Consider the following 144,179-nt stretch of genomic DNA (forward strand, 5'->3'; position numbering starts at 1 on the left):
ATCCACACTCAGCTTAACATTTGGTTCCATAGGTGTCTCAGCTGGTTTAGCACCTAACAGCCCTGTTTTATCAAGTGGTCAAGAAAATATTTCCTTTGACATAAGTTAATTCCATGCCTTAACCTTGCAACTTCTATTCACAGGAAATACTTCAGCTTACCCAAATATTTTGTGTTGAAGTGATCCTAAAGGAAGTTCTTCAACCTGTTGATGGGTGTCGAATCCAACAAAAATAAAAATCCTGCTCGAAATAGATACTTTTGTATATAGCGATGAGCAAGGTTGTATCCACAGGGATTGGATTGATTTATTTCCAAGAAAAACAGTAAAACGAAATGGGGAGTTGTTGTAAAAAGGAATTCAAACAAAATAAAGATTAAATCAATAGGAGGCAACTTCTGGTTAAAGGAATAAGTTCAGCTTTTATTTATGCAATTGACCATTGATGCAAAGATGAATTCATATATTTATGAGTAAATTGGTTATAGCCATTAACAAGCTCTAATAGCCAATCTCTCCTTGATTTCCCAATAACCAAAACAAGCTCTTTGATTACCTCTCTTATTAATAGACAACCATAAACAAGCTCTTAGGATTAATATATCAATAGCATTAGGAATTAGAAAGACCTAATTCTAATCGATGAACACGCAAGCTCGGTTCATCTAAATCAAATCATATATTTTCATAACATAAATCGAAAACTTGTCCATAATCAATTTATGTTATTCGCCACAAAGATTAAATCTAAAAAACATATACGAATTTGATGATCTAATTGGCAATAAACTATTTCATCAATTGAGCAACGGATCCTTTTTGCTCAATTAATAAAAATAATCATCACAGGAAATTACAGAAAATATATAAATACTCAATAAACAATGAACTGATAAAATCAATTAGATCTCACAATTGTTGTAGAATCAAAGCTTCCTTAACCTTCAACTAGAAAATAAGAGTTTAGTTGCTCTTCATGGAGAGAATGCAGCTCCAAGACAAAAAGAATGTATTCTGCTTCCAAGATGTCATTCTTGCTATTCTATCCCCCCTTATATAGCCCGAGAGAGGGTGTTTCCAGCATCTCTTAGGAGTTCTTCCTCAAATAGAAGTCTACCCTCATTAAGGGATAATGATCACCCCAATCTAATCTATTCTCATCCCTATATAGGAATAAGAATTCTAATTAAAATGGAACTCTGACTCTTTTCAGAAATACAGTATGAAATAAACTCTACTAAATTCTAATAATTCACGCCTCCAATTTAGCTGAATTCCACAAGGTGTGAGATTGATAGAGCGTGCCCACGTCTTCCATGCTCAAGTCTTCTACTAAAATCGTGCTAATCTCCTTCCAAAGTGTTGGAAATTCACCAATCGATGCTAGGATTGTGCTTCAAGCTCCTTTCAGCTCCATTTTCCAATTTTCTAAAATAAAACACAATTAAATCTATCAATTAAGTGCAAATTGCCAATAAAATAAGAAGTAAAAATATAAATAATATGGAAATTGTGCACTCTATCAAACCCCCCCACACTTAGACTTTGCACATCCTTGGGCAAAACAAAACAAAACAAACAAACTATCCTACCAAACTTCAAACTCAACTCTCCTTCATCTTTTTCCACAAATATTCTAGGTCAACTATTGCAAACCGTTAAATCAACACAACCAAGTCATACACGACTCATCTAACAACCAATCCAATTTTTACTACTTCAAACTAGGTAGTAAACTAGGTAAACATTTTTATCTCTCTCTCTCTTTTATTTTTTTGTAAAGTGAGTGCATTTTATGCTCCATCTCACTTTTAGAATTGCTTGAATAGTATGTGTATTTTATGCTCCATCCTACTTTTAGAATTGTTTGAATAGTAGGTGCATTTTATGCTCCATCCTACTAGGGCACATCAATTGTATGGTAAAAACATTTACCCTATTTATTTGAACCTGAGTTTAGGACTAGCTTAAAAGGAAATGGTTTCAGAACAAGTTGTGTATTCCCTAATCATATCTCATTACTAAGTTCACAAAATTTTTTTCAGAATATTGTTTCAATTGATTTTAAAAGAGTTGAGTTCTTTTTTTTATTTTTTTCTTTTTTTTTTGATAAAATCACTCATCTAAAATCCTAAATCAAAATCCTATACTCCCCCTCCCCCCCCCCACACACACTTAATCCATACATTGTCCTCAATGTATCAAAAGAAAGCTTACTAAAACAAAATTCTAGTAGTATAGAGATAAGAGAGACTTCCCTGACTAGTGAGCTCTGATGCAGCGGACCATCATGGGCTAGGTGGGTGAGGAGGATGGAATTCCATGCTTCAATTTGTATAATTTGGGCTTTCAAGAGCTACCTCCTCCACATTGTACACCTGAAATCCTTCATAGAAGGGTTTTAAACGGTGACCATTTACCTTGAAAATCTTGTTTGTGATTGGACTTTGAATTTCAACTACTCCATAAGGTAAGACATTAGTAACGATAAAAGGTCCAATCCATCGAGAATGCAACTTACCAGGAAAAAGTTTAAGTCTAGAATGAAAAAGAAGAACTTTCTGACCAACAGAAATTTTTCCTCGAAATCATTGTCATGAAAAACTTGTCTTTTCCTTGTAGATTCGCGAACTCTCATAGGCATCATTGCGAATCTCTTCAAGCTCTTGCAATTGCATCTTTCTTAGTTCTCCCGCCTCATCCATGTGCATGTTGCATTGCTTAACCTCCCAATATGCTCTATGTTCTAATTCAACAGGGAGATGACATGGTTTACCAAATATCAAGCGGTAAGGAGACATACCTATAGGAGTTTTATAAGCCGTGTGATAAGCCCATAGTGCATCGTCGAGTCTCAAACTCCAATCCTTTCTATTTGGATTGACCGTCTTCTCAAGTATAGACTTGATCTCCCTATTGGATACCTCAGCTTGTCCACTTGTTTGTGGATGATGTGTGGTGGAAATTCAATGGGTGATGTTGTATTTCTTAAATAGAGCCTCTACCACCCGGTTACAAAAATGAGTGCCTCGGTCACTTATTATTGCTTTTGACATACCAAACCTGGAAAAGATATGGGACTTGACAAAATCTACAACAACTTTAGCATGGTCAGTCTAGGTAGCCTTAGCTTCTACCCACTTTGAAACATAATCCACAGCTAGTAAAATGTAAACATTACCAAAAGAAGAAGGAAACGGGCCCATAAAATCTATACCCCATACATCAAATATTTCACATACAAGTATAGGAGTAAGCGGCATTTGATCTCTATGACTTAAATTGCCCGTCTTTTGGCATTGTTCACATGCTTTGCAAAACACATATGAATCACGAAACAGAGTAGGCCAAAACAATCCACATTCTAGCACTTTGTGTTGTTCTTTTGGAACCGAAATGGCCTCCACAAGCATATGAGTAACAAAATTGAAGAATGGAAGGGATTTCGGTTTCAGACACACACCTTCGAATAATTTGGTCAGAGCAGTGTTTCCACAAATATGGGTCATCCCAAACGTAGTATTTAGCATCACTCTTTACCTTATCTTTTTGGGCTCTTGATAAATCTCTTGGTATTGTTTTAGTAACTAAATAGTTAACAATGTCAGCGTACCATGGAGTTTCTCCTTGAATTGTAAAAAGATGTTCATCCGGGAAATCGTCTTTCAAGGGTGTTGCTTCTTCACTTGTGGTCAGTCCACTAAGATGATCTGCAACCAAATTTTCTACACCCTTCTTGTCGCGAATTTCTAAATTAAATTCTTGTAGCAAAAGAATCCAGCGGATGAGCCTTGGTTTTGCTTCCTTCTTGGTTAGCAAATACTTTAGAGCTGCATGGTCAGAATAAACAATCACTTTAGTACCCAATAAATATGGACAGAATTTTTCTGAAGCAAAAACTATAGTTAAAAGTTCTTTTTCCGTTGTTGAATAATTGCATTGAGAATTATCAAGGGTTCTTAAAGCATAGTATATTGCATGAGCAGCTCTTCCAACTCTTTGTCCAAGAATGGCACCAACAGCGTAATTGCTTGCATCACACATAATTTCGAAAGGGAGACTCCAATTCGGTGGTTGGATAACTGGGGCTGAGGTCAACAATTCCTTTAGCCTATCAAATGCCACCTTACATGCTTCATCAAAATCAAATGCCATATCTTTTTGGAGTAAACTGCATAGGGGATGAGTTATCTTTGAAAAGTCCTTAATAAACCATCGATAAAATCCTGCATGTCTAAGAAAAGAACGAACTTCCCGCACACTTGTGGGATAAGGTAAGGATTTAATAACATCTATCTTGGCTTTATCAACTTCAATTCCCTTAGAAGAAACTACATGTCCCAAAATGATGCCCTGATCAACCATGAAATGACATTTTTCATAATTCAAAACAATGTTCTTTTCTATGCATCTTTTAAGCACTTTTGTAAGGTTGGATAGACACGAATCAAAAGAATCACCATAGACCGTGAAATCATCCATAAATACCTCTATGATGTTCTCCACATAATTTGAAAATATACTAACCATACATCTTTGAAACGTGGCGGGAGCATTGCAAAGACCGAATGGCATGCGTCGGTAAGAAAATATACCAAATGGGCATGTGAAGGTAGTCTTTTCCTGGTCTTCTAGTGCAACTGGAATTTTATGAAAACCTGAATAACCATCAAGACAACAATAGTGAGATTTACCAACTAATCTTTCAAGCATTTGATCGATAAAAGGAAGCGGGAAGTGATCTTTTATAGTTAATGAATTTAGCTTCCTATAATCTATACAAACCCACCACCCATTTTGAACTCGGGTGGGCACTAACTCACCGTCTCGATTCTCAACCACCGTTATACCTGTTTTCTTTGGAACCACCTGCACTGGACTTACCCACTTACTATCCGAAATTGGATAAATTATTCCGACATCTAGAAGTTTTAAAACTTCTTTCTTTACCACTTCCATCATAGGTGGGTTTAACCAGCGTTGAGCTCCTACTACAGGTTTAGAATCTTCCTCCAATAGTATTTTGTGCATGCATGTAGATGGACTTATCCCCTTGATATCAGCTATAGTCCATCCAATCGCCTTTTTGCACTCCTTGAGCACTCGAATCAGCTTTTCTTCTTCTAAAGCATTAAGTTTGGAAGAGATTATTACAGAAAGTGTCTCCCCCTCTCCTAGGAACATATACTTTAGATGATTCGGCAATGATTTCAGCTCCAATTGTGGTGCCTGCACAATAGATGGAAGGAGTTTTGTGTGAGATGGAGGCAAGCTAATAAAAAACACATTATGAGTTGTAGGTGTAAGAGATTCCAGCTCAAAAGTTGTGTCTTGTTATTCAAAATTGTTGTAATTCTTTACGATCAAAATCGTTGTTAAGTGCAGAATGTACATCACTAGTATATCTCATAGCATCATAGATATTAAAATTGACAATCTCACCATCAAATTCCATGGTTAGTGTCCCCTTATGCACATCGATTTTAGTCTTAGATGTCTTAAGAAATGGTCTTCCCAACAAAATTGGAGTTGAATTAGAAGAATTGTCTTCTTGTATATCAATCACATAAAAATTAGCAGGAAAGACCAAATCATTGACTTGAACTAACACGTCCTCCAAAACCCCCTTTGGATATGTAGTTGATCGATCGGCAAGTTGTAGAATCACACCTGTTTCTTTCAATGGTCCAAGATTCAAACTTGTGTAAATAGAATGGGGCATGACATTTATTGAAGCTCCTAAATCTAACATTGCTCTTTCAATCTTATCGTTTCCTATCTTACAAGGGATAATAAACATACCTGGATCCTTGCATTTAGGAGGTAATTTCTTTTGGAGGATTGCTGAAACATTCTCCCCTATATGGACTTTCTCATCACCTTTCAGCTTTTTCTTAGCAGTACATAACTCCTTGAGAAATTTAGCATAGTGAGGTACTTGCTTAATTGCATCAAGGAGGAGAATATTTACCTCAACCTTACGAAATATCTCAAGAATATCCTTCTCTTGCTCTCCTTTCTTGGATTTTGCAAATCGACTAGGAAAATGTGGAGTTGTCACTATGGCTTGGGGTTGTTTGCTGCTTGGATCTTTCAGCTGTGTGTCTTGAGTTTGGGGTGGTAATGCTTCCTTTTTTATTTCTTCTTCAATTGCACGCTTGGGTACTTCATTACTAGGCTTTTTTAGCTCTTTTTTGCTTCTTAAAGTAATTGCACTAGCATTCTGCTTGGGGTTGACTACGGTTTGTGAGGGTAATTTTCCTGATCCTTGAGATTCCAACTGACTCATAGCAGTCGCCAATTGACTCACCTGATTTTCCAAGTTTTGGATGCTTGTCCTTGTCTCTTGTTGAAATTGTTGTGTGTTAGTGGCGAGTGCTTTAATAATTTCATCTAAAGACATACCTGGTTTAGAAGATTAGTGTTGTGGAGCCAGTTGTCTAGCTTGATATTGTTGTTGGAAACCAAAGGGCTTGGCTCCATAGCTAAGATTAGGATGATCCCTCCATCCTAAATTGTAAGTATTTGAATAGGGATCGTATCTCCTTTGTGGGAATCCTCCAACAACATTGGCTTGTTCATAGGGTTCATCTTGAAGTGTAGGGCACATGTCGGTTGGATTTCCCGTAGTATAACAAATGCCACAAATCTTCACTTGTTGTATGTGACCCACAACCAATTTTTCCACAAGAGAAGTGAGAGTATCTAATCGTTGATCAATGGGAGAAGTACTTACCTCATTAACTCTCCTTGGAATGGAATCTTGTCTATTGCTAAACTGTTGTGCATTGGCAGCCATGTTTGAAATTAATTCCCTTGCTTGAGTAGGAGTTTTATTTACCAACACACCTTCACTTGCAGCATCGATTATACTCCTGTCTATTGGCAATAATCCTTCATAAAAATATTGGATAAGGAGTTGATCAGGAATCTGATGTTGAGGACAACTTGCACAAAGTTGTTTGAATCTCTTCCAATACTCATAAAGAGTTTCTCCATTGAACTGTCTTATCCCGCAAATATCCTTCCTGATGTTAGCAACTCGTGAAGCAAGGAAGAATTTCTTAAGAAATTGCTTCTTTATCTCATTTTATGTAGTAATAGAACCGGAAGGTAGGTAGTAAAGCCAATCCTTAGCTTTGTCAGCTAATGAGAAGGGAAAGGCACGCAACTTGATTTGCTCTTCGGTAACACCTTGAGGTTTCATGCTTAAACATACTACATGAAATTCCTTTAAATGTTTGTGGGGATCTTCACCTGAAAGTCCACAAAAAGTAGGAAGTAAGTGAATAAGACCAGATTTTAATTCAAAAGGTACTGTTAGTTCTGCATATTCAATGCAGAGGGGTTGTTGATTCAGATCTGGTGCAGCTAACTCTCTAAGAGTTCTTTCATCGACATTGGCCATGATTTCTTCTTCAGAATTGCTAGATGAATCGACGAGGTCTGTTGCCAAATTCGCTCCGGGAGATGGGGGCGATGTTGATTAGCTACGACGTTGCTTGGCTTCTTTCCTCAACCGACGAACTATGTTCTCAATTTCGGGATCGTATTGAAGTTCACCTATACGAGAAGAACGAGGCATTAACCAAACAAAAGGAAATAAATCTTATTAAAGACACCAATCCCCGACAACGGCACCAAAATTTGATGGGTGTCGAATCCAACAAAAATAAAAGTCCTGCTCGAAATAGATACTTTTGTATATAGCGATGAGCAAGGTCGTATCCACAGGGATTGGGTTGATTTATTTCCAAGAAAAACAGTAAAACGAAATGGGGAGTTGTAAAAAGGAATTCAAATAAAATAAAAATTAAATCAATAGAAGGCAACTTCTGGTTAAAGGAATAAGTTCAGCTTTTATTTATGCAATTGATCATTGATGCAAAGATGAATTCATATATTTATGAGTAAATTGGTTATAGACATTAACAAGCTCTAATAACCAATCTCTCCTTGATTTCTCGATAACCAAAACAAGCTCTTTGATTACCTCTCTTATTAATAGACAACCATAAACAAGCTCTTAAGATTAATATCAATAGCATTAGGAATTATAAAGACCCAATTCTAATCGATGAACACGCAAGCTCGTTTCATCTAAATCAGATCATATATTTTCATAACATAAATTGAAAACTTGTCCATAATCAATTTATGTTATTTGCCACAAAGATTAAATCTAACAAACATATATGAATTTGATGATCTAATTGGCAATAAACTATTTCATCAATTGAGCAACGGATCCTTTTTGCTCAATCAATAAAAATAATCATCACAGGAAATTACAGAAAATATATAAATACTCAATAAAAAATGAACTGATAAAATCAATTAGATCTCACAATTGTTGTAGAATCAAAGCTTCCTTAACCTTCAACCAGAAAATAAGAGTTTAGTTTCTCTTCATCGAGAGAACGCAGCTCCAAGACAAAAAAAATGTATTCTGCTTCCAAGATGTCATTCTTGCTATTCTATCCCCCCTTATATAGCCCTAGAGAGGCTGTTTCCAGCATCTCTTAGGAGTTCTTCCTCAAATAGAAGTCTACCCTCATTAAGGGATAATGATCACCCCAATCTAATCTATTCTCATCCCTATATAGGAATAAGAATTCTAATTAAAATGGAACCCTGACTCTTTTTAGAAATACAGTATGAAATAAACTCTACTAAATTCTAATAATTCACGCCTCCAATTTAGCTGAATTCCACAAGGTGTGAGATTGATAGAGCGTGCCCACGTCTTCCATGCTCAAGTCTTCTACTAAAATCGTTCTAATCTCCTTCCAAAGTGTTGGAAATTCACCAATCGATGCTAGGATTGTGCTTCAAGCTCCTTTCAGCTCCATTTTCCAATTTTCTAAAATAAAACACAATTAAATCTATCAATTAAGTGCAAATTGCCAATAAAATAAGAAGTAAAAATATAAATAATATGAAAATTATGCACTCTATCACCTGTCAATCCCATTACTGTCACTCCTAATTATGACAATATCATCCACATACACCACTAGCAAGATTTTCCCATCTTTTGAGTCATGGTTGAACACAGAATGATCTACCTAACGTTATTTCATCCCAAAATTCTTCACTACTTCACTGAATCTACCAAACCAGGCACGTGGAGACTGTTTCAACCTATAAATTGCTTTTTTAAGTCTACAAACCTTACCATCCTCCCACTGAGCAACAAACACTGGTGATTGCTCCATATATACCTCCTCAATTAGATCACCGTGCAAGAAGGCATTCTTGATGTCAAGTTGCAACAGATGCCAGTCATACATTGCTGCTATTGAAATCAATACCTGAATTGAGCCAATTTTAGCCACAGGAGAAAATGTATCTATATAGTCCACACCATACAACTAAGAATAGCCCTTGGCCACTAACTTGGCCTTTAATCGTTCCACATTGCCATTTAGAAGATACTTCACTATGTAGACCCACTTACATCCAACAACATGCTTACCAGGAGGGAGAGTAGTAAGTTCCCACGTGTAATTGTGTTGTAAAGAAGACAATTCCTCTTCCATTGCTTGTCACCACCTTAGAAAGGTAAGAGCTTCCTAGACAATTTTGGGAGTAGTTGGTGCTCTTCTATGAATATACACTTGTCGAATTGGTGGCCGCTCAGTAGTAACTTGCACGGAAGAGGAAGGAAAAGGAACGAAAACCACAAGAGGGAAGGAGAACCACGGGGAGGAGGTCATCAACTAGAACAGGAAGGGGAACCACGAGGGAAGGAGAAGCGACCTAGTATGCTAGAAAAATGAAACTAATTGAAAGAAAGTGACATTCGAACACACAAATGACTTATGACAATTAGGGTTATATCACTTATACCCTTTTTGAGTCATAGAGTATCCAAGGAAGATGCATTTAGTAGCATGTGCATCTAACTTGTCTAAACCAAGCCCCAAATTTTGTACAAAAAAAAACACACCCAAAGACTTTTGAGATTAGAGGAAATGGAGACAGAGTGGGAAACAAAATTGAGAAAAGGGGATTGACTTCCAAGGATAGACATGGGCATCCGACTGATGAGGAAACATGATGTTAAGACAACATCACTCCAAAAACGCTTTGGAACATTCATATTCAGTAGAATGGACCGAGTAGTTTCAAGTAGATGTTAGTTTTTCCGTTCAACCACACCGTTTTGTTGTGGAGTGTAGGAATCCCATGGTGCTCTAAGTATTGCTAAAATGGTGTTGAGGTGTACTCTTTTGCATTATCGGGGTGAAATTTTTCAATATGAACTCCAAATTGGGTATGTATTTCAGCACAATTTTTGAAAAATAGAGAGCAATAATTATATAACCACTGATAGCTATAATTATATAACCATAGCAAGTGCACTAGTTATCAAGTAGTATAAAGATATCGTTCCCATGGGGATTTAACAAAATAAGTATTAGAACTATAGCTTCCCTCAATTATTTGAAAAACCAAATTCTAACAATAAGAACTACTGAAAATTAAAGATAGAAAAAAGAAATAAAAACAAGGGCAATCAATGACTAAACTTGCAACGATCTAATTGAAAGCGCTAGGACTATTGGTCCACCTAACCATTCCAATGAACATCAATTTATTAAATTAACCAAGATAATTTGTTATTTTCATAAGCTGAAGTTTTTCCTAATTTATTTAATATTCCCTCCCATGATATATTAAACCTACTTCTATTAAGTAACCCTTCGATTCCTCGACTAGAGTTCTCGAGATAGAAAGTGCATTAAGTTCTATGAAAAACCTGTGTCATCAAATGAATCATGTATATATATTCCTATATACCATTCAATTCACACTATGAATTATTTAGTCTTTTATATGAATCCCCCTTCCGGTTCATTCATATATACCAAATCAACTAGGAGGTGGCCAAGCTCCTAATTGCATTATGCATAACAACTCATAGACAATATGAAAATAAAAACAGCTTGGCTGAATTAAATAAAAATCAATCCATGGTCGTGGTTAGGCTTTCCACAGCCCCAGCTATAAATAAACAAGTTCATGATAAAGGAAATTAAACAAACAAAGTATAAGAAAGAACTCATGATGCCGCCCCTTGAGGTTGAGATCGATAAACTTCTTCTCCTTGCCGTCGCCTTCCTCCTTTTCTCCTCGTGCATTGCCGACTGCCTTCTTGAAGGCTGAAGCTCTCTTGGAGGATTTCTCCTTGATTGCTCCAGAGATTGATTGATTGATTGATGCCCTGGTGCTAGTCTGCCCCCCCCCCCCCCCCCCCCCCTTTATATAGCTTTAGGAGGAGGGGTTGTTTCCAACTCCTTCTTGGAGTTCTTCCTCAAAAATAGAAAGTCCTAATCTAATCCTATCCTTATCTCTTATCTAGTAATCTCAATCTCCTTTATCTTTCTAGAATTACATCAGAAAATTAAATCTGATAGGACTCTTTGCAGTTTCTTATTCTTGCATTCGTATTAGGCTTCCTCAACGAATTGGGCCACTGCAAGGCTTCTCTACGAGTTGGGCTTCTGCTGCGAAATGGGCTTCCCTACGAATTTGCTCAGACTTCGGGCCCGATTTTGACTTTGATGCAGCCCGAATCTATCATTTTTAACAGGAAGCGCTTCACCAAGGAAGGAAGAAGAAACCTAGTTTGAAGTTTTTTTTTCATTCCTTGTCAATCAAATTTTCAAAAAACAAAGAAAAAAAACAATTAATTTTTTTTTCGAACCATAGCCATCTATTTGATGTCGCTGCAACAAGTGTCGCCATTAGTGTGGTCTACAACGGAGAGATTGTCCACCATGTTCATGTGCTCTGCAACATCAAGAGGGAAAGAGAGCAAGAGATAGAGAGGGAGGAAGAGAGAGAGAGAGAGAAAGTGATTAAGAAAAAGAAAGAGTAAGAGTAAGAAATGTTGTAGAGTAAGAACCGTGTTAAGAAAAAGAATAAGGAAAGCTACGAAAAAGAAATGTTGCAGAGTAAGAACTGATGAAGAAGAAAGAAAGAGTAAGAACGAGGAAGAAGAAGGAAGAATAGTAAATTAAAAGTGATTGAAATGAAAAGTACAAAGTAATTAATGAGATACAATCTTTTGATAAAAAAATAATAAAATATTAATTTGTTTATTCCAAAAATCATCATAACATCTGTATTCGTTCAATTGTTTTATTATTAAAATATAATAAGTATTAAAATATTACTTTATTTGACCAAAAAGTCATCATAGCATCTCTTTCTTCATTGAATTCTTTATTATTAAAATAATATTATAAAATAAATTTTCAAAAGTCATCATTCATTGTACTCTAACAAAAAAAATATATTAATATATTTATTTAATATGAATATAATTGCATCACTAATATCGATATGTATGTATAATGTTAATATATATTATCAAATCGAATCAACTCCTATTCGAATTTGATTCGATTAATTAATCGATAAAAATACTTTATTTGAATTCAACCATTAATGACATTCGAATAATCTAAATTCGATTCAATTATGTCGAATCTCTAATTCGAACTTGAATTTTCAAATATCGTTTACACCCCTGCCTAAAACACACAAGAAGAGGGATAAAATGTTATAGAACAATTAAGTGACTTGGTTAATATACTAACAAACATAAGGTTAAACAGGAACTTGGGAATATATAAAACAGATGATAAAGATAAGGAGGTAAGATCAACATCACTAACACCACAAATGGGAGATGTAGAATCATTAGCAAAGGTAACTATTTGGGATGTGGAAGACTGAGAAAGTGAAGAAAATACATTCAGAGTCCCAGACATATGATCTGAGGCTCCAGAGTCAATGATCCAGTGTGAAGGTTTAGAAGCTAAGCAAGCCATACCTGAATGGGCAGAGTAGTTGTGTTCTATTGAGAGGATGTCTGAAGGAACTTCTCATATACCTCACGTGGTACACTCACCATCATCTCCTTCCTAGAAGCACTAATACATGTGGAGGGAGTCTGATTAGTTTGTTGATTTTCACTAACTATACCACTGCCACTAGTCACAGCATGGTTAGCCCAAGTGTCGGGTGGACCATGTAAATCATAGCAGAAATTAACAGTGTGCCCCTCTAATCCATAGTATGTGCATTTCCTAGGTGCATTACTTCTTCCTCTACCACGACCTCCCCCTGACTCTCGACCTCCACTACAGTCACTAGAACGATTAAACATAGGACCACCTCGGTTTCCTAGAAACCCATGGCCACCACCTCCACTACCTCTATTTTCATGACCTCCCCCTCTAGTCACCACAAAATCAAATCTGTCTAAGAGAGAGAAGAAGACTCTGTAGACTTAATATATATCCTCCAAAAACGAGCAAACACTTCTTCAAGCGAGGGAAGAGCAAACCCCCCCAGTATTTGCGATCGGACATGTTCATATTCAGCTTTCAGACCCACTAGGAACCTTATCACATCAAGTTGCTCTCACTATTGTTGCTCAACTTGAACATCCGATGTCAGAGGATGATATACATTAAGCTCATTTCGGATATCTCTCATGCTTGCATAGTATTCCTCCAAGCTTTGGTTACCTTGCTTCATATTAAAATACTCTTGGTACCGCTGATATACCCTAGTAGTATTATCTTGGCCGGGGTAAAGTTTCTTAGCATGGTCCCAGATTTTTTAGCTATATCTAGGAACATAAAATTCACACTGATTTTAGGTTCCATGCGTGCCATTCCACAACCAGGTCATGATTTATGCATCCTCCTATTCCCAATCATTGAACCCTAGAGAATCAGGGGGGGTTTATCCTCTGTCACATGTTTTACCTTTTTCTTGGCCTTTAAAAACACCTCCACAAATTTGGCCCATGACACATAATTCTCACCATTCAACTTAATAGATGTCATTTGAACATTTAGGTAATCTAGAAAAATCATAACACATGTTTTATTGTCACTCTCATCTCCAGTTGATGCCATCTTAACTAATTCACCTCACTTCACAAAGGAATCTTGTTATAAACAAAGTATTCACCTTCGACTATTTAGCACCACGCCACACACTACTCAACAGAATATAATTATGATCACACTATTGCTGTCATGAATTCAACATTCAAAACCCCTACTTTCAACTCACATATCCAGGTATAAATAGAAGTAAAAGAAGCTTATATACATACCTATCGATTCACACCACCACATGAATGAAATCTAGACCAAAAGAAAGTAGCCACAGTCCACTACTGGGTAAATAAATATTTTTGTTCATACCTGTCCACAATCAGCCCTCTTTGTATCACAAAATAGAGGGAATCTAGTACACCACCACAATGATCACCACCACAGCAACTGGAAGCATATTTACCTCCAAGAACAAAAAACAACAACTCTGTTTAGGCCCCTTGCCGAACTTCCAATCTATCTAAAAGATATTTAAAAAAAATAAAAAAACTGATATGGTTGGCGGCAAACTCAAGAAGATGAAGGGCGATGAGAAAAGAAAAAAAAAACTGGTTTCTTATTGCTCTGGTACCATGTAAATAATCCTATTCAGTTCAAGTTTGAAGTGCGAGAAGAAGAAGAAGAAGAAGAAGAAGAAGAGAAAGAGGAGAAGAAGGGTTTGGTAGTAGAGGAAAAGTCACTCCCTCTAGCCGACCCACTTTGTATTTTTAATGAATAAGTTGAGTTACAAAAGGACAATATTGTCCCTTACAAGTGATGGGAACATAACTTAAACATGAATAAAACAAACCTTCCAGTTCTAACTAGATAAACCAAAATACCCATGTACTGTCAACTCTAACATCATGGATTAATAAAGCTTAAGTGACCAATCCAAAAAATATATCCCACTACCTAAAGGATAATACAGGAGAAAGAGACATTTATACACAATGCATTTTCTAAACAGATAAGTAGTAAAAGTTGATTCCTCGTTATGATATTTCTAATTTGTTGATTCCTCATTCATTGTCAAAAGTTGAACTTTTGCAGTGGTAATTCCTCATTCATTTCAGATCTAGCGGTTTCCAAGAAAGTCTGGTTCTGTCACTTCCTCAAGAAGATAAAAGATAGGTAATTAATGTTCATGTAAACTCGACTAGGGTTTTTATTCTGGGTATAGCTTAATTTGTCTTTAAACCATTCATCTCAGATTGTCAAATGTGCTCATCTCCCTGCCTCTAATACTGCTTGCCCCTATACAATGAGGGGAAAATGTTCCCCTTAAACCAATACCAAAAATGGATACTCCTTTTGTGGGTTGTTTTCTAGCCATGGGTGATGATGCATCCAAATCAATTTGGATAACCTCCTTTTTTGCATGACATATGGGGAAAGAAATATTTTTTGAATGTACAATTTATGTATGTAATCAGAAAAGTAATCACTTGGCTCTTGATTTTGAGGTAGGCCATGGCTCTATTTGCATAAATTACTGCAATAGGCATTAATGCAATGCTTCTTGAATAACAATCAATTGCTTCATAGAACTTCTTCTGCTTAAAATATTCATTGCCCTACATATATGATAATAGTCTAGACTTATCATGTATTAGCTGACCTCTGAATGACATTATACATCATCAAAATAATATCAACAAGATACAAATTATACCAATAATCTTATGGTAGTGGAGATCTCTTACAGCTACAGTTGCATGGTAGTGGGAAAAAAGAAATGCCCGAATATTTGATAAATCAGCCATGTTGAGGGCAGCTTTAATTAAGAACATTTCACTAAAAGAAGCAAATTGGTTGCAAACACTAGAGTAATTCTGGATATTCAGGAGTGACAATGATGAAAATATTTGGCACTAGGATGTGACAGCTTCCCCCCAAGCCTTAACAATGATATCTCATCCTTCCCAATCTCCTCAAAATAATCAAATCAAGCCTTTAATGGTTGTAGCCTAGGAAACCGTGGAAAATTGGGATAAGGAGTTGTCTTTAGAAATCAAGAAGGTGAAATATTGTTGACATACTTGGGTCCTAATCATATTGACAATAGGAACTCAATTTCAATAGAGATGCTTTTTGTAATCCAAGAGCAAAGGTTGGCACTCTCTGTAGACCAAGAGAGACTGGAGATTGAAGAAGACTCCTAAGTGATAATTGGATGGTTAAGGGATGAAACTACTAGTTTAGACATATTTTCACCTATTAGATCCAGCATAAATACTTCATTTAGATGGATATAAAAATCTACAAACTCCCTAAACGGTATACTTGCTTTCCAAGGACCATCTAGTTAAGTTTCATGGATGTTACCTTGTAAATCAAGCATGCTAGGTGCAAATGCAGAGGAGGAAGGAAACCATGCAAGAAGATATCAAGTTTCTTGAACATGGCAATTACATAATTTTTAATTAATCATTTGTTGGTTGTAGCCTCAAAAACCTAGGAAGTTCAAGAATATGGGATAGAAAATCTAATGCTATTTCTTTAATTCTAATTGAGGTTTTGGGACATTGGGTCGTTTGGTTGGTATTCTGTTTATTTAATTCTGATAAGTTGAAGATAGAATTGTTCCCAGAGATAACCCCCAAAGTGCCCTTTTTTTAAGTAAGATTCATAGTTTATAAGTTTTGGCTTCAAGTTTTAACTACGAGGAAGGTATGGAAAGTTACTTTGGCATATACTAGGGTATGGATTTAAGGTTTTGATGCAAGACTAGGAATAAACTACCTTCCAAAGGTTGTTTGTGTTATACAGGAGAGAATAAAGGAAGAGAGAAGAGAGAGAAAAGAGATTTGAGAGTTAAAAGATTATGCTGGCGGCACCAACTTTTAGTATTTATACTAGGGCGACAAAACATAAAAAATAAAAGGAGGAAAATACAATAGTACCCCTATAGTACTGTACTTAAAGAATAACCGACTTTTAACATTCCCCCTTAAGTTGGGACGTAGATGTTAATCATTCCCAACTTGTCACATAAATCATGATGTCGTGAGTGATGTAACCCTTTTGTGAAGATGTCTACAAGTTAGTCTTCAGAACTAACATAAGGGGCACACACTTCCCCTGTGACAACCTTTTCTCTAATAAAATGTTTGTCGACTTGGATGTGCTTAGTTCTATTATGTAGCTCTAGATTAGCAGCAATGTTTATGGTTGCTTTGTTATCACAGAATAGAGTCATAGGTCCATCAATTGAAAAACCCAACTCACTCGACAAATTTTTTAGCCACATAATTTCAACCACTCCATGAGACATTACCCTATATTCAGTTTCAGCACTAGACCTAGCTACCACATTTTGCTTTCTACTTCTCCATGTAACTAGGTTCCCTCCCACAAAGGTATAGTAGCCGCTAGTCGACTTCTTGTCATTCAGGGATCCTGCCCAATCTGCATCGGTATACACTTCAACTTTCAAATGCCCGTGCTTTTGAAACAATAAGCCTGCATCTGGGAACTTCTTAAGATATCTGAGAACTCTTCTAACTACTTCAAGGTAGGTAGTCTTAGGGGCATGCATGAACTGGCTAAGAACACCCACTTCATAAGCAATGTCTGGTCGAGTCATAGAAATATATAACAATCTTCCTACAAGTCTCTGAAATTGTTTCACATCCTCGATGGGTTCACCTCGACAGTCACCTAATTTGTGATTAGGATCAATACAACAATCAACCGATTTCACTCCCAATTTTCTTGTATCCTGGAGTAGATCTAGGGCATACTTTTTTGGGGAAATGAAGATACCCTTTTGTGAACGGGCAACTTTAATCCCAAGGAAGTACCTTAGAGGACCTAGATCTTTCACTTCAAACTAGGTAGAAATAAATCTCTTCAACTTTTGAATTTCAACCTTCCAATCACAGTGATAACTATATCATCAACATATACTATCAGTGCTGCAATTTTTCATTCCCCTCTTTTCACAAACAATGTGTGATTAGATTGACACTGCTTGTAGGCTCTCGGTGATTGTTTTAGGCCATATAATAGTTTTTTTAACCTGCACACTTTCTGTTCATTACCTTGGGCCAAGAAACCAGGGAGTTGTACTATGTATACTTCGTCTTCAAGGTTATCATTTAGAAAGGCATTCTTGATGTCTAGTTGATGAAGGTCCCAATCAAGATTAGCAACTGAGGAGAAAAGAAATTTAATGGAGTTCATCTTAGCACCAGGTGCAAAAGTTTCTACATAATCCACTCCATACACTTATGTAAACCCCTTTGCCACTAAACAAGTTTTATACCGCTCCATCATGCCATCAGCCCTATGTTTTACTATGAAAACCCATTTACATCCAACTGGTTCCTTCCCCTTAGGAAGAGGATCAGGAAGAGGAGAGAGTTGAACCAGTTTCTCCTCATTCCTCAATTCCCCTTGAGGAGAAATAGGGAAGAAATGCTCACTCTCAAAGAAAGAGACATCCATAGAAATATAATACCTCCGAGAGACAAGATCAAAGCACCGGTATCCCTTATGAGTAAGAGAGTACCCCAAGAAGATGCAAGGAATAGCACAAGGATCCAATTTTCCATAGGTGGGTGATAGATTTTAAACAAAATAACAACCAAACACACGGAGAGAAATAGAAAGAAGATGAGCCTTAGGAAAAAGAAGCTGATGTGGGGCTTTGCACTCTAACCAGTGAGAGGGCATACGATTAATGAGATAGGTAGCATAAAGGACAACCTCAAGCCAAAAATGTTTTGGGACATTCATATGAATTAGTAACCCCCGGGCCACTTCAAGAAGGTGTTAGTTCTTTCTTTCAACAACATCATTTTGTTGTGGTGTTCGAGCACATGAGCTACGGTGAAGTGATCCACGCGAAGCAAAGAACTCTGTGAAATCATTATGAAAATATTCTTTGGCATTATCGGATTGAAAATTTTGGATTTCAGTTTGAAATTGGGTGAAGATCATTCGCTGAAAATCTTAGATAATTTTTGGTATTTCATCCCTGATTCGCATGGGATACACCCATGTATATCTGGAGTAATCATCAATAAAGGTAATAAAATCCTTGTAGCCACTCTCAAATGGTAAAGTAACAGGGCCCCAAAAATTAGAATGAACAATACGAAAAGAAAATTCAGATTTATTATTATTTAAAGAAAAATGAGTTCTACAATGCTTACTCAATTAACAAGTTTGACACATATAAATTCTGACACTGACATAGAATTAAACAACTGTGGAAACACCATTTTTAATGACTCAAAAGATAAATGACCAAGACGACTATGCCATAAATAGACTTGACTCTTACTAGACTGACTCTGTGACTCTGTGACTGTAAGACCAGCCTTATTCTCCAACATGTAGAGCCCATCCACCATACGTCCACTACCAATCGTCTTTCCCAAGGACAGATCCTATATCACATAGTAAGAAGGGAAAAAGGCTGCTAAGAAGTTTAAAGAATTAGTAATACTACTAACAAAGAACAAATTAATAGGAAATTTCAGAACATGTAAAACATTAGACAAGGTGAGGCCAAAGGGAAGAGAAATGGTTCCTTGACCAGCTATGGTAGAGCATGATCCATCAGCTAGTCTCACCTTGTCTCTTCTAGAGAAGAGGTGATATGTCTGAAAATACGAGGACTTACCAGTCATCTGACGAAATGCCCTACAATAGAGTTCTAAATGGTCACAGAAGGAAATAAAAATATCCTCCCTTAGGTCAGAACTAGAGGTGTGTGTCTGAACCACGGTAGTAATAGGGGGTTGATTCTCCTGAGTAGCCATGTTTTCCATAGTGAGCATTCAGATCTGAACCTTGCTTCTTACTCAAATCCTGAGCCCATTTTGGCTTTCCATGAAGATTCCAAGATGTATCATGAGTGTATTGGGGTTTCTGGCAATGGGTGCACCATAGTTTGTCTCTGTCATCCACCCTTTTATGAAAGTCCCCCTTCGTAAAAATATTTCCCCCACTTGTAGTAGCATTCCCTTTCGCTACCAACACAACTATATCCCCTCTAGAATTATTCATCAAATTCCTTCTACTTTCCTCTGACTGTACTAATGCATAAACCTCTTGGACAAATGGAAGATCCTTGATACTTAGGATTTGGACTCTAATAGATTCATATATAGGATTCAAGCCATGGAGAAAAACAAACACTCTTTGCTAGGAAACAAGTTCCTTGTGTGCTTTTGCATCTTCATCACACTTCCAGTCCATACTCTGATAATGATTTAACTCCTTCCAGACAGAGATCAAGTCTGAATAGTACATAGAAAGACTCCTCTTCCCCTGTTTACAAGTGGATGGTTCTGCTTGTAACTGATAGATTTTTGCATAGTGACCCAACTCAAAATAAGTTGATTTTGCCTATTCCCAAATTTCATAAGCCGTTTTCAACCCAAATAAAGTTCCTTCTCGCTTGAGGTTGCATAAACACTAAAAACCAAGACATGACCATGATGTTTTCTTGGTTCCATCTATCATACTTAGCACTCCCAAAATTAGGTTCTTTAATTTTCCCATTTATATATCCTATCTTTCCCCTTGCAGTAATGTATAACTTGATCCCTCTCGACCATTCTAAATAATTTAAGCCATCCAGGGGGATAACAGCCATGGGAAAGGATAGATCCACACCACCAATCATTCCATTCTGCATTGAGGAAACACTAGATGTGGCAGAACCTTCACCACTCATGATCACAGTTTTAGGTCACTCTTAAAGTGGGCACAAAACCTTAAAAAGAGCAGTCTAACACCAAGAAAGAAAAAACACCTCCTTTTCCCTTCTGAAACTCAACTCTTTAATAAAAATAAAAAGTTGTTGTTATAGCACTAATAGGTAATCTCTTAACTTACAAAATCAAATATAGTTGTTGTACAGCACTAATAGGTCATCTCTTGACCTACAGAATCAAATATGACTACTATCGCAGCACATACAGGTCATCTCTTGACCTACGCATCAAATAAAGTTGTTGTCGTAACATGTACAGGTCATCCCTTGACCTACAAGTTCATCATAAAGGCTGTTGTTGCAGCATACAAAGGTCACCACCAACCTACAGCCTACACAAGGATCAACTGATCCCACAAAAAAGGAAAGAAAGAGGTGCTGATCACCTCACACCCAACAAGTAGACCTAGTACAAGTTTTGTCTTGGCACACAACCAAAAAAAAGGAAAAAAGGAGGAAGGGAGAGAAGTTACTTCAATTTGTTGTAAAAATAAAAATAAAAAAAAAACTAGATCTCCAGTAACCTAAACAATAGCTGGCGAAAAATTTGATAGTCTAACGCAAAAGAGGTCACTCGATCTTTCCTTTTAGATCTGATAGTCCTGTTCTGATACCATGTTATACAGGAGAGAAGAAGAGAGAGGAAAGAAGAGAGAAGAGAGATTTGAGAGTCAAAAGATCATGCTGGCAACGCCAGCTTTTAGTATTTATACTAGGGCGACAAAACATAAAAAAAAATAAAAGGAGGAAAATACAATAGTACCCTTGCAGTACTGTACTTAAAGAATAAGCGACTTTTAACAGTTTTTAAGGTAAGAATCATGCAATATATATGTAATTAGATGGTTAAAGATCTTTTGCTTTTGAAAAATTATAATTACTAATTTGACTGATTTTTTTTTTTGCTTTTGTTGTATTATTTTTTTCTTGTAGATTGTAGAAGAAAGAGAATGTAGATGGTGTCGAAATGAAATACATTTTCTCTTTTCTTAGAGTAGGAAGTGAATTGTTTTTTGTATTTTTTATTCCATATGTTTTTGCAGATGGAATTTTCTTTTCTCTTTGAATTTGTATCAATTAATATGAAACCATATTCAGAAACAATGGTTATCTTTTAATAGATATGTGAATGAATTGTTTTAGATAGCAAATTAAATGTTTGTATATAGGTTTACATAAGCTTTGCATATGATAAAACAGCTTTTCAAAACACAAATAAATGATCTTTAAAGACAGTTACAAGTGCCTCTAAATAAGACCAAATAATACTTTAGTGGCAGTTTTAAGTATTGCTATAAAGGTTAAATAGGATTCTTAAAATTACTTTTAGAGGCAAATAAATTTTTCTCAAATTTAATTAAAATGCCCCTAAAAATGTATATTTGGTGGCATTCATACATGCCTCTGTAAAATGCTTTTAGCGTCAGTGTTTCGGAGGCAAGATTATGTGCCTCAATATCTTATTTTTGGAGGCACTTATCAGATGTGCCTCTAATTATAAGTCAAGTGCCTATATAACATTTAGAGGCTAGACATTTAGAGGCAATCACCTGAGTGTCTCTAATTCTTTTTAGAGGCATTTTGTTGTCTTTAGAGGCATTTTTTGTTGCCTATGTAGGTGATTTTTCTAGTAGTGATAGCAAAAAGGAAGTTGAATTTAGAAGGCCATGCACCACTACCAAATTAATTTCTACCTTTAAAACTCCAAAATCCTAGAGTTTTAGTAGGATCAATGTATGAGACTGGTAAAGAAGCAAGTATCAAATCAATATGTCCTTTTTCTAGTCATAAATCCCAATTTAGCTATAGGAAGCAGTAACCAGCCTTGGAGAAGATTCATCCAAGTGACATAGAAACCAGTCATGTAAAGAGAAGCTACATTCTAATGATTATGCTAATCTTTCCTAGTTAAAGTGAAAATCCAGGGCATCATATAGAGACATAAGGAATATCCTCCTCATACACCATGTGAAGCAGAATAATTTCATTTTAGTTTCATGTAGCATTTTAACCAACATTTCTCTTGTATGAAATAGGTTCACTAGATAAATAAAATGATTCACTTCTGATTGTTAAAAATGTAAATGAGTTCATTTATTGAAATCCAGAAATGACTGAATTACAATATTTTATCAGCAATGAATGGATTCACCTTACATGTCATACTTGAATACTATCATTTTATTTCAAATGCTTCCTAACAAGCTATTAATAATTGGACAATTATAATGTAGAAACAGTCAAAGAAAAGTTGAAACTATGAAAGGTCACAAGGTAATTATTCTTATAGAGCATGAGAAACATGATTTGTAGGCTAATTAAGGGTCATTGCTTGGTATAGTGGTTAAATCTCCAGTCTTAATAACGGATATGGCATTAACAGAACAGAATGAAGAAATAGGATTCATGTAGCACCCCATATACTTGGGTTAAGGCTTGGATGATGATGATTGTATCCAGTCTATCCCTCCCAAGAACCCATAAATGAAGAAATAGGATTCCATTTTTTTAATTTAGCATATGATACTTTTTAGTTACATTCTCAAAGCAAATAAATAAGTAAACTAATAAAGGCACAAATATGTAATACCCAAAGGCACAGAAATGAAGTTTACCTGAAGGATGTATTCCATGAATAGTTGTGGATTCTGCTACCTGAAAATCCTCCACATCCTCTGCAATCTCTGGTGTCAAAGATTGCAAATCCCTTTGAACAGATTGTTTGTTTTGTTAACCTGAACTAGGAACTTATAACTTTAGAAAACACACAAAAAATTTACTTTTTGCTGCCAAATGAAATTTGTATTTCATAACAAATTTATATTTTAATAGTTCTGTAGTGCTTGTTTTTTGCAGAATGGATGTGAATGAGGAAGAAACACCTTTCTTCCTGTGATGTTCCAGTCTTCCAGAATGGATGCAGATTGATTGATGTTTGGATAGAATACAACATTGATTGATGTTTAGATGGCTAAAGCACATAAGGAAGAAACCACAAATGTTGAGCATGCCATAAACAATGTCTTGAAAATCGTAATCATATCATAAATGGTAAGATTATTTCTATTATTTATAAATGTCAAAAAATTAAATATAGATATATTTAAAACTATATATATATGAAAGTGACTTTATCCTACTTCTAATCTATGTATAATATATATGTAGGTATGTACCTAAAATAATAGAATTATCACTTATACAATAGAAGCCCGAGATGATATAATCAAGTTTGACTTAAAAGCCAAACAAATCCACATATAATGGCTTTTTAACCTACATATGATGGAAAATAAACTCAATTTCTAGTCTTAAATAATGTAAATAAATCATTTTCTAGTAACAGCTTAAAAAAACCTCTCTTGACAAAACTAAATATAAATAAAACATAACAAAATAGAGATCTAATTCTTAATTGAATTTATTTGAATCATATAAATTGTAAGATTTATGAATTAAATCTTAGGATTCAAACAAAAAACATATGATTTTTGTAAAATATGATTTGGACATAAGATTCGAATCAAAACCCTTGGCAGTCAAGATTCAAATCGTGAACCGTATCGTAAATCGTATGATTTTGACAACATTGGGCATAAATATAAAGTTCAAAAAAAATACATTCCTAACTTTTCTTCCTGTGACGTTCCAGAATGGATGCAGATGGATGGATGGGAAATAAGATTCAACTTTGACAACTAGAAGAGGAAGAAACACCGGAGATGTTGAAGAAACCACAAACCTTGAAGCTTGTTTTGGCGATTTGAAGTTTTGAACAAACCCTAAATAGAGAGAAGAGAACACCGGTGATGTTGAAGCCGGTTGGCAGTGAGAAGCTTGTTTTGGCAATGTTGAAGCTCAGTGATGTTGCAGCAAATGAATCTTTGGAGAGTGTGAGAATGAACCTTCAAACATCTAACCTCACTGTCACGGAGTCTGAGGAGAAACCTTTGAAGTTACTTTGATACTTTCAAACCCTGAAACAGACCCCCATTGATGAACCCCTCGACCCAACCAACCCTGACCCTAATGGGTACCCTCAACCCAAGCCCATCCTGAACCTTTTTCCCCTGACCCTGGTGAGCCATTCGACCCATATTGACCCACCACTAGCATGGGTGGGTATGGAGGGGGTTTCAAGGTGGGAGGGTCAAATGGGTTGGGTCAAAATTGCCAGCCCTGTAACCCAAATAGGGGGACTGCTGCAACTCTCACCAATATGGTTAACCCATCGGATCTGGCTTGCATCAAAACGGGATAAAGGAAAATATATCCACACAACCTCATAGATGTTACATCCATAAGAAGTTGCTTCAATTGTGCAAAGCTGCATGGTCCACCTTTACATGTTCTGTTGCAAGTGATTGGGGGCACTTTCACCAGCCAGCTTTAACAAGGATTATTACAGGACAAGCAAATGACAGTTCAGTTGGAATACTTGAAACACATTTTCCGTGCTGAAATCCATTCCAAACGTAAACAATGGACTCAGTTGGGCCAACTTGGATTACTTTGTGAAATAATAATAAAGCATATTAGAAAAGGGAACTTGACTAGAATATTTGGTCGTAGTACACCTTGTGAAATATCATATAATGTACCAAAATTCAGGTTGGCCTAAGTTCTATTGATGCCAATCCATGTTAAGCATTCGCTCTCTAATTTGCAATGAGTAGATTCATGAAGTTAGATTATTATACACATGTAACACAACAATCAATCTAATTGGCTGGCAATCGTTAACTTTCTTTCTTGGTACTAAATTGTGAACTTTCTTTCTTGGTACTAAATCGTGAACTTGACTATAGAAACGAACTCTACCAATTGAATTCACCAAAACTTTAACTTGATTCCAGAGAAATCTGCAATCCCAATGAGAGCAGATAAAACAATGGAATAGCCAACTAAGATAGAAAAGGCTGCAAATGTTGATTCTGAGATGGTATCCACATATAAATTTATCAACCCAGTGAGCACATTCGCCTGCAGGGAAAATGAGATAAACTTCAACCTGATGCAGGTATAGATAGATAGATAGAAAGATCTACATATAGATACATAGATAAAGAGAAAGGGATACAGAGGAAAAAGAAAAGCTTTTTCATAAGAAAGTAAAAGGAGATACCAAAAGAAATGTTCCCAGTAAATTCCGGTTGTATGCTTCTTCCAGTATTGAAGTGTGTTCACCAGGGATAAAATCTGAAAGCATTAGGATTGCTAGTACCTGGACGATTATGAAATTTTATGAGTACCAAAAATCCGGTTTGATCCAAAGCATTATACCTTATACTACTAGTACTGTACATTTCTATATCTGAACTCTAAGATCTATTTTTGGTTAAAAGAGAAAAGAAGAAAAATAGAAAGAAAACCAATTAATGATCATCAAGAACTACAACTAAACATTATAACAGGAAAACAATAAAAACGGGTGAGAGCATAAACTCTAAAAGAGGTGGTGAATCCCTGTCAAGCCGCAAACATCTTGGAGGGCATTAATGAAAAAATAACCAATTAGACAATACATATAATGATGTTTTATTATTTTTAACATTTTATGGTTCATATAATGTTGTTTTATTAGTCTCCTCACATGTTGACTTCCAATACCCAGATACCTGTACATACTTAGAGTATAGAAAACAGTAGAAATAAAAATAGTAGAGAAAGAAAAGATAGAAGAGAGATTTGTAAGAGAGGAAGAAGAGAAAGATGAGAGAAACCAATAATGTATGGAAGCAGTTTAGCTTTTATACTTAAGAAATAAAGATATATACAATGTCCAATATACCCTTAATAAGTCAAATACTGTCAACAACTTAAAAATCAGCAAATTAAAGAATTCCTAAACTAATGGGCCTTCGGCCCAACAATGCCAAATAAATAAAATAAACAAATAATTGTAATTCCTCAACACTCCCCCTCAATTTGAGAGTAAATATTACACATTCCCAACTTGCATAGTTCATGTTCAAGCTTACTCTTTGTAACTCCCCTGGTAAAGACAACCAACTATAATAAGTCAAAAAAACATATTGTAAGCAAACTTTTCCTAATGTAACCATCTCCCTTATGAAGTCTCTATCAACCACGATATGCTTCATCCTAACATGCTAAACTGGATTATAGGTAATGTTGATTGCAGCTTGATTATCACAATACAACATCATAGGTTCCTCAACAACAATTCCAAGCTCACTTAACAAAAACCTGATCCAAAGAAGTTTTGAGACACCATGAGCCATAAATCTACACTTGACCTAGCCACAACTAATTGTTTTTAACTCTTCCATGAGACCATGTTGCCTCTTACAAAGTGTAGAGAGACTGGGCCGAATGGGCCCTAGTATCTTTTCTTGTAATGTGTTATTTATTTATTTGTTAGCTAATGGGCTTATCTTTATGGGCCTGTTATTTCTTTTTGTTGTTCTCTTTATGTTACTGCCTAGCTGGCCGCCCACTTAAGGGCATACTTGTAATTAACCTAAGATTGAAGTTTAACAAAAGGATTAGAGAAGGGAGGGAAGAGATATTTGAGCTCTTCTTCTTCCTCCTCTTCTTTTCTCCATCTTCCTTTGTGCTGTTGTTCTCTATTTTTCTTTCTTCTTTCTCTCTAAATTTTACCAAGTTTATATCAGTTTTACGAGACTTTACATCTTGGTACATCTTGGTATCAGAGCAGGTTTCTTTTTTCTTCTTTTTCTTTTTCTCTTTTTTCCATACACCCTTCGATTAAGAGAGTGTATGGAGAGATAGGTTCTCTATAGTTCAGATGACCTTTTTGCCTAGTTGGTAGAGGGTTTGGAGAGTTGTATTCCGGCCGGAAACTGCCACGAAGTGATGTTGTACTGTTTCTGCCCAAAACCCTAGCCGATTTTGGTGTAAAACAGGACTCTCCCCCTTTCTCCAGTTCTTCTTGATTTTGGTGTAAAACCCTAAACCAGCTACAAGGGATTGCAATTCCACCAAAAAATCCAAAAAACTGGACTTACCTGAAGTCTTTGACCAACCCTTTACATTATCATGCAGTCGGCCAATCTAGGGCTGCACGACGGAGCAGCTCAAGAAATCTTTAAACTTGCTCTGATACCAAGTAGAAAAGTTTGGACAACCCGTTTTGATATAAAAACTGTAAATGAAAGAAGAAAAAGAAAGAGAAGAAAAGGTTTGCTGAGAAAGAGAGAGAAGAGAGATAGAAGAGAATGGGAGAAGCTCAAAATTAGGTTTGGCCGCCCCTTTCATTAGATTATATATACTCATAAATAAAAGAGAGTACAAAGACAAGTATGCCCTTAGTAAGTCGGCTACTTGTGAGAACTTAAAAAACACTCTTAACTTAAAACATAAACTAATGGGCCTAAGGCCCACTAACTCCTTAGCTATGCTATGTGTTGAGCAGGAGAAGAAGAAGAAGAAGAAGAAGAAGAAGAGGCTACTGAGTTAAGGCCTCAAAAGAACAGCTTCAGTCGAGTGAAGCATTTGTATTTATACTATACTGGCCGTACAACACAAGAGGTCTACAAAATTACAAAAATACCCCTGTAGGCACTAAACCTACGTACAGTACATATAATACACCTGTCAACACTCCCCCTCAAGTTGGGGCATAGATATCAATCATGCCCAACTTGTCACAGAGACCTTGGTGTCTGGAATGGTTTAGCCCTTTTGTAAAGATGTCTGCTAGTTGGTCTTCAGAGTTGATGTATGGAGTGCATACTTCGCCTGTGATGATTTTCTCTCTGATAAAGTACTTGTCAACTTCAATGTGCTTTGTTCTATCATGTAGTATCGGGTTGGTAGTGATACTTATAGCTGCCTTGTTGTCACAGAGTAGAGTCATGGGTTTATCAACTGGAAAACCCAACTCTCCCAATAGATTCTTTATCCACATACCTTCGGCTACTCCGTGTGCCATTGCACAGTACTCAGCTTCAGCACTGGATCTAGCTACCACGGTTTGCTTCTTACTCCTCCAAGTAACAAGGTTCCCTCCTACAAAGGTGCAGTAGCCACTAGTAGACCTTCTGTCACTTTGAGATCCAGCCCAATCCGCATCTGTGTAAATTTCAACTCTTAAATGTCCAAGTTTCTGGAATAATAAGCCAGCACCCGGGAACTTCTTAAGATACCACAGTATTCTCTCCGCTGCTTCAAGATGAGTGGACCTAGGTGCATGCATGAACTGGCTGAGGACACCAACAGCATATGCTATGTCTGGACGAGTCATAGAGAGGTACAACAATCTCCCTACAAGCCTCTGAAATTGCTTCACATCCTTAAGAAGTTCACCTTGGCTGCCACTTAACTTATGGTTGGGGTCAATGGGAGAGTCAGCTAGTTTAACCCCAATCTTTCCAGTGTCCTTAAGCAAATCTAGGACATATTTCCTTTGAGAGATGAAGATACCCTTTTTTGATCGAGCAACCTCAATTCCAAGGAAGTATTTGGCGGGTCCTAAATCTTTCACTTCAAACTGAGTGGCAAGGAAGCCCTTCAAACTTTGAATTTCATCCTTCCAGTCACCAGTAACAAATATGTCATCCACATATACTATTAGGGCAGCCATTTTACCTTCTACTCTTTTTACAAACAGTGTGTGATCTGACTGGCATTGCTTGTATCCCCTCTGCTGAACTGCAGTATGAAATCTGTTGAACCAAGCTCTTGGTGATTGATTCAGCCCATATAAAGACTTCTTTAATTTGCACACTTTTTGTTCACTTCCTTGAGCCAAAAAACCGAGGGGTTGAACCATATAAACTTCCTCTTCAAGGTCACCATTCAAGAAGGCATTCTTGATGTCGAGCTGATGTAGATCCCAATTCAGATTGGCAGCAAGAGAGAAAAGGACTCTAATAGAGTTCATTTTGGCAACAGGGGCAAAGGTTTCTGCATAATCAACTCCATATACTTGAGTAAAACCCTTTGCCACTAAACGAGCTTTATACCTCTCCACGGTTCCATCAGCCCCATGCTTAACAGTGAACACCCATTTACATCCAACTGGATCCTTTCCCTTAGGGAGATCAACAAGTTCCCACGTGCCATTCTTATGAAGGGCATCGATTTCTTCCTTCATGGCCTTTGTCTATTCTGGTACTAAGAGATCTTCTGCCACATTCTTGGGAATAGGGATACTGTCAATGGAGGTAAGAAAAGCACGAAATGAAGGTGAGATGTTCTCATAGGAAACAAAGTTGGAAATGGGGTGTTTAGTGGTGCACGACCTAACACCTTTCCTGTGGGCAATGGGAAGGTCAAGATCATTAGCAACAGGGAGGTTGGGAGTCAAGTTACCTGAGTGAGTATGATCTTCCCCCAAGGAATTTGATCGCACTTGAGGTACGGCTTCTGAATTCTCCACAGCTCTTGAACCTGGTTAGCCTTTACGACGACGAGAAAAAACACGGAAAGGTGGAGGATCAGAATGAGAAGGGGGAGAAGGAGAAGTAGTAGGAAGAGGAGGAAGTTGAACCAGTTTCTCCTCATGCCTACATTCCCCCTGAGGAGAAATAGGAAAGAAGGGCTCATCTTCAAAGAAGGTAACATCCATGGAGACATAGAATTTCCGAGAAACAGGATCAAAGCAACGATACCCTTTCTGAGAGAATGAGTAGCCAAGAAATATGCACGGGATAGCACGAGAGTCCAATTTCCCCCGGGTGGGAGATAGGTTTTGGACAAAGCACCGACAACCAAAACCACGAGGAATTGAAAGAAGAGGGGCCTTAGGAAAGAGAAGCTGATGTGGAGCTTTGTACTCTAACCAACGAGAGGGCATTCGGTTAATGAGGTATGTAGAACAAATGACGGCCTCAAGCCAAAATCGTTTGGGAACATTCATGTGGAGTAGTAAACCCCGTGCCACTTCAAGAAGGTGTCGGTTCTTCCGTTCAGCCACACCATTTTGTTGTGGCGTGCGGGCACAAGAGCTCCGATGAAGTGAGCCATGTGAAGCAAAGAACTCCGTGAGGTCACTATGAAAAAACTCTTTTGCATTGTCTGATTGAAATATTTGAATTTCGGTCTAAAATTGGGTGAAGACCATCCGCTGAAAATCTTGGACAATTTTTGGTACTTCCTCACGGGTTCGCATTGGATATACCCAAGTGTATCTGGAATAATCGTCAATGAAGGTAATGAAGTACTTGTAGCCACTCTCAGAAGGTAAATTAACAGTGCCCCACACATCAGAATGCACAATGTGAAAAGGAAACTCAGATTTACTATTTCTTTGAGGAAATTGAGTTCTACGATGCTTGCTTAACTGACACATTTGACAAGAAAAATTAGAAACAGACACTGACTTACACAGTTCTAGGAAAACAACTTTCAAGGACTCAAAAGAAAAATGACCCAGACGACAATGCCACAAATACATTTTACTCTTTCTGAACTGACTCATAGACTCTGTAACATGAAGGCCAGTCGTATTCTCCAGCATATAGAATCCATCAACCATACGTCCCCTACCAATCGTCCTTCCCGAGGCCAGATCCTAAATCACACAATAGGAAGGGAAAAAAGTCACAGAACAGTTTAAGGAATTTGTAACACTACTGACTGAAAACAAATTCATAGGGAATTTTGGAACATGAAGAACATTAGAAAGAGTAAGGCCGAGGGGAAGAGAGAGTTCCTTGACCAGCTATGGAAGTGTATGATCCATCAGCTAGTCTCACTTTATCTCTTCCGGAAAGAGGGTGATAAGTTTGAAAGTAAGAGGACATACCAGTCATGTGTTTTGACACTCCAGAATCAATGATCCATGGAGAGTCAAGGTCGTGAGAAGCAACATGGAAAGCTGTGGCAGGATTACCTGATGTGGATGCAAAAGAGGTGGTGGGAGGAGCATCCATCTGGCGAATTGCTCTACCATAAAACTCTAAATGGTCACGGAAAGAGTTTACAATATCCTCCTTTGGGTTAGATCCAGAGTACCTATGTTGGCCATGTGGTGTTTGAGTCACAGTAGAAGTGGAGGGCTGATTCTCCCGAGTAACCATGTTGGCCATGTGGTGTTTCTTGGTACCTTGTTGCCCGGCTCTTCTAATTACATCTGAGCCTTGCTTCTTAGGTAAATCCTGAGCCCACTTTGGTTTCCCATGGAGATCCCAACAAGTATCTTTGGTGTGTCGGGGCTTCTGACAATTAGTGCACCACAATTTTTCCTTATCTTCTGCTTTCTTCTGGAGATCCCCTCTCTTGGAAGAAGGTCCACCACTAGTAGAGGTACCCCCCTTTGCCGCCAACACAATTGCATCCCCTCCGGTGCTGTTCATCAAGTTTCTCCTGCTCTCTTCAGACTGGACAAGAGCATAGACCTCCTGAATTGAAGGAAGATCCTTAGAACTTAGAATTTGTACTCTGATGGATTCATAGATAGGATTGAGACCATGTAAAAAAGCAAACACTCTTTGCTGTGAGACAAGTTTCTTATACAATTTTGCATCTTCATCACACTTCCAATCAATATTCTGGTAATGGTCCAACTCCTTACAAACAGTGGACAAATCAGAGTAATAAACTGATAAACTCCTCTCCCCCTGTTTACAAGTAGATGAAGCTACTTGCAGTTGATAAATCTTGGCATAGTGTCAAAGTTCAGAATATGTGGATTTTGCCTGTTCCCAGATCTCATTTGCAGTTTCAGCCCACATGAAGTTCTTCCTTATTTGCGGTTGCATGGAGATCAAAAGCCATGACATAACCATACTGTTCTCCTGATCCCATCTATCATGTTCTGCATTTCCATAAGGTGGTTCTTTGATTCTTCCATTTATGTAGCCTATTTTTCCCCTTGCAGTTATGTATAGCTTGATCCCCCTTGACCACTCTAGGTAGTTTAACCCATCAAGAGGAACAACAGCCATAGGAAAGGATAGGTCACTGCTCCCACTCATTCCATTCAGCATTGTAGAGATTCCGGATGTAGCTGAATCTTCACTATTCATACTTCTAGGTTCAGAACACTGCCTTACAGAGCTGCTACAGTCCACAACTAGGCACTTGCTGATTTTCAGTTTCACAGAGAACCAAGCACAAACACTGCAGCTGCAGTACTAGGTTGTATGGCCTACACTGTGTAGGAGTCCACAGAACAATATACGAACTGCACTTGCAGTGTAACCAGGTCTGAATGACCTACAGTTTTACAACTTTAATGCAGCTTCTCAGCTGAAAAAAAAACTCAGTAGGAACAGCAATACGAGTGGTGGTTCACCACACCTAATCGGCTGATATCCACTTTCCAGGGCAGCCGAACAGTCACTTAGGGTTTAGGGTTCATCAACAGTCCCTTAGGGAGCTGAATAGAGCAACACACAATCGGAGGAAGAGGGACAGACCCTACTCAGATTTTGGGACATTAACAGTCCATCGAAGGAGGCAAGAAGAGAACCACAAACAGGAAAAAATTCAGTTCAGTACCTAGGTCACCCGAACTGTGAATAGGCAGTACAGTCATGGACTCAAACTTCTCTTCAGGTCAGAACCCTCCTTCATACATCTAGGATGGTTTTCTATAGGCTTCTTAGCCGAGCAACTCCAATTACCAGCACCTTGGCTGAAGGATGAAGGATGAAGAAGAAAAAACTTGAAGCAGAACCTTTTTCTGCGCTAGGAAGTTGAACAGTCAGCTTTCTTGTAGCAGAACCCTACTCAGCAGGACTATAGCTTCCTCTTCCTTGTCTTCGAGCATCAGAACTATAGCTTCTACGCAACAATGGAGAGAGACCTCAGCTGGTTGTTTTCCAGGCTTGGACGGTCCTGCTCTGATACCATGTTGAGCAGGAGAAGAAGAAAGGAAAGGAAGAAGAAGAAGAAGAAGAAGAAGAAGAAGAAGAGGCTACTGAGTTAAGGCCTCAAAAGAACAGCTTCAGTCGAGTGAAGCATTTGTATTTATACTATACTGGCCGTACAACACAAGAGGTCTACAAAATTACAAAAGTACCCCTGCGGGCACTAAACCTGCGTACAGTACATATAATACACCTGTCAACACTATGTAAATAAAAAACATGTTATATCAGCCCAAAACTCAGCAGTTTTGATTTACAATAAATATGTAGTGACTTTCTATTAATAATAAGAAAGCTACTTTAGTGAATTTCCATTACTATTTACTTTAGTGGAAGAAAAAATGAGAATTACCTGAAAGTTTTGTGCCAATACAAACGTAACATATGCCAGGTTGCACTGCACCAAAGTTCCAAAGAGTTGCAATTATTTGATGGTAACAGCTATGGTTACAATTTTAATAAGAGTGTTTATCAATTACCATTCTACGAGAAACTCTTTCAATGTGCTTGTCTAGGATGATAGTTGATAGCCTACAACAGAATTGCAAATAAACAGGATATAAACAGTCATTCTCAGTTCCAAAGCACATAATGTTGAATTGAATCACTTATGTTTAAAGTTCCACCAGAAGGGATACCAAAAGATAACAGATAGAATCCAGATTCTTGTCCGTGTCCACTGACTGTTTCTCATCTTCCCAGTGAAATCGTTGCCAAAGAAAAGATAGTTTCCCAATTGGACACCAAGAAGATACAAACCCCAATATCCTACCAAAGAGCATTGATGAATTCTTAGAAAACAATCACCTAGCACTAGAGTAGAAACTTCAACATAGTTTTATGAAATGAATTACAAATTCATTATCTCAAACGCATCTAATTTAAAGAAAAAAAATGTATACCATCCCCTTATTGACAGGTCTTCTCAAAGCATAGTGAGCCAACCTTTTTTATTATTGAATGAAAGCCTTGTCTATTGGCTTTTACTTTCAAAACGAATGGATTGCTCGTGCTAGCACCTTATAGGAAGTTTTCTGCTGATTTCCCTAAAAGAACCTAGCCTTTGACATAAATACAATCATCTTCCAGATTCATCAACAAAGGGAAGATTTTCCAACTTCATTATAACCAAACTGAACACAGTGATGTTTTCTTCCTTTTTTTTTTTGAAATGTAATGCACCATTGTACTGATATAGATGAAAGCACATCAGCACCCATGTATGCCAGGGAACTGTACAATGATAATATACAAAAAGCAAGGTTCTAAATATCGAAACGTATTGAGGCATATCAGCCAATACGTATCGTATCGGTGACCCCCTGATACGCCCCTACAGTGGGTGTTTCAGGGTCTGACCTGGTTCAGGGGGTAGGTGGGCCTTAAACCGACCCCCCTGAACCAGTTTGAAAAAAAAAACTAAAAAAAAAAATAGTAAAGGTGCAGCTCGATACAGGCCAATAGGCCGGTTTGGGTGTATCAGCCTGTATCGATATTTAGAACCTTGACAAAAAGTGTAGTTCAGTATGTTAGTGTGACATTGACAATGCATTCTGTTCAAAAAACAAAATACAATGCTCAGTTGGGAAGAGTGCAAATACAAATATGTTCAGTGCAAAACCTTGTATACAGTATTTGTAAACCTTGTATTTGCACTCTTCCCAAATGAAGCCTAAGGAACTCCCCTGAAAGTCTTGCCTATCGCTAGCCACAAATACACTGTTCCTTTGACTCTATTGCAAAGAATTTGATCCAAGCATGATCTGTTGTCACAAATAAAGGTATTTCTCTCAGACTAAATGCACCAAAAAATTGCAAAGGGTTTCAACCAATTAATTTTTTTTTGACAAGTAATTTCAACCAATTGCTTTTCCTTTCTAACTTATGCCTTGTAGGTACCAGTGTTGGACAGTTTTGTATGCCCTTAGCTTCAATCAGAATGATGTACTTTATGAGTTTATTGTAAATGAATAAAAGTGCATATTTGATTCATGTTCCCTTGGTATGTTTCTGTGTAATACCCTTAAACTGGACACTTAATGAGACTCGTGTTAGTTTAGAATGTTCACAGCCAGTGGGTCGGTCTGGGGAGACCTATCCTGATAAGGCTGACACTGTTGTGCCACCAAGTTGGTTGGGGTGGCCTGTCTCAGCTGCCAGGGTGAGACCCTAGGCACATACAGTGTAGGATTAATTGAATCTATGAACTGGACCAGATTTCCAGTATTGCCCTGGACCTTGGAGATTGATGGGCAAAACTGGAAAGTTACACCCGACCCCTAGACTTGATTATGATACTGCACTAGGTGTTGGATTGGGCTGTCTTTGATGTACCAATCAGTGAGATTCTTAGCAGGGGTCAAAACCTGGGTATGTTGGGACAGTCTGAGAATTCATCCGAGTGGGTGATCATAGTGACAGGATCAGCCCCTTTGTCGGACAAAGGTAATGATCGGGGATGCACTCTCACTGATGGAAACCAAGACTGCCGGCAGCCAATTTCAATTGTTGAGATTTGTTTTGCAAAGTATATTTTATATGAGATATAAAAGTATATATATTATGGTTTCTAAAATGTTTGCAAGAAGGTTTTAATTCCCGGGATCCATATAAGTGGAGAGTGCAACACTGTTCCTTGCAGCCGAGGGAGAGGTCCTCTCTTGTCGGGCAGTGTATGATCATTATGGGCTGAGAGGTTAAGTGTAAGACCATTGAGGATAATACCTGATGAGCTAATCTTGCATCCGCCCACAGTCCCTGGGTGTTACAAGGTGGCTTGGCCCAGGGACCACTTAGGGTAAGTGTTGGGCCCATAGAGCCCATTTGATGGGTTTCAGGGGGTGCACTGTTCATAGCAGTGTATTTGGCCAGGCCTTGTAACAAAGGCTGGGCCGAACCCATGTGGATGATGTGTAGATCAATGCTTGGGTCCCACGCCATACAAGGAAGCCCAACTGGGCAGCAGTTAGGAAGGTTAAGTGAGCACATAAGCTTAATGGGCCTAAAGCCGATTTCGAACTTGGCTATTTAATTAGTTAAATATGGGGCGAATTCTGAGATGGATTAGCAGATAGGATAGGGTCTTAACCCTATCCACTCAAAGAGTCCAGATCTGAATGTGATTCAGATCTAAAAACCTCCTAATGAGATTAGGAGAAAGCTAATCTAATCTGCAGATAAGATAAGGGTTTATCCTTATCACCTAAAGGGATGTCTGATCCAAATCAGATTTGGATCAGCAAGTCCTAATTGGATTAGGAGCTGATCCTTTAGGGTTACAAGAGAAAAAAAGGGGCGGCAGCCTTTGAGAGAGATAATTCACATCCTCCTTGAGAGCTGAAAACACAGAAGAAAGAATTAAGCAACCCTGCAGAATTCTTTCTTGCCGCCTCCTTGTTCTTGCCGCCCTGTTTGCCAGTTCGATCTCCAGTTGTGGGAGAAGTCAAGATTCGATCTTGACATCAGTTCTTCGAGAAAGAATTGATAGGAAGCTGTGCTCACGTGCCATCCTGGTGTTTCTTGCGAATGACAGAATTCTTGGAGAATAATACTACTGATTCTGCTCCATCCTGCACTACGCCATCTTCAGTGGGAGCAGTCTTTGGATCCTTCCTTGGGCGTGAACACCTTCGTTGGGAGATATTGTTTCTCCGTATCAGGTATAATTCTCTCATACTCCTTTTGGTTCAGATCTGGTTCAGTTTATGGTTCAAGAATGATCCTTGAAAATATGATTTTCTAAATAGGGAATGCGATTTCCAGTTGAAGGGAGAGAAATTTTTGAAATTTGCCCCTTTATTCCGCAAGATTTGGGCGTCCATACAATGGATCTCTCATCCCTTCAACCAGCCTTTAAGAAAGTTCTCAACTGTGACAGGAAATAATCAACAAAGCATAAGACAGAGACAAGCTGTCCATGATCCTTCCTCTCATCAAAAGTTTGTCAACTATTAGGCATTTCTCTAGTGTTCCCATCATACCAAAAATTTCACTCATGAGGGAAGAGCAGATCACAAAACCTTGGAGCTTGGGAAGTTGATGTCAGTCTGTGCATTATGTCTTACAAAAGGACCAAATTGGATGAGCCTGAATGCCCCCACTTCCCAACCCTTCTATCCGCTAGACTCAGAAGTGTTATTGTTTGAATTTTCTGCAGCAACATTGCCATAGATTCTACCTTCAGTCATTGAGACTTGTTCTAACTTGCGGATCCCAAATCATTGTACTGTTTTAAATTCATAGCATTTATTGACCAGTTCATTCTTGCTATAAGCTGCCATGAATAAAGTTTGAAAAGTTCCATCAATAGTTGACCATCTAGCATGGGTCTTTCCAAAAGCAGATGCTAGATCCGCCACCAGCTTTCTAACTAATCCCCCCCCCCTCGTATGTATGTATGTACAAGTACATGTTGGCTCAACATTTGGGTAGTTTTTAGCAGGTTTTAACTAAGAGTGTAGAACCTTTATTTGGATTAGTAAGTAGTAACTGATCAGAGATTTCATTCATAAAGAATGAAATACAAGGAATACACAAGGCATGTATTCCTGGGAGAGGAAAGCCTGTCATTCAGCATTCTCAAGAATCAACTAAGTATACAAGACAGAAACAACCCTACCCACCCCTCCACCCTTTCCGCCAAGCACTCAACCTCACCCCCAAAGAAAGGTTTAGAATGTACTATATATTTTATAAATGAAGAAGCTAGAAAATCTAAGGACTGGTTTAGAGAAAACAGCTGTATAGGTAAAACCAAAAAAGAAAAAAGATTGAACAATTTAACCCCAGCTTAGAAACCTAAACAAAACAGGATTTCAATCAAGAAGATTAAGGAGGATCTTTACATTGTCCTTACCAAATATACTAAAAATTCCCTCCTTATTTTGGCTAATGATGTTCATTGCCCTTTCGTTAGAAATGACATACTCATTTAACCCAGACATCAAGCATATTTGGTATCCTGCAAGAAAATTAGTATATCAGTTAATTTTCTAAAAGAAACCAACTAAAAAGTATAAAAAAGACTAAACAAATTAGGGATATACCTATTAGAATTAATGAACCTAGAATACCGCAATATTGGGGATGAATGTTAATGATGAATGTTAAAATGGATACAGCTGCAAGTGTGAAAAAGAAATTCCAATGTACACCATACTCTCCCACATGAACCTACAATGAATAAAGAAAAGAATGCCCTTACAGATAAGGACCACAACCAAGAAGAGTAACTAAAAGCCACCCACAAACTCATGAGACAAACATAGGTCAACCAAAAGAAAGAACCTTCTTTTTAGAATTTTAAGGATGTCTACTCACTCCTAAAGGAATCACAGTGGTGACTATTCACATCGTTTCAAAGAATACAACTAATAACAACAGAATTAAAATAGCAAAGCAAACATAAAGCAAAACAGTTATTTTCGAAAGGTATACATAAAGTAAGACAGTTGAACATGGTTAACAACAAGAAATGCTCAAGACTAAAAAGACACATATAACAAGCATTAGATGCCATCACTAAATATCCCCCTTCCCACCAAAAAAAAATCAAATCAAAATTCTTTTTTTTTTTCCTATGAGGGCAAAAGGAAAAGGTAGAAATTTCTCTTGCAGACTAGCTTGGCTACTGTGGATGTTATTCCTCTGTTCCTTGCAACAGCTTCTGATCTACAAGTTGATGATCAAGATTTGGTGATATCATCCCTATCACCTAGAGGAAAAGAGCAGCTTACTTCTGAAGCTGAACCTGCTGTTAGTATTCAGCATATTCCAAGTGGCATCAAAATGCAATCATCAGGCAAGTGATGTCCCTTCCAGAAGGTGTGCCCGGGTTGCCTTGCACATCCAGTAATGGTTTAATAGCTTCTGAAAGTGATTCATAACAAAGAAGAATTTGAGGGGGAGAGAAATGGAGTTCGTGCAGGCAGGTCTGTGGAGGAGATCCTTGAAGATAGAAGCAAAAAATTTCCTGTTCAAAGAGATGAGAATCAAGGGGAAGGTAAGCCTGAAGGTAAGGGAAGCGAAAAAGGGTACAATATTGCTGGAAGGATTAGAAGTGATCGAGTGGTTAAGAGAGTTCATAGCTGGAGCCTGTTCAAAAGGTAAGCAGATAAACTGGCAGGATTTTAGTACAGGCAGATCACACCCTATTCATAAAACAGCCAAAGGATGGAAAAAAATCAATCTTGATTGTGTATGTTGATGATATGGTAATCACGGGTGATGACAATGATGAGATTACGAATCTCAAGGGCCTACTACAATCTGAGTTCAAAGTTAAGGATCATGGAAAACTTCAGTATTTCCTTGGATGGAAATTGCTAGAAGCAAAACTGGTATTTTCATTTCTCAAAGAAAATACATCCTAGATCTGTTGAAGGAAATCGGGAAGCTTGGTTGTCGTCCAGCTAGCACTCCACTGGAGAAGAATTGGAAGCATAAGATCTCTGAGAATGATCCTCCAGCTAACAAAGAGAGATATCAACAGCTTGTGGGAAAACTAATCCATCTATCACTTACTAGGCCCAATATTGCCTATAGTGTTAGCATAGTTAGTCAGTTTATGCATACTCCAACCGAGAGACATCAGTGTGCTGTTGATCAGATCCTTAGATATTTGAAAGGAACTCCTGGCAAGGGTATATTGTTCAAGGAAAGTGATAACCGGTTAGTTGAGGGATTTGCAGATGCTGATTGGGCTGGTTCGGTTGAGGACAGTAAGTCTACTACAGGATATTGTACAAAGGTTTGGGGGAATGTTGTTACATGGCGAAGTAAGAAGCAAACTGTTGTGTCCAGAAGTAGTGCAGAAGCAGAATACAGGGCAATTGCACAAGGGATTTGTGAGTTAATATGGCTTGAATGACTACTGTCAGACTTAAATGTTCCACTTGATAGTCCAATGAAACTGTATAGTGACAGTAAGTCAGCAATAGCAATTGTACACAACCCTATTCAACATGATCGAATGAAGCATGTTCGCATTGACAGAAATTTCATCAAATCAGAGATCGAAAGTGGAAAAATTTGTCTATCCTATGTGCCATCTGGATCACAGGAAGCAGACATCCTCACTAAACCATTACTTAGGGTCGGGTTTTAGACAAATGTATCCAAACTGGGAATGATTGATATACATTCACCAGCTTGAGGGGAGTGTTGGAAAGGGATGACGAGGATTATTCCTTGTGGAATCCGAGTCAGAATCTTTCCTTTTTTATTTTTAGTTATTTATTCTTATTTAGGCTGTGATTATTTTCCTTTTTTAGGCTGTGATTTAGTTTCCTTTTTTTCTTTAGGCTAAATTAGTGGATTAGTTTCCTAGAATAGCTCCTAGATTGATTCTTAGAAGTTTTATATATTTGTACAGATCTTCTCAATGAAATTAGAACAGAAATCTTCAACCATTTGTTTCTGTTTTCACCTTTCTCAAATCAGAAAGATTTCCAAAGACTCCAAAGTTAATAACAACAATAAGAACAATAATACCAATTCTTTTCTTGTAATGCATCACAAACATATCCAAAATATTTCTTTCCCAAATTTACATAGGTGAATTCAAGATAACAATTTGACTAGAACAAAAGATCATTTCAAGTATACCATAATCCCCCAACCATACGTTCTGATATACTCTATTAAAAATTATAGAACCCATCTGTTCAAAAATCTGATATTGATATATCAAGAAGCAACTTTAAAATCTATGCCCACCGGACCAGCATCCATTCTGTCTTGCTGATCGCTGCTTCAATAGTAGCAGCCTTCCCTTCAAACACTCTACTGTTCCTTTCCTTCCATACATAGAGCAAGCAGAAGCATCTTCCATAGGATCTTCCCTCTAACTGAAAACCTAGCTATCACCAGGAAGATAAAAGTGGTGGCAAATCAGGGGTTGTCAGTCAACATGCATCTAACAGCTGAAGGAAGTGGGCCCAGACAGAATGAGTGAAAGTGCAGTTAATGAAGAGGAAGTTGACAGATTCTGGACTTGAACTGCAAAAACTACAGGAAGGTGCGGTGAAAGTTTCTTCAGTTATTTCCCATTATAGAAATAGGCAACATTTAGCCTTCTAAAACATACTCAACTGCTCTAACTGTTAACCAATAAAATCCTTTAAACCTCACCCTATTCCCAAACTTTCCTGCTATCTTCTGAAAGCAAGTATGTAACATAGACTGAATTATCCTACTTTTTTTTTATAGTTAACTATCATAGCTTATTGAACCAATGACATAGCAGAGTAACATAACTAGGAAAGTAGTTTAAAACCTTTATTGTTTCAAAATGGATAATTTGGTGCAACAAATTACAATAGACACCATATGAAATGTAGAAGCTGTCATAAAGGGAACTAAAGGAATTTTTTTTTTACCTGATAATCTACTCCTGTTGTAAAAATGAGCCGACCAACTCCTAGAAGGAGAAGTGGACTTGTAGATTTAAGTGCAGTCTTCCATTTCCTTGGGAGAAAAGAGTAAAACTTGAATCCACAACATAGTGCAGAGGAAAAATTCTTGAAGCATCAAAAGTAGCATAGAAGGCAAGCAGGAAGCACCAAACATCATTATTTTCAAAACTAAAAAAGATTTCTCATGACTGGTTTCTAAAGGCATCTTTCCCTGCTCTCTTAGAAAGGCACACGTTCAACAAAAGAAATAATAAGAGATAACCAACAAAAATATTTAAACCAATGTAATAATTTATCATCCAGTTAAACAAATTGAAATAACACGGTTCTTCATGAGGTCTACCAGTCTAGGATAGTCAAAGTAAAGAAATGACAATATTTGATCCATATAAAGTTAAAGAAACAACATAAACATAACCACATAATCAGGTGTCAGCATTAAAACTTTCAGCCTAACTCTTACGAACATAGATCCGAAATTGCTATTTTGTTCTCATGCTAGAGTGTTCCCTAGAAGTGAAGTACACACACCTTAATCCAAATGTGTTGAGAAAAGGGTTAAGGCATGCTATGGCATTCCGTGAAAGTAATATGCTACAACAGCACCAATTCTGGTGAGAAATGAGAAAATATTCCTACATTTTTTTGGATGAGGGTGGGTAAAGAAGTTGATCAACACAAGTATTTGATTAGCTACTTGAAGTCTAGGAACATTAACAAACAAGACAATGGAATTAGTAGGTATAGTGAAAATAAGAAGGATTAATGTAGTACGAATACAAGAGACTGAATGGAAGGGTGAAGCTAAAGAAATTGGTAATTGTAAACTATGGTCTACAAGAGAAGTAAATAAAGGAAATAGAGCAGCAACAAATGGTAGAGAAAGATTAAGAAATGAAATTGAAATGTTAAAAGAAATGGAGAAAGAAAAAATTTTAATTAAACTAGCTTTAGGCAAGGAATCATTGATGTAATTAGTGTTTATACACCTCAAGTAGGTTTAGAAGTAAAGATTTAAAACAACTTTGACAAAATAAAGATGGACTACTCAAGAAATCCCAAATGGATAAAGGATCCTTATAGAGGGAACCTAAATGGTTATGTGGGAAAAAGAAGTAGAGTATAGATAGGGAGTATCAAGGATTTGGGTTTAAGAAGAGGAATAATATCATCATCATCATCCAAGCCTTATTCCAACTATGTAGGGATGGCTATAATGAGAATTTGACAAAAGTTTTAATGCCATCTGCCAACCTGACGCAGCCATCCTCCTTTATCCAGGACTGGGACTGGTGTTGTAAGACAAGCTCATGCTGGCCCTAACACATGCTTCAAAATTTTCTCCCGAACCCGTTAATTACCTTGTCTTTAAACTAGGATTTCGGATTTCGTAGAGGGTTAAGGGATGGTAAGTCGATTTGTGTCACTAAGCTACTTCATTAACTAGAGTCTGATTGTTTAGACCCCACATCTTCTTATCAAAGAGTTTGGACTCCTCTTCCAAAAGGTACATTCACTTGTTCTTCTTTTCTAAAATCCCTCAGTTCTAACCCCAATTCCCAAGGGTACCCCTTCAAAGAAGTTTGGGCACGACCTATTCCTCCAAAAATTGTCGTATTCTGCCGGGAAGTCTACTATGGGAAAATCAATACCTTGGAAAACTTGCAGAAAAAGAGACCCTCTCTTTGTCTCTCCCTGAATTGGTGTTCCTTGTGTAAGGCCCAGAATGAGGACCATTTCCATTTGCTGATCTCCTATTCCTTTGCTACAGCCTTATGGAGTTGGAGCCTTAGTTTATTTGGAGGTAGGTGGTCTCTGTCATCTGATTTGAGTTTGTTATTTAACCCTTCTTGTTTTGTATGGCACACTAGAAGAGGCAAGTTCATGTGGAAATGTGTTAGGGCAGCCACCTTATGGACTCTTTGGGAGGAAAGGAATGCAAGAGTCTTCTTAGAGAAGGAAAGAAGATTAGATGAAGTGAAGGACTGCATCCTAACAAGAGCAATACATTGGCTGAAAACCTTGGATATATTTGATGATTTCTCTTTTGATGACTTGTGGAGGAATTGATTAGTAATAGCTAATGCTTCTACAAAGAAGAATAGAAGTTTGTCAAAATGGGTTCCGCCTATAGAAGGTGTAGGGGGTGTCCTGAGGAGTAAGGACAGCAACATCATCCCCTTATTCTCAGGATCTGTGGAAGTGGGGGACTCTACAAGGGCAGAAATACTAGCTGCAGTACAAGGAATCCAGATCGCTAACCAGCTTGGGGTGGAGCATCTCCTAGTTGAAGGGGACTCTCAAGTGGCAACAAGGTGGCTTCTAAACCCGGATGCTACCATTTGGGGCTACAAGGATCTCATCCAAAAAGTAAAGTGGTTAACTAGTAATATGAGAGTTGAGGTAAAATGGGTAAGCAGGTCTGCCAACACTATGGCTGATTCTTTGGCCAAACAGGAGGTTTCCAAGGGGGATCTTTTTTGTGCTACTTTGTAAGTTGTTATAGTATATTGGAAAGCTGTACTTAACTAGCCTGGAGAGTTTGCATCTCGTGCCTCTCCTTGGGAACATTGTACTATTTCCCACTGCTGATTAATAAATTTCTTTCAATTATCAAAAAAAAAAGAAAGATGAATGTTTAATAACATAAAAAAGTGGATCAAATTCAAGTTTTTCCTTGCTAGAAAAATATAATGAATGATATGTAAGAATTGCAAAGTGATTATCAAAAAAATTGCAAGGTTATTAAAAAGAAAAGATTCACAACATAGACTAATGGTGGTACATGTTCACGCTTAAATATGAAAAAAAAAGAAAGAAGAAAATAGGTCATCAAGAATTACGTGGTTGAATCTATAAGAAGAAAAGCTTTGACACTATGTCATGGGCATCTACAATTTGACAATGACACAGTATTTTTAGCAAGGATTACCTAAAGTGAACCTTGAGAAGAGCTGTGGGCTGGAGTAAATATGAGTGAGGAGGCAGACAGAACTACAACACTATTGGGATTGTCAACTAATGAGTGGCCAATTAAGTATCTTGATCTCCCACAAAGAGGTAACTATAGGAGAAGTGTTTGGGGAAGGGACCCTGTCTTGGAAAGGTATGCAAAGAAATTGACCACTTGGAAGAGGGGACGATAACCTTGATCAATTCAACCATAAAAACCTACCAGTCTACTATCTCTTGGTATTTAGGATGTTGCGTGTAGCAGCCAAAATATTGTAGGCCTATCATGAGGGCTTCCTGTGGGAGCTAGGAGCACCTGTTAAAATGGAAAACCATGTGTACCAAGAAAACAGACAGGAGCCTGGGCATGGGTAGGTTGGGAGAAAAGAATTCAGCCTTGTTAGGGAAAAGACTTTGGAGGATTCCAATAGACTCTACCAAGCTATGGAATAACATGGTGACTAGCATTCATGGGAGACACCCTAATGGTTGGTATGCCGGATTAAATGAAAGGGCCTCTTCCTCTTCTCTTTGGAAGGCAATGATTGAGTTGCTTCCTTGATTCCTAACTCGTACTCACTTTTTTACAATTCTGGATATAGGGTTAAATTTTAGGAGGGTCTTTGGTGGGAAGATGGATTGTTGAAAGAATGACATTCTAATATTTATTCTATCTCTTCCCTTCAAAACAAACCCATTTCACATCCCCTTTCCCCCTCTCCATCTGGGAACTCTTGTGATTATGGTTTTAGGAGAAGGCTTAGAGACCATGGATTACCTACAACCTAAGATCTAATCAGCTCTCTGGGTTTTGTTTCACTCAATCCATCCAATTCTGATCATAGAATGCAGACTGTCTCTTCTTCCTGTTGTTCTCATGTGCACCATTTTCCCTGTACTTAAACCCCCTTTAGCATCTTCTCATGCCTTTCCAGTAAAGCAAATCTAGTTTAAACCTATACTACACAAACTACAGCTCTGATCTTGAATCTGGACACCCCTTCTAATCAGATTTCCTTAGTAAGACACCTATTTAAAGCTGCTGCCCACACTAGAACTAACTTTTGAGGGGGAGAATGGGTTCCAAATCCTGGAAGCAGGAACTGAGACAAACTGCAAGCCGTCAACTTGTGAGCAAAAGATTTAACAGTAAAGAGGCCATCCGTAGACCAGATCCTGGCCCGAAAACAGGAGCAAATCAGCAAAGTTTTCAAGCCCCCAGTCCTGAAAGCTTCACCGATAGGTAGGATTCCAGACCACCCCAATCCCCAGGAGCTCATAACAGTCGGCCACCATTGCATCTTGATCAACCACCAGCTGGAAAAGCTGAGGAAAAACCTCAGAAAGAGGACGGCCAGTGCACCAGGGCTCCTTCCAGAAAGCCAGTGTGCAACCATTTCCCAAATTTGGTTTGAATCTTCTGCTAAAATTTGGAAGCAGATCCATAGTTTTCCTTCAAATTGAACAGCCCAGGGAGGAAGGGGAAGAAGTGGTTATCCAATTAAGCTTTTCGAAGAATTCTCAGTTGAAGATTTATTAAGGCTCAGTTTGGGAAGAGTGCAAATACAAGAATGTACAGTGTAAAGTGTTAGAACTGAATGGTCAGTGGCAAAAGACGAGAGGCAAGAGACAGTGAGAGAAGAATACAATGAAGAGACAAATATGCCTCCACTTTTTCTTTTGTTTTCTGCCAGGGCATTTTTTTTCTGAAAAAGGAGCTTTTTTCAGCACATGGATTTAGGCTTTATTTTGTAGATGTCACAAATTTTATCAATTCAGAAAACTTTGTTATTTTAATTTTTGTAAAACTCCCTTACATAAATACATGCTAAAAATATGAAGCAAGAAAATTTATCAAAAAAATATGAAACAAGAAAAACATTTTTTGAAAAAAACTGAAGTTAATACTCACACTGACAAGGCATTCCGTGCTTGTCTTGAAACTAATGAATTGGCCAAAACAAACGACCCTACCCCAAGATCCATCTGCTTGCCAAATTAAAAATTTCAAAGATCAAAGGTTCAATATGAGGATTACAACTGATCAATACTGGAATTAGATAATATCATTATAGAACAGAATCATAACCAGTAACGATGGATTTAATTTTAAGCAAGCACCAAGGAATGCACATGTTAATAAATTAGCCCATATTTAGAAGCACTTGCCTAATAAAAGGGTAAATAAAAATCCAAGTTATGTACTAAAATAAAACATGAAGTTGACAATACAAGTTACTCAATAATTGTTCATTCTCATTTTCTAATATTTCCATTGCCATAGATATATCTAAAGAGGTATAGCCTACAATATCGATATATACAAAAGCAATGCCAAGTAGAGTGTAAAGGAACTATTAGACAGGAAAGAAAAATGACCACATATTGAGCAAGTTAAGAACAATTTGTTATCCTTACAAATAAACTTAAAAAAGAGTATACAGCAGAAATAGAGCCATTAGACTCTCCCCCTGGAATACACTTAAATCATAATTCCGAATATAAAACAAGGATTTCTGGAATTTCTAACTTTTTCAGCATTAATATTGAGAAAAGATAGATAATAGCTAGCCCTTGATAGTACATAAAAAATTAAAAATTCATTAAAAAGGAATATAGGTAAAGTATATAAATTTTGGTGGGAGAATAAAAGTAAGTTATGCACTTATGCTTGAAATTTATACAGGGTTTTGGGCTTGTATGGTGAAAAAGATGGAAGTATGTGTTAAATCTTCTTATGGAAATGGGATTTGGGAAACTTGGTGTCAAACCTACCTCTACACCTATTTATGTCAAACATAAGCTTTCAGCTAATGATGGTGAGCTCTTGGTAAACAGGGGAGTGTTTCAGAGGCATTTGGAGAAGTTACTATACATTTGCATGACACGGCCAAATATCTCATATGTTGTTAGCGTGATTAGTTAGTTTACATGCCACTAGAGACACACATATGGCTGCTGCAAACATGAATCTTCATTGACTGAGACCATGCCAAATAATTAGTCCCATCTCACTGAGGTTACTACCCCCAATAGAGTCTCCACATACCCTCCCAGACTAAACCCAGAATCTGTGGATTGTTCCATCTCACCTCCAGTTTGCTCCACTAGACAAACGGAGACAAACGAAAATCAAAATACAATGTTACTAGTCAAGATTTACTGCCCTAAGGCCAAAACTGCTCTTCAAACAGCCAAAGCAGGGATTTCACCAGACCTGGCAAAATGGGAGAAAGGGAGAAAGTCTAGCCGCTCCTACTAGAGGCTCCAAAAATCACTTCAACTTGGATCGATCTCAAAGATAATCAGAATGCTTCTATTCTAGCCCCAAGCACCACTTCCAAACTCCCTTTGTACCCCTTAATCTAAACACTCTCTAGTTAGCTAGGGTTTTAAGGAAACTCTCCAAGAACCTGCCTTGGGCCCTAAACAAGCATTGTAATCTTCTCCAAAAACCTCATCTAACTGAGCTAAATACTTGCTAATTAATTAACCAATCAACTCTCCATACAACCTATGTATGGGATTAAAGAGAAGAAAAATGAATAAGGTAGGAACTCCGTTTTGATACCAAGATGTAGATCCCACCAATAAAAATATGAAAAAAAAATAAAAAATAGAAGAGAAGAAGAAGATTGAAGAATATGGAAGAGAGAGAAACAATGGAGAGAGATGATGGAAGAAAAAGGGAGGAAGACAGTAATTCGAACCAACGTTCAAAGTATCGATACGTATCGGGAGCTTCCCGATATGCCCCTACAGAGGGTGTATCAGGGTTTTGACCGGTTCAGGGGGTGGACGGACCTTAAACTGGCCCCTCTGAACCGGATTTGGAAAAAAAAAAAAAACTACCGATACGCCTCTACCGACGTATCGGGCATATTGATATTTTGAACCTTGATTCAAACCTCTCTCCAGCCCCCACAAATATCTTTTATTCTTTCATTGTAAAAGAGACATAATTACATGTATACCCTTAGTAGGGCAGCTAGCACTAAAAACAGTAACAAAAGAAATAAAACAGGCCCACAAGTAAGGCCCGCTAACTACAGAAATAAAACATGAACAGAAATAAATAAAAATAACAATGTTCCATGGCCCATTCAGCCCATCATCTCTACAATGACCTCTGCGTTACCTACGACTTTAGGTAACAAATATAAATCTTGTGGCTTTTGGAACCCTATCATACATTCCTTGCATCTCTCTTCTCAATTCTTCAAAAGTTCTTTAAAACTTTTAAAGAAGTGCAAGTCTCATTGGTGGCAGTGGCTTCACTCTTTAAAATTTTAAATTATGGTTTACAGGTTGCAATCTCAAGGTAAAAGATGACCCTGTTTCACATCTTAACAAAGGGAAAAAAAAAGTCTATTTTCATTCAAATCATCTACAATAATAGTGGGAAGGTATACTTAAGTCTATTTGAAAAACTCAATGCATGCTTAAAGTCAATTTTATGAAACCTCAAGGCATGCTTAAGTCTTTTACCCTTATATCCAATGTTTTAAAATGCGGAGGTGTAACGCAAGGCATTTCACTACCTAGAGGCATGAGGCGTAGTTCAGAATGTAAGAGGCATAAGCCTCCCGAACACAAGGAGGCGTGAGCCTCCTTAAGAAGAGGGGGATGAGGAGGAAGGAGGAGGAGGAAGGGGAGGAGGCGTGGCACAAAGGCGATTCGTAGAATTAGGAATGTAATATGTTTTACATCACATTAGCTACTTGAAGCAATGCAATTAAGGAAAAAGAAAGATTGCGGGTTTTACAAGCTTGAAAATGTTTTATATGTTTGATTTTATTTTTAAATTTTCATTTGAATACGCTTTACATGTTATGTTTATGTATTTTAATTTAATTTTAGATAACAGGATTTTTAAAACATTTATTTTAAAATTTAAGTTTATATTTTTATTAATATTATGTTTAATATTTTTTTTGAATTTTCTGACTTTTTTATTTTTTAGCAGATTTTTGTATTTTTGCACCTTGCTTCAAAAAGGTGCACGCCTCACCTTGCGCCTTGCGCTTTTAAAACATTGTGCATAGCATGTGCTCTTACATTGGTGTGCGTGTGTGTATTGAAAAAATAAAAGTTTTGACGATGTGAATGTTAATGTATTATTTAATGGCATTAAGAACATGTTAGGAAACCTAGCATTCTGCACCATTATATGAACCCATCAAGTCATACTGTATCCAATATTCACTGAAAGTCATTAATATGGATGCCAAGGTCATCTAGTTCAATAGTAGAAGGTCTTGCCAGGGGAGGGTTGTTTTCTTTTGATAGTGAATTGCCATGGGAGGAGCATTGAGGAGCCCGTTGCACTAGCTAGGAAGCTAATAACTCTAATTATCTATAATTGCATCTATTTCCTATATCAGTTTTTCTTTGTGTATATTTACATTGGGCTCTTATAGACAGTTTGAATCATTCTCCCTGCCTTTGGGGTGTGGTTAATTGTACTCTTTTATATTTGATTCTCTCATTAATTAATTTCCCTTATCAACAAAAATGCACAAAAGAGTAGTTCATCAAATCAATGAATAACAATAGCTAATCCACTTAGTAGTCGATCAAGACTACAATCAGTCTTGAATTCAAAAGAAAAAGAAAGAAGAAATTTCAGAAGAGAAGAAGAAGAGGGGGAGAAAAGAGAAGCACACGAAGAGACTTTGAAAAGAAAGAGAGGGTTGATCAGTTGATCTGCCAACCCACTCTTAATATTTATGTTGGACAGTTTTGTATGCCCTTAGCTTCAATCAGAATGATGTACTTTATAAGTTTATTGTAAATGAATAAAAGTGCATATTTGATTCATGTTCCCTTGGTATGTTTTTGTGAATTACCCTTAAACTGGGCACCTAATGAGACTCGTGTTAGTTTAGAATGTTCACAGCTAGTGGGTCGGTCTGGGGAGACCTATCCTGATAAGGCTGACACTGTTGTGCCACCAAGTCGGTTGGGGTGGCCTGTCTCAACTGCCAGGGTGAGACCCTAGGCACATACAATGTAGGATTAATTGAATCTTTGAACCAGACCAGATTTCCAGTATTGCCCTGGACCTTGGAGATTAATGGGCAAAACTGGAAAGTTACACCCGACCCCTAGACTCGATTATGATACTGCACTAGGTGTCGGATTGGGCTATCTTTGATGTACCAATCAGTGAGATCCTTAGCGGGGGTCAAAACCTGGGTATGTTGGGACAGTTTGATAATTCATCTGAGTGGGTGATCATAGTGACAGGATCAGCCCCTTTATCGGACAAAGGTAATGATCGGGGATGCACTCTCACTGATGGAAACCAAGACTCCTGGCAGCTAATTTCAATTGTTGAGATTTGTTTTTGCAAAATATATTTTTTATGAGATATAAAAGTATATATATTATGGTTTCTAAAATGTTTGCAAGAAGGTTTCAATTCCCGAGATCCATATAAGCAGAGAGTGCAACACTGTTCCTTGCAGCCGAGGGAGAGGTCCTCTCTTGTCGGGCAGTGTATGATCATTATGGGCTGAGAGGTTAAGTGTAAGACCATTGAGGATAATACCTGATGAGCTAATCTTGCATCTGCCCACAGTCCCTGGGTGTTACAAGGTGGCTTGGCCCAGGGACCACTTAGGGTAAGTGTTGGGCCCATAGAGCCCATTTGATGGGTTTCAGGGGGTGCACTATTCATAGCAGTGTATTCGGCCAGGCCTTGTAACAAAGGCTGGGCCGAACCCATGTGGCTGATGTGTAGATCAATGCTTGGGTCCCACGCCATACAAGGAAGCCCAACTGGGCAGCAGTTAGGAAGGTTAAGTGAGCACATAAGCTTAATGTTAGACAGTTTTGTATGCCCTTAGCTTCAATCAGAATGATGTACTTTATGAGTTTATTGTAAATGAATAAAGATACATATTTGATTCATGTTCCCTTGGTATGTTTCTGTGTAATACCCTTAAACTGGACACTTAATGAGACTCGTGTTAGTTTAGAATGTTCACAGCTAGTGGGTCGGTCTGGGGAGACCTATCCTGACAAGGCTGACACTGTGGTGCCACCAAGTCGGTTGGGGTGGCCTGTCTCAGCTGCCAGGGTGAGACCCTAGGCACATACACTGTAGGATTAATTGAATCTTTGAACTGGACCAGATTTCCAGTATTGCCCTGGACCTTGGAGATTGATGGGCAAAACTGGAAAGTTACACCCGACCCCTAGACTCGATTATGATACTGCACTAGGTGTCGAATTGGGCTATCTTTGATGTACCAATCAGTGAGATCCTTAGCGGGGGTCAAAACCTGGGTATGTTGGGACAGTCCGAGAATTCATCTGAGTGGGTGATCATAGTGACAGGATCAGCCCCTTTGTCGGACAAAGGTAATGATCGGGGATGCACTCTCACTGATGGAAACCAAGACTGCCGGCAGCCGATTTCAATTGTTGAGATTTGTTTTGCAAATATATTTTATATAGGATATAAAAGTATATATATATTATGGTTTCTAAAATGTTTGCGAAAGGTTTTAATTCCCGGGATCCATATAAGTGGAGAGTGCAACACTGTTCCTTGCAGCCGAGGGAGAGGTCCTCTCTTGTCGGGCAGTGTATGATCATTATGGGCTGAGAGGTTAAGTGTAAGACCATTGAGGATAACACCTGATGGGCTAATCTTGCATCTATCCACAGTCCCTGGGTGTTACAAGGTGGCTTGGCCCAGGGACCACTTAGTGTAAGTGTTGGGCCCATAGAGCCCATTTGATGGGTTTTCAGGGGGTACACTGTCTTCAGCAGTGCATTCGGCCAGGCCTTGTAACAAAGGCTAGGCTGAACCCATGTGGCTGATGTGTAGATCAATGCTTGGGTCCCACGCCACACAAGGAAGCCCAACTGGGCAGCAATTTGGAAGGTTTTTTGAGTACATAACCTTAAATGGGCCTTAAGCCCATTTCGAACTGGGCTGATTTGATCAGTCATTTAAAGGGGGCGAATTCTGAAGTGGGTCAGCTAAAAGGATTGGGCTTAGACCCTATCCACTCAGAGAGTCCAAGATCTAAATAAGATTTAGATCTGGAAACCTCCTAATTAGATTAGGAGACAGCTGATCTGATCTGCAGATAAGATAAGGATTATCCCTTATCACTAAGGGATTTCTAACCCAAATATGATTTGGATTAGCAACTCCTAATCTGATTAGGAGCTGATCCCTTTAAGATTATAAAAGGGGAAGGGGGCGGCAGCCTTGAAAAAACACAACAACATCAATAGCATTCTTCTCTTTAAAGAAAGAGAGATTGAGAGATTTCCTGCATACTGCGAATTCTCTTCTGCCGCCACCTTCCTGGCATTGCCATTCCTTCAGTTCGATCTCCAGTTCTTGGGAGCAATCAAGATTGGATCTTGATTTCAATCTTTTGGGAAAAGATTGGTTGGAGCTGTACTCACAAGCCGTCCAGTTGATTCTTGTGAAGGGTCAAGTTCTTTTGAAGAACGTTGCTGATTCTGCTCCATCCTGCACTGCGCCATCTTTAGTGAGAGCAGTCTTTGGATCCTTCCTTGGGCGTGAACACCTCCATTGGGAGATAGTATTTCTCCGTATCAGGTATAATCCTCTCCCACTCCTTTTGGTTCAGATCTGGTTCAGTTTATGGTTCAAGATTGATCATTGAAAATATGATTTTCTAAATAGGGAATACGATTCCCAGTTGAAGGGAGAGAATAATTTTTGAAATTCGCCCCTTATTCTGCAATCTTTGGGCGTCCATAGAATGGATCTCTCATCCCTTCGATTAATGGGCCTAAAGCCCATTTCGAACTAGGCTATTTAATTAGTTAAATATGGGGCGAATTCTGAGATGGATTAGCAGATAGGATAGGGTCTTAACCCTATCCACTCAAAGAGTCCAGATCTGAATGTGATTCAGATCTAAAAACCTCCTAATGAGATTAGGAGAAAGCTAATCTAATCTGCAGATAAGATAAGGGTTTATCCTTATCACCTAAAGGGATGTCTGATCCAAATCAGATTTGGATCAGCAAGTCCTAATTGGATTAGGAGCTGATCCTTTAGGGTTACAAGAGAAAAAAAGGGACGGCAGCCTTTGAGAGAGATAATTCACATCCTCCTTGAGAGCTGAAAACACAGAAGAAAGAATTAAGCAACCCTGCAGAATTCTTTCTTTCCGCCTCCTTGTTCTTGCCGCCCTGTTTGCCAGTTCGATCTCCAATTGTGGAAGAAGTCAAGATTCGATCTTGACATCAGTTCTTTGAGAAAGAATTGATAGGAAGTTGTGCTCACGTGCCATCCTGTTGTTTCTTGCGAAGGACAGAATTCTTGGAGAATAATACTACTGATTCTGCTCCATCCTGCACTGCGCCATCTTCAGTGGTAGTAGTCTTTGGATCCTTCCTTGGGCGTGAACACCTTCGTTGGGAGATATTGTTTCTCCGTATCAGGTATAATCCTCTCCTACTCCTTTTGGTTCAGATCTGGTTCAGTTTATGGTTCAAGAATGATCCTTGAAAATATGATTTTCTAAATAGGGAATGCGATTCCCAGTTGAAGGGAGAGAAAAATTTTTGAAATTCGCCCTTTTATTCTGCAATATTTGGGCGTCCATACAATGGATCTCTCATCCCTTCAATTTATATATGTTGACTAATTGTAAAAGGGCTGAATTGCCCTTATTGCTTACATGGCAAATAAACTAATAATAAAGTTGTAATAACAAACTGAAATAACTACCAATTAACACTGACATAACTAACAAAAATGTGTTGTCATACGAACACAGTGGGGTCCACATCAGTGTTCTCTACACTCCCCCTCAAGTTGGGAATAGATATTTGTCATTCTCAACTTGCATAGGTCTGCCTCTAACTTTTTCCTTGGAACAGCCTTGGTGAGAAGATCTGCGAGCTGCATGCTAGAGGTAATATACGGGAGACACACTTCTTGAGGCGAAACCCTTTCTCTGACAAAATGTCGGTCGACTTCAATATGCTTAGTTCTGTCATGTTGTACCGGATTATAAGCTATATTAATAGCAACCTGATTATCACAATACAATATTAAGGGCTTCTCATAAGCAATACCCAACTCCTCAAATAATGACTTCAGCCATAGGATTTCAGCCACACTATTAGCCATAGATCTATATTCATCTTCAGCACTAGAACGAGAAACAACACTTTGTTTCTTACTCCTCCAAGAGACAAGGTTACCTCCTACAAAGGCACAATATCCAAAGGTAGACCTTCTATCATCAACACTCTCGGTCCAATCAGCATCTATATAAACCTCAATCTTCATGTGATCATTATTCTTGAATAATATACCTCTACATGGACATCTCTTCAAGTATGCTAATATCCTCTCAACTGCAAGGAGGCGAATAGTTCTAGGAGAGTGCATATATTGACTGACAACGTTGACTGCATAACTGATGTCAGGTCGTGTGAGACAAAGATAGAGGAGTTTTCCAACTAACCGTTGGAACATAGCTTTGTCTTCAAGTGGCTCTCCACCCTCTGTACTAATCTTGTGATTATGTTCAATAGGTGTATCTGCAAGCTTAACACCCAACTTTCCAGTTTCTTCCAATAGATCTAGAACATATTTCCATGTTTAGATCTAGCTACCTCTATACCCAAGAAGTATCGTAGCTCTCCCAGATCTTTCACCTCAAACTCTTGATGAAGGAGTTATTTAAGAGACTCAATCTCATTGTTATCATTCCCTGTCACTACAATATCATCCACATATATAGCAAGCAAAGTCAAGGAAGAGTCCACTCTTTTAATAAACAATGTATGGTCTGACTGGGCCTATACATAGCCAAATTTTTCAAGGGCTTGTCTGAATCTATCAAACCAAGCTCTAGGGGACTGCTTTAGTCCATACAAGGCTTTATTCAATCGGCAAACCTTCTTTCCTGTCTCTGCATCATAAAATCCAGGAGGTAACTGCATGTAGACTTCTTCCTGTATGTCTCCATTGAGGAAGGCATTTTTAACATCCATCTGGAACAAGGGCCAAGAGTAACTAGCTGCAAGGGATAACAAAACTCTAATAGTGGTCATCTTTGCTACTGGAGCAAAAGTCTCCAAGTAGTCTATACCATAAGTCTGAGTAAATCCCTTTGCAACTAATCGGGCCTTATACCTTTCAATGGAACCATTAACATTATGTTTCACAGTAAATACCCATCTACATCCAACCGGTTTCTATCCTTTAGGCTGGTCAACTAGCTCCCAAGTACTAATCCACAGAAGAGCATCCATTTCAACCTTCATTGCATCTTTCCACTCAGGAACTGACAAGGCTTCCTGCATTGTTCTGGGAATTGGAATATCAGCAATGGATGTGAGAAAGGACCTGTAAAAGGGGGCAGGCAATCATAGGACAGGAACTGGGAAATGCAGTGAGCTGTGGATGTGGTGCAACGCCGTTTGCCTTTACGGACTGCAATGGGGAGGTCAAAGTCATCCAAAGGAGGTAAAGTAGCAACAGTGGAAGGTATCTCGGTGGGACCTGGATCTGATAAAGGGACTGTGGTACCTGGATCTGGATCCGCAGAAGGAACTAGGGCTGGCCTAGACTGCTGATGACCGAAATCAACCTACCTCCACCGCCTGTGATAAACTCTCAAATCCTGACACCTCTGACAACCCTCCCCATTACATCCCTCATCACTCAATGGAACAGGTAAAGGAACTTCTGATGAGTTAACCCCACTCTCACTACTCTCCCCTTGAGGAGAAACCCTAGGGTAATAGGGTACCTCCTCAAAGAAAGTAACATCCATCGAGACAAATCTCCCCCCAGAAGTAGGTTCACAGAAGTAATAACCCTTTTGAGTTTGTGCATAACCAAGAAAAATACATTTGCAGGCCTTAGGATCAAATTTGGAACGATGAGGTCCAAGAATCTGAACAAAGCAAGTGCAACCAAAGGTTTTAAGGGGAACAGTAAGCAATTCTTTATCGGGATATAGAAGGGTAAATGGAGGCTTCATGTCAAGAACCCGTGAAGGAAGTCGACTAATGAGATACGCTGCTGTAAGAATAGCATCTCCCTAGAAACGAATAGGCACATTGGAGTTAAACATAATGCTTCTAGCCACCTCCAATATGTGCCTATTCTTCCTCTCAGCAACCCCATTCTACTGTGGTGTATAAGGACAAGTACTCTGGTGAATAATCCCATGATCAAGCAAATAAGAGGCTAATGGGTTGATAAAGTATTCTTTCGCATTATCGGATCTGAAGATTTTGATTTTGACCCCAAACTGGGTTAAAATCACCTGATGAAAGATCTGAGTCAAAGCAAGAACCTCATCTCGAGAATGCATAAGGTAAACCCAAGAAAAACGGGTATAGTCATCAACAAACAACAAGAAATATCTGTATCCCCGCATAAAAGTGATGTAATACGGGCCCCAAACATCAGTATGCACAATATCAAAAGAATTACTACTTTTATTACTCAAGGAATAAGATGTTCTACAATGCTTTGCAAGCTCACAACTCTCACATCTCAAATTGGACATCTGAACAGACTCAAACAAATTTGGAAACAAATTCTTCAAAGACCGAAAGGATAAATGACCCAACCGATTATGCCAAAGCATAACCTAACTAACAGACTGAGAAACAAAAGACTTCCTATCTTCACGATCTTCCCAATGAGAACTCTCTCCAAGCAGGTAGATCCCATTCGTCTCACGGCCAATCTCAATCACCTTCCTTGTCTCCAAGTCCTAAAAAACACATCGGTCAGGGAAAAAGTTACTTAACAATTCTGATGTTTTGTAATACTACTGACTGAAAGCAAGTTAGTATTAAGCTTAGGAACATGCAGAACGGAAGATAAGGAAATGGTATTAGACAACTTGATGTGTCTCCCTTGCCAGAAATGGGAACAAGAGAACCATCAGCAATGGACACTTTATCTCTATCAGAAGATAAGTGATAGGTAGTGAACAGTGATGGCAAGCTAGTCATATGGTCAGATGCACCTGAGTCTATTACCCAACAATGTTCAGTGTTACCTGGAACTGAAGCATGGTAAGCTGAGGCCCGAGTACCTGAATGAGCAAAGCCTGATGTGGGAGGAGCTGATGGTGGCTGAGATGATTGAATTGAATCCCCAGCTTCCTTTTCCAACTGAGTTAGGGCAGCCCGGACAGCAGCTAAGGTGTCTAGAGGCATGCCTTTTGTGCCCGATGAGGATGCAGAATCAGTATTAACAGCCATATGAGCATTACCCCTTTTGTTCCTTAGTTTTGCTGGAACTAGATGAGGGTGCAGCTTCCAACATGTGTCTTTAGTATGCTTAGGTTTCTTGCAATGTTCACACACTAGATCCCGCTTCCTTCTTTATATCCCTCTCCGTATCACCCCCAGACTTAGGTTTAACTGCTGCCAAGGCTGGTGGGAAGGGCTGATGCTGCATCATAACCTTTCTCCTAGTCTCTTCACTATGCACTAAGAAGTAGGCTTGAGATAAGGTCACACTGTCCCTTGTTAGTATTTGTTGTCACAATATCATAGTCAGGATTCAGACCAGCTAGGAATTCAAAAACCCTATTAGTTTCAACTTGCTTTCTATAAGTCTGTGCATCCTTCTGACTTTCCCACTCAAGTGTTTCTAGGTGGTCAATTTCATGCCACAGAGATTTCAAAGTAGAGAAGTAAACCGAGACTGGTTTCTCCCATTGCTTAAGGTTGTTAACCTCATACTTCAATTCATAAGCCCTAGCAACATTAAGGGGTTGGGAGTAAGTCTCTTTCATGACATCCCAGATTTCCTTAGCTGTTTTTGCCCACAAATAGTTCCAGCTAATATGTGGCTGCATAGAGTTGCACAGCCATGTCATAACCAAATAGTTCTCCTGAACCCATTTGTTATAAGTTTGGTCGTCCTTAGTTGGTTCTTTCACATCTCCCAACAAGTAGCTGAGTTTTCCTCTACTCCCAATGGCCATCATGGGCGATTGAGCCCATTCTAAGTAGTTTGATCCATCAAACTTCACATAATAATAAAAAAACCTTTTAAACTACTGTAATAGAAAACAGCACCCAAACAACTGATAACAGCCGGCCTAGGTCTTCCAAAGAACAAAGAAAAGAGAATTTTGTATGAAACCAGTTCAAAATCTGATCTGAAACCAACAACAGTTCTGAATTTTAGGGTTTTCTCCCAAAACCCTAGAAAAAAAAAACAGATTTTCCAGTCGCTCCTCTCAGAATAGACCAAGATGATTTTTTCCAAGGTTATTCTCAAGAAAAAACTTGCTTTATGAAAGAAAGTCTCTAGCCGCCACCTTTTGTCTGATGCAAAACCCTAATCTTGAGGATCCGAAGCCTTTTCTGATTCTTCCTGACTACTGGAACTCTCCCAGCCTTCTACAATCTTCTTAGTAGCAGCCGCACACTACCAGTAACCTCCAAGAATCATCCGATCCTCCTTTGTTGAAAAACTTCTAAACCTAGGAGATTCTCATGTAGTCAATCTAATTAGACTAACATAAGAGCTCCTAGGTTGGCTCTGATACCAAGTGGTCGATCAAGACTACAATCAGTCTTGAATTCAAAAGAAAAAAGAAAGAAGAAATTTCAAAAGAGAAGAAGAGAGGGAGAAAAGAAAAGAAGCACACGAAGAGATTTTGAAAAGAGAGAGAGGGTTGATCAGTTGATCTGTCGACCCACTCTTAATATTTATATATGTTGACTAATTGTAAAAGGGCTGAATTGCCCTTATTGCTTACATGGCAAATAAACTAATAATAAAGCTGAAATAACAAGCTGTAATAACAAAATGAAATAACTACCAACTAACACTGACATAACTAACAAAAATATGCTGCCATATGAACACAGAGGGGGCCACAGCAGTGGGGTCCACATCAGTGTTCTCTACACACTTAAATAGTTCAAACCCAAAAATACAATATTAATGTTAATATGATTTGATGGATGAGTGTGAAATAGATTACCAGACCAGTACCATAAGTCTCAGCCTTGGCATATCTTCTAGGAAATATTTGGAAGTCAACAGCCAAGATGCATAAGCATGTGACAATCATCTATAGAAAGCAATCTTCATGAGGGATAGCAATGAAGAAAATAAAGAAAAATGATTCAACCAAATAAGTAAGCATGGGAACAACATACCATTGACACTCTGTATGATGAAATATTTGTCCTAATAGAATAAACTGATTGGGACCTTCCTTTAGAGTAAGGAGAATAAGAACCAAACCTGGTTAAGGTTTACAGAAACTCAAATCAGGGTTTAAATATCTTAAGTAGTTTATATGGTCAATTGCTCATACAACATCTTGGAGGATTTCAAACATGTTGCCTATAAGTCCTCGCCAATAAAAACATTGCTTACCTTTTCATTACAATACAGAGAAGAAGAAATATCAACAACAAAACTGCACACATATTTGCCCATTCTGCTAGAACCTGTCACGGAAAGAAAATGAAAAAGCAACATATCATGCCAAAAAATAGACATTTGCTGTTTTCACCGAAAATATCTTGAACCAAACATAGATGTACACCTTTTTATTGACTGATGTAATCGACATTGAAATATTTAACTCCTAAATGCAAGACTTTTTTTGTGAGGGTGTGCTTAGAAAGTAAACAAGAGATGGTAATCAAAACTTCAGTCAGAAGTTGGGGTTGAAGATTAGGGAAGCTAACAAGGCTACTGTGTTACTGGAAGGTGTTGGAGTGATCGAGTGGTTTAAGGACTTTGTACTTGGAGCAAGTCTCAAAGGGAAGCAAAAAGTCAGAACGAAGGGTTGACAAGATGGCAGGTCGTTGGAGAAGGGCATTGAAGGTGGAAGCAAAAAAAAAAAAAATTCTGTTTGAAGAATGGAGATCTAAAGGAGTGCTGGGGTTGAAGATTAGGGAAGCTAAGAAGGCTACTGTGTTACTGGAAGGTGTTGGAGTGATCGAGTGGTTTAAGGACTTTATACTTGGAGCAAGTCTCAAAGGGAAGCAAAATGACTGGAAAGAATTTGGCTCTGAAGAAGGAAAGAGGTATGTCGTAGAATGCAAAAGGAACATCAAAGGAGCATATATAGCCTAACTAGAATATTTTGGAAAGGGTAAGAAGCAGATTGCTTGCTTCCCTGAAGGAAGACAGGGCCAAGGTTGGAGGGAAGTATCTGGAATACTTAACGAGTTCTTCCAATGCCTGGAAAATGCACAAGCAGAGGTCCCAACAGAGTTGAAAGAGGTTAAAGAAAATAGTAGTAATACTGAAGATCTGGGACAAGAGATAGTGGTTATGGCAAAGACTAATGGGAAATGTAAGATGGCTGCTTTCTCAAGAAAGGAAGATTGGGAGAGTAAGTTTGTAATCCAAGCTAAAAACCATGTCAGTGACTGGAGGAGAGTTGCAGACTTACTGATACAAAGATTGAAATTGAAAGGTATGTTTATTGTAACCCCTTTTGAGAGTTGTAAGGCTTTGTTGGATCTGGTTGAAGATAGGTTAGACCTGTCTGCAACTACCATTCAACCAGATCTTGGATTATTTACAATCTTTAGACAGAGTCCTCTTTCCAACTCTAAAGAGTTCTCTTTTGAAGATGATGTGATTGTGCGTATCTTGGGCTTGCCCTTCCACCTGTGGAGGCAAGAAGTGGCTGAATCTATAGCCCAGCTGTGTGGAGGGCGACTCACTGGTGTCTTCTGGGGGGATCTCCACTCAGCTGCTATATTATTAAGTGGAGTAAGGCCAGAAGATCTGCTGAGGAAAATAGACTTAAGAGTGGAGGGCTTCTTCTACTCAATTTGGCCGGCTTCCTCCATAAAAGCAGGCCTGTAGAAGGAGGCTCAGAAGGAGGAGAATGAAAAAGTGGAAGATGTATTGCATGGATCAAGGGGATTGGTGAGTTCAAATGGGAAAAGAAGTTTCACCAAAAAAGGGTAACAGGAGCTGATGGGGTTGGAAGGTTTGATGCAGATGGAAGATCAAAAGAGTGGCATACAAGGTAACAAGGTGGCGTGTAGCAGGTCTTACGCACAGGTGGTCAAAGGTGGCAGTTTTTTAATTCAAAATTTATACAAAGAAGGGGGGATGGTAGGTCTGACCCAACCTGAACCAAGAAAGGAGGGAGCTGATCCATCCTTATTTGGGTCTGGGCTTGACAATTTAAGGGATCATGTGTTGGACGTCTCTGGTCATAATGAGCATCTGATCTTAGCAAGGCCCACAGGTAACAATGAGCCGAGGCAAGCTGGGCTTAAGATAGCCCATCCTGGGATAGGTGAGTGCTTAAAAGCTCACGTTACTGAAGGTAAGGTGGGCTCAAAGGGTGAGGCACATGAGTCACTTAAAACTCACATGTCTGACAGGGGGGTGGCTTTGATAGATGGTAAGAAACATCTATCATCTTCCTCCTCAATTTCTTCCTCTCGACCAAAGGCTACAAGAGCAGGTTCAGCTTCAACTGGCTCTCTACAGTGGATTCCAATGCAGAAACTAAAATCGTTGTCAGCTGATAGATGCAACCCAAGGTCTATTAGGTGCAGCGATCTTGAATCCTCAGTAGATGGCAACTGGTCTGAGGACGAAGGAAGTGGCGTATAAGTTCTGATGACACAATCAGTTTGGTTAGTGCTGATTTGCATCAAAATGTGAAGTTCATGGAAGAGGAAAGCTTTAATACAGATATCTTATTTCTGGAAGAAGATAAAGGGGCTGGAGGTAGATAGAGTGAGGATTGTTTGCCTGGGTCTGACGCTGTGCACTCCTTTTCTCCTTCCATTGAGGGGGCTGCTCCAACCTCTTAGTTTTGTCAAGAAGTTAGCAAAGGGGAGCAGGACACACTACAAAGGAAATCTGTGAAGATAGCCCAGAAAGGACAATACAGGGACAAACGTTTTCAGCAAATAGACTAGCCAAGGGAGACTACTTGTCCATACACACTTCTCAGCAAACTCCGACAAGGGGAATAGAAGTTACATCCTCTTGTTCTAATCCCCATATAAAAAGCTTCTGTACTCCTCAGTCAGACCCTGCCTCTCCAGGTATTATTTTCCCTTTGGTTTTTGGTGTTGACATGTGTGCTGAGCCTGTTGCAGATACTCCAGCATCGCATTTTGTAAGGGGTAGTGGTGGTGTGGGGGAAAGGAAAGTGGGGGGATCTGAAAAGGTTAAAGAAAAGAATGGAGCAGCAGTAGGCAAGGAGGTGGAAAGGTTCTGGAGATTGATTTGTGAAGAATTGGAGGAGCTTAGGAGAAGGGAAGGATGTGGGGAAAATAGTGCTCAGAGGGAGGACTTGAGTAGTAAACAGGAAGAGTTGGAAAAAGGAGATAGTGAGGGGACTGATCTACTTCCAAAACCTGAAGGTAGAAACCGAACTAGTGGATTAGGTAAATTAGAGGGTGGAGAGGAAATATTTCAGAGGAAGGTGGAGGAAAAAAAGAAAAAAAGTCTGAAGTGGAAAGATTAATCTCTGACATTGAGGGTGATCTAGAGTTTAGCGGGAGGGGAGAGAGGAGGAAGAACATCAGGTAAGAAATGGGGTCAAGTAGGGTCATTGATTGAAGTGTGTAGAGAAACTGATGTGGGCCCCACAGCTGTGGGGCCACTCTGTCCGTAGGGTAGAATATACCTAGTCTATCTGTTATGTTATTCTGTTATTCTAGTTCTGTTATTTACTCTTCAGTTTTTTATATTGTTAAGTGTTATGATGTAAACACCAAGGGCAGATATGTCCTTCCATGTAACTAGCATAACATATAAATATTAAATTGAAGTGGCGGCGGCATATCATTCAGAATCTGTCCTTTCTTTCAAACCTGTGTTCTACTTCTCTCTCACTAATCTTTCTCCTCTTTCTTCTTCACTTTCTCTTCTGTTCGAACCTGAAATTCCTTAGTGCCCAAGACTGATAGCAGTCTTGATCATCTTCATGGTATCAGAGCCAAGTTAGGGTTTCTTATGTGAGTCTAATACCAGCCGACCACATGAGAATCTCCTAGGACTAGAAGCTGAAAAGGTGGAGTTCGCAGACTGATTCTTGGAGATCGCCAAAAGTGCTAGCAGCTGTTGGAAGTTTTGTCATGGTTGCAGAGTATTGGTGGTCAGGAAGGATCAGAGAAGACTAGGGTTCAGGTAACCATAGAAGGCAGCGAACAATTCTTTTCTTTTAAGTCATCTACTTTTCTAAGAAAATATAGGTTGGACCTATCTGGAGAGGAAGGCTGAACCGTTCTAGGTTTTCATCTCTTCGATTCACTAGGGTTTTACAGCAAACCCTACTGTTCTGCTGTGATTAAAACCCTACTGTTTTACACCGAACTGTCTCAGCCTTGTTTCTTTTTGCACTAGAGTTTGAAAGTGATCTTGCGGCAAGCCCTAGTGCTGGACTGAATCTTGTGATCTATCTAGAGCTGTCCTCAAGTTTATTGTTAGCATTGATCAGATTCTAGGGTTTCATATTAACCCTACTACAAGTCTATCTATACAGTACTGATTAGATTGTGCAACTGAATTGATCACTTTAAGGACTGATTAAAACCCGAATTCTGCAAAGGCAAATCAGACCTCCTTCTAAGCTGTTGTTCAGAGTTTTTTGGGGTTTTCAAACTCTCTTAAAGGGGTTAGAGCTCTACGGACAGCCACTGTTGTGTTTGTTAGTTGATTTCAGATCAGAGTTATCCCAGTTTTGTGCACATACACTGTGAATACAGATCAGGCCTATACTGTTTTTGATTGTGTTGGTATTCCAAGTGCTGTTTTAAGACTTGACCGAGATGGATTTTAAAAATCAGGCAGAAGGCAGCTTTGGGAGCATCAGTTATGGTAGTATTTCTAAGATGGGTGGTCAGATTACAACCGTAAATTCAGGTACTCTAGCTTCAGCCTACCATGCCTCAGCTCCAGGTACTACTGAACCCTGTTGGGTAATAGATTCAGGTGCATCCGACCACATGACCAGCTTGCCTTCACTGTTTACCTCTTACCATTTGTCATCTGGTAGGGATAAAGTATCTATTGCTCCTATTTCTGGGAAGGGGGACATTAAGTTATCAGATACGATCACCTTGTCTTCTGTCTTACATGTTCCTAAGCTTGATACTAACCTCCTTTCAGTCAGTAGTATTACCAAACACATGAACTGCTCAATAACTTTCTTTCCTGACCGGTGTGTTTTTCAGGACCTGGAGACGAAGAAGGGAATTGGTGTTAGACAGTTTATGTATGCCCTTAGATTCAATCTGATTTGATGTACTTTTGTTATTTAGTGGAAATAAATAAAGTGCATGTTTGATTCATGTTGTTTGGTTTAATTCTGTGTAAAACCCTAAAACTGGACATTTATAGAGATTCATGTTAGTTTTAAATATTCACAGCCGTTGGATAAGTCTGGGGAGATTTATCCTGCCAAGGCTGATGCTGGTGTGCCACCAAGTGTTGGGGTGGCCTGTCTCAGCCACCAGGGTAAGACCCGAGGCACATGCAGTATGGGATTACTTGAATCCTTGAACCGGACCAGATTTCCAATCTTGCCCTGGACCTTGGAGATAGATGGGCAAAACTGGAAAGTTACACCTGACCCCTAGACTCGATTATGACACTTCACTAGGTGCTGGATCAGGCTGCCTTTGATATACCAATCAGTGAGATCCTTAGCGGGGATCAAAACCTGGGTATGTTGGGGCAGTTTGAGAATTCATCTGAGTGGGTGATCATAGTGACAGAATCAGCCACTTTGTCGGACAAAGGGTAATGATCGGGAATGCACTCTCTCTGATGGAAACCAAACTGCCGGCAGTTGATTTCAATCGTTGGAATTGTGTTTTGCAAAATTAACATACTTATATTTATATGTACGGTTTCAAATTGTTTGCAAATGGTTTTAATTCCCGGGATCCATGTGAGAGGGAAGTGCGGCACTGTTCCTTGCAGCCGAGGGAGAGGTCCTCTCTTGTCGGGCAGTGCTTGATCATTAAGGGCTGAGAGGTTAAGTGTAAAACCATTTAGGATAATACCTGATGGGCTAATCTTGCACCTGCCCACAGTCCTTGGGTTTTTATAAGATGGCTTGGCCCAGGGACCACTTAATGTAAGTGTTGGGCCCATAGGGTCCATATGATGGACTCAAGGGGTTCATTGAGTTTTTCAGTGAATTCGGCTGGGCCGAACCCATGTGGCTGGTGTGTAGATCAATGCTTGGGTCCCATGCCATACAAAGAAGCCCAACTGGGCAGCAGATTGGAAAGTAATTAGACACTGAACACTTAATGGGCCAAAAGCCCATTTCGAGGTGGGCTGATATGATCACCCATCCATGGGGCGAATTTGAAATTGAAGTTAGCAAAAGGATTGGGCCTTTAGCCTTATCCACTCTTAGAGACCAAATTCAAATTAGATTTGAATCTGGTAACCTCCTGATAAGATCAGGAGTAACCTAACTCTATCTGCAGATAGGATTAAGATAATCCCCTATCCAAATACTGATTTGGATTGGGATGACTCCTGATTTAGGAGGTTTCTTAATCAAGAAGAAAGGAGGAGAAAACCTAACCAATTGAGAAAAAAAATACAACAGATTTCGAACCAAGCAAATCACAAGAAAGGTTCCTGCGAATTGAGATCAAATCTCATACTCTCCAAAAAAAGGAGAAAAGCAGTTCAGCCCTTTTCGTTTTGGAGATCTCCTCCTGCCGCCGCCATCTGCCTTTGCAAGATTAGATCTTTGCAGAAAAAGAAAGTCAAGAAATCTGTTCTTGACATCAGTCTTGCAAGAAAGACTGAAAAGGATTCAGTGTTTAGTACTTCCAGAGGATTTTTGTGAAGGATCCAGTGTGTAGGACGCACCCTGCTGGTTCTGTTCCATCGACTGCTGTGTCATCTTCAGCAGGAACGGATCTTGGAGCATTCTTTGGGCGTGAACACCAACTTTGGGAGATAGTGCTTCTCCAGATCAGGTATATTCCTCCCATTTAATTTTGGTACAGATCTGGTTTGATTATGGTTCAAGTAGGATCCTTGAATATTGTATTCTAAATTTAGGGAATATGATTCCCAGTTGGGAGAAGGTAGGAAAATTTTTGAAATTCGCCCACCCATTCAGCAACCTTCATGGCGTCCATTGGATGGATCCTACCATTCTTTTAGTGGTATCAGAGCCACAGGTTCGAATCTTGAACCCAAAGAAAATCAGATCTGACCCTGCGCAGATGGATAGAAGGTGTTCTTTCAAGATTTGCGCAGATTGTTTTCTTTATTTCAAGAAACTGTTTCTTGTTAAGGGCGATTGATCTGAAATTAATTTTTATTAAATCCAAAATCTATTTAGAATTGTTCTTTATTTATTTTTGATTTAATGGACTGTTCGAACCTGGAGATCGCAGTGCAGATTTGGCGCAGATGGTCTGCGCACCCTTTTTTCTTTTCTATTTATTTATTTCATTTAATTCGGTCTGTAAATAATTTTTTTTAATTTTAGACTGAATGTATAGGATTTGATCAAGAATGTAATTAATAGAAATAGGATTTCTGTTTTTTTATTTTTCTTGATTAAAGAAGAAGGAAGAAGAAGGCGGCGCTGGAGATTTGCAGTTGGAGAAATCGCTTTCTGCGATTTGCAGTTTGTGAAACTACAACCCTTGTGATTAACCTCTGTTTTGCAGGTGGTGCGAACAGTCCATAGATTGATTTGTGATTGTTTGAAATCAAAATTATTAATTTCAGATCTTTCATGAATTAATTCTTGAATTGAAAATCAGTTTTTGATCCTCTCGGACTAGATTGGACCAAAACTGTTTGGACCGAATCTGGGATTCGAAAGGGACTGTTTTTAGTCCATATTTCTCACACTTGCTGTTCCAAATCTGATGTTCAATTACAGGGATTAATTTGGCCCACCTGTAAAGCCCAGTTTTAAAGGGTTAAAACTGCAAAAGCCCATTATTGTGAGATGAGCTGTATGGGCCGAACTGCTATCTGCGATTCAGCCCATACACCTAGTAGACATTAATTGTTAATGACTTAGATTTTAAATGGGCTATTCAATGGGATTTACAGCAGTTAATTGATTGGATCAATTCCTCCTTTACATATGATGTTTGGATGTTTGATGTGCTGCGACCATGGGCCATAAGTACTTGGCCCATGAAGACTCGTTAGTGGCTCTTGCGCACACCATGGCTGAATGCACATCATTGCCATGGTGTCCCTCAAGGTCATTGGATGACCCCTCTTTGCTTGGTGGGCCCCACAACCCTGAAAAAGGGATGCGTACGGAACCCCTAGCCGATTAAGGCCCACCAGAAATCTGACTTTATGAAAGTCAGTGGAAGCCACTCTGGTTTGACCTAAATTAAAAATAGGGCGTAATTTTGTTCCCTCCAGCAAATATAAATGCATGTGATAGGGAGATCCATATGATGGACTCTCTAAAGGCCTTCCGTCATTAGCACAATGATGGGTCCTTCAGTAATGAGGAAACGCGCCATAAAATTGGGCTATCCATTTGCTGTTGGATCTATTAGAGTGTTTTATAAGATGATAGGGGCGTCATAGACCGATGTGGGAGGGGCTTCACCAGAAAATGGGAACTCTCTCACGGTACATTGGCGTAACCTGAATATGATGGGTGTGCACTCACTGGACAGAAAGGTTTACCTGAAAACGACTCTGAACCTTGTCTGACAGAGGCCAAAGGGAAACTCATTTGATGAGTGGATATGATCCATCACAGAAAGGTGGTGGGGTTATGCAGCTGAAACAGTTGGCTTCACACACCCCATGTGATTTCCCACATTTCCAGAGACATCTCGTCGTCTCCGTCACTGAGAAAAGAGGGAAATCTCAGAGATGAACAAATGGGAATGGAACATAGATTAAAAGCCATATCTATGTAGGTAACATGAATCAAACTAAGGTTGTGGACTAATGATTTTGCTGTTTTATCAGAAAATGGCAAATGGTCAATTTGCAAAGCTTCTAGACGATAACAAGCTTAAAGGCCCAAACTATGCCGACTGGCACAGAAATCTTATGCTGGTCCTAACTTCTGAAAAGTTAGACAAGGTAGTGAAAAATCCTGCCCCGGAACGTCCGGGTGATAGGGCTTCTGAGGCCCGTAGGAGGGACTACCAAGATTGGGAGGATAAGAACTCCCTAGCCCGCTGCTTTGTCATTGCCTCATTAGACAACTCAATACAGAGGCAGTTCGATCAGATCGAACTGGCCAAGGACATATTGGACAGTCTAAGAACAATGTATGAAGAGCAGAACCATTCTACTCGACAGAAGGTCCTGAAATTGTTCATGACCGCGCAGATGACCAAAGGGCAGAAAGTTCATGACCATTGTCTTCGGATGATGGGATACATTAATGAACTTGAAGCTCTTGGATCCGGGCTAGATCTTGGCACGCAAGTGGATGCCATCCTAAATTCTTTGCCCTCTTCCTTCAATGCGTTCACGATGAACTACAATATGAATAAACTGAATGTCAGCGTCCAGGAACTCAGCAATATGTTGCAGAGAGCCGAGGATTTGCTCAAGAAGGATGAGCCTGTGATTATGCTTGCTGAAGCTAACAAATCGGGCAAGAAAAGGAGAAAGGCAAAGAAGCCTCAGAAGAAAGCTACCAAACCTAAGAAGCAGAAGAAGAACAAGGCATCTGATGTCTGTCACTTCGGCAAGCAGACCGGCCACTGGAAGAGGAATTGTCCTGCCTACCTGGAATCTAAGAAAGGTAACATCGAAACTTGTGTCATAGAAACTAATATGTTAGTTACTTCTGTGTCCTGGTGTGTTGACTCCGGGGCTTCAACTCATGCGTGTAACTCACTGCAGGGGTTCAAAGTTAGCAGAAGGTTGAGTGAAGGTGAAGTGACACTGTTCTTGGGAACGACTGCAAGTGTTGCAGCTGCGGCAATAGGAACCGTAGAATTAGTTTTTAAAGAAGGAATACTTGAACTTAAAGATTGTCTTTATGTACAGAACTTGAGAAGAAATTTAATTTCTGTTTCAAAACTGTGCTGATGGATATACTGTTTATTTTAGTAATATGATTACTGTTAAACGGAATAACAAATTCATCGCATGCGGGGAACTAGAGAACGGTCTCTATGTTCTACATCCTTCTCTGGAAACTAACTTAACCGAAACTACGTCGGTCGAAAATCCCAAGAAAATGAATCGTGATACAGTAAGTCCCACGTGCCTCTGGCATTGCCGACTTGGCCATATCGGTATTGACCGAATCACAAAGCTGGTAAAGGATGGTCCTTTGGATTTTCTAACCGTAGAAAATCTTCCCACTTGTGAACCTTGCCTTCAAGGTAAGATGTCTAAGCGGCCATTTGACGATAAGCCTGAAAGATCTGAAGGCACACTTGACCTAATACATACCGATGTATGTGGTCCCCTGAGTGTTAGGACACGGAATCAACACGTGTATTTCATCACCTTTACAGATGATTTTTCACAATATGGTTACGTGTACCTAATGAGACATAAGTCTGAATCCTTTGAAAAGTTCAAAGAGTTCAGACAGGAAGTCGAGAAACAGTTAGGGAGAGAAATTAAGGCCCTTCGATCAGATCGAGGTGGCGAGTATCTCTCTGACGAATTCAGGGACTACTTAAGGGACAATGGGATAGTGTCACAACTAGCTCCTCCTGCTACACCTCAACTCAACGGTGTTTCAGAGAGGAGGAATAGGACCTTGTTGGACATGGTCCGGTCGCTTCTCGTACGCTCACAATTACCCACATCCTTTTGGGGATACGCATTAGAGACTGCTATCTACGTGCTGAATCGGGTTCCAACCAAATCAGTTCCAAAAACTCCATATGAGCTTTGGACCGGAAGGAAGCCAAGTGTAAGACACTTGAAGATTTGGGGTTGTCCTGCACACGTTAAAAGAACAAGTGCGGACAAGTTGGAATCTAAAACCAGTCGTTGCCTGTTTATAGGCTACCCAAAGGATTCGGTGGGTTATCTATTCTATGACCCAAGTGAGCAGAAAGTGTTCTGCAGTCGAAACGCCCGATTCTTAGAATCCGATTACATCCTGGACACCCATCGTCAGGAAATAGTTCTTGATGAGGAGAGCTCAGGAGCAGTGGGAGATGTCCCACAAAATCCAGGTAATGACCAACCTAGAAGAACCACCCAGGTATCCAGACCACCAGTCCGATATGGTTATGACCAGGATAGTTACCTGGTGGAAGCCTTGACTAGTGAAGAGGATCCCGTGACTTACGCGGAAGCTATGTTAGACATAGACTCCCAGAAGTGGGTGGAGGCCATGAGAGCTGAGATGGACTCAATGGAGACCAATGGAGTCTGGACTCTAGTGGATCCGCCCTCCGGGGTAAAAGCAATTGGTTGCAAATGGATCTACAAGAGGAAGAAGGGCCCCGATGGCACGATTGAGACCTTTAAAGCTCGTTTGGTGGCGAAAGGGTATACTCAGAAAGAAGGCATCGACTATGAGGAAACCTTTTCGCCCGTGGCCATGCTTAAATCCATTAGGATCCTGCTAGCTGTAGCAGCGTACCATGACTATGAGATTTGGCAAATGGATGTCAAAACAGCGTTCCTGAATGGAGATCTTAGTGAAGATATCTACATGCAGCAGCCGCAAGGCTTCATTGCTGCTGGTCAGGAACACATGGTATGTAAACTTAATAGATCCATATATGGACTTAAGCAGGCTTATAGGAGTTGGAACATCCGTTTTGATTCTGCAGTCAAAACGTTTGACTTTGAACAGAATCCGGATAAGCCCTGTGTTTACAGGAAATCCAATGGGGATAAGATCACCTTTTTGGTCTTGTACGTGGACGATATCCTACTCATTGGGAATGATGTAGGAATGTTGACTTCGGTCAAGGTATGGCTATCACAACAATTCTCCATGAAAGATCTTGGAGAAGCTTCATACATACTAGGTCTTCGACTCTATAGAGATAGATCGAAGCGGATAATTGGATTATCCCAGGCTGCTTATATTGACAAAATTGTCAAAAGATACAACATGGAGAATTCCAAGAAAGGAAACGTTCCTTTCAGGCACGGAGTCACTCTCTCCAAGAAGATGTCTCCCAAGACTTCTGAGGAGATTGAGAGCATGAGAGACGTTCCCTATGCCTCAGCCGTAGGGAGCATCATGTATGCCATGCTGTGCACTCGCCTGGACATAGCTCAGGTGGTGAGTGTCGTAAGTAGATTCCAAGCAAACCCAGGGCAGGAGCATTGGACTGCTGTAAAGAACATACTCAAATACCTTCGAAGGACAAAAGAGTTTTGTCTAGTATTCGATGGTAGTTCACTGCAAGTTTTAGGGTATACCGATGCCGATTTCCAGTCGGATCCAAATGATAGAAAGTCTACATCTGGGTATGTTTTCACGATAGAATCGTGTGCTATTTGCTGGAAAAGCAGCAAACAGGGGCCCACTGCAGACTCCACAACCGAGGCTGAGTACATTGCCGCAAGTGAAGCTGCCAAGGAAGCCGTGTGGATGAAGAAGTTCATACACGAATTGGGAGGGATTCCATCCAGCACATCACCCATCCCGTTGTTGTGTGACAACAATGGAGCGATCGCCCAGGCTAAAGAGCCTTAAGCTCACTCGAAGTCAAAGCACATCGAGAGAAAGTACCATGTACTACGGGAGATCGTTGGTAGAGGGGACGTCCTAATTCAGAAGGTAGCATCAGCGGACAATGTGGTAGACCCATTGACTAAGCCACTGACATAGAAGGTGTTTGAGAAACACGTGGAAAGTATGGGACTCCGGCTTGTACCAAATTGGACCTAAGTGCAAGTGGGAGCTGTTAGACAGTTTATGTATGCCCTTAGCTCCAATCTGATTTGATGTACTTTTGTTATTTAGTGGAAATAAATAAAGTGCATGTTTGATTCATGTTGTTTGGTTTAATTCTGTGTAAAACCCTAAAACTGGACATTTATAGAGATTCATGTTAGTTTTAAATGTTCACAGCCGTTGGATAAGTCTGGGGAGATTTATCCTGCCAAGGCTGATGCTGGTGTGCCACCAAGTGTTGGGGTGGCCTGTCTCAGCCACCAGGGTAAGACCCGAGGCACATGCAGTATGGGATTACTTGAATCCTTGAACCGGACCAGATTTCCAATCTTGCCCTGGACCTTGGAGATAGATGGGCAAAACTGGAAAGTTACACCTGACCCCTAGACTCGATTATGACACTTCACTAGGTGCTGGATCAGGCTGCCTTTGATATACCAATCAGTGAGATCCTTAGCGGGGATCAAAACCTGGGTATGTTGGGGCAGTTTGAGAATTCATCTGAGTGGGTGATCATAGTGACAGAATCAGCCACTTTGTCGGACAAAGGGTAATGATCGGGAATGCACTCTCTCTGATGGAAACCAAACTGCCGGCAGTTGATTTCAATCGTTGGAATTGTGTTTTGCAAAATTAACATACTTATATTTATATGTACGGTTTCAAATTGTTTGCAAATGGTTTTAATTCCCGGGATCCATGTGAGAGGGAAGTGCGGCACTGTTCCTTGCAGCCGAGGGAGAGGTCCTCTCTTGTCGGGCAGTGCTTGATCATTAAGGGCTGAGAGGTTAAGTGTAAAACCATTTAGGATAATACCTGATGGGCTAATCTTGCACCTGCCCACAGTCCCTGGGTTTTTATAAGATGGTTTGGCCCAGGGACCACTTAATGTAAGTGTTGGGCCCATAGGGTCCATATGATGGACTCAAGGGGTTCATTGAGTTTTTCAGTGAATTCGGCTGGGCCTTGTATTAAAGGCTGGGCCGAACCCATGTGGCTGGTGTGTAGATCAATTCTTTGGTCCCATGCCATACAAAGAAGCCCAACTGGGCAGCAGATTGGAAAGTAATTAGACACTGAACACTTAATGGGCCAAAAGCCCATTTCGAGGTGGGCTGATATGATCACCCATCCATGGGGCGAATTTGAGATTGAAGTTAGCAAAAGGATTGGGCCTTTAGCCTTATCCACTCTTAGAGACCAAATTCAAATTAGATTTGAATCTGGTAACCTCCTGATAAGATCAGGAGTAACCTAACTCTATCTGCAGATAGGATTAAGATAATCCCCTATCCAAATACTGATTTGGATTGGGATGACTCCTGATTTAGGAGGTTTCTTAATCAAGAAGAAAGGAGGAGAAAACCTAACCAATTGAGAAAAAAAATACAACAGATTTCGAACCAAGCAAATCACAAGAAAGGTTCCTGCGAATTGAGATCAGATCTCATACTCTCCAAATAAAGGAGAAAAGCAGTTCAGCCCTTTTCGTTTTGGAGATCTCCTCCTGTCGCCGCCATCTGCCTTTGCAAGATTAGATCTTTGCAGAAAAAGAAAGTCAAGAAATCTGTTCTTGACATCAGTCTTGCAAGAAAGACTGAAAAGGATTCAGTGTTTAGTACTTCCAGAGGATTTTTGTGAAGGATCCAGTGTGTAGGACGCACCCTGCTGGTTCTGTTCCATCGACTGCTGTGTCATCTTCAGCAGGAACGGATCTTGGGTGTGAACACCAACTTTGGGAGATAGTGCTTCTCCGGATCAGGTATATTCCTCCCATTTAATTTTGGTACAGATCTGGTTTGATTATGGTTCAAGTAGGATCCTTGAATATTGTATTCTAAATTTAGGGAATATGATTCCCAGTTGGGAGAAGGTAGGAAAATTTTTGAAATTCACCCACCCATTCCGCAACCTTCATGGCGTCCATTGGATGGATCCTACCATTCTTTCAATTGGGACTGGTCGTGAGATGAATGGATCTATCTGCTCGGGGAGAGTTCTCGTCGGGAAGAGTCAGTGGGTAAGAGATCACTTGTTTCCCAGAGTGTGAGTTCGGTTATGCTTTGGCATAACCGATTGGGTCATTTGTCTTTTCGGTCCTTAAAGAGTCTGTTTCCTACTTTGTTTGAATCTGTTGAGTTGTCCCAGTTGCAATGTGAAATCTGTGAGTTTGCTAAACATTGTAGAAACTCTTATTCATTGAGTAATAAAAGGAGTAATCATCCTTTTGATCTTGTGCATATGGATGTTTGGGGGCCATATCACATTCCTTCTATGGGTGGGTACAGATATTTTTTGTTATTTGTTGATGACCATACCCGGTTTTCTTGGGTTTATCTTATGCGTTCACGAGATGAGGTTCCCGCCCTGACCCAAAACTTTCACCAAATGATCCTAACCCAGTTTGATGTCAAGATTAAAGTTCTTAGATCTGATAATGCAAAGGAATACTTTGCTAAGTCATTGACATCTTACCTTCTTACTCATGGGGTTATCCATCAGAGCTCTTGCCTTCATACACCTCAGCAGAATGGGGTTGCAGAAAGGAAGAATAGGCACATCTTGGAGGTGGCTAGAAGTCTTATGTTTACCTCCAATGTCCCTATTCGCCTCTGGGGTGATGCTATCCTCACGGCGGTATATCTTATTAATCGGATTCCTTCTCGGGTTCTTGATTTGCGATCTCCTTTTTCCCTTCTATACCCACATGAGGAGTTGTTTTCTATTCCCCTTAAAACATTCGGTTGTACCTGTTTTGTTCAGCTTCTCGGACCCCATCACTCCAAGTTTGAACCCAAGGCCTCCAAATGCATTTTCCTTGGTTATGCACAAACTCAAAAGGGGTATTGCTGCTATGATCCTGTCACAGGAAGGAAGTTCGTCTCCATGGATGTCACTTTCTTTGAGGAGACACCCTATTATCCTCGGGATTCTCCTCAGGGGGGGAGCAATGAGAGTAGGGGTTTAAGTCCTTGTCTTCAGGGGGAGAGCAGTGAGAGTGGGGTAGTTCCTTTACCTATTCCATTGGGTGATGGGAGCTGCAATGGTGAGGGTGGTCAGAGGGATCAGGAGTTGAGGGGGAGCTGCAATGGTGAGGGTGGTCAGAGGGATCAAGAGTTGAGGGAAGCTGCAATGGTGAGGGTGGTCAGAGGGATCAGGAGTTGAGGGTCTATCACAGGCAGTGCAGGCAGGTTGATCCCGATCATCAGCAGTCCAGGCCAGCTCCAATCTCATCTACGGCCCCAGGTCCAGACATTACAGTCCCAGGACCCACAGAGACTTCTTCTATTGTTGCCATTTCACCTCCTACAGATGACCTTGATCTTCCGATTGCAATCCGTAAAGGCAAACGACATTGTATCACATCTACAGCCCACTGTATTTCCCATTTTTTATCCTATGATCGCCTATCCCCTACCTACAGGTCCTACCTTAGTTCCATTTCCAATGTCCCTATTCCAAGAATAGTACAAGAGGCCCTATCAGTCCCGGAGTGGAGAGGTGCAATGCAAGTTGAAATGGATGCCCTGTTGAAAAATAATACCTGGGAGCTAGTTGACTTGCCCAAAGGAAAGAAACCAGTTGGATGCAGATGGGTATTTACTGTGAAGCACAATGCGGATGGATCCATTGAGAGGTACAAAACTCGGCTAGTTGCAAAAGGGTTCACTCAGACTTATGGTATAAATTACTTGGAGACATTTGCCCCGGTAGCCAAGATGACCACCATTCGGGTTCTATTATCTCTTGCAGCAAGCCACACTTGGCCTTTGTACCAAATGGATGTTAAAAATGCCTTCCTGAATGGGGACTTGCAGGAAGAGGTTTACATGCAGTTGCCTCCTGGATACTATGATACAGAGACAGGTAAGAAGGTCTGCCGGCTCAATAAGGCATTGTATGGTTTGAAGCAGTCACCTAGAGCTTGGTTCGACAGATTCAGACTAGCTCTTGGAAAGTTCGGTTATGTACAGGCCCAGTCAGATCATACACTGTTCATCAAGAGGGTGGAGTCTTCACTGACACTGCTTGCAGTATATGTTGATGATATTGTGGTGACAGGAAATGACAGCCATGATATTGAGTCCCTCAAACAGCTCCTCCATCAAGAGTTTGAGGTGAAAGATCTAGGTACACTACGGTATTTTTTGGGCATTGAGGTTGCTAGATCTAAACAGGGGATCTTTGTCTCTCAGAGGAAATATGTTTTAGATCTGTTGGCTGAAACTGGAAAGCTGGGTGTCAAACCTGCAGATACACCCATTGAACAGAACCACAAGATTAGTGTAGAGAGTGGGGAGCTACTTGAAGACAAAATTATGTTCCAGCGGTTGGTAGGAAAGCTCCTATATCTCTACCTCACTCGGCCGGATATTACTTATGTTGTTAGTGTTGTCAGCCAGTACATGCATTCTCCTAGAACCACACATCTTGCGGCAGAAAGAATTCTAGCCTACTTGAAGAGATGCCCGGGTAGGGGTATACTGTTCAAGAACAATAACCACATGAAGGTGGAGGTCTATACAGATGCTGATTGGGCTGGGAGTGTTGATGACAGACGGTCTACCTCAGGATATTGTGCCCTTGTGGGAGGAAACATTGTCTCCTGGAGAAGTAAGAAACAAAGTGTTGTCTCCCGGTCTAGTGCTGAAGCAGAATACAGGTCCATGGCCAACGGAGTGGCTGAAATCCTATGGCTAAGATCTCTACTTGAGGAGTTGGGTATTGAGTATGAGAAGCCTCTGATGCTGTATTGTGATAATCAAACAGCCATTAATATAGCACATAATCCAGTGCAGCATGACAGAACCAAACACATTGAAGTTGACCGACATTTTGTACGAGAGAGGGTCTCATCTCAAGAAATATGCCTCCCTTACATCACATCCAGTATGCAACTAGCAGATATCCTCACTAAAGTTGTCTCAAGAAAGAAGCTAGAAGCGGATCTATCCAAGTTGGGAATGATAAACATTTACTCCCAACTTGAGGGGAGTGTAGAGAAACTGATGTGGGGCCACTCTGTCCGTAGGGTAGAATATACCTAGTCTATCTGTTATGTTATTCTGTTATTCTAGTTCTGTTATTTACTCTTCAGTTTTTTATATTGTTAAGTGTTATGATGTAAACACCAAGGGCAAATATGTCCTTTCATGTAACTAGCATAACATATAAATATTAAATTGAAGTGGCGGCGGCAGATCATTCAGAATCTGTCCTTTCTTTCAAACCTGTGTTCTACTTCTCTCTCACTAATCTTTCTCCTCTTTCTTCTTCACTTTCTCTTCTGTTCGAACCTGAAATTCCTTAGTGCCCAAGACTGTTAGCAGTCTTGATCATCTTCAAAGTGTATCTATGAAAATTATAAGTTGGAATCTGAGAGGGTTGGGGAGTGTAAGAAAGAGGAGACCTATAAAGGACTTACTGAAGAGGGAAAAACCTGAAATTGTGATGTTGCAAGAGACAAAATTGTCAGAAATGGAAGGAAGGTGGGTGAGAAGTTTTTGGAGATCAAGGAGAGCAAGCTGGTCTTCAGCTCTGTCATGGGAAGCATCAGGGGGTATTGTCACAGTGTGGAAGGATGAGGTAGTAGAATCAGTGGAACAACTGATAGGTAGGTTCTCGATCTCGATCAAATTTAAGAATGTGAAGGATGGATTCATTTGGGTGTTAACTAATGTTTATGGCCCTAACAATTATAAAGAAAGAAATGAACTATGGGAGGAGTTGTCTGCCATACAAGGTTTATGGGATGGTCCCTGGTGCCTAGGAGGGGATTTTAATGTCATAAGATTCTCTGAGGAAACAAGTAACCCTTCTCAATCAACTACAACAAGCATGAGGAAGTTCAATGGTTTTGTAGAAGAGTGCAAACTAAAGGAAATCCCTTTGTTGCAAGCTAGGTTCACTTGATCTAACTTTCAAGAAAACCCCTTATGCTCAAAATTGGATAGGTTCCTTTTCAACCTAGCTTGGGAAGGTCACTAGGGAACCTTGGTGTCCAGAGCCCTACCTAGGGTCAATTCTAACCATTGCCCCATTAAGATAGGTGTGGAGTCGTTTTTTATTGGGCCTAGACCATTTAGATTTGAAAACATGTGGTTAACGTAACCAGATTTTGTGGAAAAAATAAAGGAATGGTGGAATAAAGAGCTAAGGGGGATAAAGTGGAAGGGGATAAGATTTCATAAGAAGCTATGGTTAAGATTCAAGCTGAAGGAGTGAAATAGGGACCATTTTGGTAGAATTGAGGAACAGAAATTGAGTCTAATATCTCGGATTGAGGAATTGGATGAGAATGAAGCTCAAAGGATAATGAATGCACATGATAGGGAGATAAGAAATCAATTAAAAAAGGACTTAGAGGTTGGCGTAGTTAGAGAGGAAATTTGTTGGAGACAAAAGTCAAGACACCGGTGGATTATGGAAGGTGATGGAAACACTAGATTCTTCCATGATTTGGCAAATGGAAGAATGTGGAAAAAATTTGTGGCCAAATTAGAGGTAGAAGGGGAGGTGATTACAAATCAGGACGAAATAGCCAAAACCTTCATGACCCACTTTATGTCCATTTATAAAAGGTCTTTGAATGAAAATTGTCTATGGAAGGGTTGGATTGGCCATGTTTGGGAGAAGAGAAAGTGAGGTGGTGGAAAGAAGTTTTGAAGAAGCTGAAATCAAGAAGGCAGTGTTCCTGATGGATAGATCTAAGGCACCTGGACTAGATGGATTTACTATGGCATTTTACCAAGACTGTGGGAAGTACTAAAGGATGATTTGGTTGAGGTTTTTAAGGAATTTGCAGATAATCACACAGTAAGCAGGGATGTCAATGCCACATTTCTCACCTTAGTCCCTAAGAAACCTGATGCTATTCACTCGAAAGATTTCAGACCAATTAGCTTGGTGATGAGCATTTACAAAATCCTAGCTAAGGTTCTATCTCTGAGGATTAAAGAAGTTACCCCCTCCTTAGTCAGCCAAACCCAAGGGGCCTTTGTACAAGGAAGACAAATAATTGACCAAATATTGATTACCAATGAAAGTGTGGAGGATTGAGATCTGATAGGAAAGGCTTTGTGTGTAAGTTGGATGTTGAAAAGGCTTACTACATGGTGGACTGGAAGTTCCTTAGTGAAGTCTTAAGAAACTGTGGCTTTGGTGAAAAGTGGTGTAATTGGATCTTAGGTTGTGTTAGTTCCTATCACTATTCAATCCTGGTGAACGGAGTGGTGAAGGATTTCTTCTCAGCTAGCCGGGGTATCAGGCATGGGGACCCTCTCTCACCTTTCCTTTTCACCTTAGTTGCTGATGTGCTTAGTTGTTTTATCTCTAAGGCTGATAAAGGTGTAGTTAGAGGGTGGAGAGTTGGTAGAAATGAGACCCCAGTTACCCATCTCCAGTTCGCAAATGACATATTAATCTTTTGTGGGGGGGATGAGATTGAAAGGGTGAGAAGTTTAAAGGTGCTGATTAGAAACTTTGAAAGTGTATTTCCAACTTGAAAATCAATTTTGAAAAGAGTTGCATTGCAGGGGTTAATTTGGAGTCAAGAGAAGTGGAGGATATTGCTGAGTGCTTAGAGTGTTCTATCTCTACTTGGCCTTTGACCTATTTGGGGCTTCCTTTAGGAGCAAATCCTCGGGAGAGGAGGTTCTGGTGCCCAATTGTAGAGAAATTTGAGAAGAGATTGGCTTCATGGAAAAAGAACTACATCTCTCTGGAGGAAGAATCACCTTAATAAGAGCTACACTTGCAAACCTTCCAACTTACTATCTCTCTGTCTTTAGGATCCCAACTAGGGAATTAATGAGAGACTTCCTTTGGGAACTAGGGGAACATAGGAAAAACCATTTAATTAAGTGGGAGGTGGTGTGTAGGAGTAAAGAGGAAGAGGGCTTGGGACTAGGGAACTTAATTCAGAAAAATACAGCCTTACTGGGGAAGTGACTATGGAGGTGGCCGTTAGAGAGAGTCAGGTTGTGGCATGAGGTGATCGGAAGCATACGTGGATGCTCACGGAATAGATGAGATGTTGGTATATCAAGGCAAGCAACCTTGGCAACCCCTTGGAAGGCAGTGCACAATATTCTTCCTCAGTTCCTCTTCATATCAGGTATGATGTGTATGATGGACTCCGTCCTCTTTTGGGAGGACATTTGGGTTGGATATGCTCCCCTGAAAACCCTTTTCCCCTCCCTATTCTTAGTTTCTCGATACAAAAAAGAGGCTGTTTCCAAATTTTTCTCCTCATTGGAAACCCCTTGGGCTCCTACTTGGGATTTTGGGTTCCGTAGAGGCTTAAGGGATGAGGAGATTGAGTGCTTAGTCAGTTTACTCTGCCTTTTTGAGAAAGTTTGTTTGAACCCCTTTGAACCTGACAAAAGAATTTGGATACCTCGATCAGAAGGATCTTTCTCTTGTGCTTCTTTTTCAAATCCCTTTATTGTTCTAACCCTCAACAGGCCTTCCCTGTTAAGGAAGTTTGGTGCAGACCTGTTCCCCCTAAGATTTTGGCATTCTGTTGGGAAGTGTACTATGGGAAAGTAGATACCTTGGATAATCTACAAAAGAGAAGACCTTTTTCTCTATATTTCCCCCACCTGGTGCATCCTGTGCAGATCTCAGAGTGAGGACTCTTATCATTTGTTAATTTCTTGTTCCTTTACTGCAGAGTTATGGGATTGGCTTCTCTCTTTGTTTGGGAGCAGTTGGAACTTGCCAGTAGATTTAAGACTTCTTTTTGATCCCTCTACTTTTGTTTGGCAACAGAAAACGGGTAAAATCATGTGAAGGTGTGCAAGAGCTGCATTGGTATGGACAATCTGGGAAGAAAGGAACGGTAGAACTTTTTTGGAGAAGGAAAGGAACCTTCAAGAGATAAAGGACTGTGTCTTGGTTAGGGTGATTCAGTGGCTGAAATCTTTGGACTTGTTTCACCAATTCTCCTTTAATGACATTTGGAGGAATTGGGCAGCAGTGGCATGTTGTTCCTCTTCCAAGACTAAAGTGAGAACAAGCTGGTCATCACCTCCTGCAGGCTTCTTGAAGTTGAATTTTGACAGAAGCAGTCTAGGAAACCCAGGTCCTTCTGGGTTAGGTGGGGTATTGAGGAATGAAGTCAGGAATGTGATACTTATCTTCTCAGGTCCTTTAGGAGTGGAAGACTCTACTAGAGCAGAAATGTTTGCTGCCCTGCAAGGTGTACAGTTTGCAGCTCAATTAGGGGTGAACCAGCTAATAGTTGAAGGTGACTCAAAGGTTGTAATAAGCTAGTTGCAGGACCCAGAGTCAGTAGTTTGGTGCTTCAGGAATGAAATTAAAAAGTTTAAGGTGCTGATAAGAAACATGGACCTAAGAATACAATGGGTGGGGAGATCAGAAAATGCTATGGCGGACTGTCTAGCCAAGCAAGGGGCAGCTAGGGAAGTTTTGTATTGGGCACAACTGTAACTAATTACTTTTGTTTTCTTCTTTAGTGGAGAGATTGAAGCTCATGCCTCTCCAAGGTCTGCTTGTATGTGCTAATATTTCTAAATTAATAAAAAGTTCATTTAACTATCAAAAAAAATAAACTTCAGTCAGAAGTTATGATTGGTATCCAAAGATGCTTACAGTGAAAAATAACAAAATTGGGAGAATGATAAAAAGAAAATCCAAAGCCAGCATAGCCATATAAATCCTCCAATCTCTGAAAACAACTGTTTCGCCATCTTTCTTCTTCAACACGGTCTCTGTACCATTTAAAGGATCTGGATAAAAGAAATATTCACATCTTACATCATTTGTCCAAAACAACCAATGTATGCATAGCATCACAAGAATCCATCCCCTAATCAGAGAACAGAATAGACCCATCAAATGCTTACATAAAGGAATTGCCACATCAAAATCAAAAAAATCTGAGTATCTATGAGGCTATGAGCTAATAGCTTAATCCTGATCAAGACAAAGATGGTTGACATAGGAGCATTTATTTTTCTCACCGATCAAAGAAGTATCCACATCTTGAAATGCACCGCAAAGGCAAAATGGTAAAAAGGAAAAAGAATAGAATGAGTACAATCTATGCTGATAAAATGCATCTCTAATTTAGACAAGAGCAGCATCATAGGCTTTCACACCCCTCAGCAGGTGTTGACTGAGCTTCAAGAAGCCCTGGGCTGAATTGAGGTGTGGCCGATCAATTACTTGGGACTCACTATTGGTGGAAATCCTAAAGCAGCAAGCTTCTAGGGGACGGTTATAGGGGTGTGAAAAAAAAAAAAAAAAAAAGACTTGAAGCCTAGAAAAGAAGCCATATCTCCAAGGGAAGAAAGCTTACCCTAACCAAGGCAACCCCATCTAACCTCTCAGTGTTTAAAAAGTGACAAATCATTTAGAAAAGCTCCAATGCAGCCTCCTTTGGGAGGGAGGAGGGAGCTGGAGGACAGTGTATAAAGTATAAACCAAAGATGGAAGGAGGTTAGGAGCTTCACCATATTACTGAAATAAACAGGGCTCTGCTAGGAAAGTAGATTTGGAGATATAAGACTGAGCAGGGCTCTCTATGGACTTCAGTGATTTGTAGAAAATATGGAAGAAACAGTCTTGAAAGGGGCAGCTCTCAGTCTTTACCAAGCTACACTCTTGCAAACTCTTGGAAAGGTACTCTCCTGGATGCTAGCAACTAAGCTGTTTGCAGGTTTTAACAGAGATGATTTACAAAGAAATTGGCAGGAAATTCCGCTCACATCCCCAGCAACCCCCCCTGCTGAAGTTATCCTCCCCCCAGGCAGGACTGTGCTTTCTTCCTTAAGTTTGATGGCAGTTCTAGAAGATATCTTGTTCCCCCTTCAGCAGCAGGGATAGATGGCATCACCCAGAACTTAAATGTGGACACTGTGTGGGTTTATAATGACCCTATAACAGCTGCAGATGCTTCTGAAGGAAGACCCACTCCCTTCTTGAGGGCCTAAGGACTGCCAACTGACTACACATTAGTTCCTTAGCTGTGGAAGGTGATTCTAGAAACACCATCAAGTGGGGCAAAGGCCAGGAAGAAGGGCCTTGCAGGGTTGCCCACCTATTTTCAGAGATTCCTGAACTATCTTCTTTGCTGAACTGCAACTTCAGATGGATCCCCCATTAGCTCAACCATACAGCTGGCAAATGGGTTAGCTAAGTTAGGTTTGGGAAGGGATTTTTTGTATGGTGCTGACACAAAGATTACTTAATTGCTTGGGACTTCTTTTTGTCCTTTTAGGCCTTTTTTGTACATCCACCCTTTTTTGGATACAAGTTACCATTTCTCAAAAAAAAAAGTTACCTTTTCCAAGATAAAGAAAGTATCCGCATCTTATAACCTTTGTCAGAAAGAACCAATGTATGCATCAAGCATCATAATAATCCATCCCCCAATGCAAAGAACAGAATAGATTAGTTGCAAAATCTGCAGGCTGTAGCATGTGGGGCCCATGCGAAATCAACAAGATAAGAGAGTCTGGAATGGGAGAAATCTGAAGAATAGTTTAACAAATCATTCTACATGAAACTCTCAGCATCTCCTCATGCAAATTTCCCTGCCTCAAAGGTTTGGAAATCTGCCGCCCCATCCAAGATTGCTTTTTTAGCCTGATTAGCTGCCCTGAAGAAATGCCTTGCCAGTGATAACTTATTGAGAGGAGTTGTGCCTGTGAATAGCAGTGGGTATGTTTTATGTGAAAGGTCTGAGGAATCAGTGAACCATATCTTTCTTCGTTGCAGTTTTTCTATGCATCTTTGGCATGGATCAGAAGCATCTTTGAAGTTGAGGGATGTTGGCTGGAGTCTGTGATTTTCTTTCTTCATATGGGCTGATAGGAATGCCCATATTTTTGAGAACTTAAGGATATCTGAACAGGATATGTTAAGGAATGTTGTTCTCATGGTTAGCTTCCTGTAATGATTTCCAAGGAAATCCTTATGAGAGTTTTTTTGCGGGGTCATAGGTTTTGTAGGTTCTTATGCATTTTGTGAATTCCCAGTGTATAATCCTCTGGTGTACATGGGGTTTTTTTTTTTTGTACTTTTCTTTGAAGTTCAATGAAATTCTATACTTTGCCCATTCAAAGAAAAAAAAAGGAATAGGTAGAATAGACTAATCAAGTCCTTGCATAAATGAATAGACACATTGAAATTAAATAACCTGAGTTTCTACAACTAACAGTTTAATCCTGATCAAGAGAAAGGTGGTTGATATGTGAGCATTTTATTTGTTTGTTTGTCTGTCTATTTTCCACCAAACTATTTTCCTGAATAAATGCCATATGACACAAAAGAAGTCCTTAGTAAAATAACTTGTAATAATTAGTTTGTATTAACTTCTATTTTGACTACTTGGGCTGTTATCTCTTTCCCTTTTTTTTTTTTTTTGAGGGGGCATGTCAGAACTTGGGATTGAATTTTACATATCTTAAATAATTTTTACTCTGAAGAAAAGAAAAGATGAAATTGCAGTAAATTCGTTTCCAGACAGTATCTGAGACTAACCGTCAAGGAATATCCTAATGGACTTTCTGTTTTAGTCAACCAAGCTCGTGAATCAATTAACACATTATCGCCTTAGATGGGTTTACCCATGGGCCTACTAACCTGGTTTCAGAAAATAAGTTAAAACAGTCTTGGGCATAAGACCATTATCCCAGTAATATGCATTTGAAATTACGAACGGTACTTTTAGGAACGCAATTCTCTTGAAAAAAAGACAATATCTTCCAAATATTTGATTCAGAATGAAAATACACTAATTGAATTCCTCTTTCAAGCGGTCTTATACATGTCTATTCATCGAACGAGAAGACAAAAGTTACAGTTGTTACAGCTTGGATCGATCATTTAAAGAGAAACCTTCGAATTTCAAACTAGTGAAAAAATAACTTGGGCAGATAAACCATAGCGGGAAATCAAAAGAAAGGCTTAAGAGAATTTATTACTAAGGCAATTGAAGCTAATTGAATGCCGCAGAAGTATTAGAGCCTGAAGAAAACAGAAGAAAGTTACTAAAATAAAATAAACAACGAGGCTTATAAGTAGAATTCAAAACTTGAAAGGAGAGAATATGTTTATAAGAAAAACTCACAGGCACGATTGTTGAGAGCGCAGCGATCTCAAGCATGGAAGTTCCAGTCAAATTACTTACGAATCTGACCGGGAAACAGTGAAATTTAAGAAAATGCAACTCTTGAACCAGCATATACACGAGATTCTTGAAGGAAGAAACAGTTGGAAAAAAAACTTACTCTTCCTTTAGTTGTTTGTTGGGATTGAAGGATTTCCGAAGAGGATCCATGGAAGCACGAAGCTCCGGCAAGAAGTGAGCGACAGAAATGGACAATTAACCGCGACTTAATTGTTAAGTCGCGTGCAGAAACCAAGATGCATGCGAGACAAAACGAGTGAGTGAGAGGGCTGGCGCGCCTGGCGCTAAAAAAAGAAAAAGAACAAGAAAAAAGAGAAGGGAACAGAAACAGCGAGAGATGGAAAATAGGAGACTAGCTCTAGCAGCGGAGAGAGGGATAGGGAGAGGGTAGCAGCAGGGGACCAGGCGACTGTCTTCGTAGAAGTAGAAAGACGAATACTGTGGGGAGAGAGATTGATGGAGAGATCCTTCGGGGAGATGGACCTGCCTGTCCGAATGAATTCGGTCTCTCCCGCCGCACCCACCCGCCCAACCAAAATAAAATGAAGATCAAAAAAACGGCTGAGACTGAGAGAGTAGAAAAAACACGGATCGATCGAATCGAATGTTACCGAGATCCAAATTTGATTTGTTAATATTCGGATTTTAACCGCATCATATATGTCGGATCCATATCGGATGAAAATCATATTCAGATTATTAAATCATAGGGTGGATTCGAGCCGAATAGCTAGTTATTCGAGTTCGACTCAGCAAGGCAATACGGTGATCGATCTCGAGCGAGTTCGGTTCGAATCAAAAGTTCATAAGTTTGAGTTTGATTTAATAAAAATGTTTTATAAAAATAAAAAATTATATATATAAAATATTTTTTATTTAATATTTAAAAGTTAAAAATTATAATAATTAGTTATTATTATATATATAAATAAAAATATTATATATATTATTTTCTATAATTTATTATTATTATTATTATTATTATTATTATTATTATTATTATTATTATATATTAAAACTGCTTCTTCCATGACAGCATAGCTCTCCTGGCAGGAAACCCCTCTTCTTAATTTTTTATTTTTTTGATTTTTTTATTTTTTTAATTCCACATAATTACCCATTAAACCAATAAGGAAATCACATATACCAAAAATTTCTAACAATCATAAAGCTTTTCTAATGTTTAGGCAAGTGGCACCACTTTCCCCCACTTCCTCCTAAATTGTCTCTAATTCCTATTTATCTCTTAAATTATATCTAACTCCTATTTATCTCTTAAATTATCTATAATTTAGTAGAGAGATTCTCTCCTAAACTATCTCTAATTCCTATATATCCTCTCCCTCACTTTTTATCTATATCTATCTAAAGAAAGTTTCAATTAAAAAAAAAAAATCAGAACTATTTAAATGTTATAACGAAATTATATACTAAATTTACAATATTTATTCAAAACACAAAAAATTCATAGATTTAATAATATTCATATTATTAATAATTCAGTATTTTTACAAAATTCATCATGAAATTATGTAGTAACAATAAAAATTATAATTTTATGAATTATTCAATTTAAATGTTATACAAATAATAAGAATTTAACATTAAAAATAAAACATTATTTAAATATTTCAATAACTAAAAATCTTAAATAAAAAACATTAAAAATAGCTAAATAATATAACAAAGTATTTAATATTACGCAATAACAATAAAATAAATAAAATTCAAATAATGAAATTTTTTAAATACTTTACATATTATTTAAATAAAAAAAATATTTAATATAAACAATTTTTAAATAGTTAAAATAACGAAGTTATGTAATAAATTTAAAAAAAATTCTTAAAAGTAGAAAAATAATTATAATAGAATACATAATATTCATATTAATAATAATTTAATATTTTACAAAATTAATAATGAATTATGTAATAATAGTACAATTATAATTTTATGGATTATTAAATTCAATAAATAATTAATATTTTAAGAAATTAAATAACAATATTATTTAAATAAGTAAATAATATTGTAAATACCTAATTTCACTTATATCAATTAATAATTATAGAAAATAACTATCGACAAAATTATATTTATTAGTAATAATTTTACAATAATAGTGTGTATATTGATTATATATTTATATTTACTATAATTAATATTTATTTTATTTTCAGTAATTATTTATTGTTTTTAATAAATATACTTTCAATAATTATTTTTAAATGTATTTTTTGTTATTTAATATAAAATTATCAATAATTATTGGAGATTAAAAAACTATTGTTTAACTTTTAAAATTTAATTTATCGTATTTATTGTATTTTTGTTATAAATTTATTTTTAGAAATTATATATTTTTTATAATTTATAGATTAATACTTATTAGAGATTAAACTATTATTTAAGATTACACTATTTATTGACTAAGTTAGTATATTTTCAGTATTTATTATATTTTTGTAATTATTGTATTTTTATTATATATCTATTATATTTTCATTATAAACTTATTTTCAATGATTGTATATGTTTGTTATAAATTTTCAATAACTATTGGAGATTAAACTATTATTATTTATTAGAGATTAGACTATAAATTTAGTTGAAATTAGGAGTGTTCAATGATTGGTTCAATTCAGTTGTAGGCTATTTTGCCAACCAAATCGATTTGGTCAAGTTCGTAGTTTGTCACTCGAAAATGGTTGACCATTAGCGAAAATCCACCAACTCGGGTTGTATCGATTTGGGTCTATTTTCGACTTAGTTTGTTTGTTCAAAAGATTTAAACTTAAAAAATTAACATTAGATTTCATAAATTACAATGATATTATTAAAAAATAAATTACAAAAATTAAATCTATGATATAAAATATTTTAGACTAACAAATATGAGAATTTTCCTACTTTCCTGTATTAAAAGTTAAATTTAAAATATAAAATATTAATATATATTTATTAAACCAAAGCCGATCTGAAATACTAGAAAACCAACTAAATCGGGTTTAGATTGATCATATTGTTTATTAAAAAGTTCAAATATAAAACAATTATATACTCTTATGTATTTCTATTGTTTAACTTTCGCTTAACAAAGCATGGGTCCCCGTCACCATACCTCTCCTTGCTCCATTATCCCCACCCTACATTCTCTTTAACTTTCTCTCCTCTCCCCTTCCCACCACTCCCATTAATCCATGTCACTCAACTACCTAAAAATATTCCTATAACCTCTCTCCTAAAATATCTCATTTATACCAATAGAAAAGTATCATGTTGCCCTACTCCCTAATGAATTCATAAAATGCATCTCCCCCAATCTATATCCACTCTCCCTCATTTAAAATATTCATATTAATTAATAAATAGTTAAATACGATTAATGTTTAATCCCACCCATATTCAATGAGTATTAAATAGTGTTATTACCAAAAGTTAATAAATGTGGTTAGTAAATTACCAAAAATTTATAAATATCGTTATTAATTAACTCATTAACAACATTTTATAGAAATTGAAAAATCTTTAACTAATTTCTATAAATTGAGAATTATATTTAGCAATTATCAACAAGTATAAAATTTTAGTTATTGTTATTATTATAATTAATAACCAAATACAAATAGGGGTACAGAATATTATAATGTTAGAAAATGAAACTATTAATTAATTTGTATTGAAAAGTAAAAGATAAATTAGGATAATTTTGTCAGTAAACTACCAAATAAAAATATATATTTAATATCAATTTAAAAAAAATTAAATAAATCACCATAGTTACACAAATGTAATAAATTTTTCAAAAATTTTCATAAAATAACATTTTTGAAATTAAAAGATATAAATTATTTGAAAGTTTATTTAAAATGCACTAAATAATTATTGAAAATTATTAGAATATTTTGGAAATTTTAGGAAAATTTATTACATTTGATAGATTTTGGAAAATCATTGAAAAATCATGTAATTTTCATTGCAAATTATTTGGGAAATGAAAAACTATAATTTAAACAAATAATTAAGATAAATTAATATAATATTGGAAAAAGGAAATTATTGGTTATTTTATATTACAAATTATAAGATAAATTAGTATAATTCTGTAATTAAATCATTTAAAAAGAAAATAAATTATTTAATAAAAATTTAAATAAATTTGAATAAATTTTCAAAATTACACAAGAACAATAAATTTTCCAAAATTTTCATAAAATTACATTTTTGAATATTAAAGACAATTCTTGCCCATGCCAAAGGGGCGACTGGGTCTCATGATGTGTCGAGGTCTTTTATCAGCTCGACACCTTAGCCCTTAGGCTCTGGGAGCGACTCGCGATCCACTCTCCTTATCCTTGATGTTGCCCATGCCAAAGAGGCGATTGGGTCTCATGTGGTGCCGAGGTCTTTTATCAAGTCGGCACCTTAGCCCTTAGGCTCTGGGAGCGACTCGCGGTCCACTCTCCTTAACATTATTTAGCCAATGTGTGGCCTAACCTTTCTACCTAAGCGAGTGGTCATTCTGTAGTAACTTCTCATATGACTGCTTCTACGTCATCCCATGGGATTTTCTTTCTGGGCGAGTGCTTGCGAGATTGCTGTGTACGTGTTCTGCCCCCCCCCCCCCCCCCCCCCCCCCCCCCGTTGTGAGGGCATAATATTGTTGTTGGTGTAAGTCGGTAGTTTAGGGTCATGGCTGTACTACATCAGCCTCGTAATGACGTTGGTCGTCCACTCCTATGAGGAGCCACAGAGAGCTCGACTTAAGAGAGCAGCTCTACTAACTGTAGATCATCGACTCGCTTCGAGAGCCTTGAGGGGCTCGACCTGCAAGGGCGTTCCCATAGTTCGTAGGCCGCTAACTCCCACGGGAACCTCGAAGTGTTCAATCTGTAGGGGAGACCTCGCAAAGAGGACTGATGAGGCTTATCCGGGCTGAAATAAAGTCAGCAGAGCTACTTAGTCTGTTGGCCATCAACTTCCTGCGGGAACCATGACTGGCTTGACCTGTGAGGACAACCTTACTTCGAGGTGCCTATCGCCAGACTGCTGGTTGTTAAGGTCGTTCTGTTGTTGCCTATTCTGCATCGACATGAATGCGTCGAGCTGCTAATGGCTCTACCGCGAGGAGATGGGCGTTCACATGCGATGGCAGTGTATTTATCTGAGGCACTGGGGATGCTGAGTTCGGCCTGAACTTGCCTAATTGTCATAGGGGAGTTCTCCAGGTTCATCACAAATGTTTTTCCCCCCAGTAATCGATATTCGTTATGGGTTTTGACATTGCTCAAAAGTGCCTTTGAGTTCATAAAAAATGGAAATTAGAAAGTGAGAACTTTAATTTCTAAAAGGTGAGATCTTAGCTTTCTAGAAGATAAGGAATTAGCTTTTTAGAGGTGAGAACATAGCTTCTTGTAACATTTCCCACAGACTGCGCCGATTGATGAAAGGTTTTTTGGCAGCACCCTGCTGTTCAGACTACTTCTAGGTGATCGATGACTCAGAGGCCGAAGTGGAGGATTTTTGCTGGATGAGGACTTGGATGCCGAGCTGGGGGGTAGATTGGGTGCCGAGCTAGGTTGATTATTGAGCTGGGTAGCTCTTTAGAGAAACCCGCAAGGTCGCTCCGATGATTAAGTTAGTACTCTCGTAGTAGATTTCGAGCTAAAAAATCAAAAAGTTTGAGAATTAGAATGTGCTTACTCGCCTCTCTCTCGTGTCATTGGGGTTGGTGCCTTTATATAGGCATTGTTTGGTGTGGGCCTCACACACCGCATCCGAGATTTCCAAGATCCTTGGAAGTAACTACCATGCACATTGACCATCCTCCGGAACATTCGGTACATGGGCCAACTTTCGAGAAACTTGGGAGCATCGGGAAATACATGCCGAATTTGTCGGCAAGCACATCTCACAAGTCACTGCTTGGCCCCCAGTCAAGTTGGCAAGCCCTCGAGGGAGGTCGCTCCTCGTGTCGAGGTCACTTCGGCCGGTGACGAGGTGCTACAGGCTGACCATGGACGAGGTGCTGCAAGCCGACCTAAGTTGTGGTCAAGGTCGCTAGGTTGGCGTAAAGGCAAGTCGCCAAGTCGGCGGTGAAGGCAGGTCGCTAGGTCGGCGATAAATGCAGGTCACCAGGTTGGAGTAAAGACGAGCCGCGATCTGAGGCTCCAAATCATCACTTAGGTGGTGTCTAGGTGTCATCTAGTTGTTCTGAGATGGCATGTGTCACGACGTGACTAGAGGGCCAAACCCACCCTCATCACCTCTTTTTGTCCAAAAACCATTTATTTGGTTAGCGAACCGCTGACTTGGGTAGTCGAACTGTCAACCCGGACAATAGTTTTTGGCCTTTTTTTGTTTTTCTAATTTTTTTGTCAGAGCGGATCATCCGTTTGACAAACAAACCGTTCTACCCTAGAATGGTTCCCTATCCAGTCCAATTTTAAAAACCTTGGACGGGGAGTGGGTGCCTTGCCTTGAGATTGGCTTGGTGTGCAGCATGGCCTAGCCTAAGGCCCGGTCCATGGACCAACCCAACCCACAGCATGGAATGAGCCCGTGCGAGCTCGAGCCATGGGCCGTGCCGAACCGACCCCCCAAATTATCCTAGAGGAGGGAGGCACGACCTGTGATGCCTCGTTAGCCAACACAACACGACTCACACTTCGTGCGGGCCATATGCGGGTCGTGTCGTGCCGACCCAGCATGACCCAATTTACACCTCTACTTGAACCTGCCCAATACTGGGGATGGGGCAGGGAAATTCGAGGGTTCTCCATCCTTGATGAGGAGTGGGTGCCTTGCCCCTGAACCCGCTTGATATTGCGGAGTGGTTATCTTGACCTGAACTTGCGTGACACTGGGGACGGGGTGGGGATGGGGTGCCCTGCCCTAAATCCACCCCATTGTCATTCCTATATAATTGTTAATTATTAGTGGAATTAATAAAAATGTTAGTTTTTATATTTATTTTAAAAGTAATCAAAATTTTATTTAAAAATAATAAAAAAGAATAAAAAATATTAAAATCACTACAAATTATTAATAAAACTAAATTTATTAAAAAATATTTATTCATATTCAATTAACAATATTATTTTTTATAAATCAACATTAAATGAAAAATAAAATTATTAAATCTTTTAAATTTTTTCCGTGCATGGAACAGGTCCCTACTAGTTATTACATTAAAACAAGAAGTCGAAAAATTTTCTCCTGTTTTGAATTTTTTATTTTTTTAATTCCATGTCATTTTTAAACAATGAATGGGATGCAATTTCTCAATAATCTAAATAATCTTTTCTCCTAAACTACCTCCCCAACTTTCTCCTAAATTATCTCTAATTCCTATTTATCTCTAAAATTGTGTCTAATTTAGTAGAGAGTTTCTCTCATAAATTATCTCTAATTCCTATTTATCCTCTCCCTCACTTTTAATCTATATCTATCTAACGAACATTTGGATTAAAAATTTAAGAATAATTTAAATATTCTAACAAAATTATATAATAACTTTAAAATTCTTATTAAAAACACAAAAAATATATCACAAAATTATGTACTAACAATTTAAAAAAATATAAATCTTATTTGAATATTTCAATAAATAAATATCTTCAAAAAACAAAATATTATGAATATCTAAATAATTATATAACAATATGCAATAGCTTTAAATAAATGAAATTCAAATAACAAAAAAATTTAAATATTTTACATATTACTTAAATATTTAACATAACTAGATTTTAAATAGTTAAAATAACAAAAATATGTAATAAATTTAAAAAAATATAAAAGTAGAAAAATAATTATAACATAATATTTAAATTAATAATAATTTAATATATTACAAAATAAAAAATGAAATTATGTATTAATAGTATAAACTATAATTTTATGGATTATTAAATTCAATAAATAACAAAAAATTTAATATTTTACATATTATTTAAATATTTAAATAAATAAATATTTAACATAACAAGATTTTAAATAGTTAAAATAACGAAATTATGTAATAAATTTAAAAATTTTTTTAAAGGTAGAAAAATAATTATAACATGATATAGAAATTAATAATAATTTAATATCTTACAAAATTAATAATGAAATTATGTTATAATAGTATAAATTATAATTTTATGCATTATTAAATTCAATAAATAATTAATATTTTTAATTTTAAATATTTTACATATTATTTAAGTATTTAAATAACTAAATGTTTTAAATAACAAAATATTTAACATAACTAGATTTTAAATTAGTTAAAATAATGAAATTATGTAATAAATTTAAAAAAAATCTGAAAAGTAGAAAAATAATTATAACATAGTATTGAAATTAATAATAATTTAATATTTTGCAAAATTAATAATGAAATAACATTAATAATAATTTAGTATTTTTACATAATATTGTAAATAACTAATTTCACTTATATCAATTAAACTTTCATAAAAAATAATATTTATTAATAATAACTTTAAACTCTTAACATATATTTATTATATAATTATATAGAATAATATTAATATTTATTGTATTCCAGTAATATTTTATTGTTTTTATGATAGAAGTATTTTCAATAATTATGTATTTTCATAAAAATTATTGAAGATTAAACTACTATTATTGATTTTTTTAAATTTTGTTTATTGTACTTATTGTATTTATTGTATTTTTGTTATAACTTATTGATTAATATTTGTTAGAGATTATACTATTTATTGACTAATTTAATATATTTTTAGTACTTATTTTATTTTTTCATTATCAATATATTTTCAATAATTGCATATTTTTGCTATAAATTTTCAATAATTATTGGAGATTAAACTATTATTATTAATCAAAGATGAGACTATTAATTTAGTTGAAATTATGAGTGTTCATGAGTTGGTTCAATTCGATCATAAGCTGTTTGGCCAACCAAATTGACCTGGTTAGGTTGGAGAGTTGGTCAACTGAAACCAACTGACCATTTGTGAAAATCGATCCACTCAAGTTGTATTGGTTTGGGTCAATTTTTTGGTTTGGTTAGTCGGTTCAAAAGATTTAAACTTAAAATTAAATTTAAATTATAAAAATTACAGTGCAATTATTAAAAAAATAAATTTATGATATAAAACATTTTAAACTAAGAAATATTGGAAATTTCCCACTTTTTCATATTAAAAATTATGTTTAAAAATATAAAATATTAATATATATGAATGGTTAGGTCATTCAATTTTGGTTGGTCTACAAATGAACAAAGCGAAACTGATCCAACTTTGTCAAGTTGGGAAATTTTTGAACCAAAGCCAACCTAAAATACTAGAAAACTAACCAACTCGAGTTGAGTTGATCGGTTTCATCATTTTGATGAATAAATGTAACTAAAACTAATTGTTGTTACTTTTTGTATTATAAAAATTTATTAAAAGTAGTATATAAAATATGAATAATTATTAATTATTTAAAAAGTTAAAAATATAAAACAATCGTATACCCTTATGTGTTTCTATTAGTGTCATTACTAGAACACACCTTATAGTTTTTACATATTTACTTAAACCTACCTTATAACTTTCATTTTATTAAAATATCCCATATGTTTTACAGCTTATATACTTAATCAAGCTTTGTTTTGCCACTAGGCCCATGATTTTTTATTCAAAAAATACCCTTAACACTTTTTTTGTACAAAAAACAAAATTGACCAAATATAGCTAATAGAATGGTTGTCTGTGTCTTATTAGGGGCAAAATTGGTATTTTTATTTTTATTTTTTTGATTAAATTTATTTAAATGAACATTAGGGTCAACACTATCATTTTCCATTGTCATCTAATGGAAAATTGATTAAATCCATTGCAAATTATAAGTGGTGTTTTAGTAAAATACAAACCATAGAATAAATTTTAGTAAATTCGTGAAACTATAAGGAGTGTTTTAGTAAATGACCATTTTTATTATTTAGCTTTCGTTTAACAAATCCTGTGCATTGCACATGCACAGGTCCCCGCTAATTATTATTATTGTATGTATGTATGTATGTATGTAGCTATTTGAGTTTAACTCACAAGCCTCACATGTCGAGATTTATTAGGCTCGAGCTCAGCTCGATTAATATTCGAGGTCAGTTTTCCCATAAATAATAAAAAAAAGTTGGTATGTTTGCTGGTTCCTTCGAGATTTGATTCTTGCAACCACCAAATTTGGGGAGGGGGTACTTCTTTTACAATACCGTTAATAATTTTTTGGTATCATAGTCAAACCCTTTTATTAATAAATAATAAGTAATAATATATGATATTTTGATAACTATTTACAAAAAAAAAAATACATAAAGATATCCTATACTTTGGGGTAGCACAATTAAACGCCTCAACCTTCATTTGCGACAATAGAGTATCTTGTATTTGAGAATTAAACATTGAAGACTACCCTTTGCATTCCATAAGTTATTTGTAGCACATTGTGTCATACTAACAGGGCCTCGAGCGATATACGGGAAAATCAAAAGGTTGATTAACTTTATTAATTAATAATCTGAAAATGTTAGCTTTTTTCCAAAAGGTCAATGTAGAGGCAAGGATAAAAAATTGTTGCTCTATAGGGCTATACAACCAAGGTGGGGGGTATCATCCCCCAAACCTTGTCCAAGCGGAGTTCGATCCTAACTCTCTTTTACAATCGACAGGAGACCTTACCATTGTTTGCATAATAGAAAATCTCTATTATGGTAGGAAATGTTGAAAATTAAATTAATAAAAAAATCTCTATTTATCATTGTTTGCATAATAGAAAAATAAAAAAAAAAGAAAAACTTGAATATCTTAAAAATCCTTGATATGAATAAATTACTTTTCAAAAATTTATGAGTAAACTAATTTTCAAACAATTCTAAATATATGAACAATTAATTACTAAAGATATCAAAAAAATCAATAAATTAGAATTTTTAAATTAACTTTCACTAAATTAAATTACAAAAAATATTAAAATTAGCATGGTTTTTGAACCGTCATTGACCTAGACGGTTGGACTGTTTGGCTCAAAAACCGTCAAAGCAATTGGTTCCATTTCACCCCTAAACTGTTCCTTTCCCAAAAACTATTGATTTAGTTAACAACCCACTAACCCAAGTGGTCGAACAGTTAACCCGTTCAACCTAAACAACGGTTTTTAGTTTAATTAATTATTTTTTATATTATATTTTTAAAAATTATAATGGATCACCCACTTGGATTGAACGGTTGAACCAATGACCTAAAAACCAGTGGCAAAGGCGGTTTCGATTTTGGGTGAGTTTTTAAAACATTGAAAATAAGTTTTTGGAAATCACCAAATTAAAATTTCATAATAAATACCAAAAACCAATGTAAATTGCCAATAATTATGGAAATTATTAATAATCACCAAATGTAAATTATCAATATTAAAATTCCCCAATAATTTTTCAATTTAATAATTACCAAAAAATCTAAATTACCAAAAATTAGTTATGGAAATTATTAAAATTTTTAAATTTAATAATTTTCAAAAAATATTAAATTTTCTAAATAGTTATGGAAACTAAAAATATAGTTAAAATTCCTCAATAGTTTTCCAATTTAATATTTAATAATTACCAAAAAATGTAAATGAACATATCAATAAATAATTTTTCACTACCAAAACTAATTTTCAATCTAAATAGTTTTTCTGAGATTACCTAAAAACTACTAAAAATTTCTGAAAAAAATAAAATTTCTGAAATTTTCAAAATTAATAGTTTTCTGAAAGTTACTAAAACTTTCTGGTAATAATTATCATCTTAGATAATAACTAATCAGGACCCGTGCAATGCACGGGCTTCGTTAAGTGAAATTAAAATGACAATCTTTGGCATTATTAGTCAAGACAAATTAGTTTGAATCCATTCCAAGTTTTATTTAATATTAAAATTATTTAAAAATTATTTTAAAACGACAATGGTGATATATTTTATTATGCAAATTGATTGTTGAGTTGCATTAGATCCATAAACTAAACTAAAAATGCAAATTTAAGAGGTCCTACAGTTGGGTGTGTAGGAAATTTTCAAAGCCCCTCTAAACATTATAAATTGTATAATAAAGTAAAAATTTTGACTACTCAAAATTAAATAAAGCAATATATTTTCTAAATTACAAAGAATTAATTATAAACCCTAGCGGGGACCTGTGCAATGCACGGGAAAACATAATATAATTGCTAAAAGTTTTAATTACTGATAAATAATATTAATAACTAATTATTGAATACTTAAAACAAATAAGTAAAAAATATTAGAATTACTGAATTATTAAAAATAATAATTGTTGAAGATGTGAATTAATAAAAAATATTAAATACTGAAATAACCAAAAAAATATGAATTAATGACAAAATTAAAATTATTGAAAATTAATTTTATCAAATAACTAAAAAATAATGTAGTGTTATTTTGCAATAAAATATTCAATAATTATTTGAAATGATAATAAATTATTTCTTGAAATATTTAGTAAATTTCATAAGTTACAGTTAATATTTTCATTATCAATAATTACAAATAACTAAGAAGGATTAATAACTATGAATAATAATTTTTCCAATCTTAATTTATATAAATATGAATCAGACCAGTGAGATACTCACCTATAACCATATATGAATGTATTAAATAATTAATTTATAATATATTGAGAAATTAAAATAATGATTACATTGGTTATTTATTATTTTGAGAAATTAAATAATTATCATTAAGGATAATTAATTTTGAGTAGTTATCATTAACTTTTAGCAATTCAGCTGAATTAGACCGGTCCTAAAAGACAAAATTGGATTGGTTTGTTAATAAAATGGTTTTTCATATAAAGTTATGGGTAGGATTCAAGTCAAACTTTCTAGAATCCGAACCATATTAATTGTCTTCCTAACCCGAACAAAACTACAGTGTCGTTTGACACAGTGGCCAAATAACCGAAATTAGGGTGAGATATTCACCCTTGTTTTTCTCCTTTTCACTCCCAAATGCTATCTAACAACTTTGTCGGCAATTAGTAACATCGAAAACGGCCAGTAGAGATTCCAAATTGTGTGAAATATGTACCTATGTTTTGGCAATTCTTTCACTCCATTTCTCTCTCTAAATCAAAACAAAAAAATGACTGAACTCCTATTTCGTTCCAACAACCAATGTCCGAACTCTTGATCCATTCTCTTTCCCAATTCGTTCCAACGATCGACAGTGAATGATTGAGCACAATGGGGTACTGGAGGTTGAGCCACAAGAGGGAAAAACAACAGTTTATGACAAAATGCAGAGTTGCGATGAGAGAAAGGTTGCGATGAGCAAAGATGCAAGCACAATGCAACCTGCAATGAGAAAACAAAAGGTTGATGTTGTGTGATTTATGCACAGTTAATTCAGGCACGTGTACCTTAGTCAAATGTGCGTATAATGATGAGAAAAGTGTCAATCCTACGGAGACTAGATCACAATACCAAATCAATTTTAAAAAGTTGAACTCGTGAATCAATTGAATGAATAAAAACTAAAAGAATTAATGCAAATCCAAGAACTTAATAAAAACTGAATTGATGGACGAATGCAGCTAGGGTTTAGATTTCATTAAATCACGGTTACATAATTACCTTTTTAATCCAACTCAAGACCGAAATTACCCTAATGTATATTAAAGTTATTTGCATGTGATGGTGGATTTCCCTAAATTAATTAATAAGCTTTCTCAAGTCATATTAATCCTTCATTAATCCAATTCTACCATCAAATTTCTCAGTGGTTGTCAAAAGGAAAAATAAGCATTAATTTCTTTGGAAACCTCTAAACGTAGAAGGGGATTTGACTCACTAAGCTTCATTGATTCCCACACATGAGCTAATCATCTTTCGATATCATAGTCTATCATGCAATTTTTATTGCCTAGGGATCTAATTCATAACAATCATTTGGTCAGTCATGCATGAATCATCAAATTATTAAAAGATTGGCCAATTCTTTTAAAGCATTAAGTATAGCAATAAAAATTCCTCATGCAAATAACAAAGGTCTTGAATTGAATTAAACAAATAACTATATAATCTTGAGATCCAAATCCATCTAAACCCTAGCAAAGAGAATTTAGCTAGACATCATTAAATTCAACATACTCAAGAAAATTAAAGGGGAAACACAACAAGAACACATCAACTAAGCCTTTGAAGGTAGAAGACAAGTGCAACAACTAAGCCTTTCTCCCTTTTGAATTCAAATTCTTCCTCTCCTCTGGCATGTTGAAATTGCTTCCGCTTCTCTTCTGATGTGCTGAGACTGCTTCCTCTTCTCTTCTCTATTGAATTCTCTCTAAGGATGTGCCCCTTTGCCTTGAGTCTATGGTCCTTTTTATAGTGCAGCCTCCCCTCAATTGCTTCTCAATGCAGACTCCTAATTCAACACGAATTAGGTCTCTTAGTCTTTTATCTCAGTTGAATTCCTATCTCTTCTGCACTGCCAATTGCCAAACCCGAAACTTGTAGCTCGAATTTAACTTGGTTGGCGGCGAAATTAGGTTGAGTGATATGATGGGTAGAGATATCCATCGTATGGACGCCCGAATCTTACGGAATAGAATGAGCGAATTTCAAAAATTTCTCTCCATCCTACTAGGAATCATATTCCCTATTTTAGAAAAATCATATTTTTCAATGATCAATCTTGAACCAAGAACCAAACCAGATTTGAACAAAAGTAGTAGAAGAGGGATATACCTGATACAGAGAAATAGAATCTCCCAATGGAGGTATTCACGCCCAAGGAAGGAACAAAAAACTACTACCATTGAAGATGGCACAGTGCAGGATGGAGCAGAATCAGTAGCGTTCTTCAAAAGAACTAGATCCTTCGCAAGAATCAGCTGAACGACATGTGAGCACTACTTCCAATCAGCCCTTTCACAAAGGACTGATATCAAGATCCAATCTTGATCACTCCCATTGAGAATAGGAGATCGAACTAGCAGATATGGCGGTGGCAAGAAGGAGGCGACAAGAAAGAATTTAGCGCAGTGGTGCTGAATTCTCTCTTCTGTGATTTCAGCTCTGAAGATGATGTGAATATGAATGTCTTTTTAAGGCTGCCACCCCCTCCTCCTTTTATAAGCTTAAAGGGATCAACTCCTAATCCCATTAGGAGTTGTTGATCCAAATCATATTTGGATCAGAATTCCCTTTAAGTGATAAGGGTAAATCCTTATCTTATCTACAGATTAGATCAACTCCCTCCTAATCCTATTAGGAGGTTTCCAGATTTGAATCACATTCAGATCTAGACTCTCTGAGTGGATAGGGTTAAAACCCAATCCTATCTGCTAATCTAGTCTCAGAATTCACCCCTTATTTAACTGATCAAATCAACCTAGTTCGAAATGGGCTTTAGGCCCAATAAGGCTATCTGCTCACTTAGCCTTCCAAACTGTTGCCCAGTTGGGTTTCCTTGTATGGCGTGGGACCCAAACATTGATCTACACATCAGCCACATGGGTTCAGCCCAACCTTTGTTACAAGGCTTGGCCGAATACACTGTTATGGACAATGCACCCCCTGAAACCCATCACATGGGCTCTATGGGACCAACACTTACCCTAAGTGGTCCCTGTGCCAAGCCACCTTGTAACACCCAGGGTCTGTGGGCAGGTGCAAACTTAGCCCATCAGGTATTACCCTCAATGGCCTTATACTTAACCTCTCAGCCCATAATGATCAAACACTGCCTGACAAGAGAGGACCTCTCCCTCGGTTGCAAGGAACAATGTTGCACTCTCTACTCACATGGATCCTGGGAATTAAAACCTTTTGCAAACGTTTAGAAACCGTAATATATATATACTTTTATATCTCATATAAAATATATTTTGCAAAACAAATCTCAACGATTGAAATCGGCTGCCGGCAGTCTTGGTTTCCATCAGAGAGAGTGCATCCCCGATCATTACCTTTGTCTGACAAAGGGGCTGATCCTGTTACTATGATCACCCACTCAGATGAATTCTCAGACTGTCCCAACATACCCAGGTTTTGACCCCGCTAAGGATCTCACTGATTGGCATATCAAAGACAGTCCAATTCGACACCTAGTGCAGTATCATAATCAAGTCTAGGGGTCAGGCGTAACTTTCTAGCTTTGCCCATCAATTTCCAAGGTCTAGGGCAATACTGGAAATCTGGTTCAGTTCAAAGATTCAATTAATCATACACTGCATGTACCTCGGGTCTCACCCTGGTGGCAGAGACAGGCCACCCCAACCGACTTGGTGGCACATCAGTGTTAGTCTTATCAGGATAGATCTCCCCAGACTAACCCATTGACTGTGAATGTTCTAAACCAACACAAGTCTCATAAGTGTCCAGTTTAAGGGTATTACACAGAAACACACCACAAGAACATGGATCAAATATGTACTTTATTCATTTACAATAAACTCATAATGTACATCATTCTAATTGGAGCTAAGGGCATACAACTGTCTAACATGATAAACACAAGAATTGTAGCCCTATCTCTTAGATTTAATTAACCGTTTGAATCAACTCAGTCCGAGTTGTAGGCAGAAAGTTATGCCCAAAATACGGGATCTATATCAAAACAAGAAATTTCCCGATTTTTGTGCATATATATCAAATCCGATTTCAATGGTTTCTCTCCTTCATGGCTACATCCTGGAGCATCATTGCTGCATGGTCCTCCTCTATGATTATCTTGATCTATTAAATCGAACTCCTCCTTAAAATTGCACAATTAAGATCCAAATCTTCTTGCAAAACAATATCATCATAATTAGTGCAATACCATACTAATTCCAAAAACATTATTACCCAAAATCATCAAGTTAGAGGTATGAAAATATGTACAAATATAGGCTTATCAGTTTAGCGCAACTAGAAATGAGGAAACAAAAACTTTATTATCATTTTTTACTAGTACACGTTGTATTTATAAATACAATTTGATGCCCAACAACTTGCTGAGAAAGTGGCAAGGAATCAAGATTAAGAAGGTGCCAATTGGAGAAACCAATTGGCACATGTTCTTGATGTCGTAATACTCCCCCTCAAGTTGGAAAAGGAGGTTGCACGCCCAACTTGGATAAAAGAAAAGTAAACTGATCACTCCCCAAGGCTTTGGTAAACAAATCAGATGATTGTGACTTAGAGGGAATGTAACTTGTAGCAGTGGTGTGGGCTTGAAGATGAGAGTGGACAAAATGACAATCAATCTCTATGTTCTTTGTCCGTTCGTGAAAAACTGGATTGGCGGCAATGTGTGAAGTAGCCTGGTTATCATAAAAGAGCTGCATGGGTTATGGATGTTGTAGTCCAAGATCAGCAAACAAGCGTTTAAGCCAGAGTAACTCACTTGTAGCTGTCGCCATTGATCTTTATTCGACTTCGATAGAAGAGCAAGAGACGGTTGGTTGTTTCTTGGATTTCCATGATAGAGGGGAGGAACCCAAAGTAGTAAGGTAACCAATTGTTGACCATCTTGTTGATGGGCAACTTGCCTAATCTGAATCACAGTATCCTCGTATGAGGAGATCAGATTTAGAAGAAGAAAACACCCCATGCTCAGGTGAAGACTTGAGATACCTTAGAACATGCATAGCAACATCCAGGTGTTGTTGCTGTGGATCGCTCATTAATTGACTGAGGACCAGAATTTGGGCCAAGATGGTGTTGTTGCTCCATAGGAAAAGGACTTGGACAACGTCTAAGCATTCCCATTTCTTTGAGAATGTTGAGCGTGTATTTTCGCTGGTTTAGGAAGATGCCAAAAGGAGATCAAGGGATTTCAATGCCCAGAACATATCGGAGTGGATCCAAGTCTTTGATGGGAAAGTAATGACTGAGTTATTTTTTGAGTGAGTTAATGCTGATAGGATCATCCCCGACTATGATTAAACCATCCACATAAGCTAGCACAATCAAAGTCTCTCTAGTTTTGTGAAGCATTAATAGAGTGTAATCTGTAGAAGACTGAGAGAACCCTCTTTGCTTAAGTGCATGGGTTAGAGTTTCAAACCAATTTCTAGATGCTTACTGTTTGGCCATAAGCTATTTGGCCTATGCACATGTCTACATCCATTTGATGTAAATGCCAATCCCATGCGGCTGCTAAAGCTATTAGATAACGAACAGTGACAAGTTTAGCAGCTGGTGCATAGGTTTCTGTGTAGTCCACACCTTCAGTTTGGGTGTAGCCCTTGGCTACAAGGCGCACTTTGTAGCGCTCTATACCACCATCAGGATTAGTCTTAATTTTGTAGACCCATTTACAACCAATGGGATTTTTTCTAGGAGGAAGATTTGTTAGAGACCAAGTTTTGGTAGTTTCAAGAGCTTTAAGTTTAGCTGCCATGGCATTACGCCAACATGTGTGTTGGTTGGCTTGTTGATAGGTGGTGGGTTCAGGGGGCAGCCTAGATGGAGTGGAGCTCGAATCAAGGTTAGTAAGAAAGTTGCAAATTGGGTGACTTGTGCTACATGCTGAATTGGTAGCTTGTGGTCCATGTTTGATGGTGGGGAAAATGAAATCCTTTAGTTTGGTGGGTGCTTGACGCATTTTGATGGGCCTAGAGCTAGATTGGACATTCTCATTGGTGTGAGTAGGCTCGATGAACCCATCATGTGGTTATGGTTGTGATGGTTCTGCAACCTCAATTTGATTTGTGGAATCTGCACACAGTTTTTGTGATGGTATCAGGCTCATATCATCATCTTGGTGAAGTGGGCTTTGAAATGAATCCATATTGACATCATCAGTTGTTGCGCAGGTGCCATCATCATTGATTGTTTCCAATGGGGAGATGACATCATCTGTGATTGGAACAGGGGCCACTACAGTGGTGGAAGTATCAACATTGTTGTGATAGGCAGTCTTGAACAGAAATTGATCTTCACAGAATATCACATTTTGAAAGACTAATATTTGCTTCGTTTCAAGATTAAAAACACGGTAACCTTTTTGGCCATGAGGGTACCCGATGAATATGCATTGTTGTGAACGTGGGCTGAATTTATCCCTACCACGTTTATGTGTTGTGGCATAGCAAAGACACCCAAATGTGTAAAGATGATCATAGGCAGGTGACCTTTGAAACAACATTTCATATGGGGTTTTACCAAATAGGTTAGGAGTGGGTAAATAGTTGATTAGATATGTAGCTATAAGAACACACTCCCCCAAAACTAAATTGGCAAAACCTGTTTGGAGCCGTAGGATTCTAGCCACCTCAAGAATGTGACGGTGTTTTTGTTCCATCACTCCATTTTGTTGCGGAGTTTCAACACACGAACGTTGATGGAGTATGCCATTCTCAATGAAGTATGTTTGCATAGGACCAGACAGAAATTCCAACCCATTATTGGATCAGACACATTTTACCCATGGGTTAAATTGAGTTTGAACCATAGCAAAGAACATAAGTAAGTAACAATAAGTAGCAGATTTGCATTGCATCAGAAAAACCCATGTAGCTCGTGAATAATCATCCATAATAGTAAGGAAATATCTATCCATTGTAAGTGAAGGTGTATAGTATCCACCCCAGATATCTATATGTATCAAATCAAAGCATTTCTTAGCATAGATCTTATTAATGGGAAAACAATGTCGAGCTTGCTTTGCCTTCATAAAAATGTCACAACAAGTATTATTAGGTACAATGATATGTAAATCAAAAATCAAAGCAATATTTTGATAAGAAGCATGTCCAAGTCTTGAATGCCACAGTCTCGAGTCAGCATCATGAACAGTGTGAAGAGCCATGGATGGCAGACTAGGCAGAAGATAATATAGACCATCATGCATCAGACCGAGTCCAATAACCTTCTTAGAGCTTAGGTCCTGTATCACATAGAAATTTGGAAAAAACAAGACGACACGATTAAGTTGTGAGGTCAATTTGCTAATGCCTGTCTAAACCAAAATCAATTTAGACAGATTGGACGGGCCAACAAGACATATTGAATTGGACCAGTCCAGACTTAATGGTTCAAAGTATATATTGGATTGGATTGGACCTGGTCCATCCGTAATAAATTTATATTGGATTGGGTTAGCCAGTGGGCCAATATCTGGTCCATTGATAGAAGATAATAATATAGATATCAATGGACCAGGTTTGCATTAGAATTAATCTAAATTAAAACAATTTTGAAGAGATTGGACGGTCCAGACATTGAATTGGACTAGTCCAATATTCATTAGATTAGATTGGACCTGGTTCATTTGTAATGGACTCACATTGGACTAGATCAGATTGGACCAAATACAGTCCAATTGACACCCCTACCAATAAGGTTGTGTTTGGTTTGAAAGAAAAGGTAGGGAAAGATTACTTGATCCTTTTTGGAATCAAGAAAATCCAGATTTGTTTCTTAGGCCAACCAAGTGATTGTTTTAGAACTTCCTTGAGAAATTTTCAAAATTTTTGCTCATTCTCTCTGACTTCTTTGGACAACTAAAGTAGCCCAGAAAGATAGACCCAATTATTCAAAATAGTGAAACAATTTTGCTTGAACTCTTGTCACCCAAATTCCAAATATGCATCAGGATTTGCTTCTTCTCTTTTCTTCTCTTCACTGCAATTGCCATTACTGATCTTGTCATGAACAATATTCTTTTAGGGTCTACAACTACTGAATGCAGCATTTTGCCAATACTTCCATGTAATATATAGTGACCTCAAGCTAAAGATCAATTTTGTGCTTTGATTAGTGTAACTCTATGAACCGTATTTGTTGTTTAAAGGAGTGTATGTATTTATCCCTCTTCCTGTGTTTGTAACTGATGAATTACTTTTTCTCAATATGTTGTTTCAAAATTACAAGTTAATTAGCCAATCTACTAAGAAGAATGTATAGCGTTTGTTTTATTGATTTTAAGCTTGATTTTGACATGTAGCTTTGATGATTTGAACACTGAAAAGTTGCGCAAAGCAGCCCTGATGAATTATTCCGATGCAACAATGTTTTGCTTCTTGAACACTGAAAAGTTGCGCAAATCAGCCTTGATGAATTATTCCGATGCAACAATGTTTTGCTTCAATCCAAAGAGCATCAATTGGGACAACTACTTTGTGACGATTCATCTCCCTGGCCTTGTAAAATATGTTTTCAAGTGATTTTTGGGGCATTGAAGATTTCATGGAGCCTTACGGACGGATTTTAAATGCCTTGTACTTTTTTATATGTCAATTGGATATTGTATTTAAACATTGTTTTGGATATTATAATAATTAATAATTTAATTAAAAGTTTTTGATTTTTATTTGTGTTTTTATTTAAATTGATTTTTATGTATTATCCATCATGAGATTTGTATTAAATAGGTACCAAAAAAAATGTTGAAATCAAATTGATATAAATAGTAAAAAATAAAAATTAAAACAAAGGCATAAAAAGACTTAAGGAGGCGGTCAAGCCAGCAGTGGTTTAGGGGGCGGACGCATAACCGCTGCCTTAGCTCTGAGGCAGCGGTGTAAAGGGCTAAGCCGGCGGTCATACGACCGTCGCCTTTGACCCTTTTTCTTGTAGTGATACTAGTGGGGACCCGTGCGATTGGCTATATTTGGTTAATTTGTTTTCTATACAAAAAAAATGTTAGGGGTATTTTTGGAATAAAAAATCATGGGCCTAATGGAAAAACAAACACTCCTTAATGAAATGTTGATTAAGTAAATAAATTGTAAAATATATGGGATGTTTTAATAAAATGAAAACTATAAGGTAGGTTTAAGTAAATATATAAAACTATAAGGTGTGTTCTAGTAAATGACCATAGTATACAATTGTTTTATATTTTCAACTTTTTAAATAATTAATAATTATTCATATTTTATATACTACTTTTAATAATTTTTTATAATACAAAAATAACAATAATTAATTTCAGTTAGGTTTATTCATCAAACTGATGAAATCGACCAACCCGATCAGCTTGACCCGAGTTGGTCAGTTTTCTAGTATTTTAGGTCAGCTTTGGTTCAAAATTTTCCTAATTCGATCAAGTTGGATCAATTTCACTTTGGCCATTTGTAAGCCAACCAAAATTGAATGACTTAACCATGGATATATATTAATATTTTATATTTTAAATAAATTTTTTAATATGGAAATGTGGGAAATTTCCCATATTTCTTAGTCTAAAATGTTTTATATCATAAATCTAAATTTTAAATTTATTTTTTAATAATTAAATTATAATTTTTAAAATTAAATTTAATTTTCAAGTTTAAATCTTTTGGACCGACTAACAAAAAAAAAATCGATCCAATACAACTTGAGTGGCTCAGTTTTTACAAAAGATAAGTCGGTTTCAAATGACCAACTCCCCAACCTGACCAAATCAATTTGGTTGGCCTAATAGCCTATGACTGAACCAAACCAACTCATGAACACTCATAATTTCCACTAAATTAATAGTCTCATCTCTAATAAATAATAATAGTTTAATGTCCAATAATTATTGAAAATTTATAGCAAAAATACACAATTATTGAAAATATATTGATAATGAAAAAATACAATAATTATAAAAATACAATAAGTACTAAAACTATATTAGCTTAGTCAATAAATAGTATAACCTCAAATAATAGTTTAATGTTTAATAAATATTAATCAATAAGTTATTACAGAAATACAATAAATACAATAAGTACAATAAATTAAATTTAAAAATTTCACTAATAGTAGTTTAATCTCCAATAATTATTTAAAGTTTTCTATTAAATAAAAAAATAAAATAAATGTATACATAATCATTGAAAATACATTTATGACAAAAACAATAAATAATTATTGAAATACAATAATATTAATTTTAGTATATATAATTATATAATAAATACAGATTAAGAGTTTAAATTATTATTAATTTCAATATTATGTTATAATTATTTTTCTACTTTTTAAATTTTAGAACATTAGTTATTTATGGAATTTAATTAACAATAAAATCATTATTTATACTATTATTATATAATTTCATTATTAATTTTGTAATATATTAAATTATTATTAATTTCAATATTATGTTATAATTAATTTTATGCTTTATAGAAATTTTTAAAATTTATTACATAATTTCGTTATTTTAATTGTTTAAAATCTAGTTATGAGAATAATCTAGTTATTTAAATATTTAAATAATCTATAAAATATTTAAATTTTTTTGTTATTTGAATTTTATTTCTTTATATCTATTACATATTATTAAAATTTTGAAAAACATTTAAATTGATGATCCAAAAAATCATAATTTAAATTTTTAGTACATAATTTCATGATATATTTTGTAAAATATAAAATATTTATTAGATAATTTCGTTATTTTAAGTACTTAAAATATAGCTATGATAAATGTTTAGTTATTTAAATATTTAAATAATTTATAAAATATTTATATTTTTGTTATTTGAATTTTATTTATTTAAAGCTATTACATATTATTAAATATTTGAAAAGCATTAAAATTGGTAATCCAGAAAACATAATTTAAATTGTTAGTACATAACTTCGTGATATATTTTGTAAAAATATAAAATTATTTTTTGTGTTTTTAATAAATATTTTAAAGTTATTATATAATTTTGTTAGAATATTTAAATAGTTCTTAAATTTTTTAATCCAAACTTTCTTTAGATAGATATAGATAAAAATTAGGGGTGAGGATAAATAGGAATTATAGATAAATTTGGAGAGAAACTTTCTACTAAATTAGAGATAATTGTGGAGATAAATAGGAATTAGAGATAATTTAGAAGATAAATAGGAATTAGAGATAATTCTAAAGAAAGTGGGGAAGGTAGTTTAGGATAAATCCTGCTTTGTTTCTTAGGCCAACCAAGTGATTGTTTTAGAACTTCCTTGAGAAATTTTCAAAAATTTTGCTCATTCTCTCTGACTTCTTTGGACAACTAAAGTAGCCCAGAAAGACAGACCCAATTATTCAAAATAGTGAAACAATTTTGCTTGAACTTTTGTCACCCAAATTCCAAATATGCATCAGGATTTGCTTCTTCTCTTTTCTTCTCTTCACTACAATTGCCATTACTGATCTTGTCATGAACAATATTCTTTTAGGGTCTACAACTACTGAATGCAGCATTTTGCCAATACTTCCATGTAATATATAGTGACCTCAAGCTAAAGATCAATTTTGTGCTTTGATTAGTGTAACTCTATGAACCGTATTTGTTCTTTAAAGGAGTGTTGGCCGAGGTGCCCGAGGTGACCTGGCTTGCTGAGGTGGAGGAAAGTGTTGTGTCAATGTCTAGTCAGCAGGCCACTTCCACGTGTCTGTATATGAGTAGGTCAGGCCAAATCACCCCTCATCACCACATAAAGACAAACCTCCTTATGTAATTGACTTATAATTGCCTCTATGGTATTTGCAAATTACAAAACTATCACATATAACATAGATCTTCTAATTTGTAATTGCCTTTATGGTATTTGAAAATTAAGACTTGACACATATAAGACAAATTTTCCAATTTAATTGAACCTAAGGCATTCAAAAATTACAGGAATGTCATATATAATTATTTATGATTTTGCCATTCTATAAAATAAAATGCTATCCCTCTTCTCTCTCACCCAATTCTCTCTCTCTCCTCTTATTCTTTATCTCAATTTTTATTTATTTATTTATTTTTTATTATTATCTAAGCATTTATTTATTTTATTATTATTTACAATTTTGCCATCCTACAAAATAAAATTGATTTATTTAACAACAAAATTGATTTGTTTATATTAAATTAACTTCAAAACTGAAAATTTTATTTATTTATTTATTTTATTAAATTAAGTATATTATTATCCATATATTTCTACTTATTTTAAGTAAATCTTTTTTCCTAAAAACTTTTAATTAAAAAATTACCTTTTGCAAATTTAATTTTTTCCTATAGTCATTTTTTATTAAAATTATATTATAAAAAGCGAAGTACTAAGATGTCATTATTAGATATCAAGTATATTTAGAGATGTCAATTTAACCCTCCTCCATCGGGCCTCTAACTCACCCCACCCGCGATTGAGGCGGGTTTTGGGTAAAATCAAGGTGACCAGGGATAGAGGTAGGGATGATATTTATCCACGCCCGTCCTAATCCCGACCCTAAACCCATCTCAATTAAAAGTGTGTATGTATGTGTTTGTATAAAATATAACTTTTAATATATTATTATATTATATTATATAGTTTTAAATAAGTTTAAAAAAAAAGGTTAATAAAAAGAATTTGCAAGCAGAAATGACGGAGAAGGGGGCAGGGTAAATTTGGAGATCCCTGTTGCATATGGGAATAGGAATAGGGTTAGGATTTATAGTCCCATTGGGGTACAAGGTGGGGTATTTCAGTTCAGGGTTGGTATGGAAAACCATTATGGAAAACCATGCCCCACCCCACCCCACCCTCTTTCCTATATTTGGGCCTAATCAAGTCAAACCTCGTTATCCCAATTAATAATTGATTTGATTTGGGATCTATCTTATAAAACCAATTACTGATCTGTTTGAGACTGATCCATCCTATTAAGAACTAGACCCGACCCATTGACATCTCTAGGGAAATCCAGTTTTGCAAAAGTAATAAAAGGGAGTTTGGTTAGGAGAAATTGAACCAGCAATAAGTGGTGATTTAGTCCCTTCTCCCCAATCCTTCTTCTTGGTTGGGACCATAAATCTGTTGGTTTTTTTTCTTGGTGCTTCATGGGGCTACACAACATGGGTTTTCCATCATCCATCACCTTAACCCCTCCAACCCTGGTGGCAGTAGAATTTGATACCTGGTCTTTTCTACAATGAGTCACTACCAACCAACTTGGGATGTTTTATCCAGAGTGCAATTTGTCCCCTAGTTTTATGAAACAACTTGGGGATGTTTTATGAGGTGAACGTTTTTGTTTTCACTTGTTTCTTAAATTGCCATATCAGAAGAAAATATTAAGAATATGTTTTTGAATTGTATATTTGTTTTGAGAAGCAAAACCAAACAAAAAACCAAATGCCAGAGTACAGAAATTGTGAGTTTCATGAAAGATGATGAAATATGTTGCATGTTTTGAAACAAAAATATGTTTTTCAAACCAGAATCGCATTTACAACCAAAAACATGTTTTTCATGTTTTACATTTATTTTCAAACGTAAGATGGTTTTAATTTGTTTTTGAAATTAAAAAAAAAAGAAAAAAATCACATCCAAGAACACTCCCTTGGCCAACTACCAGTTTAATTTCAATGGCTTTGAATTTATGTCTACACATCACTAGCAAATAGGTGCTGTTCAACTCCAAAATTACCTAACTCATGAACCCAACCTGACCCTACCATATACCAACTACAATTACCACTTAGAACATTTTCGACATCCGATACAATCAAGGAATTACCAAAAGAATATTAATTAAGTGGCCAAATGAAGTACCCAAACAAGGAAACCAATAAGAAACTTGTCTACTGTTCCTTCAATAAAGGTGGTCCCTAGGATTTCAGCCTTACGTATTCCAATCGAATTGACCTTAATTACCACATCATCAATCGGTCAGACGCCAATATCCATTATCTTTCATCCTGCTTCAATTTTAGATTTCTCATTCCTAGTTCTTTTTTTTTTTTTTTTTTGTATTTCTTTTTGCTGCATCATTCCTAGCTGGTTGATAAAGAAAGAATAAGGATTTCCGGTTTCTATTTTCCTGAATAAACTGCTAAGTAATGTGCTCTGAAATATTCTCCAACCCCATATATGTATATATATAAAGAAAGAAAAGTCTTTACTTCAACAACTCTTCTTTGTATCTTCTCTCTTACTTCCCTCTCACGCTTCCCTCTGTGTCACGAAACTGCCTTTAAGTACTGCTCTCACCATTACAATAAGGAGCCCAAACCCAACAAAGTAACAGCCATGGCTTCAGAAGTTACAAACACAAAGCCGTTCCCCATTAAAACCGTGGTGGTTTTGGTTCAAGAAAACCGCTCCTTCGATCATATGTTGGGATGGATGAAGACCCTCAATCCCGAGATCGATGGTGTTTCATCCGGAGACGAATACTACAACCTTTTATCCACAACCGATCCAAACTCGAAACGAGTTTACTTCGGGAACCGATCGGAGTATGTAGACCCTGATCCGGGCCACTCATTTCAGGCCATTTACGAGCAGGTGTTTGGCGTTCCATGGGGACAGTCATCTCTGGGGGTGAAGATGAACGGGTTTGCTCAGAATGCAGAGAACACACAGGAAGGAATGTCAGATACTGTAATGAATGGGTTTAGGCCGGAAGCCGTGCCTGTTTATAAGGAGTTGGTTTCGGAATTTGCAGTATGCGACCACTGGTTCGCATCAATCCCTACTTCAACACAGCCAAACCGGATGTATGTGCACTCTGCGACTTCGCATGGTTTAATCAGCAACGACACGAAGAAGTTGATTGAAGGGTTGCCACAGAAGACCATCTTTGAGTCACTGGAGGAGGCTGGGTTCTCTTTCGGAATATACTATCAGGATCCTCCATCCACACTTTTCTACAGGTACGTTGATCGAGAAAGCCTCTCTGTGACTGTGAGTGAGCTTACCTTGTTAATTAATTTCCCTTCACTGTGGATTTTTGATTAATTGGCTCGACGTCGACGGGGGTCAACCCCACATCGGCGTTGTCATGTCTTGTGGGTAATGACTTATGAGCGGCCGGCCCCTCTCGGAAAGCAGCTAGCTCCTTATTGAATTTATGGCTTTTGCGTGCAAGAATTAATGGAGTCTAGTATTGAATTCCATCCCCACCTTAGCTTACAGTACTGAGATGAATTCCATCTACTTCAATCCAACCATTGAAATCTAGCTATATATATAGGGTCCCCAAATCAGAGTTGGGCAAACTCTGGAGTTTTCTTTAAGAATTAAACAAAGTTGGTAGCCGAAAAGAGATAAAGCGACGGTGCCGACAGCTGAGGCAGGCAATGCAACATTTTCCTTTCCTAACCAAAGACGACTAGACTAGAGGAGAGAGCAACTTTCTCAACTTCTTACAAGCTAAGAGATACTGATGAAACGATAAATTAATTGCACTTGTGAATTACCGATTTAATCACATTGATTTTGGTTCAAGCACTTTGATTAGGGTAAACCAATTCTAATTGAAGTATTTCCATCATATATATCAATTTGACAAGGCAAATGGGACTTTGATCTGGTTGCCCATTTGAGCAGTCCAATCGTTTAAAAGAGTGAAGATCTCTCTCTACACAGTTCAACTACCCTGATAGATGTGTAGAACAGGACAATGCTAAATAGAGTTAAACTGTCATCAGAATAGTGCTAGCGGGCATCGATCCTCTGCCCATATAACGCAACATTCATTGGCAAAGGTCAATGAATGAACAAAAGTATATGCATTCTCAGTTCCACTAGGTGAGAATATATCCTTTTTTTGTTTTCTAATCTCTATCGTACGTTCTTAATTTGCTTTAATTTCCTCTAGTTAATGGAATACGGAAATTAATTAGTTGGCTTCTTGGACTATTTTGGGTATTTAATTAGTTGGTGTATTGTTTTGTAATGTAAAATTTTAGATTTTTGATTGTTTGACAGGAATCTTAGAAAATTAAAATACATAAACAAATTTCATCAGTTCGACCTAGACTTCAAGAGACACTGCAAGGAGGGGAAGCTGCCGAACTATGTGGTGATTGAACAACGATTCTTTGATTCAAAATTGCGGCCAGCGAATGACGATCACCCCTCTCACGATGCCTCAGAGGGTCAGAAATTTGTGAAACAAGTGTACGAGACACTGAGAGCGAGCCCACAGTGGAATGAAATGATATTCATAATCATATATGATGAGCACGGTGGGTTCTATGATCATGTCCCAACTCCTACTGGAGTTCCCAGTCCAGATGGCATTGCAAGCTCTGAGCCATTTTACTTTAAGTTTGATCGTCTTGGCGTTCGGGTGCCTGCCATCTTCATTTCTCCATGGATTGAACGGGGAACAGGTGAGACGACAAAGCTACACTAAAATTAATTTGCTGGCTTAAACAATCTAAAGCTCTTGCCCCTTGCAATTGCAGTGCTGCATAGGCCTTCAGGACCATATTCTACATCGGAATTTGAACATTCCTCCATTCCGGCAACCGTGAAGAAGATTTTCAATCTGAAGGAGTTCCTTACAAAGCGAGATGCTTGGGCTGGCACTTTTGAGACCGTCTTGAACAGGGAGAGTCCAAGAACAGACTGCCCAGGTGATCTCTCTCTCTCTCTCTCTCTCTCTCTCTTGGGTGTACTCCAATCTCCATGGTTGTGGGTGATGGATAGAATATTGATTGAATAAGCATATATAGCTAATTAATGAGGCACATAAGTTGTCAGTCAAGTATAATCTAACATGTAATGAGGCAATTAAATTGCAGTTACTCTGGCAGTAGAGCCGAGGAAACTGCGAGCAGCTGAAGCAAATGAAGGGGCAAAGCTGAGTGAGTTTCAAGAGGAGTTGGTACAGTTGGCAGCTACGCTGAATGGAGACCATAGAAAGGACATTTATCCACACAAGTTAGTAGAGAACATGACGGTTAAAGATGCCAGCAAGTACTGCGAAGAAGCCTTCAAGAAATTCTTAGAGGGATGTGAGAATGTCAAGAAGGGAGCAGATGAATCTGAGATTGTTGTATTACCAACTGCAGCAGTGCAATCACCTCCTGAGGACTCAACTCCACCTTCTAAGTCCAAGTCCTCTACTCGGAAAATGTTTGCTTGTTTTGTTTGCAACAACTGATAAACAAATCCAATTAGCTGCTAAGCATTCCATTCTCTGTATAACTGTATGTCTGGGATTTATAGCTAGAATCAGTGTCCCTGTTACAGTTTAAACATGTAATCCTGATGAAAGTTCCATTTATGCATGACATTAAATTTGATTAAATACACATAAAAAGATACAGTGAGCAATTGTCTTAATTAATAAAATCCTTCGCCTGTATATTTGTGTGTAGATTTGTTCATTTTACTTGTACATTAGATTTCGTTTTCACTTTTATTTGAGTGCCATTGCCATATGTTAATGGGCCACTTTACTTAAGGTCTTAAGTTCATCTCAATAGTAAGTGGGCTTGACTAGGTAGAGCGTCGAGGCTTGAACTCGGTTGGGCCTGATTTGGGCAAAGAATGATTTGCTCTTAGGCTGAATGGGGCTTCAACGCAAGGATACTTTGCACCCTTTTGGCAATCTCCACAATCTTATCGTGACAAAACCGTAAAGCTGGAGAGGAAATCATCATCCATACCTTATCCTAATTATATGGATCGGTTACATCAATACTGTTTTACCAATTCTTTTTATTTATAACTAAGATATATCTAAAAATATTTTCGAAAATATTTTTGTCGGTAATCAATAAAAAGGAGGTAATCCAAAAATAGGAAAATCCTTTTGGGTTGACTTCTAGGCTGCACCTTTCAAGGGTTGTCATTTTTTAATTATTTTATGTCGAAAGTGTAAATTGAAAAAGCGGAATAAATATGTAAATAAATAAATAAAGATCGATGTTAATTTTAATAAATGCTTTTAATGTGTATTGATTTTAGGAAGTGGCGATATTTTATTTTTATTTTATAAGGCCAGTCAATCTTGACAACGTTAAGAATGGGCTGAGCTGCAAATGACATGCGTTTATCTGAATTTGAATATTGGATTTCAAACTAGATTGGGTTAAGGCGATTAATTGGATCCATTTGTGATTGCATCGAATATATATGGATCCATCATCCATCCCTATCCAGTGATCCGATTTAAATAACATGTTATGTCACATAAAAGGAATCATTTCAATCAGAAAAAATGCATGTAAAGAATTGATCATTGTCCTTTAAAATGGAAACATCAAATTAATTTGCCATTTCAGGTAAAGACAACAATTTATATTGATAGACCTAAAATGTTTCTAATTATGTCATGTGATAATTCATATTTCACATCAATTTATATTGATCAATTCCAAAGATATTATAACTATTACCAAACACAATGATCCTCAAATAACTTTGACCAATCAAAACCCCTCTCCACCTAAAAGGTACCGATTGGTTTAACACTTGGACAAGTCAGACCGGCAAATACCAAATAGTGGCCAAAACGATTTTTATTTGAACCATATATTACTTTATATTCATTTTGATATTTAATATCTTATAAAGTAATTTAGAATCATGTACTACTTCTTTAATTTTTTTCATATTTTTATTGAACTCGTCAAACAGCCGGCTGATTGGATCTATTCATTCAACTTATTGTGTTGAGAACTTTTCCTCGACTCTCTGGTTATCTCTTATTTTCTATTAAATTAAATAGTTTTTTAATTTTTCAAAAAATTGAAAACAGGATTTCTTGGTTTTGTTTGACATATTCCAACTGTTATGGGTTTTCATGGTTTAATTAACCGAATACTATTTTTTGAAACCAAACCGGTATTATCAGTTTTTGTAATTCTTAAAATCGAAATCAAACCAATGCCATCGATTAATTGATTTTGGTTCTTTGGTTAAAAAATCAAACTAATCCTTTGATTTTTTTTTTTTTAAATACTGAACTGATTGATTCGATTAACTGAATGTTCTGGTTTTTTATGAGAACCCCTACTATCAACTGTGATAATAATGGTTTGGGTTTTGATAGCCATTTTTCCAACCAAACCCAAGTAGACCTCATTCAAACCAGGTCGATTGGCCGACCATTCATTGCCAAATGTGTTTGATTAATTATTTATTCCTGCTTTTCAAAATCTCTGTACGTAACAATTTAGTGCAGCTCAAAATTGATAATTACCGGACTAAACCAGACCTGAGCCAACCCACCATTTCCCATCCATAAATTTAATTAAATATGATTCAAAGCATAGAAAATTAGAAACAAGCTAGATTTAGATATACATTGAAAAATTGCTTAAAATAAATAAAAAATGTATTTTATTAAAATAATACTAAAAGTAACAAGCATAAACCTTTCGCAATAAGCACATAAAAAATTACTTCTATTTGCAATAAGCACATAAAAAATTACTTTTACAAGCATTAAAAATTACAAATAAAGAGGTGAGATTTGAAGTAAGTAAAACATAATTTTAAGGCAGGGAAAATTAGATAAAAAACTTCATTCAATTAAAGATAATTTGCACATGGGTTCAAATAACCACATTAAATATATACAAATTTTCAAATAAATGACCAAATTAATAGTTTAAAGAATAGAAAAATAGAAAAAACAAAGGTTTAAAAACTTAAAATTTTTTAAGAATTCTAAGGGGGTGTTCTTTTTTTGGAATTTGATAGGGGAAGTTGGTCAATCCCATGTTATGTGGGGATCAGGCAAAGTTTATTTTCCTATGTATCACTTACTTAGGGAAATGATACCCATCTTCTAGGTGGGTAAATAACTTTTCCACCTAGGGGGAAAGTTGCTAACACTTGAATAGGACAAAAATGCCCTTTTAAGTAACTTACCGAGGAAATAAAAGAACATGGGTAAACAAACTTACCCGGGTATGTGTTTGCTAGGAAAAACTTACCCAGGTAATTGCATTTACCTAGATAAGTAACTTACCGAAAAGCAAACGGGGCCTAAGTAGCACCCTTAAATTTAACTTGCGAAAGTGTAGCATTCAAGTATAGAAAACATGACATCAAAATTTTTGACAAGAGAATTAGTGTTGGACTAACAATTTATAGTTGAATTTATAGGCCAATGAGTAGGACCCCAACTGATGAAGTAGGATTACCATGGTTACAGAAGAACAAAGCCAAAGCAGAGACTTAGGGCCTATTTGTTTCCTCTTAACTTTAAGACAAAAATGGTTGTTCATTTCCTCTTATCTCTTATTTCTTAAAGTGCAATCATACAAGTTTTTATTTTCCAATTATACCCCAAAAAAAGACAAACAAAAACTCTCATATATGGGGTCAAAATGGATATTTGATAATTTTCAGAGTTTAGAACAACATTCTCTAGTTTTTTGTTCAAATGGGGGAGAAGAGGAACAATCCATTACCTTAAAATAAAAAGTTAGGTTTCGTTAAATAATGCGCAAGGGCAGTTTCATAATTTTTGGAAAACTCAAGGGTATTTTCATAATTTTGGGACATTTCGGTTAAACCGGGGATTCTAGTTCAATGATGGGGATTTTTGGGCAAACAAAATGGAGGGTTGAGATGGGTTTGACCGTAGAGTGGGGTCATGCATGTGCAGGCCAATGAGATTGGCCGAAATGGAATCTTTTTAGATGAGTGGGTAAATTTGGGATTTTTGGCTAAAATTTGACAAGATGGGGTTTTCGGACATTCCGAGTTGATATGTGTGGTCAGATTGGCCCAACTAGGGCTGGATTTGGCAGATTTGGAAAGGGTCCGATTCAATTAATCTAGGGCTTCGAAACGAAATCTTTGTGTGTTCGAGGGGCAAACAGGGTCTATTTTGGATGAAATTTGATAGGGTAGGATTTTGGGTAGTTTAAGGTGATTGGTAAGGTTAAATTGATCCAACTGAGCCCAGATCGTGTGGATTTGTAATATGGTCAATCTAGGACCTTCAAATGGAACCTTAGTGCAATTAATGGGTAAACGAAGGTATTTTGGGCTAAGATTGCATAGGTGGGTATTTGGGGGTGTTCGGGATCTGATGATGAGGTCTGATTAGTCTTAGAGAGTCAAGATCGTAGGAATTTGTGTCAAGCGATGTTTCAAAATAAAATCTTGATTTGATAGAAGGGCAAGCGGGAGAATTTGGGGGTGAAATTTTATGAGTAGGTGTTATGGTATGTCTAGAGTCTAAAGGTGTGGTCTGATCGTTTCAAATGTGTCAAGATCAAGGTAATCTGGGTTCTGAGTGTTTAGGCTAACAAAGAGGTCGAAATGGAATATTTGTTTGATGAGGGGGTAAACAGGGGAATCTTGAGTTGAAATTTTACGAGTAAGTGTTTTGGGAGGTCCGAGGTCTGATGGTTGTGTCTGATCTAATGGTTGAGGTGTAAGTTGGGGTCAATCGGGGCTATCGGATAGGTATCAGATAGGTTTAATGGTAGGGCTTTGGGGCTGAAAGTTGGGATTTTTGGGGTTTTGGGTGTTTCGAATAGGTCAAATGGGTTTGATAGGGTGTTTGGGGCAAATTAAAGGTTTAGGCGGCGGACCAAGCAAAAATTCGGTGCTGACATATGCTGAGATATTGATTGGGATATGTTTCTTAGAACTCTCTCACCGAAGCTATTGTGAAAGCGAAGCCATCCCTACCAAGATTTGGGTACTGGGGAACGATGGCAAAGGCGAAGGAGGTAGAGAAAGAGAAAGCAATGCCGTAAATGAATTTGTTTAAGCGGAGAGGAGACAGGTAGAAGGTGTAACCCTTCAATTGACTTGTCTTATTGGTCAAGCGAAGAATTCCATCGTTCTAGATTTGGGCATTTCCATTCAAGCTTAAGTTGGTGCCAACTTTAGCGAACCCATCACCATAGAAGAATTCATCGAGTTGGAAGAAAATTGGGTTGCACAGGAGAAACGAAAGCCAAAGAAATCTAAGAGGGTTGGCCATTGGAATGATATTGGTGGTGATCGATGAGTGGGGGATGTGGTGGATTTTCTACTTGGAAGAGATGGAGAGGAGTAGGCAGCAAACAACATGTCTTACAACGGAAAGAATCATTTCCTTCTGTCGAAACATCAAAGCAAAAGAGGAAGTACAAGCAAGAGATTAATGAAACGGTTCAATGGACCCTTAGGTTTACGGGGTATCTGGTTTAACCAGATGGATAGAAATTAAAGGCAAACATCCGTTATGTTGAGGTTAATTCAAAAGACTCAACATGCATGCTTCCTATTAGAGGTTTCACGCATCCCATAAACCTAAGGGTCTACTGAATCCGGACTCCTAGGTTTATTGAGCGAAAGTTATAGTGAATTGAAGAGAAATATTGAAAAGTCATTGTAAGTTTTACAATTCCTCCCCCTTTTTTGTTATAACAAGCACACAATGATCTTATATATGTCTATTAATAGGAATTGGGTGCTCTCTGCATGTAGGAAATGAAATCTACTCGTGCAAGTAGATCCCATGTGAGAGCAACCCAAATCCGTAGTAAGGGTAGTATTTCCCTTTAATTACTGTCATTACTGATTATAAATAATTATTGTTATTATAAATAATAGTAATTATTGATTAATATAATAATTTAATAAATATATAATTAGTGATTATAATTAATAATTACTGTTATTATATATATTGTTAATAACTAGATATTTACTTTAATTTTACTTTAAATTAAAATTATAAATACTATTATTAAAAAATACTGTTAATAAATTTAGTAACCCAGTTTTAATAATATTATTACAATAATTTAATAAATATATAATTAGTAATTATAATTAATAATTACTGTTATTATAAATAATAAGTAAATATTTACTTTAAATTAAAAATATAAATACTGTTAATAAATTTAGTAATTATTGTTATATTAAAAATAATTAAAAATGTTATTAAAAGTATTGTTATTAATTATTTAATAAAATATTATAAATACTGACTATTACTGATAAATACTGTTAATTTAATTTAATTTTGGTAATTATTAACTTAATGAATAGTGTTAATAAATCCTATTCATAAATTTAATAATTACTGTTATAAAAAATAACTAAATAATATCATTTAAACCATCATAAATTTAATGATTTGACCGTTCGAATCGAACGGATGGCTCATTCTAACAACAAAAATTATAAGCAAAAAATTACGGAACTAGCCGCTGGTTTTTGGGTCGACGGTTTGAACAGACGGACCGTTCTGACAACAAAAATTATAGGCAAGAAATTGAGTGTGTGAGGTCCATTAAGTAGTACCATACGTGTTATGTCATTCGAGCGTGTGACTCATATGACTTAGAAACGGAACCGTTATGGCCATCAATTTTTGGGTCGATCATTTGACCGTTCGGTTTGAACGGACGACCCGTTTTTGATAACAAAAAAATACAAGCAAAAAATTACGGAACCGTTATAGCCATCGATTTTTGGGACGAACGACCCATTTTGACAATAAAAATTATAAGCAAAAAATTGAGTGTGTGAGGTCCATTAAGCAGTATCATACGTGTTATGTCATTCGAGTATGTGACTCATACGACCCGAAAATGGAACTGTCTGGCCACCAGTTTTCGAGTCGATGGTTCGAACAGATGGCCTGTTCTGTTCTGACAACAAAAATTAAAAAAAATAAAAAATGACTAAAAACCATTGAACAGGTCAACGGGTTGATGATTTGACCACTTGGGTAAGGGTAGAGCTAGGAATTTTTATTAAGGGGCCAAAACCTAAAAAACATAGATAGGGGGCCAAAAGTTAGGAAACATGAATAAAAGGGGCTAAAATACAAGTAAAACTTAAATAAATATAAAGAGAATTTGAAGGCATAGGGGGGGGGGGGGGAATGGCTCCCTTCCACCACCCCTTGGCTCCACCCCTGCACTCAGGTCAATGGGTCGTTGGCCACAGACTAGGATTGGGGTAAAACAGATCCGGTTTTTTGGATGGTTCCCAATTAAAAAAAAAATAGATGACCCGTTCTAACAACAAAAATTATAGATGACCCGTTCGAATGTTTGGTTCGAATGGATGGCTTGTTTTGACAACAAAAATAGAAAAAATAAAAAATGACCAAAAACCATTGAATAGGTTGACGGTTCGACCGCCTGGGTCAATGGGTCATTGATCGATTCAACAATTTTTGGCCAGGGACTGAGATTAGGATAAAACAGAACTAGTTGCCTGGATGGTTCCCAATTAAAAAAATAAAAAAACAGCCAAGAACCATTGAATGGGTCAACGAGTCGATGGTTCGACCATTCGGGTCAATGGGTCATTGAACGAATCAATGGTTTTTGGCCAGGGACCAGGATTGGGGTAAAACGGAACTAGTTTCCTAGACAGTTCTTGGGCCGAAATGTCCATCCGTCCGGGTTAACAACGGTTCGAAAACCATGGTTTTTATGCTTTTGGATTTTCACTATTGAAAGGTTTCTTTTAATGTTGGCTTTATTCGAGCGGGTGCGATACATTCATTTTTTTTTCATTTTTTGTTTTTGTTTTTTTTTTTTTTTTTTCTGTGTTTGGTCTTTTTCTTCAAAATCCTCCAAAACGGTGTAGGGTTTACCACCATTTTATTTCTTCCTTTTTGTTTTTTCTTTGGGTTTTCTTGTGCAATTTTTTTTTTAATTTTCTTACAAGACGATCTGCTTTGTCTCTTTCTTGGATTGTATGTATGTTTAGCTCCATCTAAAAGCGGAACTTTGGACTTGATTTCCTGGGTTTTTTTCCTTGGTTTTTCCAATTTGGTGGATTTACCACCATTTTTTTATGTGTTTAAGGTCACTTTAGATTTATCTTTCAAGGTTTTGGAATTCCTTACAATATCCACCCTTCCCATGACTACGACTACAAAGTTATTTCATCTAATTATTGACACCTAGGAAAAATGACCCAGAAACAAAACTGTTCTAGCCACTGGTTTCCAGGTTGACGGTTCGACTGTCCAGTTCGAATGGATGGCCCGTTTTGACAACAAAACTCAAAAAAAAGGCCAAAAACCATTGAATGGGTCGACGGGTTGAAGGTTAAACTGTTTGGGTCAATGAGTCGTTGGCTAAATCAACGATTTTTGGCCACAGACCAGGTTTGGCATAAAACAGAACCTATTGCTTGGACGGTTCCCAGGCCGAGCGGTCCTATAGTCTGGGACAATTGGGACTTCTTGGTGTGAAACAAAGGACAATTATGAAATAGAATTCAGAACTATCACTGTATGATTGTGTTCTTTTATATAAGATGCTTTGCTGAATCAATATTTAAAAAACAAGCACATGATGATCTCTTTTAAGTCTTTATATGAGTTTCGAGATTTGATTACTTATAATTGCAAGTTTCTTATTAAGAAACCATTGTCTTTTTTAATATAGCAAATATCAATGTTACAATTCCATTCTAGCCCCTCCGAAGCAGGCCCCTCCGCTAGTATCTTATATATATATATATATTAAAAGGATTGGGGTGCTCTCTCCGTGCAAGAAATGGAATCTACTCGTGCGAGTAGATTCCTACATGAGAGCAATCCATTTCCTATTAATTATATAATAGTTATCTAATTATATAAATATATAATAGTTATTATAAATATTGTTAATAACTAGATATCGAACCGTTTAAATGGTTTGATCATTTTTTATTTATTTTTATTTATTTTTTGTCAGAACAGGCCGACCGTTCATTTCGAATAGTTAGACTGTTCAACCCGATAATCGGAGCCCTGACCAGTTTGGTCTCTAGGTCGGTTTTAAAAACCATGATGTTATTTCATTCAAGTGTGTGACTCATACGACCTGAAAATGGAACCGTTCTGGCCATCGGTTTTTGGGTCAATGGTTCGACTGTCCAATTTGAATGGACGACCCTTTCTGACAACAAAAATTAAAAAATAAAAATAAAAAAATGGCCAAAAACCATTGAACGGGTCAACAGGTTAACAATTCGACCACTCGGGTCAATGGGTTGTTGACTGATTCAACGGTTTTTGGCTAGGGACTAGGATTGTGGTAAAACGGAACTAGTTGCTTGGATGGTTCCCAATTAAAAAAATAAAAAAACGGATGACCCGTTTTGACAACAAAAATTACATGCAAAAAATTGAGTGTGAGGTCCATTAAGTAGTACCATACATGTTATGTCATCTGAGCGTGTGACTCATACGACCTGAAAACGGAATCGTTCTGGCCACTGGTTTTTGGGTCGACGGTTCAACTATTTGGTTCGAATGGATGGCCCGTTCTAACAACAAAAATTAGAAAAATAAAAAAATGACCAAAAACCATTGAACGGGTCAATGGTTCGACATCCCGGGTCAATGGGTTGTTGACCGATTCAACGATTTTTGGCCAGGGACTGAGATTAGGATAAAACGGAACCGACTGCCTAGATGATTCCCAATTAAAAAGTTAAAAAACAGTCAAAAACCATTTTATGGGTCAATGGGTCAATGGTTCGATCGCTTGGGTCCTATTTCCTATTAATTATATAAATATTGTTAGATAATTAGATATATATAATTATCTAATTATATATATATAAATATTTATTATAAATATTGTTAATAACTAGATACCGAACCATTCAAACAATTTTGACCATTTTTTATTTTTTATTATTTTTAATTTTTTTGTTAGAATGGGTCGGCTATTCAGACTGTTCGACCCGGTAAACGAGCCCCTAATTGGTAAGGTCTTCGGGTCGGTTTTAAAAACCATGATGTTATGACATTTGAGAATGTGACTCATACGATCCAAAAATGGAACCGTTCTGGCCACTAGTTTTTGGGTTGACGGTTCGATCATCCGGTTCGAACAGACGACCTGTTCTGACAACAAAAATTAAAAAATAAACAAATGGCCAAAAACCATTGAACAAGTCAACGGGTTGACAGTTTGACCACTTGGGTCAATGGGTCGTTGATCGATTCAACGGTTTTTGGCCAGGGATCGGGATTGGGGTAAAATGGAACTGGTTGCTTGGACGGTTCCCAATTAAAAAAATAAAAAAAAACGGACAACTCGTTCTGACAAGAAAAATTACAGGCAAAAAATTGAGTGTGTGAGGTCCATTAAATAATACCATACGTGTTATGTCATTCGAGCGTGTGACTCATACGACCTGAAAACGGAATCATTCTGACCACCGATTTTCGGGTCGATGGTTTGACTGTTTTATTCGAATGGATGACCCGTTCTGACAACAAAAATTAAAAAAATAAAAAAACGACCAAAAACCATTAAACGGGTCAATGGTTCGACCGCCCGAGTTAATGAATCATTGACTGATTCAACGATTTTTTACTAGGGATCAAGATTAGAATAAAACAGAACCGTTGCTTGAATAATTTTCAATTAAAAAAATAAAAAAACAGCCAAAAACCATTACTACTCGAATCAATGCATCATTGAGTGATTTAACAATTTTTTTGGCCAAGAACCGGATCAACTGATCAACGGGTCGACGGTTCCATTCCAGGCGCTGCTTGTCAACGGGCCAATGGGTCGACGGTTCATTGCAGCCCCTGCGAATCCGCTAGTTATAAGTAAAAAACAAGGCAATGAGTCATTCATGATTTTTCACTGTTTGGACTGTGAAAAATCGCCACCAAATTGTAGGTTATCAGTAGTTTAAAGGACTCACCTTCCATCTCAACCTTACTTTACTTTTGCAGTTTGCAGCGATCTGTTCTGTGTTCCTATCTGTATCTGTGTGTGTTTTTTGTAACGAAACCGCTTGGGAGGATTGTTACTACCGTCACAACAAACCCAAATCCATGCCATCGGAGAGCAGCAATAGCAAGCCATGTCCCATAAAAACAGTGGTGGTTTTAGTGCAAGAGAACCGCTCCTTCGATCACATGTTGGGATGGATGAAGTCCCTCAATCCTGAAATAGATGGCGTTACAGGACAAGAATACAACTTGTTGTCCACAACCGATCCCAACTCAACGCGTGTTTACTTCGGTGATCGGTCGGAGTTCGTTGACCCCGACCCTGGTCACTCATTTGATGCAATATACGAGCAAGTGTTCGGCGTCCCATGGGGGCAGTCATCTTCTGGTGATGTTAAGGTTGCGACGATGAATGGGTTTGTTCAGCAGGCAGAGAGCGTACAGAAGGGGCTGTCGGAGGTAGTGATGAATGGGTTCAGACCAGAAGTGGTGCCGGTTTTCAAGGAGTTGGTGATGGAGTTTGCTGTGTGCGACCGGTGGTTTGCGTCGATTCCGACTCTAACACAGCCCAATAGGTTGTTTATTCACTCTGCAACATCGCATGGTATAGTCAACAATGAAACCAAGAAACTGATCCATGGGTTTCCACAGAAGACCATTTTCGATTCGCTTGATGAGGCCGGATTCTCTTTCGGGATATATTACCAGTATCCTCCTTCCACGCTTTTCTACAGGTGAGGGTCAGCTGCCCCTCTCTCTCTTTCTCTCTCTCTCACACACACACAGACACAAGTTTCCAATCATTTTTAGGATTTTGGTTAAACGGGAGTCTTCTTCAAGAATGAAGACGAAGAAACGCGAGTATGTAATAAACTAATAATTATTATAAAGCCTAATTTTTTTTTTTGTTATTGATTGATGTCCAGATTAATAGGCGACCCTCCAAACATGATTACATTAGATTTGGGATTTTAAGAACTGGAATGAGAACAAGTCGAAATCTCAGAGCAGAGACAGAGTATTCACCAGAGACAGGAGAGATAAACAGCCCGTCGGCGTCGAGGGTTATGACTTTTCATGGGGCCGGCGTTAAGAAGGGGTATTGGGTTGGAGTTGGGCATATATATCCCTCTGGATAGTTTAGTGGGCCATGTTCATGTAGGCTAGAGCCAGCTGGGTTGAGATGATTTTATCCTTGTGATTTTTTTTTGTCCTTTTGATTTCAAACATTACAAAAGTCCGAAGATTTTTTTAGACTTAAGATTCCTTCCCCTACCACATACTGGTAGTAAAAGTAGAAGCAAAATCCTAATCTAAATCTAAATCAGAGAATTATGAATTATTGTAACTAGTTGGAGGAGTGGAAGCACAGTTGACAGCTGTAAAGCTGTAATGCAAAGTCATTCATTGATATTTGGGAAAGTGAAAAATCAATTATATTGAGCTGGGCAATGACCAAAAACTCCACGTGTGATGGATGTGCCACCGACAAAGGATCAATATGGGTATCACATGGTCCTTGGTCCTATTAGTTGTTACCTTACCCAGTTACCCAGTGGTCTTTTATTTTTATAACCGATTGGATGAAAGATGAGTGGACCCCGGTCCGGTCATCGTCATTGGTCGTCGCTTCAAGGTTTACATGAATTAATTGATTAATTTAACTAATAAGTAATAACCTCCACAAGGACACTTGTAGTGCGTTTGTTCGGATTGCCTAGGCAGTCGGACCAAATGTAATTTTGCATCCGCTTTTTATATTTTAATTCTCTCTTTGTTTGCTTGTTTGAGTTTGACATGACATCTGCGCACCTTCGGGAGCAATTTATGGTGGAACAAGGCATTCTTGTGCATTTTTTCCTTTGTCGGTAAAATTTGCATCTTAATAAATCAATGCAAAAATTGTACCCAGATAAAGTGGAGACTCCGTAATTTTACTTCCTTCCAAAATGAAATATTGAAGTTACTTTGAAGTAATTTTATCCTTGTAAATAGAATTTACAATTTAGGCAATATATATATATATATGGTGCAGCCTCTTTTGACCGCCGACCACCTACTGAGAGTCCGAGTCTAGAAGATTAGCCACCAAGTCTGAGATTAGTCATTTTCAACAAAGGCAGGTCTACGTAAACCCCTAATTGAATTCAAAAGAAAAATCATAAGATATGACAGCTATCCTCATTATTCCAGCTGCCCAATTAAGAACTAAAGTCCAACAATGTAAATGAAATGCAAAAGATTAATGCATTTGAATCAGTTTCAGGTTGTCCGATTCTTAAAAATGTTGAGTTGGGGTCAAATTTACCTCAAATACCTATTCTAATACCTTTTGTAATTTGTTAATAGTGTTTCAATGGCTTAATTTAAAATGTAATCTCTACAATGCAACTACAACTGTTGAGTATACTTAATGGAAGGTAATTGATTAATAGAGTTGAAGGATTCTTCAATTGTTGGAGCATGCAGGAACCTGAGAAAATTGAAGTATGTGAAGAATTTCCATCAGTATGATCTAGAATTCAAGAGGCATTGCGAGGAGGGGAAGTTGCCAAATTACGTGGTGATTGAACAAAGATATTTTGGAACAAAATTGATTCCGGGCAATGACGATCATCCTTCACACGATATTGCTGAAGGACAAAAGCTTGTGAAGCAGGTATACGAGGCACTGAGAGCCAGTCCTCAGTGGAATGAGATATTGTTCTTGATTACATACGATGAGCATGGTGGTTTCTATGACCATGTCCCAACTCCTACTGGGGTCCCAAGTCCAGATGACATTGTCAGTGATGATTCCTTTAAGTTTCAATTTGACCGCCTTGGTGTTCGGGTGCCCACCATCTTGATTTCTCCATGGATTGAACCAGCAACAGGTAATTAATTAATACAAGTGAATGTGTATAATCAGAATATATTATAATTTGAATTTGCTACAATTAATTATATTGCAGTGCTGCACCGGCCGGCAGGACCATATCCAACGTCCGAGTTCGAGCATTCTTCCATTCCGGCAACAGTGAAGAAGATATTCAATCTCAAAGAGTTTCTAACAAAGCGTGATGCTTGGGCTGGCACTTTTGACGTTGTGTTGAACAGGGAGACCCCAAGAACAGACTGCCCAGGTATGATGAGGTCGTCTCTAGCTAATATTATCTCTCTCCCTCCCTAGAGATGGATTTGGTTACATTGTGTAATTAATGGTGAGTGACGACATTGCAGTTACACTGCCGGAGCCAGTAAAACTGCGAGCAGCTGGCGATGCAAATGAGGAGGCAACGCTAAGTGATTTTCAAGAGCAGTTAGTACAGATGGCAGCGACGCTGAAAGGGGACCATGGAAACGACGATATTTCTTCACACAACCTAATAGAGGGCATGAAGGTTGCAGGGGCTGTCAATTACATTGAAGATGCCTTCAAGAAATTCCTGGATGGATGTGAGGATGCCAAGAAGAAGGGCTCCGATGAGTCCGAGATTGTTGTATTGACCACCACCACTCCAACTACAGAAGAAGAACCCCCACCTTCTAAGTCTAAGTCCTTCATTCACAAAATGTGTGCTTGTTTGGCCTGTAAATAGCTCTAAAATATAGTTCAACAATGTTTGCTTTTTGTATGAAAAATATGTATTTCTGCAGATTGAAACTGCTTTTGTCAGTTTGTGTGGAGGGAGAGAGAGAGAGATTTATTTGTCAAATTGATAGTTTTTGTCATATAAAGTTTAATTTGAGTGCACAAAAGTTACAATTTACTACTTGACTTGAAAAGAAATTAATAATTCCAAAATTCAACCAACTTGCTTCGATCGGATCTGATAAAGCTACAGACAAAAGAAGAAAAAAAAATCTGCTACAACAAGAACAAGATGGGCAAGACGGGCTATGAAGCCCAATTAGAAAAGAGTGATGACATGGAGTATCCCAGACACCTGGGGGCCCAACACATCCTCATCGTTGGTGATGGAATACTCATGGAGGCCCTTACGGATTTAGTGATAGTAACATAGCCCGTTCAAACAATAAAAAATTATGAAATTGTTCTGGCCACCGATTTTCGGGTCAACGGTTTGACTATTCGATTCGAATGGATGGCCCGTTTTGACAACAAAAATTATAGAGAAAAAATTGAGTATGTGAGGACCATTAAGTAGTATCATATGTGTTATGTCATTTGAGTGTGTGACTCATACAACCTGAAAACGGAATCATTTTGGGCCACTGGTTTTTGGGTCGACGGTTCGACTATCCGGTTTGAAAGGACGGACAATCCATTCTGACAAAAAAAATTCAAAAAATAGAAAATGGCCAAAAACCATTGAACGGGTTGACGGTTCGACTGCTTGGGTCAATGTGTCATTGATTGATTCAACAATTTTTGGCCAAGGATCAGGATTGGGGTAAAATGGAACTGGTTGCTTGGACGGTTCCCAATTAAAAAAATAAAAAAGTGGCGGTTCGACGGATGGCCCATTCTGACAACAAAAATTATAGGCAAAAAATTGAGTGTGTGAAGTCCATTAAGCAATATCATACGTGTTATGTCATTCGAACATGTGAGTCAGACGACCCAAAAACGGAACTGTTATGGCCACTGGTTTTCGGGTTGATGGTTCAACCATCTAGTTTGAACGGATGGCCCGTTTTGACAACAAAAATTAAAAAATAAAAAAGTGGCTAGAAACCATTGAACGGGTTAATGGATCGACGGTTCGATCGCTTAGGTCAATGGGTCATTGACTGATTCAATGGTTTTTGGCCAGGGACTGGGATTGGGATAAAATGGAACCGGTTGCCTGGACGGTTCCCAATTAAGAAAATAAGAAATGGTAAAAAACCATTGAACGGGTTAACGGGTCGACAATTCGACCGCCCAAGTCAATGGGTCATTGATCAATTCAACGGTTTTTTGCGAGGGACTTGGATGGTTCCCAGGCCGAAATGTTTGTCCGTCTGTCAACGACGGTTCGAAAACCATGGTCTTTTGTGCTTTTGGATTGTCACTATTCAAAGGTTTTCTCTATTGTTGGTTTTATTCGAGCATGTGCAGTATGTTCATTTTTTGCTTTTGTTTTGTTTTGTTTTGTTTTGTTTTGTTTTTGTGTTTGGTCTTCTTCTTCAAGATCCTCCAAAACAGTTTAGGGTTTGCCACCATTTTATTTCTTCCCTTTTGTTTTTTCTTTGGGTTTTCTTGTGCAATGCTTTTTTTTTTTAATTTTCTTACAAGATGATTTGCTTTGTCTCTTTCTTTGATTATATGTATGTTTATCTTTATTTCAAAGCGGAACTTTGAACTCAAATTTCTGATTTTTTCTTTGGGTTTTCTAGTTTGGTGGATTTATCGCCATTTTTTTTCTGTGTTTAAGGTCACTTTGGATTTATCTTTTAAGGTTTTGGAATCCCTTGCAATGTCCACCATTCCCATGACTATGACTACAAAGTTATTTTGTCTAATTATTGACATCTAGAAAAAATGACCCAGAAATGGAACCGTTCTAGCCACCGGTTTCTAGGTTGACGGTTCAACCATCCGGTTTGAACGGATAGCCTGTTCTGACAATAAAAATTAAAAAATAAAAAATGGCCAAAAACCGTTGAACGGGTCGATCGCCCAGGTTAACGGGTCGTTGATTGATTCAACGATTTTTTGCCAGGGACCGGGTGTGGGGTAAAACAGAACCGGTTGCCTGGACAGTTTTTAGGCCGAACAATCCTACTGTCCAGGTTAACTGGGAGTTCTCGATGTGAAACAAAAGATAACTATGAAGTAGAACTCAAAACTATCACTGTATGGTCGTATTAATTCTTTTGTATGAGATGCTTTACTGAAACCTGGGTACTTATTTAAAAAAATAAGTTTTTTTATATGAGTTTCAAAACAATATTTAAAAAACGAAACATGATAATCTCTTTTAGGTCTTTATATGAATTTCAAGACTTGGGTACTTATAATTGAAAGTTTTTTATTAAAAAACCATTGTCCTTTTATCTGCTAGTTTATTTAATTAAAATAATTGACAATTATGTTTAATATTAGGGGTGAACACAAATCAAGCTTTTCACAAGTTATTCGAATTCAACTCAGTTCGGCCTAATTCGAGCTTTGAATCGAATTTGAGCTCCATATATAGTTCGTCTGTTAATCAAGTCAAACTCGAATACTACATAGCATGACTCGTTAAGCTTGCAAGCCTCTATATGTATATAATATTCATATATATTATGCCTTTTAAACAAATGTTATTGGAGGGGACACAGTTTAATGATAGTCCCATCACATTCTATTATTTGGAATTCGAGAGATAGAGAGTAAAGAGTCTGAAAACTAAAGAGGGAAAATAAACGAACAAATAAAAAAAACCCTTCGTCTTCCTCTTCGTTCTTTGATCAAACCCTTCCATTTTCAAAGAAACTTTCACTCTCCCAGTCTTAGAGATCCGGTCAGTCTCAAGCTCTTTCACAATTGATGCCTGACGAGGCGACGCTCGACGATCTCAGACTTTCAGCAATCAACAATCAGCTCTCTACAAGCCTGCAACTTCTTCTAATATTCTTGATTTGAAGTTCTTATTTGACCTTTCTACAGTTATTCATATTTGGTGATTGACCAGTAACCACAACACAAGGACCATCGTCCAATATTCAAAGGTAACACAACACCCAAAAAACCTTTTAAAGAAATGCAATGAGACGATTTGTTTGGTTTGGTGGTGTGTTGTAATTTGTAAGTCGCAAAATGTAATAAACTCGGTTCATTATCAAATTCGAACACATAAATTCTATAATCCAGCAGAACTCGAGATTCCATTTCTAATTGGAATCGAGCTCGATCGAACCGAACTCGAATACTCAAATATTCGTCTCGCCGCGGTTCCCCTAAATTGTTCATCCAAGAATTAATTAATTATTTGTAATTTTTATTTTGAATAAATAAATTAGGAGAGTGACCAGTGGTCTTTTCAAGTCTTGTTAACTGATGTACCTTAAACTCACAGAACAATCAGTATAGGCCCGATACTTGCCTAATTAAGGGTACCTTTGGTTTGTGGACAGGATCGAATTGGAATATTGAAATTCAAATCTTTTAGAATTGGAATTAGAATTGGAATCTCTTATTCTTGACGTCTATTTGGTTCAATCAAGAATTGAAATTAGATTTCGATTATTGGTGTTTTGTTTGTTTAGTTGGGAGTTGAAGTAGAAATTAATTAAAAATTTTTAATTTTGTTAATATTTTATGAATATATAATTATTATTTTTTTTGTACTTTGTTATTATTATTTTCTTAGTATTTAATAATCAATATTTTAGTATTTATCATTAATTTATGAATATTTTATTAATATATTATTATTTTATTATTACATTAATAATATTTTTATTACTATATTTTATTAATAATTTATTGTTTTGTTATTATTTTGTTGTTAGTTTATTATTTTAAAATTAATATATTATTATTGAATAATTAATATGTTAGTATTTGATTATTACTTTAATTAGACTATATTAACATTTTATTTCTACTTAATTGTTATTATTATTTAATAAATAATAACTTTTCTTTTTATTGTTTTGCTATTATTATTTTAATGGGAAAATTCCTTATCAGTATCTTATATTTTGGCTTGAGTGACAATTTGGTCCCCAAACTTTAAAGTGCGACAACCCAATACCTGAACTTTCGAAACACGACAATCTAGTACCTACTGTTGATAAACCATCAGTTATGTATATCAAGTGACCTCATGTGCGATTTAAGACTTTTGAAAATGACAAAATTACCCTTGAAAATAAAACACACTGTTCATCATCTTTTTCCTCAAGAAGATGAAACAGAGCCCAAGTTCTCTATCACAAACACCAAAACCCTTCTTGCATAAAATGATTGATAGTCCTCCAAACTCCTCCGCCATTTTAGTCTCCTGAAGCAATTGATTTCTTGTCCTCCTCTCGACGCACCTACCTTGGTTGTCAACCCTTCTCTTTGCCAAGGCCAATCCATCTCTCATAGCTTCCTGAAAAATAATACTTGTTTTCCTATTATATGTTTTTTCTCAATCCTAATATTAATGCTATAATAAAATGCTCGACATAGTAAAATGCCTCATCTGTTTATTGGGCCCTAGTGTCTACAACTCCAAGTCAACGGCCGAGTAGGTCATCAGAGCCTGTTTCAATCTCGGCTCCATCACTTCTATTATCACAGTTCACAGGTGACCCCACTTCCACAGATGAGTGAACGAAATAAAAAGTGAATGAATGAGAAGACATGAGATGAAACCAACTTGATAAGATGATGAAGCAGAACTGACTTGGTTTTTGAACTCCCAAAACACCCACTCTCCCGCCATTAATCCTCCTCTAAACAACTCCCATCAAGCCCTCATCTTCACCCTTGTCCCATACTCCCAACAAGTCCACACCATCACTGTTTGAACCCCATCAAAAGAGAAGAAAACAATCACTGCTGATGTTTAAAACTTTAGTTATGTGCAATGTTCAATTGGACAAAATTATGGCCTTTTGGATGTTTGTAATTGCATTTAAAAATTCAAGTTGGGATTGATTCATCGATTTTTTTGGTTAGACTGATTGAATCAATGGTTCTGGTTGATTTTTAACATATTCTGGTTTTGCAGTATGTTCAAACTGGTCAATGCCCAGGTCTTGGTTAACATATTCTCTCTCATGTTTCGGCTACTTGGATCCAACATTGTAAATCTGCCGCCAACAATGATGTCAACGGAGACGGAGAGTGCAACGAGGTCACTGGCGCCAATTTTGGTTCGAACATACTCCTCGAAGAGTGAAATCAAGAACTTTGCTTAGATTTCTAGTAGCTTATTGCCTACATTCAAAGCTGAGATAGCATGGAGGTAGAGGTTGCAGCTTCTCTTCACTTGTTTTTTAAAGCCAAGGCTCGTATTCTGGCCGAGTTTCCGGAGTCTCAAATCTTCGTCATGGCTCTCGATATATCTTAGATTCTCAGCTCTTTTTTCCATTTGAACCTTCGTTTCCGAGTTCGAATCCCTCAACTTGCCTCTCAATCCACTCACGTGAGTCATGTCAGGACCCAAGTAAAAGAAAAATAAATTTGCTCTATTTTTTTTCTCTTATTATTTACTTTATCTGGTTCGTAACGAACTTTAGATGGATGAATTGAAGATCAATCAGTGGATGGTTGATAAAGAAATTAGATGACACTTGAAGGGCATTTGTATCTTTTTACATGCCACTTAATGACTAATTAATGCCAGGTACTAGATTGTCGTGTTTTGAAAGTTCAGGTATTGGATTGTTGCATTTTAAAGTTCGGGGACCAAAATGTCACTCGAGCCAAAGTACAGGGTAATGATTGGGAATTTTCCCTATTTTATTAGCATTTAATAATTAATATCTTAGTATTTATCATTAATTTATGAATATTTTATTAATATATCATTATATTATTATTACTTTAATAACACTTTTATTATTATATTTTATTAATAATTTTCTTATTAGCTTATGCATATTCTATTACATTTTATTATTTTAAAATTTATTTATTATTATTTAATAAATAATATGTTAGTATTTTATTATTACTTTACTTATAATATATTAATGTTTTGTTTGTACTTAATTATTATTATGATATTATGAAATAAATAACATCTTTTATTTTATTATTAATTTATTAATATTTTAATATATTGTTATAATTTTATGAATATTGTACTAATATTTTATTAGTATTTAAAATTTTAATATACTCTTATTTTATTATTATTACCTTATTATTACTTTCATAATATTTTATTATTTTATTAATATTAGGATTTAGGGAGTTTTCTTGTCTTGAGTTCTTCATGATAGACTTTGGAATGGGAATCCCATTCCCCCCAAAAGGGGAATTGGAATCGCATTCCTATCAAACAAATGGCAGGCCGTTCCAATTACGATTTAAGGCACCTATTTCTTGAAACCAAATGAACCCTAAAATATGTGTGGTAGTTAGAGGTGTAAATTGGGTCGTGCTACCCACGGCCTGGCATGATAGCACGTCAGCCATGTTGGGCACGACACGATGGGTTCGGCCATTCTAGGCTTGAGTTTCTAGGCCCATGGGCCGGTATGACACAATATGACCAAGCAGCTTAGCTCCGCAAGCTCATAGCGGGCTGAATGCGGCCTGTCCAAGGTCCCTAATGGCTAGTTTTTTTTTTTTCTTTTTTTGGGTTTTTTTATAAAATACCCCCAACAATTGTAAACAACTATATAGGGGCATTTATGTATTTTGGCTTTGAGGAGAGAATAAAATAACAATAATGCCCTCTCAATAGCTATATAACAACTAGTTTGGGGATATTTGGGTAAATTGATAAAATGGATGTATAATGACCAAAATACCCCTCCCAAACTAAAACTCGACTAGTTTTTCAATGTAGTTTGGGTAATTGAATTATTTTCAATTCTTATAAATACCCCTATCCTCCACCATTCTCATCGCACCAATTTTCATATTCTCTTATACACACTCTCATACTTTTTCTCTACTCTCCAATTCTCAACTTTATTTAAGTTTCAACAAGAGAACGCTTACTCAAGTATCTCAAGTTAGCAATTTGAGATGCTTGGAAGCTTCAACCATTTAAATCAAGTTGAGATTCTGAACTAACAATTTGGGTAAGTTGCAATTAAATTAATTTTTATTTTTAAAATTTAAAAGAATGGTCGGATCCTCCTACTGAAACCAATTCAGCAACATGTTCAATGTCAACAATGTTTAACCACAGTATGATAGTGTCAACACCGATATGGATGCTACAAGTTCGGCTTCGGTCAGGGCAATGCTTGTTTGAATAACCTTTATAACCTTGCATTGGGAATATCTCCATACTTATGTGATTTATTTCATGGAGAGATATTCCCGATGTAATGATGCAAGAGGCTGTTGGGACGATGTGAGCACGGGCTTGCCCTGACTGAAGCCAATCTCGGATGCTACTGATGTTGTTGGAGTTGGAATCCATAGTACTGCTACTAGGGAAAGAAAAAGTGTTATGGGCCCGTGCGTAGGATCTAGTCACGGGTCGGTCCACGGGGAGAAAGCCCTGCTTTCCCTTGCGTGCTCCCTTGTGTGTAGAACCTATTATGGAAAACCAAATGGGTGATTTGTTCAAGAGACAACCCGAACTCTCCTAATGGGTGATTTGTCCAAGAGACCACCCGAACTCTCCTTACTCTTCTCTTGACTGGGAAAACTGAGTGCCTTTATTTCAATTCGTGGCTCCTTAAATAGGAGATTACAAGAGGAGACATTCGACTAAGCTAGGACAATCCAACTTTAAATCAAAATCCTACTTCTAACAGACTTCTAACAACACTTAGTTCTTATCTCTAATAGATAAGAACAGAACTAGATAAGTAAGAACAGAACTCCTACTAAGAAGATAAGATAAGATTTGATGAGGATAAGGGATGAGGAATGGACTAGCTGGTGGCGAGTTGGCGAGCAGAGCTGACGTGGTTAGATAAGTGCGGACCCACCCTGATGAGCTGTCGTGTGGGTCCCGCCCTACTGCTGCTGCTGGGCGGCGTGCGCGTCTCACAGTTCTGCTGTCGTGTGGTGCGTGCTGCTGCCGTGCGGCGCGTGCTGCTGCTTAGTGCTGCTGCTGTGCGGTGCATGCTACTGTGCGCGCTGCCGGGTGGTGCGTGTTGCGTGCGGCGTGCTGCTGGGCTGCTGTGCGGCGCTGTCGGGCGGTGCATGCTGCTGGGCGGCCCGCTATGTGTGCTGCTGCTTATGACTACGCCGCAGTGCGCTGCCGGGTGGTGTGTCCATAACATCACACCCCTCCCAGACTACGAGCTTGTCCTCAAGCTCGAATTGGGTGTCGAAAACACCCTCAAAGGAATCCTGGGTGGCTTTGCCCTCCTGGATCGGGTTCCCATGGAGGGGGTTCATCCTCATCTTCCTCTTGTTTCACCAGGAGGTAGAAAAGTCTCTTGCACCTGTGCCCTGCTGAGTAGAGTTCATTGCAATTAAAACATTGCCCCCTCGCCCTGCGTTCTACCATCTCAACCCTGGACAAGTGCTTAATAGGGGGTGTACCGCGGCTGCTCCCCACACTGGATGCTGATCTGAAATTGGTGCTCGTTTGTGGCTTCCGTTCTGGGCTGGCTGCTGGATATGAAGCCATTTCGAGTGGTTCCCTGTTGGCTGCCAGTGAAGACCCTCCTCCAGTAGGCTTCGGGTTTGTCGAAGCCGCTGCTGGGCATCCCATGCTGAACGGCCCTTGGCTAATCTGTAGTTTGCGCTCGAAGGCTCGGGCTAAATTCATTGCCGTGACCAGGTTAGGCAGGCTCTACATCTCTACATCAACTCTTAGGGGTTTGGCTAAACCAGCTGTGAACATATCCACCTGCTGGTCTGAGCGTACTGAAGAGGCCCTGGCGAGAAGGGTCTGGAACTGCCGTTGATACTCTGCTTCGGTACCGGTCTGCTTGAGATTAATGAGTTCCCCCAAGGGGTTGTTTGTTAGTGGGGGTCCAAACCGAAGGAGGCAGTACAACTTGAACTGCCCCCAACTAAGACCTGGTTCCTCCTGCTCCACTTGGTAGAACCAGAGCTGCGCTTCTTCGGTCTGGTGGAACACGGCCAAGTTGACCTTGTCCCTGTCATCGGTGCGCTGGTTGCGGAAGAACTGTTCGCAGCAGTGCAACCATCCCAATGGGTCTCCAGCGCCGTTGTAGGATGGAAATTCCAACCGGGTATACTTGGGAATAACATCGGCTGTTGGGGCAACGATCTGTTGTTCGTTGGACGTCTTCGCCCCGTCCGGATGGCAGCTGTTGGTGGTGGCACTTCCCTTAGAGCTTCTTTCTTTATTTGAGAGGAACGCTTCCAGCAGGCGTCGCAGCTCCCGGCCTTCATCCTTGACCTCACGAACTTCCAAGCAGGTTTCGGCGAGCCTATGCTCTAGCTCGTGGACCCTGGAAGACAGCGTCTCCTGTTCCCCCATGACGGTAGGCTCTGATACCAAATGTTATGGGCCCGCACGAAGGATCTCGTCATGGGTCGGTCCACGGGGAGAAAGCCCTTCTTTCCCTTGCGTGCTCCCTTGTGTGCGGAACCTATTGTGGAAAACTGAATGGGTTATTTGTTCAAGAGACCACCAGAACTCTCCTAATGGGTGATTTGTCCAAGAGACCACCCGAACTCTCCTTACTCTTCTCTTGACTGAGAAAACTGAATGCCTTTATTTCAATTCGTGGCTCCTTAAATAGGAGATTACAAGAGGAGACATTTGACTAAGCTAGGACAATCCAACTTTAAATCAAACTCCTACTTCTAACAGACTTCTAACAGCACTCAGTTCTTATCTCTAATAGATAAGAACAGAACTAGATAAGTAAGAACAGAACTCCTACTAAGAAGATAAGATAAGATGAGATGAGGATAAGGGATGAGGAATGGACTAGCTGGCAGCGAGTTGGCGAGCAGAGATGACGTGGTTAGATAAGTGCGGACCCACCCTGATGAGCTGTCGTGTGGGTCCTGCCCTACTGCTACAGCCGGGCGGTGTGCGTCTCACAGTGTTGCTGCCGTGTGGTGCGTGCTGCTGTGCGCACTGCCTGGTGGTGTGTGCTGCGCGCTGCCAGGCGGTGCGTGTGGCGCACTGTCGGGCTGCTGTGCGGTGCTGCTGGGCGGCCTGCTGTGCGTGCTGCTGCCTATGACTGTGCCGCAGTGCGATGCCGGGTGGTGTGTCCATAACAAAAAGAAGGCACTAAGTTGACTAGCTTGGTCTGAAAATTATTTAGCATAGAAGAGGTTGAGTGGAAGGGGAAAAGAGTTATTTGCCATAAATTTATGAGTGACTTTAGTTATAGTAGTAAGGGTGGTACTAGGCACTTGGAAAGACATATGCTCTCTCATGAGAAAATGAAGAAAAAGAAGAAGGGAAATAAACATCACAAGCACAAATTGAGAGTGAGTTTTTTGGTACTTTTAAATATTTTCAAGAAAAAAATGAGGCAATAGTTAGCAAAATATATTGTACATGCTGAAAAACCACTTTTATTAGTTGAAGGCATATGATCTCCCATGAGGAAAATGAAGAAGAAGAAGGGAAAGAAACATCATAAGCACAAATTGGGTATGAGTTTTTTGGTACTTTTAAATATTTTCAATAAAAAATAAGGCAAGAATTAGCAAAATATATTGTACATACTGAACAACCACTTTTATTAGTTGATGACATATGCTCTCCCATGAGGAAATTGGAAAAGAAGGGAAAGAAACATCACAAGCACAAATTGGACATGGGTTTTTTGGTACTTTTAAATATTTTCAAGAAAATATGAGGCAAGAGTTAGCAAAATATATTGTACATGTTGAACAACCACTTTTATTAGCTGAAGATACTAAACTTGAAAGATTTTTACGGCATTCTATAAATTCACAGTTTAAAAAACTTTCTAAAAATACTATTAGATTAGATGTTTTTAAAAATTTTCTATTCATATAAACAAAATTTAATTTCTACTTTATATAATCTTATTTTGAGAGTTGCAATTACTTCTGATATTTGAACCTCTAAATATAATATAAGTCATATTTGTGTTACTAGTCATTTTATTGATGAAAATTAACTTTTACAAAAAAGAATTTTAAGTTTTGATAATTTTAAGTTTTTTCTATTAGTTTTGATAATGATTCAATAATAAATATTTTAAAATCTCAATTAAAACAATGTTTAAATGATAAATTATTTCATTTAGATGTGCATGCATATCTTAAATTTATGTGTACATGATGCTTTAAATATTATTTCTCATCATACTTCTAAAATTAGAAATTTTATTTTGTATATTAGAAGTTTTGGAACAAGAAAACAAGAATTCAAATATTTATATCAAAATTATGGTTTAAAATATACAAATTTTGTATTAGATGTTTAACATAAATGGAATTCTACCTATTCTATGTTAGAAAGTTGTATTTATTACAAATAAATTCTTACTTATTTTTATAACGCAAAAATTCCACATGATATTATACTCGAAGATGATTGAGAAATAACAGTTTGTATAAAAGATTTTTTACAAAATTTTTATGATATAACTAATGAATTTTCGGGTGTTTATTACCCACTAATTTTATTTTAGTTAATCATTATCTATGATTAGTGAATGTTTTGGAAAATATATAAGTAATGCAAAATTTAGAAGTATTATTGAAATAATGGAAAATAAGTTTAAAAGTATTTGGAGAAATTTTTTTCTCTTTATTGCTTAGCTACAATTTCAGATCTTAGGATTAGGAAAGATGGTTTAGATGTTTTACTTGAATCATATTGTGAAAATATGAATATTGAAATTGGAAATAAAAAAGAAGAAATTAATAATTTATTATTTGAAATGTATAATTTATATGAATATCAAATGATAGGGCATAGGAAAATTTCAACTTGTATAGGAGCAACTTCCACTTTTGAAACAACTAGTTCCAGTAGTAGAAAAGAAATATTCTGGTCTCTAATAAGTAATAGAAAAAATCTATTGCCACTTCATCAATAAGTTCTTTTATTGAACTTACGGTGCATTTGATAACACTTTTTAGATGTTTGATGTCTAAAAAAATTGCTTTTCAAAGATCATATGTGTTTGGCGATGCATCTGAAAACATATCTGAATCTCGTTTTTAAATCTAAAACTTTAATTGCGCGACCCGACTCTTAATGTGCTCAGACGTGTTTTAGAGAGAGTAAAAAGTCAAAACTACCCCCCTAGAATTTTCTGAATGACACGCGGATGCCCTTGATTACTCCCAAACCAAAAAAACCTAGATCATTTTGCTTCAGATGTGAAAGAACTCTTCGCTCATGAACATTGCAAAAGGTATGGTCGTAAGAACTTTTCTCTCATGTTTGCTTCTTCTTCTTTGGATGCGAAGAACTCTCCGTTTGTTTTAGATGCAAAAGAACTCCCTGTCTTCCTGCCACCTCTCTCTCTCTCGTCTTCCCACCACTGCCGCCAGCGGCAGTTGAGTAATAATAATAATAATAATATTTTTTATTAGTGATTAGTTATTTTTATTATTTTTATTGTGTTATTTATAATTATTAATTATTATTTGTTTTATTATCTTTACTCATGTTATTTCAATATTATCAATAATTAAATAATTATTAATTATTAATTTTTATTGATTATTTTAATTTTATTACATTTTAATCATTTTAATATTTTTTATTACTGAATAATTATTTTTATTAATTTTTTGTATAATTTCTATATTATTTTGAATTTGATAAGTTATTTTATATGAAATAGTGCTAATTGCATTACAATTACAAAATAACCTATTCCAGGGATAAACAAACAAAATTTTCTAATTTTGGTGATTTCTTCGGCTTGGAGGAAATGAATAATTTTGATATATATTGTAGCATGGTGGAGTAAACACAAAAAATTATCCAATTCTAGTCGCCATGCTACATGGTCTACAAACCCCTCTCGTGTCTATAGTTCCATTAGAATCTTATTTTAGTATAAGTACTAGGGTGCTGGATGACAAGAGAAGCTGCATGAATGATGAAAGTCTGGAGATGTGCATATGCTTGAAAGATTGGCTGGATGACGAGGATAAATTGCAAGATAAAGGAAGGCATGGCACTTCACTTGATTTTCACCTGAAAAAGATGATGATCAAGGTCAAGGAGATGAAGATGCAAGAGGAACTTGAAGAAAAATGATGAACTCAATATTTTTTTGTATACTCAATAATTGTATAACATTTTTAAAGTTATTGTAAATTTTGTTTTCAATTTTATTTAAATCATTCGTTATTTTTTCAACAATATAATTTATTATTTTATTATATTGTTTTGGCAGGGCGGGGACGGGGACGAGGATTAAGGTCCCTGCCCCACCCCAACCCCGATTATGTATACATATGTTGTATTATTTATATATTTTATATATATATTAAATATATTGTTATATTATTTATATTATATATATCAAAACATATTTAAAAAGTTATTTATAATTTAAAATATTTATTTATTTTAAGTAAATTTGTTTTTCAAATAAATACTGTTATCTAAAAAACATTCAGGGATTCAGGTCCCTACAGGGAACCCATCCTCGCCGGGGATCGGGGATGGAGGGCAAATTTTATCCCTAGTAGGGATCGGGGACGGGGATGGGGTTAATTTCATAGTTGGGGTTGGGGACGAGAACTATGATCCCCGCCTCGTTGCCATTCCTACACAGCACAACTGACTCCCATGAGAGTAGAGGTGTAAATTGGGCCATGCCGCCCGTGGCCCGGCACAACTGGGCATGACTTTGGATCGGCTCGACTCGTCACGGCACGACAACCCAAGGGCCATGCCAAGTTCAACATGATGGTCTGTACCGTGCTGGGTCGGGGGTTCGTAGTCCATGGGCCGACACAACACGACACGACTGTGCATGCTGTGCCACTCGCGGCATGGCTCGTCACGGGCTAGCATGGCACGACCCGTAGGGTCTGTAGTGGGTCGCACTCGTCCTGTCCAAAAACTAACCGTTGGGAACCACCCCCCCCCACAACGGCTAGCTTCATCTTTTTGGGGGGTTTTTTAGATAAATACCCTCTAATAATAGCTATAAACAACTATATAGGGGGTATTTATGTATTTTGCTTATGGGGGGAGAAAAAATGACACAAATGCCCCCCGAAAACTATATAACAACTAGTTCAGGGGGGCTTTTTGGGCAAAGTTATAATAATTGTACAATAACCAAAATACCCCTTCCAACAACTAAAAAAGAGCTAGTTTTTAGGGTATTTTGGGTAATTGAATTATTTTCAATTCCTATAAATAGCCCTATTCTATTATTCATTCTCTCTTTCTCTCTCACATACATTCTCTACAATCTAAGTGAATTTTGATAGTCTGATTGACTGATTGTCTAATTCTCCAATTTTTAACTTTATTGAAGTTTCAACAAGAAGAAAGCTTGCTCAACTAGCTCAAGTATCTCAAGTTAGCAATTTGGGAGGCT

The 144,179-nt window shown here is 37.4% G+C and overlaps 4 protein-coding genes across 6 annotated transcripts; 2 read left to right on the forward strand and 2 right to left on the reverse strand.

Annotated features, from left to right (window-relative positions):
- Window positions 1-5,338: 5,338 nt before the first annotated feature.
- On the reverse strand, window positions 5,339-6,403 carry LOC104585652 (uncharacterized). Its single transcript, XM_088901311.1, has one exon. The coding sequence runs from the start codon at window positions 6,401-6,403 to the stop codon at window positions 5,339-5,341; it is 1,065 nt and encodes a 354-aa protein (XP_088757437.1).
- Window positions 6,404-25,175: 18,772 nt separating this feature from the next.
- Window positions 25,176-86,332, reverse strand: LOC104585626 (transferases, transferring acyl groups). Of its 3 annotated transcripts, none has more exons than XM_010242569.3 (16): window positions 85,887-86,332; window positions 85,727-85,790; window positions 85,581-85,623; window positions 82,243-82,379; window positions 60,198-60,271; window positions 59,975-60,062; window positions 59,797-59,886; window positions 46,722-46,795; window positions 41,822-41,909; window positions 38,489-38,615; window positions 38,299-38,403; window positions 34,082-34,211; window positions 33,923-33,974; window positions 33,796-33,840; window positions 25,766-25,864; window positions 25,176-25,623 (listed from the first exon to the last, which is right to left on the reverse strand). In XM_010242569.3, the coding sequence occupies exons 1-16, from the start codon at window positions 85,934-85,936 to the stop codon at window positions 25,471-25,473; spliced, it is 1,419 nt and encodes a 472-aa protein (XP_010240871.1). In that variant the 5' UTR covers window positions 85,937-86,332; the 3' UTR covers window positions 25,176-25,470. The 3 variants fall into 3 exon arrangements, with proteins under 3 accessions (XP_010240871.1, XP_010240872.1, XP_088752180.1); XM_010242570.3 differs by having other exon boundaries at window positions 82,243-82,361; window positions 85,887-86,306; XM_088896054.1 differs by lacking the exon at window positions 85,581-85,623 and having other exon boundaries at window positions 85,887-86,305.
- A 26,334-nt stretch (window positions 86,333-112,666) lies between these two features.
- Window positions 112,667-115,826, forward strand: LOC104585628 (non-specific phospholipase C3-like). The gene is made up of 4 exons (XM_010242572.2): window positions 112,667-113,382; window positions 114,440-114,846; window positions 114,922-115,092; window positions 115,261-115,826. Exons 1-4 carry the CDS (start codon window positions 112,757-112,759, stop codon window positions 115,620-115,622), a joined length of 1,566 nt encoding a protein of 521 aa, XP_010240874.1. The 5' UTR covers window positions 112,667-112,756; the 3' UTR covers window positions 115,623-115,826.
- A 10,213-nt stretch (window positions 115,827-126,039) lies between these two features.
- On the forward strand, window positions 126,040-129,881 carry LOC104585629 (non-specific phospholipase C3-like). Its single transcript, XM_010242574.3, has 4 exons — window positions 126,040-126,874; window positions 128,610-129,016; window positions 129,095-129,265; window positions 129,363-129,881. Exons 1-4 carry the CDS (start codon window positions 126,243-126,245, stop codon window positions 129,719-129,721), a joined length of 1,569 nt encoding a protein of 522 aa, XP_010240876.1. The 5' UTR covers window positions 126,040-126,242; the 3' UTR covers window positions 129,722-129,881.
- The last annotated feature ends 14,298 nt before the right edge of the window (window positions 129,882-144,179 follow it).

This window comes from Nelumbo nucifera, chromosome 1 (genome assembly GCF_055504915.1).
Source record: "Nelumbo nucifera cultivar China Antique chromosome 1, China Antique-T2T, whole genome shotgun sequence".
NCBI classification, from domain to species: Eukaryota; Viridiplantae; Streptophyta; class Magnoliopsida; order Proteales; family Nelumbonaceae; genus Nelumbo; species Nelumbo nucifera.

What these genes read in the sequence shown, in the direction of transcription:
- LOC104585652 (XM_088901311.1), bottom strand. Translation starts at nt 6,403, where the DNA reads ATGTCTTTAGATGAAATTATTAAAGCACTCGCCACTAACACACAACAA.
- LOC104585626 (XM_010242569.3), bottom strand. Translation starts at nt 85,936, where the DNA reads ATGGATCCTCTTCGGAAATCCTTCAATCCCAACAAACAACTAAAGGAA. An exon ending in GCACGGAATGCCTTGTCAGT is followed by an intron (nt 41,910 to 46,721) that starts GTGAGTATTAAC and finishes TTTTCTCCCAAG; the next exon opens with GAAATGGAAGACTGCACTTA. An exon ending in AGGTTCATTAATTCTAATAG is followed by an intron (nt 38,404 to 38,488) that starts GTATATCCCTAA and finishes ATTTTCTTGCAG; the next exon opens with GATACCAAATATGCTTGATG.
- LOC104585628 (XM_010242572.2), top strand. Translation starts at nt 112,757, where the DNA reads ATGGCTTCAGAAGTTACAAACACAAAGCCGTTCCCCATTAAAACCGTG. An exon ending in CCATCCACACTTTTCTACAG is followed by an intron (nt 113,383 to 114,439) that starts GTACGTTGATCG and finishes ATTGTTTGACAG; the next exon opens with GAATCTTAGAAAATTAAAAT. An exon ending in ATGGATTGAACGGGGAACAG is followed by an intron (nt 114,847 to 114,921) that starts GTGAGACGACAA and finishes TTGCAATTGCAG; the next exon opens with TGCTGCATAGGCCTTCAGGA.
- LOC104585629 (XM_010242574.3), top strand. Translation starts at nt 126,243, where the DNA reads ATGCCATCGGAGAGCAGCAATAGCAAGCCATGTCCCATAAAAACAGTG. An exon ending in CCTTCCACGCTTTTCTACAG is followed by an intron (nt 126,875 to 128,609) that starts GTGAGGGTCAGC and finishes TGGAGCATGCAG; the next exon opens with GAACCTGAGAAAATTGAAGT. An exon ending in CCCAAGAACAGACTGCCCAG is followed by an intron (nt 129,266 to 129,362) that starts GTATGATGAGGT and finishes ACGACATTGCAG; the next exon opens with TTACACTGCCGGAGCCAGTA.